The following is a 124,136-nucleotide window of genomic DNA, read 5'->3' as shown; positions in this document are numbered from 1 at the left end:
GCATCAGAACATTTGTAAGTCCACCATGAGTGTTTTAAAAACACGTTTTACCCGAGAACTACTAGTCTCAGAAACTACAAGTCGACGTCACTTCCCTGGTTTGAAAAAAGGGAAGTGACGTCGACGTGTCGCCATTTGTAGTTTCTGAGACTAGTAGTTCTCGGGTAAAACGTGTTTTTAAAACACTCATGGTGGACTTACAAATGTTCTGATGCAGCGCTTTGTGAGTACATAACCTATTTACACTACTGTACAAGTTTGGTAAGATTACTTGCACGTTTAGTGGTGCAATTTACGAGATACATCACATGTACCATTCACTCCTGTAACAAGCAATTCGAAAAACTCTAATATCTCCATAAATGTTTGACTAAGGTAAAAAAAACTTCGGATGGGGTATTTACATGGGCTTCGGAGTGCATAGCAATGAAGTCAATTCTACTCCGAACCATCCCTTTAACTAGCTCCCCTCTCCCCTCCTCAATGCCTCCTCAATTAACATGTGTGAATGTGCCTGGGTTTCTGTGAATGTTTGCTTAACGTTGCCAGTCAGAGCCATAGATCTTTTAGCCTTATGCATAACAAAAGGCACGGAGGGACAAATGTATGCATGCAAAATAGTGAGGAACTCACGCTTATACTTTATTTCGATAGACCACTTTAGACATTCTACTATCTGTAAACTTTGCAACTACATGTCAACTAACTATTATTCATTTGCAGCTACATGTCAACTAACTCTCATTAGAGTATTAGTAAGCTCTTAGATTATATGTAGGGTTAGTACAGTCATTAAACTGTCTGTTGAGGGACCATCAGAAAGAAGCGTTAGCAGATACTTCCACTAATACTCTAATGACTGGTAGTTAACATGTACATGCAAAGCTACTTATTGTTATTAGCACGTTTCAGGTGGACTATCGAAATAAAGTGTTACCCCGGGCTGTTTCTGTTACGATCCTGTTTTATTGTTTTTAATGTATGTGTTGCGAATGGGAACACAATAGTTTGTGGTCTCATCAAGTTGCCCTTTAAACGCAACCACCATGAGAGGATCTGAATTAAGATCAGCCAGGCGGGATCAGTGTTCAGATGCCGGGGCCAGTTTTATCCCCTAGAAACTGTTCCAGGATCAATTAATGGCATGGTAGGATGTCGTAAATCTGTCTGGGAAAGTGGAGAGAGTGAGTTAAGGACCACTTGTAACGTCAGTAACACCCATGGATCAAAGTGCAAATCTCTGCAACCTTTCAATTTCTTCATTATTCTACTGTCTGTAGACTTAAACTGTGGTCTTGTAGACGGCTTGGTGTGAATTTTACAGTTTGGGCCTCTCTTTGTGTAAGACTAGTTTGTTTACAGGACGTCTGTATCTAGGAATCAATGAGACGATGCTTTGTTTTCAGTCTGCACCTTGAATTAAATGAATTAAAATTAATTTAGATGTTTTTGGGAAGCAAATAAAAATGGTCAAGGTGATAGTTTGACGTCACAAAGAATACAAAAGTACATTTTTGTAGTATTATAGTGGTAAAAAGTATAATCATAGAGGGAAAAAACTAAATTAAAAAAAAGTTCCTGTCAAAACAAAATCATGTGGTGCAAATTATATCATTAGACATATCCAGACTTCTTATGACTATATGTCAACGTCTGCAATTCTCTTAAGTTATCATAAAATTTGACCTTTTTTATCACAAGACAAGGGTAGTTTAGGTTGTGAAATGTCATGTGGGGTGACTTCCCAATATTTATATATAAGATATATAATTATACATATTAAATATATAATTATATATACGTATATACTAAAGTTTTAATTAACATAATTATATACATAAGAATATAATTACAGCATGCATTAAAGCATTAAATTCTATCAATAATTACTTACTTTCATGTCGTTCCAAACCTTTAAGAGCTTTGTTTATCTTTAGAACACAAATTAAAATATTTTTGATGAAATCCGAGAGCTCTCTGACCCTGCATAGACAACAATGCAACTGATGCATTCAAGGCCCAGAAAGGTAGTAAGGACATTGTTAAAATAGTCCATGTGGCCTCAGTGGTTCAACCGTTATGTTGAGGTGAAGACTGACATGGAAGAGATGAAACTGATTTCTGATGGCAATGCAACTGACACGTTCAAGGCCCAGAAAGGTAGTAAGGACATTGTTAAAATAATCCATGTGATATCGGTGGTTCAGTCTTAAATTTACAAAGCTACGAGAATACTTTTTGTGGACAAAGAAAACAAAAATAATGGTATCGTCATGAACATATGCCGAAGATTAACAGGGAAGAGAAGAAATTGTTGAATAAAGTTTTATTTTTGTTTTCTTTGTGCCCAAAAAATATTTTTGTAGCTTCATAAAATTAAGGTTAAACCACTGATGTCACATGGACTGTTTTAATGATGTCTTTACTACCTTTCTGGGCCTTGAACATGTCAGCTGCATTGCTGTCTATGCAGGGTAAGAAAGCTTTTGGATTTCATCAAAAGTATCTTAATTTCTGTTATGAAGATGGGTTTGGAACGACATGAGGGTGAGTAATTAATGCATTAATAATTTTTAGGTGAACTTTTTTAAAACATAACATACATTTCTATTTATGAATTAATCAAATTAGTACAAAAAATGTTTTTATCTTGCAAAAAAAACATTTGTTTGGAAATAATTAGGATGCATGCATTCTCATCATGGGTGACTCCTATTACCACAGGGCAGGTTGACATTTTATGCAGCGCAGTCAAAATAAAATCATCCCATCTGTTTATGTGCGCAGTTCGTCTTCGGTTATAGTGCTACTGGGTGGCTGTGCTGGTCCAGCATTAATATTGCAGGTTCTTGTTACCTCTACCGTCTAAGTTTCCCTCCCCACTCTACTTTCAATAATTTATCATCTACCCGTTCAGAGCTTTGTGCGCAGGCCACTCTATCTGTTTACCTCTATGCATGCATGTAGTCTCGTCGCAGTGTCTTGTGTTGTTTAGTTAGTTTGTAGTTGCCTATAATGTTTGCGGCCAGCATGTACGTTAGCTGTATGGACAGTTTGATGGCTGTTCACCCTCTGCTCTATGGCAGTTTGTGTTTGTAATGTGGGGTGATGGATGTCAAAGCCTGGCGTCCAATTGGCATGAAATACTTGATGAAGTGGCATCACACAGGCTCATACCAGCTTTACCCAGGTAAGAGCTTGTGCTGGTAGTGACCCAGAGTCTGCTGAGGTTCTTCACAGGTGGTCTATCTAAGCAGTAACCTTTGGGTTTCTTGTTTTTAGCATGTGTTTTGTATTTAGCTAGGCTAAAGCTGTTTTGTCTTGCTTAGCCTTTACAGTAATTCATTTTCTATTCCTTTAAGTGTTTTTGTGGATTACTAAGAAATAGTTCACCTAAGTCATTATTCCTTACCTTTATGTTGTTCCAGAACACACATTGAGCACAAAACTAAATTTAGTTATGTTGCTCTTGTTCATAGTGACATGGAATATAGTCATATGAACCACTTTTATGGTATTTTTGTACTTTATGCAGTCTGTAAGCTCCTGTTCACTATGAGCTTGATAGTTTGGAACAACATGTGGACGAGTAATAATGGCTGTTTTTATTTTTGGGTGAACTGTGTCTTTAAACAAGGATTTTCTTTGTAACTTTAATCGATAGTATTTGATTACAAGAGCTCACCGACCAATCAGAATCACCCAGAAACTTAAAGGAGAGCTTCTAACAGCCATAGCAGCAGAAGAAAAAGTATCAGATGGTTTAAGAAATCAGGTTAAGGACTGACAAAGGCATTTTGATACACTGCCGCTCAAAAGTTTGGGATCAGTAAGATTTTTAATGCTTTTTAAAGGAGACTTTTCTGTTCATCAAGGCTGTGTTTATTTGATTTTAAAATTCAGAAAAAAAACAATATTGTGAAATGTTAATGCAATTTAAAATAGTGGTTTTCTATTTTAATATAATTCAAAATATAATTTATTTCTGTGATGCAGAGCTGAATTTTCAGCATCTTTACTTTTTCAGTATTCAGTGGCACATGATGCTTCAGAAATCATTCTAATATGCTGTTTTCTTATCAGTGTTTGGAAACAGTTGTGCTGCTTAATATACGCTTAATAACATTAAAAAGAACAGATTTTTTTTTTAATTGAAAAACTTTGTAACAATAAACACCTCGTTCAAAGTTTGGGGTCTGTAAATTTTTTTTCTTTCTCTCTTTGAAAAAAAAACTTTTATTCAGCAAAGATGTGTTAAAATTGATAAAAAGTGATAGTAAAGACTTATATTCTGTTTGAATAAATGCTGTTCTTTTAAACTTTTAAAAAGTTATTCATCAAAATATCTTGAAGAAATGATCACAGGTTCTAAAAAATATTAAGCAGCACTGGTTCCAACATTGATAATAAAAGTAATAAATCAGTATATTAGAATAATTTCTGAAAGATCATGTGACACCGAAGACAGCAGTAATGGCGGATGAAAATTCAGCTTTGCATCACAGAAATAAATTATATTTTAGAGTATATTAAAATAAAACTTGTATTTTGAATTGCAATAATATTTCATAATAGTACTTTTTCCGTATTTTTTGATCAAATTAATGGAACTTTGATGAGCATAAGTGACTTTTTTTAAAACATAAAAAATGCGGCAGTGTAAGTAGCGAAACTTTTTTTTTGTCAATGAATGACGTTTTTGTTGTTCATTTTCAAAAGCGGGTCTATTTTAAAAGTATGGTTATAATTTAGAGCACCCTCCTTATTCAGTGTTGGGCATTTCCTGATTTGAAAGAGCTGTTTTGGGGGATTATTATGTAATTTTGTCGTCTTATGCAACATGATGAATTGAATGAATAAAAAGCTTTGTGTTACTATAAATGTCTTCTTTAACAAAAATAATTGTGACACTCTGGTGTGAATAAGAGTAACCTTGTTATCTTATTGTTTGTGCTTAGAGTTGAACAGTGTGGACCTGAAAGGCTGCGGCAGTGATAACAGTCTAAACAGCAATGCCAGCCTCCCTAGCGTGCAATGCCATAGACGCCACACTGAACGGCGCGTTGCATCATGGGCCGTCTGCTTCGAGCGGCTGCTACAGGATCCCGTCGGTGTCCGATATTTCTCGGTATGTTGGATCTGTCCGAGTCAATCTTTTGCACAGCAGCTGCACTGTTACAGAACCCTTCATCAATATTGGCTGAGAGTAGCTTTATGCATTTTAATTGAAAATGTGAAGACCTCAGTTACTTTTTTATCAGAACCTGCATAAGGCTTTCTCAGCAAGGATGCATGAGGAACTCAATGAATTCAAGGTCTCAAACAAAAGCACCAGGAAGTGTTTGGAAAGGATTTTGCTATCTGTAAAAGCAAAGAATGCCTAGGGAATTTAGTTCAGCCAATGAGTAGTTAGTAATTTTCTAGTTGAAAGGTGAAAGACAACACGTGTGTGAAGGTGTTTAATTTATGTTTTTCTCTTCATCCTGCAGGAGTTTCTGAAGAAGGAGTTCAGTGAGGAGAATATTTCATTTTGGCAAGCATGTGAATATTTCAGTCATGTTCCTGAAACAGACAAGAAACAGGTATAGATCCACCTATGTACCAGTTACATTTAAATAATGTAAATTCAGTTTAATCTATTAAGTTATTAATTGATACTTGATCACAAAACAGATCTGTTTTGTCCATAGCAGTCCATTTAGTACAGTAAATACGCCCTTTGTGCGGACAGGATGAAATAAACAATGTTTTTCATTTGCCGTTTGATTGTGACCTTGTCATAACTTTTGGCCCCCAGCTGTCCCAGAGGGCCAGAGAGATCTACAACAGCTTCCTGTCGAGTAAGGCCACCACACCCGTCAACATTGATAGTCAGGCTCAGCTGGCTGACGACATCCTCAACGCACCAAGGCCGGACATGTTTAAAGAGCAACAGCTACAGGTAAGACAGGAAGTGCTCAAATATGGATTCTGAGCTGTTTACTGTAACCCCGGGGGTATAGCACTGTATTTCTGAATAAAAAGCTTTAGCACAGAATTAACAGAGCCTAAACATTTCTTAACAGTCCTCCGGCTGCGTTGGTGGCAGGCCCATCCTAGAGATTTTGAAATGTTGGAAAATCTCTTTTCATGTCTTTACATGTCTTTTTATGTGGTTCTACTTGATATCTTTGCCAGACCAATTTATATAAAGTAATCAAATGTTTTCAGTTTCAGTCAGTTTCAGTTAGTGTACTTATCAACAATTGCTATTTTTAAAATTACTGTGTACCCTCCACTGCATTTCTGTAAGGCGTTACCATCACAGCACCGTCTTTGAGGGCTGTAGGCAAGACAGGAAATAATAAAGTATTTTGAATTCAGCTCTGTGACGTCATAAGATCATGAATGTAATGTCCTCTAGACTCCAACCCCATGATATCCGTGAGGAAACCTGCGGGCAACCTTTGTGGATGTAGCAGAAAATGTGTTTTTTTTTAAGTGTCCTTTAAGGCGGAGAATCACGTATCCGCATTTAGAGACTCTTGTCTGGCAGATACCTCCTTATCCAAGATCTCTGTAAATCAAAAACACACATTGGACACTTCTTACAGTGTCAAATACTGTAGCTGATCAGTGGGGTGATGCAAATCTATCACGACCCCCACGAACCAGGCCCTTCTTTTTTTTTCCATCCATTTTTTAATCTTTCTGGATTTCTGTTATTTAAAATCAGAGAATTTTGTGTCATAAACCTGCAGTGTTTAATCAAGTTTAGATTTTGTTTCGTAAGATTTCTAATATTTTTGAAAGAAGTCTCTTGGTTTTATTTATTTGGTCAATAATATAGTAATATTGTGAAATTTTGTATTTTAATATAGGTCATTCTACAGAATGACTACAATTTATTCAGCATTTAGTTTTTTATGGCATTTACATTATATATTTGACAGTTATGAATACATTGTTTTATTTTAAATGGTAGAAAAAAACTCAAAATAAAACACTTTCCCTCTGTACATGGCTGTGGGGACAAGCCATTTTGTGGTGCTTGGAATTCTATATAATTAATAAAAAAACTAATATTGCCACATTGATCGCTCAATAAGGTGTAATTGTTCAAATAACATAGTTTCATTCTAAAATATAAAGAAATTGTAACCCTGAACTGTTTTCAAGTGTAATATTTCTGTAAAGACTAGGGACAAAAAATGGACATTTCCATAGAATGACCCATATTGTAAAATTTAATTTAATTTCATTAGCCATTACTTCAGTCTTCAGTATTACAGAATCCTTCAGAAAACTTTAAAATATGCTGATTTAATGCTTAAGTAACAGGTCTTATTGTTATTGTTTTATTTAATGACTGGAAAGTTCAAAAGAGCAGCATTTATTTGAAATATTTTGTAACACTGTAGTTTTTTACTGTCACTTTAGATTGATACATACGTCATTTCTTCCAAAAGACTGACCTCTTTTCAGCTTGAACGGAAGTGTATGTTATCCCAGCTGATAAGACCCACATTGGTGGTCATCAGCATATGTTATTGTTAAGGATGCTGGTCCCAGCATGAAATGCTGGTGCCCCTACCGGTTTTCTTAAGCTGCTTTACCAGCAAGACTGAAAAAGCTATAAAAAATATGGCTACGCTGGAACAGTGTCAACATAAACAGCTGGTTTAACAGTGCCATTCTTCTTTCTTCCCTCAATAGATCTTTAACCTGATGAAGTTTGACAGTTACACACGCTTCCTAAAGTCCTACCTGTATCAGGAATGTATGCTTGCCGAGGTGGAGGGACGTCCTCTTCCAGACCCCTACCAGGTCCCCAGCAGCCCTACGTCCAAACATAGCACAAGCTCTGACCGCTCCAACCTCTCTACACCTAAAAAGGTAACACACACTATTGTGTATACTTTATATCTTACGCCCTTCATTAGAATGATGACAGTCTATTTGTATTTGACACATTGACTTCCTTTGAAACATAATCACAAAATCAAACAGCCTGTGAAGCACATCAAAGGACGATATCCCCCAATTACCTCTGAGTGGAAGGTTTAGTAACACCTTCAGTAGTTTATGTACCTTTGTATGTGAATATGTATGAACGTTTATGAATTATAAATTGATGACCTTTGCAACTATTGAAATTTAATCTGTATGTTTAGAGCTGTTACTTAATTTGGAAGTTTTACCAAAGGTTTCAAATCATATGGATGAAATATCTTATTTTTGGCTGTCCTATAGGTATTTGGGACCTATATATGTGAAAATGGCTTCACACTTAAAAGCATTTAAATGTAATTGTCTTGTTGCTTTAGAGGGGTGAGATTGAAGTGTCAGCATTCTATTCTGTTTACACAATCAAGTGTTAGCATAGTTATCACACAAGCTTTCAAAGAAAAGTCATCTCAGATAACATCCCACCATGCCTACTAGTCAGATCTAATTAAACACAGTAAATTCCTAACCTCCAATCTCATTTTTATTCTGCATATCAATAGTTCATTGGCCACCAGAGAAATCTTTGTGTAATGCCTTTGTTGTAGAGTACAGAAAATAATCTTTTATTTTTTCAAGGTCCAGGATGACAAGAAGAGTAAATCAGGGAGGTCTCTGAATGAAGACAGCAGAGATGAACATGGTGATAAAAAGAAAAGCATTTTCTTCTCCTGGTCCAGAAATAGAAGTTTTGGAAAAGGATCTAAGAAGAGGGATCTTGGAGACTACAGTGAGTAGAGGACATTAGTGCTGATTCAGTTTTTATTTTGTTATTTTTTTTACACTAATTGATACTTTTCATGCATTTTTGTTTCTGTGCTTCTCGTTTCCTTGAATATTTCCTCCAGTTTCTCCAATTCCCTCCATTTTCCAGTTTGTAAGTTACAAATGTTGTTTGTCTCTCACCACAGGCTTTACAGGTAGTAACGGACGAAGAGAATCACAAGGCTCTTTGTCGTCTGGTGCGAGTTTGGAACTTGCCACCTCTGGTTCTGGAAAAAACGAGGTGGGTCAAAGCATCTTGTTCCAGCAGATATTGATCTGGCTAGGATTATTAGGTTTTTTTCATACTTACCAAATATTATATATTGTATTAAAACAATGGAAGTCTATGGCAGCCCATAGAACCGTTTGCGAGAAAGTTATGGAATTTGGCACACAGTTAGAGAACAGTCTCGATATTAATCATAGCAAATTTGGAGTCTCTATCTCAAACTCTCTAGCGCCACCAATAGGGCAAATTTGCAATCACATTACTGCAAAGTTTAAATTTCTATGGGTCAATATTTTTTGCCATTTCAAATTATAAATCTTGCTTTTTTGAACTTGTCTTAGATGGTTTGTATGAGTTTGACCAAAATGGCTCAGATCATCTTCAGACAATGCTTGCCAAAAATGATCAAAAGCCTTTTCATCTACCAAACAGTTTTTGTAAAGCGTGTTAACGAATTTGACAAAATTTGCACAAAAATGGACACAAGGCTATATCTTTACAACACTTTAGCAGATTCAGACCAAACTTGGTATGTGTTATAACAAGCATGACCTGAGGGCACATGAGTCGTTTCGGCAAAGCGCCACCTACTGGTCAAAAGATATTCAAAATTGACATTTCTGCTTATAACCTCTGACCAGTTTAACCAAAAATCATAAGAGTGGTCTTGTTAGATTCAGAGCTGCATATTGAATCAAACAATACCTAATTTTCCATTTTTAATTTTGTAGTAAAATTTTGTATCAACAAATGTCTTTAATAGGGGTCTCCAACCAGAGTTCAGCTTCAATCCTTACCCTAATTGCCGCCTAAATGTTGCTTGCAGCTGTATTTAATATTATTATTAATTTGATCTATACATTTTATCTCCAATTTAACATAACTCAGTTCAATTTTTGTGGTTATTTCATCTTTTGCATTGTTCATTCTTTTGTGATCCTCTGTTCAACAGGGTGAGCCGTCGCGTAACTCCATGTCATTGTCTGAACGTGCTGTGCGTCACTGTAACATTAACCTTCCAGATGGCTCATGCTGCTCAGTACCCATCAGGCCTGGCGTCTCCATCAGAGAAGTGCTCTTAGGCTTGTGCGAGAAGCTCAGCATTAATCTGGCTGCTGTGGATTTGTTCCTAGTAGGAGGAGAAAAGGTAACATGCCTATCACATTGCAGTTCAAATCACCACTAAAGAATGTTAACTGTGTTTTTGGGGTAAAACTATAGTACAATAGCCAGTAATTGAGGTACCCTTAGTTTTGCTTTTGTTTTTGTCTTGTTCAAAGGTTACAAGGTGGTTTTAGTATGTGTGTGTTTGTGCTGAGCGCTGCATTTACGTTTGAGTGTGTGTGCATGTGTGCACATCTGCATCATTTGATACTGCAGTGCTGTAATGGACTATAATAGCATGTACTGTCCTTGTGTAAAGCCTTTAGTGTTGGACCAGGACTGCATGACACTGTGCTCCAGAGATCTGCGGCTGGAGAAACGTACGCTATTCCGGTACACACCTGTTTATCTGTTTTTATCTCTGTTTATCCATACGTTTATCCCTTGATCTATCATTTTTGTCTGTCTTTATGTATTCATAAGGCCTCTTTTATACCTTTAAACTTAACTAAAGTCATTCATTATCAAACAGTCATCAGGATTTAGTTTCGCAAAGTTTATTTTCCCTAACTTCTCTCGTTCTTCATCTCTCTGTCATAGACTGGATCTGGTGCCCATAAATCGTTCTGTTGGGCTGAAAGCAAAACCCACTAAGCCGGTTACAGAAGTGCTGAGGCCGGTGGTGGCCAAATATGGCCTGAACTTAGCAGACCTGGTGGCCAGGATAGTGAGTCAAACTATTTATTATTTGGCTTCATGTGTGAACAATGTAGTATCTAATATCTTGGATGTATCTAGCTTATTAAATGTATTGCCATGTATCTTAAAAAATGTTTTATGCACAATATTGTGTTCAAAAATTCTCACCAAAAATATGATGACGATGTGTTTTTGGGTTAAGTATCATACTTTTTTTGGGTTAAGTATCAGGTTTCACATTAGTGCAAGATGTTTCCATCATCTTGCCTGTTTAGCTGGTTTGGTTTTGTAGCACATTGCTGTATGGAGATATATGGGAGGATTATGGGTTACTCTACCATAAAATGTGAAATATATGCATTTTTGTGGTTTTATGAAAAGGTTATTCATTATATATGTTGTTTTTGTGTGGGTAGAGTGGAGAGAAAGAGCCGCTAGATCTTGGGCTTCCTATATCTAATCTAGACGGACTAAGGGTGGTTCTGGAAGCAGGAGACCACGTTCCAGGAAAAGGCAAGATGCACACAGACATCATTTAGATCTGATTCTCTGATTTCACCCACTGTGAAACAGTTGCATAGAGGCCAAAAGCATTGTTTTAGGCACTTAAATGCATGTTAACTGCAAATGGTTTAAATTGATAATAAGTTTTAGAATGATTTCTATTGTTTTTGAAATGTGCTTAAAAGTGTACTGGTAAACTAAAACATACTTTAATGTCATTTCTTAAATGTAAAAAATTATAAGCAAGCTTGTATGCTTTAGTAGGTTAGTCAACACTTCAAAGTACGTGTATTAATACGCTGTTATTATTGAAGTAAAATTTACATAGTTGCTGTCTTAAACTTGAACAGAATGATTTAACTCTCTCTCTCTCTCTAAACAGACAAACAAAAGCTGGTCTCATCTAAAAGTCACGGTCCACCTCTATCTACACGAAGCCAGTCTGCCACAGTAAGACCTCGATCTCAAAGATCGCACATTTTCATCTCCTTCTCTCTCCTTCTTTCTTTGTGTTTTTTGGCCTGTGTGTGGGGAGTCTGTGCATGGCTGGCCCCCCTATTCTTTTCTCCGGTCTGAAGGCTGTGTGTATCTGTGCATTTCTGGGCCTGTGGATGATCTAACCCTACTTCTGGGATCACAGCAACCCACCTCTTTACCACTTCCTTTCTTTCAACACACCACAACGTTGTAAGGGGATAGCAGATTCTGTCCGCCAAGAGTTCCTTGGTTCAAGGGTTCATCCCTTGTACAGATTCTTTCGTCTTAATAGTTACTAGTGAGAGAAATGGTGAAAGAACAAGTGGAGCGTGGATGTTCACTGATGTTGGGTGTTGTGGTGGCATGCTGTGCTGGTGGTGGTTTTTCTGCAGTGACTTGCTGTGCTGAATGGAGTTTGACTTAGTATGCTTGCACAAGTAGTGTGAGTATGTACACTAGCTTTAGTGATAGTGATTAGAGGCCCACCTAGTTGCCCCTATGAGGCCCCTGTAGTTTTAGCCCTGCGCCCCAGAGAAAGCCTTGTAGAAGAGGCGGTTCTCATCCACGCACCCTTAATGTGCCCCATTCTCATTGTCGCTACCCAGGGGGAGGACAAAGCGGCAAGCAAGGCTTCGGCTGTGAAAACCAGGGCCCAGGTGGAAAACCACAAACAGAAAAAGCTTAATATAGATGAAGCTGAAGGTAAAAAACTATTCCCCTTTCACTTTTTTGAATGATCTCTCTTTCTTTCACCTAGTTCGTACGCTAACCAGTCTCTGTAGCAACACTGGCTGATGTAGCTAATGCTAACACAAGCACACTTTGCAGCTGCAGTTAATCTGTTGCTGACGTCTTGCGAGAATGCTTTCCATCTCACGCTCCCTGTAACATGTCAGATGCTTTCAAAATCCTGACAAATAAAACGGTTTAACACTATATTTGTTGTTCAACCAGAATTCTTCGAGCTCATATCCAAAGCACAGAGCAACAGAGCTGACGACCAGCGGGGTTTGCTGAACAAATCCGACCTTGTCCTTCCTGACTTCCTGCGCCTCGACACGGAAGCAGACGGCTGCAATCTGAGCTCCACCCCTGTCTCCCACAAGAACCGGCCCAGATCCAAGGAGAACGGCTCCGCGCTAAGTGCCAGCCACCAAACACAGAGCTTAGATTCGGCGGTGGAAGGCACAGCGCCTAGACGTGCCCTGATGCCTCCCAATAGCGCTCTCAGAAACGCAGCAGGCCGAAATCCAGCACCGTTTAGGTCCTCACTATCCCCAATCCCACACTCGCAAAAAGGGGGCTCGTCCGGGATCACAGACTGGAGGAACGACGGAGGGGTCCAGGCGCTGGAGGAAGAGGAGAGCGGCACGGACCTGACATTTGTTGCCGAAGGCGACATCACAAGCCCTAACAGCTCTCTCCTTCACCGTTCCCCTGTGCCTCTCCCTCGCTCCCCAGAACGGCCGCACCTCCTGACGGAGGACACTTACCAGGACAACTGGGCTCGATCAGGTACCTCTCCTGTGTGAACAAACTACGCTCGCATGTGTTATCCTCACCTCTCTCTGGTCCCTCCTGAAGATGTGTGTGATTTCTGAGTGCTGTGGATTTGCAGTGTTCCTCATCGTAAGCTCTGTGCCAAACCCTGGCAAAACCACCTCCTTCCCATGTACATTTGACACCCTTTAAGCACTTTAATGAAGAATCGAAAAAGAGACTTCTACCTACAATGCATTTGACAGTTCCCCTGAAAGTATTTTAAAATGACTAGCCACACTCAATCTTGACAATCATTAACTTTCACAGCTTTTTTTTCTTCCAATGAGAGAAACAATAGAATTATTGTAGCCAGTCAGACTGATTTGAGGTCAGTAGTGAACTGAAGTGATCTTGCTCGTCTTCTGCATATCTCTGCCCTCTGGCTGATCACATGATGACCTTAACAGGAGCCACAACTGACTGAACTAAACATGTGATAATTTGTCGACGCTAAATATAAACTACATCCAAGACGTGGAGTGTTTGAGGTGACAAGCGCCCTCGTTTACATATGAATATATTTATCTGTTCAAAAAAAGATGTGAATACACAAATGGATTAAAACATAAACAAGCACAATCGGTTTTAGTACGACAGAGGCTTCGCCTTACCTCTCTATGGTTACCAGTAGCGTGCCTTCCATGAACCTGTCCATGAAACCTAAATATTGACAAAGAGTCTTCAGTAACTCCTCATGACCTCACATTTCTATATTTCAATCTTAAATGGAGACCTCAAAGCTTTTTGTTTTCTTTTTTTACATCATATTCTTACGAAAATGCAATTCAACAATGTGTAGCTACGCAGATCACTTCCTGTTTGTCACCATGACATCACTTCCATGTTTTTTTTTAAGCTACGGTATCATATGTTACATATGTAATTGTGTAATATAATCCTAAAAAAGGATTAATTTATCCCAGATGAAACTTCAGTATATCTTCTTGAATGATAAAATACTAAATGTGTACATAGTTTCTGTTACAGCCGTGTGATTTATTGCTATGTTGAGTTGCCAACATTGTTGAATTGTTCTCCATTCAATTCCTTCTGACACTGAAACCATTTTCAGTTTTCTGTAGCAGTCTTTTTTGTAGACGACCAATATCTCTATTCGGATTGATATTTCTGCAAACCTGTAAATAGAGTTAAATAAATGTTCGGGGTGAGATCTTTCTCCCTTTCTCTCATTGTGTCTTGTTCCGATCTTTTTCCAGTCCTTTTTCAATTTCTACTATTTCTTAGGCCTGAAACATACTCTAAGCTAAACATGCATGCGTCCATCTACGTAAGTTTGTTGTACTGTCATACACAAAACAATGTATGTAGCACAAGGGGTGCTATAAAAGGTATTAGTTGTCTGCTTCTACAGTCACTTTTCTCTTTTAGGTCAACTACTCCTGTGCTGAAGCACCCGTTTGAAGTGAATCTTGAAGTTCGATCATAAACATATAGTGCCAAAAAATTATAAAGGCAACTACAGTAGGTCAAAAGTTTACATCCCCCTTTCAGAATCTGCAAAATGTTAATTTATTTACCAAAATAAGAGGGATCATACAAACTGCATGTTATTGTTTATTTAGTACTGACCTGAATAAGATATTTGACATGAAATATGTTATAGTCCACAAGAGAAAATAATAGTTGAATTAAAACAAAAGACCCTGTTCAAAATTTTACATCCCCTTGATTCATAATACTGTGTTGTTACCTGAATGATCCAAAGCTGTCCCTTGTTAAACAGGCCTGCTGTTCTTCAGAAAAATCCTTCAGGTCCCACAAGTTCTTTGGTTTTCCAGCATTTTTGTGTATTTGAACCCTTTCCAACAATGACTGTATGATTTTGAGATCCATCTTTTCACACCGAGGACAACTGAGGGAATTATTTGCAACTATTATAGAAGGTTCAAACGCTCACTGATGCTCCAGAGAAAAAAAAAACATGCATTAAAAGCCAGGGGGTGAAAACTTTTGAGCAAAATGGATATGTGTACATTTTTCTTATTTTGCCTAAATATCATATTTTTTTTTCATTTAGTATTGCCCTTCAATGGCTATAGAAGATAGTTACATGTGTCCCAGAAGACAAGTTAAGTTAAATTCATCCTGACCTCCGGCTCTTAATGCTTTTTTTTTCAATCTGGAGCATCAACGAGTGTTTGAACCTTCTGTAATAGTAGCATATGAGTCCCTCAAAATCATACAGTCATTGTTGGAAAGGGTTCAAATGCACAAAATGCTGGAAAACCAAAGACTTTATAAGAAGAACAGCAGGCAGTTTAACTGTTCAGGACAAACAAGGGACTCATGAACAACTATCACTAAACAAAAAAAACACAGCTGTGGATTGTTCGGGTAACAACAAACTATTAAGAATCAAGGGGATGTAAACTTTTGAATCTGGTAATTTTTATAAATTAAACTATTATTTTCTGGACTACATATGTGAAATATCTTATTCAGGTCTGTACTAAATAAACAATAACATGCTTTTTTGTATGATCACTCTTATTTTAGTAAAATAGTTAAGATTATGCAGATTCTGAAAGGGGGGTGTAAACTTTTGACCTCAACTGTATGTTAATTTATGATGTTGTTATATTTATATGCAGTTTTATCTTAACTGATTTGGAGAGGCTAAATCACCAGGACCTCCCTAAGCAAACATCACATTCTCTTGAAAAAATCAACTTTGAAACTAAGAGTTGTCAAACCAAAACATAAATTTAATAAATGCTGTTCAATAATAATCAATTTAGCAGCACAACTGTTTTTCACAATAATAATAATTATGTTTCTTGAGCAGCAAATTAGCATATTGATTTGCATACTGATTTTTCATTTTTCTAAAGGATAATGTAAAACTGTGTAGACTGGAGTAATGGCTGCTGAAAATTCAGCTTTGCCATTACTGGAATAAATTACACACACACACACACACACACACACACACACACACACACACACACACACACACACACACACACACACACACACACACACACACACACACACATATTTGTTCTTTCTGGTCCTCAAATCTGATTGGCTGCGAAGATATTCTAATTTTGCAGTTTTACAGTTTATACTGTTCATTATATAAATGCAATCTTGGTAAGGCTAAGAAACTTTTTTTTAAAGCATTAAAAATATCTTATCAACCCCACACATATAAAACAGCAGTGTTTAGTATAATATGACTGAAACTGTACCACATCCTTCAGAGTTCAAGGAAAGACAGAAGCCCAAATAGTTCTTAGATAACAGTTTATCGTTTCCTTTTCCTGTTATTAAATGAAGAATACAAGGTAGACGTGAAGCATGCACGGCACAGCTGATCACATGATGAAACGTTCTGCTCTCGAAATGCGTTTAATAACTCCTTCAAATTCCCCTCACCCCACTTTCCCCACCGTCTGTTTTGTGCCGTTTGAGGGAGGCTGTTCTCAGTGCATTAGCTATGCACAGAGGCCTAGTTAAATGAATGGCTGGTTAGGCAGGCTTTGTGTTGTTTGGATGCCGGTACTGGGCTCAGACAAAACCAGCCTCTGTTTCCCTTCAGTGCTCCCTCTCTCGTCCTCCACCGGAGGAAGTGTCCTAATTCTGCATTGTCTCCCTCGGTACTTTTTCACGCTCCAAAAAAAGGGAAACCCTCCACAGACAAAAATCAAAATGCTGTCGTAATTCTACCATGAAGCCAAATTGTTGTGGGATTACTTCTCCTAACCCTCTCTTGTTATATATATGTTTCAGTATCTTTACACATCACATGACCACTGCTTTACACCCTTTTTGTTTTTACTGATGTCATCAAGGACCGTTTGTTCAGTTCTGTGAGGCAATGGGAAGTACAAAAATAAGAGACTCAACTCTGGACTTCATTAAAGTGTTGAAATACACCGGTTCTGAGTGACGGAAGAAATCGGTTTTACCCTGAAAATGTATTCACAGGTCCTGATGACTCATTTTTAGCCAGACAGACTGAATATAAAAGGAGCTATTTTAAGACTAATAAAACAGATTTGAGTTTCGTGATATATACGACATAAGGCATTTAACACTAATTATGACTAAGACATTCATTGTAAGAACACGTCTTCCAATTTCATGAAGCCACAATATATTCAGTCTTGCTTCCAATATCCCAGTGTTTTCAAATGAGGATAAGGATCTTATTTATAGGATAGTCAAACTACAGTCAAAGTGAATAGATTTGATATTAATAATGTAAGTATTCAGTTATATAATTTAGAATTTAAGCAGTTTAAATCAGGTGTATCTCATCGAAATCTCACAGCATAGACTTGAATTGGTGAATCATTTTTGTGAATTGTTTGTTTAAATGAATCGTCCAAATGATTAATTCAGACTTTTCAACGCTTTGAAAGAGAGGAGCGTTTAGGATAAACAAGTTTAATAGAACAAATCGAACTTTCCTTCACTAAAGTTTGGCCTGTTTAATTATAGAGCTTTTTCACAAGGCGTAGTCAAGCGGCCACACTGGTGGCCCTGAACCAAACAAATTGAGCATATTTTGCATATTATTGCTGCTAAAATCATCAATTGTTGTCATGTTCTGGGCTGTATTAATCGGTCAGACTAGGAGAACATTTGGAGTACAATAGATTACCAAAAGTTAAAACAAATCAAGCTGAAGAGTGAAAAAAAAATAAAAACTCAAAAAACTGTCTGAGGAACAAAAGGTGTTTGTGGTTGGCCAAACTGAACTAGGATTGCAGGGCAAGAATCTTGACAACATTCATGTTTGTTCTTATAATTTCCAGTCAGATAGGACATGATAAAATATTAAGCTAATATGTTATTTTAATACTGCTTATCTTAATACCACCTATTAAGTCAAAATATTGCGCCCTTTCCTGCTTACTTAGCACTTCTCTATGATTTAGCAGCTTTCAGACGATTTTCCCTGTGGATAAATGAGCAGAACCCCATATTCAGTAGTACTTTAACCGTGCAATCCATGCTGTTGTTTACAGCCGAGTATTGCCAGTGTGGCTGTGCATCTGGGTAACTAACCAAATCACATAAGTGCAAACCCTCTATTACATTAAAGGAACACTCCACTTTTTTTGGAAATAGGCTCATTCTCCAACTCCCCCCGAGTTAATAAGTTGATTTTTACCATTTTGAAATCCATTCAGCCGTTCTCCTGTTCTGGCGATATCACTTTTAGCATAGCTTAGCATAGATCATTGAATCCTATTAGACCAATAGCATCGCGTTCAAAAATGACCAACGAGTTTCCATATTTGTGGTATTTAAAACTTGACTCTTCTGTAGTTATATTGTGTACTAAGACCGGTGGAAATGCAAAGCTGCGAGTTTCTAGGCTGATAAGATTAGGAACTACACTTCCATTCCGACGTAATAGTCAAGGAAGTTTGCTGCCGTAACATGGCCGAAGCAGGCGGAGTATTATCAGAAATGAGTTCCCAGCTAGTTTAGCATTTGCTGCGTGGTTTTACTGCTCCTGCTTCGGCCATATTACGGCAGCAAACTTCCTTGACTATTACGCCGGAATGGGAGTGTAGTTCCTAATCTTATCAGCCTAGAAACTCGCAGCTTTGCATTTCCACCGGTCTTAGTACACGATATAACTACAGAAGAGTCAAGTTTTAAATAGGACAAATATGGAAACTCGTTGGTCATTTTTGAACGTGATGCTATTGGTCTAATAGGATTCAATGATCTATGCTAAGCTATACTAAAAGTGATATCGCCAGAATAGGAGAACGGCTGAATGGATTTCAAAACGGTAAAACTCAACTTATTAACTCGGGGGGAGTTGGAGAATGAGCCTATTTCCAAAAAAAGTGGAGTGTTCCTTAAAAAACTAGCTTGTTATGGGAACAGACACTTTTTTAATATAGTAGCTAAACTACTGTCACATGTCACTAAAAACATCGCTACTTTTAGTTATATATTTACCAATACCTGCAAATTCCTTTCAAAATTTGAAATGCTTGGGAAAATCCAATATGCTTTGGAATCGGTGTTGCCAAGTCCGCGATTTTTCAGCGGAATTGGGCTACTTTAACACTGTTGCGGCAGGTTGTTTTTCATGTCCGTGGTTGAAGTGACACCAATAACGTGATATTTAGCCCCTGGAATACGAATTGTACCGAGGAACAGGGGCGGAGCGGGGGGGTGGCTAATTGGGCTTAAGCCCCGAATGTTTTGTCAAAAGCCCCGAATCTTTTAGGTTTTTAGCGCAATTTTCCACCGGACAAAATTGCGATTGTTAACTCATGATTTCTGATCTGTCTGTGCGCACCAATCTTGCACTTCTATCTACTCCTCAACCAGACCACCTAGAGACTTCGGGTTTTCGGCATTATGTTAAGGAAGGTCTAATCTCGGGAACGCACAAAAAAAATCCCGTGATCCCATGACGTGAGAAAATTGCGCTAAAACACTCACTGAGTTTTTATTACTTGTTTAAAATAACTTCAACTTTGTTTCATTTCCTCTTGTAGGCTCTACTGGGTGATTTTTTTTTTTTTTACTGAGTACCCTAACTATCATCATTTTCCCAGACAGTGTATAGATTTTTAGGAATTCTATTATCTCAAACAGCCTGAAAAAGAGTGCATTTAGCTGACGTAATTGGGAAAAAATCTACACGGGGGAGCATGCCCCCTGGCCCCCCTAGGTTTGGGCTAAGCCCCGAATGTTTACATCGTCTGGCTCCGCCCCTGCCGAGGAACGCTAGCAAAAAATGTGTAGGCCTATTTTACCCCCGGAACGCGATATTTATAGAGGGTACCCCCTTGAAATGTGATTGGGCTGGTTTTTGGCTAGTTTTGAGTAATAATTGGGCGGGTTTTGTTTGGAACGTATTTCGAAGTCGTTTTAAGGAGATTAAACAGTAAACCATCCTACTGAAATTAAACTTGGTCAAATTTACTTAAGATATTAACTGCTAAGATACATTGTTATAATTTTCTTGACCAAAAATCCCATCTGTGCGCTCATGTCCACCAAACAATAAGTTCTAGCATGTGAAAGGACCCAATAAATCCACAGGTCATGTTCAAGTGTTTGTGGTAAGACTTTTGCACCCGAAACGTTTTAAACATCTGCTTGAACTTCAATAACAGGAAGACTATGTTGTTTTCCCATGAAGAAGAGTCAGAAAGAGAATCCCCTCAAAGTCACTGCTGACGCAAAACCCTGTCTATTGTTCCACAGTAATATAACCATTACAGCGTGTTTTCAAACTCGTAGTGATGAGCAAATGTATTACAATGTTTGCTAAGTGAAAAAGCTGAATCTCAAGAGGCTTCTAAACTGCAAAAATACGGCCAAGGGAGAATCTATCCGACATTCAGCACTCACATCAATATTAGGAGGGCAACTTGAGTCTGAATGAGTGAGATTCTAAAAAGAGATGGTGCTCCATCTAGTGGCCATGGCAGATAAGTGATTATTGAATTATTGCCTATAAAAAAGCATGACAGTAATATGCCACTAGCATTTGTCATTAGAGTTTAAACCTGAAATACTTAGTTTCAGACAGAGAAGTGCATACGTTTGATAATCAGTTTAATTATAATATAAAGACGTTCTTGAAGACACGATCAATCCATCATACGTCTAGGGAGACTAATGGTCGATACATGATTTACAGACGAAATTCGCTTTAGTAGTTTTATCTGGTGCCACAAGGGGGCAGTGTGCATGTAACTCTAATCACTCAACAACACAAAGCAGCTCAAATTCAATCCACCATGATGTGCACAGACAAACTCAGTTCTCTTCGTCAGACTCACTTTTACCTCTAGCACATCATTTAGCAGTGTGTATTGGCATCAAAAGCCTTTCCAATTTACCTGTATCACAGAGTGACTGATGAAATCCAGTGGACACACTTGAGGAATGGTTATAAGCATGGTAATGAGTGCATTTGGTCTGAAGGAGTCTTTTTTAGAGGACATAGCAGCTTAAAATCAAGCTAACAAGTCATAGCCACTCATCTCATCATGTGCTGCAATGTCTTCTAGTCCAGTTCAATTGCATGTCGCTAAGCAACCTGATGATGAGCTATAAATGTGTTTTTTTTTTTTGTCCTACTGAAAAATAGGTTTTAAGGATTTGAGACAGTTTTAAATTGGTTAGCATGAAAGACTGGGTGTGTTAATGTGTGTAGAGCAGAAGCCAACATCGCAGAACTAGTTTTAATTGGTGAAACATACAAACATACAAGATAAGTACCTCTTAAATTGCATTTAGGACAATCAACAGAACATGAGGAACAATTAATGCTTGCTTTTAAGTCTCATAAGGGCTACCAGCTACACTGATCTCCAAAAAACAGATTAAAATCAAGTCTGTTTTTGAGCTTGCACATCCACCTTTTTCTTTCTGTAAGAGGGGGAACGGCTATTTGTAAATTGTATGGGTCTGGCTTCCGGTCCCATCCACGTCCAGCTATTTTTACAGCTTGTTTTGCTGCTTGATATGGCAAATTGGTGTCTTACCATATTATTTTAATGCATTATCTTAATTATGAGCACCATGGTTTGTAGTGCAAACAGTTTTACCATTTACTGCACGTTGTTATTCTTCTCGATATTTCCCTATAGCGACTAATGAACTGGAAGTCTCACCCATAGGCTTACTTCCACATTGAAGAAAAAGGTGGATAGTAAAATTAATTTAGATGGACAAAAATAAATGTTTGTCTACATGTAAATCATTTAAATGAAATAAAAATAGAATAATTACATTAACATTGACAGAAATGTAAGATTTATTACAACCTGTGTCACTTAGTAGCATGAATTGTCAGAAGACATTGTTCAAGCTTAATTTTGTAAAACAGGAATGTCTAAAACATGACTGCTGCTCTTATCTAATCAAGTCTAGTATTGGATGATCTTGATTATAAAGATGGAGTACACCAGCATACACTAACAGTCAAGTTTTGTGGGAGTACAATTTTGAAATATTTATACTATTTTAAATAACTTTTTTCTACTTTAATATATTTTAAAATGTAATTTATTCCTGTGATTTCAAAGCTGAATTTTTAACATCATTACTCCATGATCCTCCAGAAATCATTCTAATATTCTAATTTGCTGCTCCAAAAAACAAAAAAAACAAATATTATGTTAAAAACAGCTGAGTATAATTTTTTTGTCAGGTTTCTTTGATGAATAGAAAGTTCAGAAGAACAGCATCTGTAATGGAAATCTTTTGTAACATTATAAATGTCTTTATCATCACTTTTGATTAATTTGAAGCATCCTTGCTAAATAAAAGATAAGATCAGATAAATGCTGAACTTTAAATTTGTCTATTCATCAAAGAATTCTGAAAAAAAAAATAGTACTCAGCTGTTTTATATTAATAATATGATAATAAATGTTTCTTGAGCAGCAAATCAGCATATTAGAATGATTTGAAGGATTATGTGACACTGAAGACTGGAGTAATGATGCTGAAAATTTAGCTTTGAACAAAGGAATAAATACATTTTAAAATATATTCAGAAAACAGTTATTTTAAATTTAAAAACTGCTCTTGCTGTATTTTGGATCAAATAAATGTATAGGCTTAAAGGAACACTCCACTTTTTTTGGAAATAGGCTCATTCTCCAACTCCCCCCCCACCCCCAATTTAATAATTGAGTTTTACCGTTTTGAAATCCATTCAGCCGTTCTCCTGTTCTGGTGATATCACTTTTTGCATAGCTTAGCATAGATCATTGAATCCTATCAGACCAATAGCATCGCGTTCAAAAATGACCAACATGTTTCAATGTCTGTCCTATTAAAACTGGACTCTTCTGTAGTAATATTGTGTACTAATATCGGCGGGAAAATGTAAAGCTGTGCTTTTCTAGGCCGATAAGATTAGGAACTACACTTCCATTCTGGTGTAAAATCACAGCTTTACATTTTCCGCCGGTATTAGTACACGATATAACTACAGAAGAGTCAAGATTTAAATAGTTGGTCATTTTTGAACGCGATGCTATTGGTCTAATAGGATTCAATGATCTACGCTAAGCTATGCTAAAAGTGATAACAGGAAAATGGCTGAATGGATTTCAAAATGGTAAAACTTAATTTATTAACTCGGGGGAAGTTGGAGAATGAGCCTATTTCCAAAAAAAGTGGAGTGTTCCTTTAAAAACATTAAAACGTACTGTTCTAAAACTTTTGACTGGTAGTGTGTCTATTGTGTAAAAAGGTGTGTGGAAGAGTGCTCACTTTCATTTAATTTTTTTCAAGTCTCTTATATACATAATTCTCTTATGTAAGTTACATCATGTACACTACACTTCAATATTAATTAATATTTTTATTGTGCAGCGATGCATTCATTTGATCAAAATTGAAAGCAACAACATTCACGGTTGATTACGGTTTCCATAAACATAAAGATATACAACTGTTTTGAACATTAATAACAATAAGAAAAGTTTCTTGAGCACCAAATCAGCATATTAGAATGATTTCTGAAGGATCATGTGACACTAAAGACTGGAGCGGTGGATGCTGAAAATTCAGCTTTGCCATCACAGAAATAAACTACATTTTAAAATATATTCAAATAGAAAAGAATTTAAACATTGTTTGAAAATCTGAAATTTCCTTAGCACTTTTATGCCGCACCACTAAAACACATCACCCGTGTGACATTCAGTTTAGATGATTCTGTCAATGCCTCAGCCTTCAAATGCCTTTAAATATGGCAATGTCTTTGAATAATGCAACACATTGATGTGGGTGTATAGCCACATTAATTTAAGTAGAAATGACAAGGAAAGCAGCATAAAAGTAGCCCATATGACACCGTTTTCCAATTTTCATCTGCCGAACAGGGCAAAATGTGTTATTCAATTAAAAAAAAAAAAAAAAAAAAAAAATACTGTCTGCCATGGCTATCAAATGTCATTTAAAAAAAACACATCAATAATAGTGTCTGTCTGGTCACAGGAAGACATGGAACAGCCAGCATTTGAGATTATTGATTGTTTGTGCTAAATAAGTCAGCACCGTATAGAACATGTCATTGCTTTTCTAATGTATTTTCATGTTTATCAACATTCCTGCAAAAGCCGTGCTCTGTCAATTAATATCTTAATATTTCCACCTCTCCCCTTTTGACTATCCCTCCTTAGTGAAAAATGAAAGACGTCAGAGAGAGAGGACCAGTGTTTCCAAGTATTCCCACAGGAGGGCGCCCTCCGCCCCACCTCCTGCTCCTCCACCTCCCCCACCCAGGGTCAGAGGGGGCAGCAAGCGGGCTGCTCTCCATGTGCGAGGTGCTCTTGACGTGGATGGGATCCGATGTGATGACCTTGATGCTCGAAATGGAGAACTCGGAGGCTTGGAGAGGGTGGTCGGCGATCTGAAAACAAGCAAAGGAAGAATGAGAAAAGGAGTTTACCAGACCTCAGACCAAGCAGAACTGCTGCCTGTGAAAAAGCGTATTGATCCCACTGCAAAAACAGCAATTAAACCATCAGTTAAAACATCGAGCAAGAAGAATAACCACAGCAAGAACAATGCCACTTTTGTCTGATCAGACAATAAAGAAGCTTGGTAGCAATTAACAGCCTTCTACCTTGAGAGCTTTTTTCAAAGCAGATGATTCAGCCTGAAGATGATTCAGAGTCTTCACCTGCAACAATTTATATGACTTCTAACATGAAGTTTGTAGTGTTTGTTTTTGCTGTCAGTTACTAGGTTATGCTGTGCTTATAGCACTTTAACCTGTATAAAAATGACCTGTGAGGAGCTGTTTGGGCCTCAGCTGGATTGTGGATTGCTATAGGACTTCATTTATTTTACTTACAGACACATTAATGTCAGGTCCAATGTAGCAGCACTCCTAATAAAGCGTAATAAGGTGTCATACTACTAATACTTGTCTCTTGCTTGATGTTTCCTCCTTGCTCTATTAGCAATGAAGTCTTCGATGCTGCTGTCTCGTCGGACAAGGTAACGCTTTCTTGCGTCTCTAAAGTTCAAACACGTAATTTTAATGGCTGTTCAGCATTGAAAACGGCTCATTGACCTGAGGATGTGAAGGCTCTGCTTTCTGCCAGGACGTATTTCAGGGATAATTGCAAAGAGGAAGAGATACTGAAAGGGAAAGACCGATGGAAGGAAAAGATCAATACAAAATGCCGCAGGTATTCTAAGGACATGCAGTGTTTTCATTTGCTAAACCACAAGCTAATGCATTGATGATTCCTGCACTCCGCACAGCAACTGTCTTGAATAAATTTGAATGAACTTTCCGTCCCTGGTCAGCGATTTGAATCTCTTAATGTTTGTTGTTCTCATTAGTATCAGAGTGCATTGAGGAATTTAAATTTCAGTTCATAAAAGAGGATTCTGGTTGCTGAGTGGCAGGGTCTGATTGGCATTGGTTTTTCTTGTGTTTGTGGCCACTGTGCCCTTGAGCAAAACCTGATGAAACCCAAGATACCCCAGGGATTGTAAACATTGCACTTTTGTCATTAACCCCCACCTTCTCCTTCTAGGGCTCATTTAGGAATTAGAATAACTTCTGATAACTATTCATTTCTATCTTTGTGATATTGCTTTTATACAACAGTTCAATAAAGAGCAAGGTAACTGCAACATAATAACAAACTGGAAGCTAATTTGTATGAATTGGTACAATTCCATTGACACATTGTACAAATTCATATGAAATCACCACCTTGTAAAACACTTACATTTTCTCATTAGATCTGCTTGGTTTATTAACTTATTGTATTATCTAATAACCTTGTTGTTTATTAAAATGTTGTATAAAAGCAATATTTCAAAACAGCTACACTCCTAAAAATAAAGGTGCTTTAAAAGGTTTTTCACAGCGATGCCATAGAAGAACCATTTTTGGTTCCACATAGAACCATTCAGTCAAAGTTCTTTAAAGAACCATCTTTTTCTTACCTTTTTATAATCTGAAGAACCTTTTTTGCCACAAAGAACCTTTTGTGAAACAGAAAAGTTTCCTCAGATGTTAAAGGTTGTTTATAGAACCATTTAGACAAAAATGGTTCTTATGGCATCATGAAGCACCTTTATTTTTAAGAGTGTAATTACATTTCACATATGTTGCAAAATCTCCAAACAATGTCACAATATTATGTCTCCAAACAATAGATGGCATAGTGACATTCCCAAATGTCCTGTGTGCTTAAACAAATCAGTTGAGTGAATAATTCAATAACTTATTCAAGACAGTCTGTTTGCCTACTTTTCTACCAGATAATAACAACTACCCTATGTGATTAAGTAGTGTATCCAACTATTATTCATAGATATCCAGCAGGCAACGGACGTCAATATACCGTCAGGTTGACATTGGACCTCAACGTCAGACAGACGTTGCATTTTGGTTGAGAATGAAAATTGGGTTGATGTCAGTATTTGACGTCAGTTTGACATTAAATTAATGTTTTAATGTCTAAAAACAAAACAAACAAACAAACAAAAAAATCAACATCAGCTGACTTATAAAATTAACATTGACAAAAGGCATTAAATTTAAATAGAATTATGGTCACCTGACTTCACAACTGAAATTTAACCAAATATCAACATTTAATGGCGTTGTGTGCCTTAAATAGGACCCCTAAGACTTGCAGGCTTAACCCAAATGGCGTACCTTCGATTTTCCCCAAAAGAAGGCTAAAAGCCCCCAGATATCATGTGAAATCCACACTGAGAAACTCCTTCAGTGGCTGCAGCATCATAACAAGCATCGGCATATTTCCATCCTGCCATGATGGCATCTAGCGTTTCTTGTCTCTGCCATTCGTAAGCTCTTTCAGTAGCTGTGGTTTACTAAAAGCATCTAAGACATCAGGGCTAAAGTGAAGAGATCAACATCACGGGTCTTTCACAGGCATCTTCCCATTCTTTTCTCTTCTTCTTATCGCAAAGAAAGCAGTGAAGACTTACATCGCTTCTCTTGTTGCCCTCCGACTGAAAATTACAACCAGAAGCCGCACAATGTAGCATCGTATCGATGCAGTAAAAAGCAACAGGTAATGCCAGTAGCTCACCTAATGCAGCTATTTGACATCATTAAAAAATGCCCTCGCCCTCATAGTCCAAAATATGCAGAAAACTATGCGGATTTTGTTAAAATAACGCAAATCTTTAATGGGTTTTCTACTAAACATTTCAGTAAGAGACATCACTTATGTTATATTAAGCCATGCAAGTCTTAACACCTGGGGTTCTCTTCAAGAAAACAGTTGTACCAGGATGATCTACTATTTTCAGACACTTTACAATTCCACAAGGCCCGGGCAGAGATGTTGTGTGATGGCGTAATTCAAAAACAAAATGGTGAATGTAGTATGTCTGGATTTCATTTACGCTACACATATTCATACTATATAGAGGATTTTTATGCCGAATGTGTGAATGAATAGAACGCTGTTGTAAAGTGTTTCCCATATACAAATAAAATGTATTTAGGAGTGTCCACAATAGTATCCTAAAATGCTAGTCATGCCAGCTTTCAACTGGCTCTACTTCTTTATGCTTCACAAAGGAAAATAAGACTTTTTCTTAACCACTAGTCTTCTCAGCTCCTTACACAGGCTACCAGCATCTGCTATTTGTCCTCTGGAGTGCATTCAAAATGCTTCGGCTTGACTTGTCTTTAACCTCTGGAATTCTCTCATGTTACGCCTCTGCTGCCTGCCAATACGACGCTGTTTCTGACTTTTACACTACTGCCAGTGGCTTGACGCCCACTACCTTCATCCTTCATCTAAACCTCACCCCAGCATAGCCATTACCGTCAGGCAGTTGTCTCTCCATATGAAAGGTTACTACTTGTCTAGGTCCAGACATTTCTCCATTTGTTGATCTCTCCATTGGTGGAAATAAACACAAAATGCTGTCAAAACAGCTGATTTCTCAATACAAAGCCACAAAGGAACATACCTTTTAGAGTTATCGTCCACATTCACCTTTCATAAAGCAAAAAATATTTAAATACACTGGGGTCTGAAACTCACAGACCTTTGGAAATGCTTCAATTTTGCATTTTGAAATAAAATTCATGTGTGTAAAACCTCATGATCTACATTTGGCATAACAAGAATTTTTTTTGAGCATCTTGTGCTTCAATGGAAGCAGGAAAAATTGGACATTTTGTACAAATAAACACGAATGGCCACTGTCACAAACTTGCTTATTTAATTAGAGCCAAATACTGCAGCTTTTAGCTGCCTTTTGCAGTAATAGCCATTAAATGATACATGCACTTAAGGAAAAAAAAAACATTTATTAAGGTCATACATACATGTAATTTCATGAATATTGTGTTCTGCTATCAGGTTATTTCAAGTAAATGCATTTTAAAGGCATAAGAAAAGCCTCTGTACAGTCACGTCATTTGCAGGAATATTATATTGCTGTAGACAAAAATGCTCTCTGTGAGAACCCGAATGGAATCAGACATCAGGGATATGAACTGATTCCTCTGCTGAGGAAAACTGGTGTTGTGCCTGTAGGCAGCTAGACCCTTAATTGAGATTCAAAATGCTTCATGGTGCTGTTCCATCCCATCTCACTTCAGTGTTAACTGTATTCCCCAGTTACTCCCCTGCTGTGAGCCCAGTTGGCATACAGTATGACGCCTTTCTGAGCGCTACATCTTGTAAAAGGGTTCCCATAGTTATCACCTTACCACTTTCATTTATGTGGTTAAACGGTTTTTATCATTGCAGAGATTATCCACTATTATTTTAGCAGTTCACATAATGCCATGTTTGTTTACATGTCTCTTAGAGCACATACTTGACCGTCTGAACCTTGCAGGAATGCTTGCATCTCCTGACCTCCTTGCATCTCCTGTGTTGTAAATTAGATTAGCATTATGCCACCTTGACCCAATGAACAACTGCAAAAACCTTTGCCTTGTAGTGTAGGTCTGTGTTAAGAGGGTGGGCCAGTGCATGTGTGAGTTATGTGGGTGAGCGAGAGTTTGTGCGTGTTACAGCAGTGCAGACAGTTCTGGAGGTTATTTTGAAAGTGACCCCCTCACTGCCGCGGACCGCTCACAGCTGTCGGGAACCATGACACAAGATGACGGATACGGTTGTCGTAGAGGGACAAGTCAGACTTCGAGAGGGGAAAAAGGTGGTTAAAAGCAATGCAAACTACTTTTACTATGTCGTTCGTTATTACTGACAAACTTGTATAATTATTTGTTCGGATATACGAATAGTATTTTTGTTTGTTGTTTTTTTTCCTTTGCGTTTACAGTGGAAAAACAGATGGGTGATTCTACGGAAACCTTCGCCGGTAGCAGGTAAATACGATGAAAACTTTCCACGCTGCTGTTTAACGGTCTTGAGGTGATAGTAAATATTTATCCAAATTACTGTTTATTTCCATAAACGTACTTTATGCTTAGCACATAGCGCTGTCACGTTTGTTTTTTTCCTGTGACGGTATGTGAGGTATTGGCATGATCGTTATGAGGCGAGCGTTATTGGAATGACACTCTCGATACACGTGTCACGATGTCGCAATTCACTGTGGCTCAAGCTGTTTTTAGGACCAACAGGTACAATGTAAACTTCAAAAGTATAGTGTAGTCTAAAATGTAAGTTTATATCTGAGACCGGGGCTAGTTGTCACAAGAGCTAGCTCTGACGTTTTCCCAACAAATGTGTAGACAAATCTATAATTTAGTATGTTGGTTTAAAACGTTTTGTGAATTGTGTCCTATAGGCTAAACTAAAATCCAACAAACCAAAACCATAATTTTTTTGCCATAGCTTATGTTGACTCATGTATTTTAAATTATATACATTTATCAATGCCATTATTTGATAGTGAAATCAATAACTCCCTATAAGCTCCACAAAAAAAAACACCTTACTTTTTCAATTTTTGTTTTTTGATTCGTTATTTGTGACCCTGGACCACAAAAGCAGTTTTAAGTGGCACGGGTATATTTGTAGCAATAGCCAAATATACATTGTATGGGTCAAAATTACAGATTTTTCTTTAATGCCAAAAATCATTGGGATATTAAGTAAGGATCATGTTCCATGAAGATATTTAGTAAATTTCCTATGGCAATAAAAACTTAATTTTTGATTAGTAATATCCATCGCTAAGAACTTCATTTGGACATATTTTAAGGCAATTTTGTGAATATTTTGATTTTTTTTGCACCCTCAGCTTCAGAAATATGTGACCCAGAACCACAAAACCAGTCATAAGGGTACATTTTTTTTTGAGATTGAGATTTATACATGAATAAATAAGCTTTCCACTGATGTATGGTTTGTTAGGATACGACAATATTTGGTCAAGATGCAACTATTAGAAAATGAATGAAAAGTTCTTAGCAATGCATATTACTAATCAAAAATTAGGTTTTGATATTGACAGTAGGGAATTTACAAAATATCTTAACAGAACACGATCTTTACTTAACATCCTCATGATTTTTGGCATATCATTTTGACCCATGCAATGTATTTTTGTCTACTGCTACAAATATACCCATTCTATTTAAGACTGCTTTTGTTGTCTACGGTCACATATTGTCCTAACAAACCATAATAGAAAGCTTATTTCCTTATTTTTATTATGCAGCTTTCAGGTGATGTATAAATCTCATTTCCCATAAATGGACCATTATGACTGGTTTTGTTGGGTCACATTTTGTGTTTGATAATTGTGTGACTTTTTAAGGTTTTTTTTTTTTTTTACCTTAATCTACTGTATTGTACTTTAGTGGCAGGTCCATTTGAACAGTTTTTGTTGTCAGACTAGATCAGTGAACATTTCTTTCCTGGGTAATAAAATCTTTAAAAGCTTTTTGGTATATAGACCTTGAAGATTAGCATCTATACATTTTAAAAATGAACTTCCCTTGAGAGTTAAAAAAAAACCATGACATCTATCTTTGGTCTCCCTTGTGATATGCATCATCATTCACAATGCAAGTCATACACTTACATAACTTCTTGAGGTGAACTTGGCTAGCGGATAGGTCATTTTTGGATCTCTGTCACCTAAAGCTGTCATTGTTTAATAGGTTAGTCTCCAGTTGCTTTCATGGATCACTGTGTCTTTTGATGTGTGTTATGACAGCTGCTTGACTCCTCGCACACTGTTTTAGAAGTCTGGTAATGTAGAGGTTTAAACAGAAGCATCAAAACAATACATCACCACAATTTCAAAACAACCAACAAGTGGAGGCGTTGGAGAGACTATAGTTTGATGCTGTCACACATGCAACACTAGTTTATAGAAAGAGACAGTTTATATTTCGTGGGTCAGTAATTGCGTCCCATGCATCTGTTATTTTTTCAGTTGTAATTCCTGATGATTATGCAAATTATGATATCAACTGTTGCAACTGTAAAACACAATAGTGAAATGAAAAGAAAGTACACTTTTATGCATAATTTTATGGTACAATGGTACATTTATGCTATTAGATGGTTACGTTTTTTAAAATATATATTACCATTGTAATTTTTAATAGTTTTTTTTACTCTAAGATGCATTTCTAATGTTTAATCAATTTGTAATCCTGACTCTGTTTCAGACTGCCTGACCTTGCTGGTGTATAAGGAGCGTGGAGAAAAGAGTAAAGGACAGCGGGAGAGGAATCAGGCCACGCTGAGGGATATCTGTGGACTGGAGGCTCTTCAGGGGTTTGATGGAGTGAATTACACACTCAGTCTGCTCTGCCTGAGCCAGTCTGTCATGCTGGGCTTCGACAACAAAGTGTCTCTTCTGGCCTGGGATGCTCGTATCCGCTACAGCCTTGGAGAGGGTAAGAGAAGAGCATGTGTGCGTTTGCACTGATCAGATGAAAATGGCCATTAGTTAAAATTCTGTCATTATTTACTCACCCTTATGTCGTTCCAAACCAGCATGCTGTTATTGTTGTGTGTATTTGTTATCACAAAATTAGAAGTTTTTGAAAAATCATCCAATGACAACATACAAAGTGACTTGAGTGCTGTCAAGCTCCCAAATGGACAAAAATTACACAAAACACACACATACACAAATATAATAATTTTATGAAGCTTTGAGAATACTTTTTGTGCACATAGAAAACAAAAATAACGACTTTGCTCAACAATTTCTTCTCTTCGTGTCAGTCTTTGACGTGCATTTCGTGAATGTGCGTTGAAGACTGAAACGAAAAAGAAGAAATTGTTGGATACAGTTGTTTTTGTGCACAAAAAGTATTCTCAGAGCTTCATGAAATAAATGCTGAACCACTGATGTCACATGGACTATTTTAACGATGTCCTTACTATCTTTCTGGGCCTTGAACATGTCAGTTGCATTGCTGTCTATTCAGGATCAGAAATAGGGCTGGGCGATTAATCGAAAAATAATCGAAATCGACATTCAGAACCTATAATCGTTAAAATTTTTCCAGGAAGATTATTTCAATTACTTTCCCTTTAAAAAACACTAGCGCTCCGTTCCGTTATTCCGCCGACATGTCGATGGAGAGCTTAAACAGTATTTATACAGTAAAAAGTATTTACAGGATATACAAGGGTAATTTTATTTAGAGATACTGCTTATTTTCTACTTGTAATATGAAAAACATTGAAAATTATTTATTTTGTTTCCAATAGTGCAAGTTATTTATTTTCACTAATTTAAGAAAAATGTGACTTTTCGTTTTAAGCAATGCTTGCTTTAATTTCAGTTGTTCAACACTGATGTTCAATTAATAATCATAGATCGTAGATAGTGTGTTTCCTTCAATTATTTTAAAATCAAGTAATGCACCCTTCATCCAAAAATCTCTCGCTTGTAATATGTGAACATATTTACTGTACAAAACTTGTCAGTGAACTATGAGGGCAAAAAAATAAATATTATATAAATATAATTAAATATAATTTTATTAATAAATAAAATAATCGTTCATTAATCGTAATCGGGTTAAAATGTTCAATTAATCGAGATTTTGATTCTAAGCCAAATTGCCCAGCCCTAATCAGAAAGCTCTCAGATTTCATCAAAATTATATTAATTTGTGTTCTGAAGATGAACAAAAGCCTTATGGCTTTGGAAACCCTTACCAAAAATAAGTTTACTTCAAGTTTATTTTATTAAGTTCAAGTATATTTTAAAGTATACTTTATGTAGTAAGTTCACTAGTAGTATACTTTTAAGTGTACTATTTTAATACTCCTTGGGACTAAATTGGCCCACTTTCTAGTATATAAAAGTATACTTAAAAGTAAGTATAACAGTAGTACATATTAACATCACAGTTGATCTATGTTTTTTTTAGTTTGTACTGCAAGTATTTTAAAAGTTACCTCACAGGTATACTGATAGTTTACTAATTAAATACATTTTTAGGCATTTTTAGTACACTTTGGAGTATAGTCTCAGTAAACTACTAGTTTAGTAAGTATACTTGTAGTATACTAAATATACCACTAGTTTACGAGTTTACAGCAAGTATACTCGTCAGTTTTCTTTAAGTGAACTTCACATCATAATATGTGACCCTGGACCACAAAACCAGTCTTAAGTCGCTGGGGTATATTTGTAGCAATAGCCAAAAATACATTGTATGGGTCAAAATTATTGATTTTTCTTTTATGTCAAAAATCATTAGGAAATTAAGTAAAGATCATGTTCCATTAAGATTTTTTGTTAAATTCCTACTGTAAACCTATCAAAATGTAATTTTTGATTAGTAATATGCATTGTTAAGAACTTAATTTGGACAACTTTAAAGGTGATTTTCTCAGTATTTTGATTTTTTTGCACCATCAGATTTCAGATTTTCAAATAGATGTATCTCGGTCAAATATTGTCCTATCCTAACAAACTATACATCAAAAGAAAGCTTATTTATTGAGCTTTCATATGACGTATATATCTCAGTTTTGTAAAATTTAACCTTATGACTGGTTTTGTGGTCCAGGGTCACATATAAGTATGCTACTATGTCCCTAGTTAGGCATTAATTTGTATATGCTTTGAACATACAAAACATCAAAAGAAAGAACGGGGTATCTGCTTGTAAACAAAAACATTTTATTCTAGCTTCATGCATTGAATGTGGGTAAGTTTCATAAATAAAAATGAATAAATAAATAAACACCATTTTGAACAAAAAGCTTAAAAAAAAAGACTATTCATGGTAATCAAAATGTAGATGGAGTCAATCAACACCGCAAAGCTTGACAGTCATTATTACCTCTTCATGGGTCGTCATTTTATTCCATAACGTTACACAGTTTTACACATCTGTTGTTTTGTTGTTGTTTCATGTCTGACGATTGTGTTAGATTACATGTGAAAGCATCTGTTGTTTCGGTTTCTTCTTCACTTGTGTTTTGAAAATTCTGTACAGAAGAAGTGTAATAGCGCCCCTAGAAGCACATAAAAAGTAGACTGAAAGTATACTTTCTTATTTTTTTTTAAGTTTAAAAGAAGTATACTAATAGCACACTTGAATAAGATTCTTTTTTGTAATTTATGACAGAATTTTCATTTTTGGTTGAACTAACCCTTTAATGCTTACTTTTCATTTTGTCATTTGCTTTATTGTGATTTCTAACATACATTTTGAATCAGTACATAAATAGTTGTGGTGGGTGGTGGGCCATAGGGGGTAACATTTGATCTCGCCCAGGGTACTATATGAGTCAAGACCTCTATTGGTTCTGTTAATCCCAGACACTCTTGAAAAACACGTACAGACATACACCTACATCCAGACGGCTGACTCTTGTGCTCTCACACATACACTTTCAAGTCGTGCCCTTTGAAAAGGAGTGAAGTTATAATTGGGACCCTGGGATGTGCCATACTATATAAGAACACATGTTTTTCTCGAACATGCGCTTGACAGACTAACACATACTAAAATGACTTGAGGTAATTTCAAAAGAAAGTTTTCATTCCCATTTATGCATCTAAAATGTTGAATGACAATGAAATAGTCTTATGACTGATGCTTTTCTCCTTTGCTTTTTTTTCAAGTCTTGTTTGGCAGCTGTTATGCTGACAATTCTGAATGCATGTGTTGTGTTCGCTCTGATGCCTCCTTGATTTTCAGGTCCTGTTTGTTTGTTTGTTTGTTTATTTGTTTTGCTTTAAGGCAGTCAGAACGGTGATAGATGGTACTGATGTTTTATTCTGCTCTGTTGCTCTTATCAGTTTCCTTCTAAACCACCTTAACAGACTGTTCTGTAGCAAGTCGACTCACATTGCTCATGATTGATGCATCAGTGGCTTTACACTTCATAGCTTTGGTTGACTATAGATAGAAATGTGAGAGTGTTTGCTAAATCTGTAATATAAAACGTCACATGCTGAATGTGTGTATTACATGTGACAAGGTATGCAATGGAATAGGATGTATGAAGTAAAAATTACATTAATCCCATTGCTGATGCAAGACATGCACACGCACACACACACACACACACACACACACACACACACACACACACACACACACACACACACACACACACACACATGTTGGGTTTACATGTTTTATGGGGACATTCCATAGGCGTAATGGTTTTTATACTGTACAAACCGTATTTTCTATCCCCCTACACCTACCCTACACCTAAACCTAGCCCTCACAGGAGATTGTGCACACTTTTACTTCCTCAAAAAAACTCATTGTGCATGATTTATAAGCCTGTTTCCTCATGGGGACCTGAGAAATGTCCCCACACGGTCAAAATCTACTGGTATTCCTATCCTTGTGGGGACATTTGGTCCCCACAACGTGATGAATACCAGGTACACACACACACACACACACACACACACACACACACACACACACACACACACACACACAAGCTGTATCATTAATTATGCTTGCTTGGATTGTATTGATTACTTGTCTCTATTATGATAAATTGTGGTATTTTTCCTAATGATTTGGAGTCTGTATTCACACCTGTGCTGGGTAATCAGGCCCATAAATTATGTATTAAACTTCAAATAAAGTTACTTTGAAGTTGTCAGTGCCAAAAATAGAAATAAATATACAGCTTATAAAAATGCACTGATTAGCCACAGTAATGGACAATCTGGAAATATCAGGGAAATTATGTTTTTATCACAATTTATAGAGAATATTAATTCAGTTCATCTAATGCTCTCTCAAACGTATTATCAACAAGATATCACTCTATGTAAATTAAAAGTTGTTCCCAATCCATAATGTGGTTCGATTTTGATTATGACTTGACCTCTTAAGCCAGTTATTTTAAATTTTCATCTTAATGATTCATTGGCAGATTGAATCTGAATCAAACTTATTTTAAAGGGGACATCAGATGCAAACCCATTCTTGTTTTACGTTTTACATTGCAGCCTTATGTTAAACTGCTTTAAATAACTTTTTTCCACATCAATCTACCCTCTGTACACCATAATGACAAAGCAAAAAACTGATTTGTCTCAACATTGCAAATTTAACACAATTAAGAAATTTAAATAAATTACATAAGTATTCATTCATCCCTTAACGTGGTACTTAGTTGAAGCACCTTTACAGCCTCAAGTCTTTATAGGTATGATGCGACAAGCTTTGCACATCTGCATTTGGTAATATTCTGCCATTCTTCACCTCACTTCTTCACATCTCAAGCTCTGTCAGCTTGGCTAGGGTCTGGCAGACATTTTCAGGTTTCTCCAGAAGTGTTTAATTGGGTTCAGTCCGAGGCTCTGGCTGGGCCACTCAAGGACATCCACAGAATTGTCTATAAGCCACTCTTGCTGTGTGCTTAGGGTTATTATTCTGTTGGAAGATGAACCTTCTACCCAGTCTTCTGCCCAAGACTTCTTATTAATATTTTGGTGCGTTGAGCTTTTCTTCTACTCTGACAAGTCCCTCAGTCCCTGTCTTTGAAAAACAGCCCCACAGCACGAGGCTGCTACTTCCATACTTTACTTTTGTGATGATAGTATGCAGGTGATGATCAGTCCCTCGTTTCTTCCAAACAAATTGAGGTTCATCAGACCAGAGAATCTTGTTTCTCCCAATCTGAGAGTTCTTCAGGTGTTTTATTGCAGTTGGTTTTAATGTGTCTTCACTGAGGAGAGGATTGAGTTTGGCCACACTGCTGTAAAGACCAGATTGGTGGAGTGTTGGAGTGATGTTTGTCCATGTGTAAGTTCCATCTGCATATATGATTATGGAACTCAACTAGAGTGACCATCAGCTTCTTGGTCACCAGTCTAACCAAGACCCTCCTCCATCAGTTTCTAAGTTTGGCCAAGAGGCCAGCTCTAGGAAAAGTCCTGGTTGCTCCAAACTTCTTCAGTTATGGATAATGTGGGCTGCATGCTTCTGTGAACCTTCAATGCAGCAGAATCTTTTCTGAACTCTTCCCAAGATGTGTGGCTTGATGCAATCCTTTCTCTGCAGTTATTTTGACCTCAGTGCTTGGTTTTTGCTCTGAAATGAATTTTCAGCTGTTAGATTTTTTATTGAGAGGTGTGTTCAGTTGAATTTGCCACAGGTTAACTCCCCAAGTGATACGAAAGCTCCTGAGCTAAATTTGAAGTGTCCCAGAAGTATGAATATTTATGCAATGGAATCATTTCAGTGTTTTATTTCTAATAAATTTGCTAAGTTTTTTTACTTTGTCATTATGGTGTATGGAGTGTAGATTGATGTGGAAAAAAGTTATTTAAAGCAGTTTAACATAAGGCTGCACCATAACAAAATGTGAAAAACATTAAGGGGTTTGAATACTTTCGCAAGGCACTATAAATGTGTCTTAGCAGCGTGTAGACACAACCACCCTACAATGATAAAAATCCCCAAAACCTCAATCAAGTCTCAATTATCAAGCCGTTTTGATTTTCTGAGCATTATGACATCATACTGCTCAGGCCCTGCCCACAGCTGCTGATGGACTGTCCCGTATTAGCATATTTCCGCCCAAAGCCAGTCGTATGCTTTCCACCATTTTCTTCTCACTTCAGCAGCTTTAGCGACAACACTATTTTGTAAGCAAGGGGATGCAGTGGATTAGTTTTGTTTTTTAATGCGCCACCAAAAACAAAAAAACTAAGAGGGATGGAGTCAACAGTAGCTCATTATCATTTAAAGAGGCGTGTGCTGAAACCGCTTACTGTAAGCTGTTTTTGACTGGGTAAAAAGGGAGTTGTTTTACACAACGAGGAATTTTAACCAAAGTATTTTGCACACATTTTATGCATTCAATGTCCCCTTTAACAACATTTTTCACTAGTGTTCATAAACCAAGGATCTTGGAACCGTTTATTATTTAAAATACAGAAATTTACTAAAATTGTAGAAATACACCAATAAAAAAAATCTTTATGTACAATGAAAAGTTTTTAAATACAGTGAACTGTTTCCTTATAGCTGAGAGGATGAAATTAGGCCTTTCCAGAATGTCTCCAGAACAGCTGTTTTGCTTTAATTGCAGTCGACATGCGCTAATTTTAAAGTTGTACTGTGATAATAAGCTCCACTCAAACTTGTCTCTCTTTTAGTCCACAGGTTCAACGTCAACATCCAGCCTGGCACCAAACTAGAAAGTGGCCCCGCCTCACTGCATTTGTGCAACAACTTGCTTGTCATCGCCAGAGACCTCCCTCCAACTGTCATCGGCCAATGGAAACTGTCGGACTTAAGACGTTATGGTGCCGTTCCTAATGGATTTGTCTTTGAGGGAGGGACACGATGTGGCTACTGTAAGTTCATGTTAATGTTCTTTTGTTCATTCAGTGCTGTTCTTTTTTCTCATTTCGCATTCATCACTCGATCTTTCTGAGACGCAAAGGGATTCTTAGACACCTCTTTTATTTTATTTTGGCACATTACTGCAATTTATTCAATGAGAAGAATCCCATGATGATTAAGTTGAATGTGTGGCTTGTTCTTGTACAAAGTCGTCTTAGTCTTGGTGATATCCCCTGCGGTGGAAGTAGCACAGAGGTGTTTGCCAATAGTAAATGTGAAAATCAGATAACCTCACACTCAGTCATTCTCTCTCCCCCCCTCTCTCTCTCTCTCTTTTTCTCGCTCCCTCATACTTACCGAATCAGTACACATTACTTTTGTGCACCCACACAGATTGTGGTAATGTGTGATGTGCTCCAGTATAAGATGTTGCGTTAGCACCAGTGAAACTCACCAGCTGCCTCTCTGGCAAATCCATCTGCAGCTGTTCTGTAGCTTCAGCAGCTTTAACGCTCCATCTTATATGAACCTTCCTTACAATGACAGCCATGTCACAACATTAAAAGTGCGTTTTATCGCAGTTATAATCAGGGTAATTAATCTGTCACTCCTAGTGGCATTCAGGGTGTTTGTTAGATGCGGTTTGAATGCACTATGCAGGGAACTCTGGGCAGTTTTATGTGTTTAGGTGGTGAAGCGGCATGTGAAAGGTCTCCTGCCAAGTAGAGGAACTTGAGGGGGCAGGGGTGCTCATACCAGACACCAGACTCCAAACGTACCTCTCATTGCTGTAGTAGTACATTAGTACAAATAGTCACGTCTAGTTCTACACAAACCTGCACCTGCATACTTCACAAAAAGCTGTAAATCAGAAAAATAACTCTAGCATTTAAGTTACATATTCAATGCATGTTATATACTAATATTTCTATTATTTTAATATATTCAAAATTAGTTTTTTAATTATTTACATATTTTGAGATTTATATAATATAACATAATATAATACATTTGAGATCAACATTTTTTACACCCCCCTTTTAGAATCTGCAAAATGTGAATTATTTGACCAAAATAAGGGGAATCGTACAAAATGCATGTTGTTGTTTATGTAGTACTGACCTGAATAATGTTTACATATAGTCCACAAAAAGAAATAATACTTGAATTTATAAAAATGACCCCATTCAAAAGTTTACATCCCCTTGATTCTTAATACTGTGTTCTTACCTGAATGAAGCCTTTGAATCTTCGAATTTGAAGATCAGGGTAAATTTAACTCATTTTTATCTTCTTGGAAACACTATCTTCTGTAGCATCTGAAGGGTAGTACTAAGTTAAAAAAATGATATTTAGGCAAAATTAGAAAAATGTATCTCCATTCTGTTCAAAAGTTTTCACCCTTAATCCATCGTTTTTTCCTTTGGAGCATCAGTGAGAATTTGAACCTTCTGTAATAGAATGCATATGAGTCCCTCAGTTGTCCTCAGTGTGAAAAGATTGCTCTCAAAATCATATAGTCATTGTTGGAAAGAGTTCAAATACACAAAAATGCTGGAAAACCAAAAAATTGGCAGTTTAACTGTTCAGGACAAAGAAAACAGAAAAAACAGCTGTGGGTCATTCGGGTTACAACATAGTAATAAGAATCAAGGGGTTTTAAACTTTTAAACTTTTGAGTAATTTTTATGAATTCAACTATTATTATCTCTTGTGGACTGTATGTAAACATCAGGTTAGAATAAACTAAATAAACAATAACATGCATTTTGTATGATACCTCGTATTTTGGTAAAATGATTAACATTTTGCAGATTCTGAAAGGGGGGTGTAAACTTTTGACCTCAACTATATAATACAATATATAATCTAATCATTGTATTATGTTATATTATATTATATATAAATATTAATAATGAATTCATATCAATCAAGATGTAAAATATATAAAATATTTTAATTAATTTGATCATGTTTGCAGATTCCAATTAGTCTTTGTGTAATTAATTTAATTAATGTCCCTTTATAATCAGTGCAGAAAATGCGAAGTGAAAATCACTGAAGATTATGTCTGGGCTTAGTCATGTGTATAGAGAGGGAGCTTGTTCGATTAAAATTAGAATCTGCTTTAAAACCACTACTAACACCTTATACATTCTGAAAATGTATAGGAATCCATAAAAACAGCCAAGATTTATATGCACACAGTGAAATAATTACTTTGTCTGGAGCATGTATCTGTTAGCCAGTGCTTCACCTCATTATAGTTTGACAACCATGGGCTCCGATTGGACTCTGCCACACAGAGGTCATGTGCCTCCCACTGCCATTAGTGTAATTCAGCAGTTGGTTGCTCTGGGACAGAGTGAATTAAATTGAAAATATGGCCTTGTTGCTGTTTCTAGTGCGATTCAATGTCACAGGCCACATGCAGTGACAAAACACATATTGGCAGTGCAATTAGTGAGCGTGTCAGCTGTCTCATTTGATTTCAGAGAGTGAACGTGTGTGTATGTCCGCTAGCTTAGTTTGTCAACAGACTTGGACAGATTGTAGATCACTGTTTTCCCTGCTGTAAGGTAGGGCATTTGTGGAACAGTTAGGCTGGCATTCACAATGAGAAAACATGTCATGAGATCTAAAACAAGTTGAAACTGACAATGCAATTTTAATTACATTATTCTGCAAGTGTTTGAGCTTAACCTGATTAGAAATGTTGCACATAAGCCATACATTTAGTTAAACAACATTATATACCACATAAACAAAATCTTAAAAACAGTAAAGTGTATTAGAATATACCTGTTAGAACTTCTGTTATTGAAAACTGTGCAGTATATGGCCTACTAATTAAGGGAGAAATATAATGCCCCCTTTTTTACAAGATGCTTGTAATAAGTCTCTGGTGTCCCTAGAATGTGTCTGTGAAGTTTAGTTGAAAATACTCCACAGATCATTTGGAAAATGCCCATTTTGAGTGGAAGCAGAAACAAGCTGTTTTCGTTCGTGCATGTTTCTTTAAATGCAAATGAGCTGCTGCTCCCCGCCCCCTTTTCCAGAACAGGGCTGTGCCCAGTGTTGCCAAGAATTTGGCTACTTTAATACTGTTGCCGCAGGTTGTTTTTCATGTCCGCGGGTTGAAGCAACCCCAAGAACTTGATATTTATCCCCTGGAATGCTAATTTTATCTGACCAATCAGAGCCGAGTAGGCTCATGAAAAGGAGGGGTTTAGAGAGACTGAATCTTCGACCTGCTTCGAACTAATCATTTAAGAATCGCTGGAAAATGAGGTAATATTAAATGCAAAATTTGAGAAAACAAAAGCGTTGTTTGGCTTTCCATGCATGTAAACCTATTGTAGGAGACTCACAAAACTACAGTTGAAGTAAAACATTTACACACACCTTGCAGAATCTACAAAATGTTCATTATTTTACTAAAATAAGAGGGGTCATACAATTTTTTTTTATGTTTTCTGTTATTTTTTATTTTGGTACTGACCTGAATAAGATATTTAATGTAAAATACGCTTACATGTAGTCATCAGGAGAAAATAATAGTTGAATTCATAAAAATGAGCCTATTCAAAAGTTTATGTACACTTGATTCTTAATACTGTGTTGTTACTTGAATGATCCACAGCTGTGTTTTTTTTTTTTTTAGTGATACTTGTTCATGAGTTCCTTGTTTCTGCTGTTCTGTAGAAAAATCCTTCAGGTCCAACAAATTCTTTGGTTTATCAGCATTTGTGTGTTTGAAAAAATGACTGTATGATTTTAAAATCCATCTTTTCAAACTGAGGACAACTGAGGGAATCATATGCAACTATTACAGAAGGTTCAAACTCTCACTGATGCTTCAGAAGGAAAAAACTATGCATTAAGAGCCAGGGGTGTAAACTTTTGAACAGATGAGGATGTGGACGTTTTTCTTATTTTGCCTAAATATCATATTTTTTACATTTAGTACTGCCCTTTAGAAGCTACAGAAGATACATGTTCCCCAGAAGACAAAATAAGTTGCGTTTATACTAATTTCTTAAATTAATGCATGACTTTTCTTTCTGAAGCATCAGTGAGCATTTGAACCTTCTGTAATAGTTGCATATAAGTCCTTTGGAAAGTTGTTGGAAAGGGTTCAAATACACAAAAATACTGAAAAACTAAAGAATTTGTGGGACCTGAAGGATTTTAGCAGAAGAACAGCAGGCAGTTTAACTATTGTCCTGAACATGAGGTCCCACAATGGAAGCAAGGGCCTCATGATCACCAAACAAAACAAAAAAATCTTTCAGTTAACACAGTATTAAGAATCAAGTATATGTAAAGTTTTTAAAAAGTCATTTTTAAAAATTCAACTATTATTTTCTCTATGTAAACATCTTTTATGTGAAGTACTAAATAAAAACAAGCATGCGTTTTGTATGAACCCTCTTATTTTGGTAAAATAATTAACATTTTGCAGATTCTGCAAGGTGTATGTAAACTTAATATGTGAAACAAAGCCTTATGCAGTAATAACAGTTTCAAACAGAAGTTGCATAAAGTTTGTGTAAAACATCAAACTCAAGCAATGCTGATGCTTACAATAATTTGTAATGCTGGATATGGAAGGTCAACCGCTTTGCACTGTGGGGCATTGTATTCCATACAGTGCAAGCAGTATTTTGCAATACTTTTTCATGAATGGTGAAGGTGAAAAATGCTATAGCTTAACTATAAAAAAGCAGATGTAGGCCTTTTTATTCTCTTAAAATCTGGACATGGTAAATAGCCACAGACATGGCCACATGTCTCAAGTATTAATAGCCTGCCAGTGTGTTTATGAATTATGAAACCAAGAGCTAAGGGTGTTATGGTTATTTTTATAAAGGACTGTCACTCCTATACTGCCCACCGTCTCCACAGTGACGCTGAGGGATTTGACAGGACTATATTTACCTCCATGAAAGACTGCCTAAGTCTCTTTCCTCATCATGTCCTACAAAGAAAAACAGTCCTAATCTGACAGTGAATGAATCATTAATGCATCTTGCAGCAAATAAGGCCTTTTGTTACCCCACTTTTCCCATTCTAGTTGAAGGCTCAAGGCTCTTTAATAGCTTGTGTTTTTCAAGCCATGCTTTTGCCAGCACTTATTTTAGTTTGAAAGGTGTTACAGGCTTTGTAGATGCTATTGAAATTTGTACGGAGGAGGTGTGGGCACCAAATCAGGTTTTCTTGGTATACAATCCTCCTTACTTCATAAATGATAAATTATGCGTAATTAAAAGTGCAAAACTAAACTTGAATTTCTTATTTGTTTCTTGTTTCAAAGGGCAAACTTCTATTTTATTTATAACATCCATGTATTTGGATAATATAATCTAAAACCTACAGCACACATAAACAAAAATAATCAGTCTTTTATTTCCCTTTACAATAAACTTTGAATGCATTTGTTTGTATGATGTATGAACTCATACAGTTTTTCTTGATTTCATTGTTTTGAATTAGTCTATATAATTCATTTATTGTAAATCAGTGAAATGTGAATGTTCTCATCTGCTCAGAGGAATAGCTTGATGTTCCCCCATTTGTAATAATCTTGTGGTCATTACTGAAACTAATCTTCTATTCAGTGCTATGGACTATTAATATCAATCTGAATTCGAAATGGTGCATTATGTCTATTGAATCAAACAGGCTCAATACATGAAGGAGCTATTTCTCTTCTCTCTGTCTCTATAGGGGCGGGTGTTTTCTTCCTTGCATGTGCAGAAGGAGAACAGATCAGTTTTTTGTTCGATTGCATTGTTCGTGGCATATCGCCAAGCAGGGGGCCATTTGGACTGCGTCCAGTCCTGCCAGGTGAGTTCATATTTGTGGAGGTGTGTGATGTAAAGTTGTCATGTCCTCACTGTTGGCCTCATTAGCTCAATGTGCGTGAGTTGTCAGCTGTGTGCGCATATCTGTGTCTAAGCTCTGTGTATGATTGATATGTGGTGTCAAGTTTCCCTCTCTTTCATTATCTCTTCTAGAACACTTATGTTCTGCTCAGATTGACTACTGGTTTATGTTTGGAGTCCTAGAGACTCCAATTATGTATATGTAAAAATAATAATTATAATTAGCCTTTTATTTTCCTTTCTTTTTAATTTAGAGACTCTACGATTTAATCAAAACCCCAGTAGGCAGTAGGGCTGGGTAAAAAATATTGATTTCTCGATTTTAGTAGATTATAACTTCAAGAATTGATTAGCCTTATTCCGTTAATGAACGGAACATTGTAGCGCACCTCCCATCCCATAAATTGCAATAATTGATATGAAACAAAGTCTCAGTCTCTTTCTGTCCATTCTATTACAGTATTCAAACAATAAATTGCCTTTTCGTGCTTTTTAATGTGGAGTGACAGATCGCTGTGGTGGCTCAGTTCAAAAGAAGCAAGAGCTCTTAAGACTCCTCTACTGCTTCGTTCTGATCAGAAACTGAGAAAAATTATAATTGCAACATCATAAATAATGAGAGCGACATGAACATTCGGTTTCATGTTATTTAACAACATAGCATTTAAATGCCGAGCCTGGTAATCCCAGGAGGGTACCTTCTTAGTTGTACATTTAAATGCCGACAGCTAAACACTATCATAACGTGTTATAGGCTAATGTTAGCTATCTAGCGATACTTCTTTTCAAGGACATCTTATTCGTATACTTGATAATCAGTAACTTGCCTTCATAGTCATGAACACAAATCTTTAAACTTCTGTAATATTTTAAAGCCTTTATTATTTTCAACTCTACAGCTGTGTAATAAAATTCACTTCAAAGATTCATTTTTCATTCATTAAGGCGACATGGAATAAAATGTCTTTTCACAGAAAACAACGGCTTTTTAGGATGAAAATGACATGAAATTACCCATATAACCAGATGATGGCAGCAGAGGATCAATCATTGGCTGCAGCTGCCATTTCAACTCCCTAGTTTTTTCAAGACATCTTGCTTTTCGATTTATTATGAAATTACTAGTATAATAAATTGTAGTACTTTTACCGCACTGAGGTATATAGCATAGCAAGTGCAGAAAGTCATTAAACTAAATAAATAAATAAGCTCTGACACAAACAGATTATAAGGGTGAATTATTTAAATACTTTTATAGTTCACTACAAATTAAATAAGTTAAATATTAATGGTACAAATATTAAATAATGCACTCAATATGAATCAATATGATTTTGAAATATTTTATATGATTTAATAACATCTTTTAAGCTTTTTCTTGAACTGTAAAAGCTATTTTATAGCCTATATTTAACCAACACAAACTTGCTATTGCTGTAGTTTTGTTACTCTGAATTTAGTCTAAATCATTTAATGCACAGCTCTTTTTTTGACATCAGCTTGTCAGATGTTTCGTCTGGTTATTACTGTCAGTCATAGCAATGATTTGCTCATATTTAGCCGATTTACTCATATTTTTTTATTGCAAATCAAAACTACCCCAATCACAAATCGCCATTTCAGGGGCTAAATATTACATTATTTGGGTCACTTCAACCCGCAGACATGAAAAACAACCCGCGGTAACAGTGTTAAAGTAGCCCAATTCCGTGGGAAAACCACAGACTTGGCAACACTGGTCCAAAGGTATTTTGAAAGAAAGAGTACAATTTACCGAAATCCATGTAATCACTCAATCAGTCTTTCAACCACAGAAAAATGTCAGTAACACATAACGTCACATTTACCTCAGAAAAACCTATTCTGTGACCATAAATTTGTTAGTCAGCTAGAAAAACTTTGAATTAATCCGTAACGTTTTTATGATGTTAAATGTTGATCAGAATTGGAGCAGAAATATAATTATGCCATTGTAACTAAAAACTTAATTGAGTGTAATTTAAGCGTTTCTATAAAAATCTGTACAAATCATTTTGATCTTTAATATATCAGTAATAAAGTACCAACCAACTATCTGTATATTTTACAGCATTAGATTTTTTTTCTTGAGAAATTGGTCATGTACTGCACGATAAAATCAATATTGAATGAAATCGGAAATCGAATCGAATCGCAAGCTTGTAAATCAGAATTAAATCGTGAAATTTGTGCCAGTATCCAGCCCTAGTAGGCAAATATTATGAAAACCACATCCCTCTGTTTTATAACACAATAGATGTGCACTTCACAGATTCGTGTAATGAAAATAAACATTAAATAATTAGCAGAAGTATACTGATTCAGAATATTATCATCTAAAAAGGCAATGCATTATTTAGTGTGTTTAAATTGGATTCTCTCAAATCTCCAACATATTGTAATTAATGTAACATTTTAATGTGACAAGGCATTTGAAATGTGTCATCGCATTTAAATTTTGTTCATAATCAGTTTCACATTTAAAAGTCAATTTGATGTTAAATATGTTTTTGAGTTGTTAAAATATTCCTGAGTGTCTGAGACCCCAAACAGAACATGACAGTTAATAATCATTCTGGAACTAACCTGCCGTTCAAAAGTTTATTTATTATTTTTTTTCATAGAAGTCTTTTCTGCTCATCAAGGCTGAGTCTATTGGATTAAACATACAGAAAAAGCTGTAATATTGCAATTTTAAATAGTGTTTTTTTATTTTAATATACTTTTAAACAGAATTTATTCCTGTGATGCAAAGCTGAATTTTCAGCATCACTACTTCTGTCTTCAGTGTTACATGATCTTTAAAAAAATCATTCTAATATGTTGATTTATTATCAATATTGGAAAAAATTATGCTGGTTTTTTTTTGTAACCTATGAAACTTTTTTCAGGATTCTTTAATAAATAAAATGTTAAAAATAACAGCATTTATTTAAAACAGAAATCTTGCAACAATATACCCTACTGTTCAAATGTAATGGTTAGTAAATTCTTTCTTTCTTTCTTTGAAAGAAATTAATACTTTGCTATCACTTTTTATAAATATAACACATTTAACAAAGACTTATATTGTTTGAATAAATGCTGTTCTTTTTAACTTTTTATTCAGCAAAGAAGCCTGAAAAGTATCACAGGTTCAAAAAAATATTTAGCAGCACAACTGTTTCAACATTGATAATAAATCAGCATATTAAAATGATTTCTGAAGGATCATGTGACACTGAAGACTGGAGTAATGGCTGATGGAAATTCAGCGTTGCATCACAGTAATCATATTTTAAAGTATATTAATATTGAAAATTGTTTTAAATTTCATTTTCAATAATATTTTATAATATTACTTTTTTTTTGTATTTTTAATCCAATAAATGGAATTTTGATGAGCGTAAGAGACTTCTTTAAAAAACATATCTTACTGATCCCAAACTTTTGAGCAGCAGTCTATGTTCATAATGACTTTATGTCCCTAGTTTCAGATTTCACAATGAACTATTTTAAGTGTAGTGCACTTATTGACTCAAATTAGAAAAAAAAATTTTTTTTATAAAAGTATTTTATACCACTTTGTCCTGATATTTTCATTAGGCAAATTCTGAGACTGTATCAGTTGTTATAATGTAATATTTTTATTACTTAAAAGGCAATGGCAGATTTTTACATCTAGCTGTAGCAGGATGTTTAATGAACTTTAACGAATTTTACTTTGTAACAGCAGTCGCTTTTTGAATCTAGACACTCAATGGCTCCATCTTGACGGTGGATAATAATATCTATGTGGCGCATATCTTTTTAATGGAACCTAACATGACTTCCCGAATACTGAATTATTGTCTTGGAAATCAATGTAAGATTCACATTTCGTTTATTGATCAGTCCCAGATAGATTTACCACGTAAGCATAATAGTATATTTAACCATAATGAGTTTGACATATCATTTTATAGATCAAACCGCCACACTGGAACACAGAATCATTTAATTGAGCTGCTGAGCCAGAATGATACAGTCCAGCTGAAAGGTTGTGAGCTGTCATGATTTGTGAGAACAGAAACCTGTAGAGAGCTGACACACGTTCAGTAACATGAAAGAAGGATATGGATATGAAGTGGCTTAAAGCTTTTCTGTGGTTCATAGCTAAAATTATGAACATGGCTTTCTATGTAGTTCAAACCATAAAAAGATTGATCTGTGAAGCTCCAATATTATACCCAAGCTCCTCCAGGGCTATTTCTTAGTAATAAATGTACTGTGTTCCTTTGGAAAAAGTGAATGCCAAATGACTACTCATTTACATAGACCCATTTACAGAGGTGATCTATACCTTGTGGACTTATGTTTTGACAGGTGTTATTCCCCCCCCCCCTGTTCATTACATTGACGTTCTGTGCCACAACCTTAAAAATATGAGTATTTAAAATTTGTGTATTTCTCTGTGGACCAACAATGAAGACATTTTCAGCACAATTTTGATGATGATGATGATAAAAGCTTGCTTTGTAATCAGGTTGAAAGCTTTTTCCAGTATTTTCTTTCCTTAATAAATGCTCCCCATTTCTGTGATTGCTGTAGGAAAGTATAAATGTATAAATCAAAAGCCTCAAAGTTTGTTTACTTCGATGTTTATGACAACACATTCTCTGAATTCCCAGATTAATGCAATGCCACATTACATTAAGTTCTCATCTGTCGTCCATCACACTGAGATGTCAGGGCAGTTGTTCTGGCTGTCATTAAGTGTCATTAATTAAGTGTACTTGATGTATTTTAACCTTTGACATTCAATGAAGGTTGTGCAAGAGTTTGCCAGTCATAAATAAGGGGTACAGGTTATTGATAGCCAAGTCACTCTCTGTTTCAGCTACTCAATTTATTCTGTATTCTGCAGAGGAATTTTCACAGAGTAGATAAATTGTACAATGACAAACCTCTTTAAATATGCAAAAGCAAATGTTCTTTTAACTTTTTTATCTACACGCACTCTTGTTCCAAGACTGTCACTGCAAAAAATGATTTTCTTACTTAGAATCCATTCAAAATATCTAAAAATTCTTAAATCAAGAAGGATTTTCTAGACGAGTAAACATATTTTTTTTGTATTTTCAGAAAAACAAGTCAAAATTAAGTGCGTTTTTGCTTGAAAGTGGGGTAAGCAAAAAATCTTTTTTTAAACAGAAACCAAGATAATTTTTCTTACCCCATTAGCAGATTATTTTGTTTGATTCAAGCAAAAACACACTTAATTTTAACTTGTTTCCAGCCAAAATATCTAAAAATACTTAAATTAAGAAGGGTTTTCTATAGACAAGTAAAAATGATTTTCTTGTTTTAAAAAAAGACACAAAATATATTTTTTGCAGTGTATAAGTATTTTAACATACATATTACACAGTTGTTTAAAGAACTGCTGTTTAGAAGCAACTAAAAAATTTAGTTTTTGTTTGTGAAATATTGATTTTTCAGTCTATTTGTTGCCCGTAGCATTGCTTGAATGCTTGTTGCACTGTTAGACCAGCTTGAAATTGACTTTTCATGCTAATAAGATTCCAAAAATGTCTACCATTAAATTCTGAGAGTATTTAGTATCAACTTTACTATGCTATATTTTTCTGTTCCTCTTGTGTTTTGTTCCATTTGTGTCCTTTTGAGACCCTTTATTTATTTGTTCTAACCTGACTGATTTATTGTCTCATTTGAGCACTTTGTGTTCAGTGTCCTGATTTATTCTATTGTGAGAGAGAATGATTACCAACCTACTGCCGTATTCAAAAGGAGGTCTCAAAGCTACCCGTGTGTGTGAGTGTGGGACATGTGTGCATGCGTGCTTGTGTGAGAGATTATTGCTGTGAGGCTGTGTCTGTGATGTACCAGCAGAAATTGATAAATGTGGCCAGTGGCTCCAGTAATTCTGCCAGTTCAGACAGTGATACAGCAGTGATGGATTATATATGACTTAATGCTCAGTGCTGTCTGGTGCATGTTTGTGTGATCATATATATATGTTGGTGGCTTGGTGCATGTGTGTATGAATGATGAATGCTCCACTGTATTAGTTTAATTAAAATTTAATTCGATTCTGTTTCCATAGACCCCAGTGCTAACCCGTCATCTGTAGAAGACAGGATTAGCCAGGAGGCCTGTGAGCTAGAGAAACGACTCAGTATGCTGTCGATATGTAGTCACCACAGCAGTGCAGGTAATATGAAAAGCCACACGTGAAATATACACACAGTATTTAAAATACAAGGTTTTTGTAAATAAGCATTCATCCAAAAATGAACATTTTGTGATGATTTACTCATCCTAATGTGAGCACAAAAGAGTCATTTTTGAAAAATCTTTACATATTTCATTTCCATGCAGCAACAGTACATGTCTGTCAAGCTCCAAAAGGACATAAAAGCACTATAAAAGGTTCATAAAAGCCTTCACATAAAAGCCATTCAAATGCTTTGTGTGGGAAAAAGACGGAAATTGAAGTCGTTATTCGCTATTATTGTTATATGTCAGAGGGCAAGGCTTTGTAAAGGAGCTAAAGCCTGAAACTTCATCCTGAAAGAATTTATTTGATAACCAACTGACTTTATAGACCAATTTGGAGTAGACGTCACAGTTACGCCACTTGCAGCTGCGCGCATTGTGGTGGCAGAAAAACACTGGTAACAAGTGGAGGGAAACCGTGGAATAAGAAAAAAAATGTATTGTTGTGGCTTTGGATCTCAGAATTGGAATGCAAAAACAAATTATTGAATACTGTCGTCAGAGACGCCATTTAAAGCTTAAAGCAAGTGTTTAAATGGACGGACTAATGGATAAAGCCTGCTATGATTACTCTGCTTTTAAAGCATAAATTTGATTTAAACAATAAGTCTATTATAATATTCACGTATGCAGTTCATAGGGGACATATTATATACAGTTACAACATGAAATAATATTTAAACCTATAACATTTACCTATTTTACCTATTCTGACTTTTTTTCTCACACACGCAAGTTTATTTCTTGTATTTCAGACTGTATAACTTGATTTAACTCTACAATAGTGAGTTTGTCAATTCTGAGGGGAAAAAAGCCAGAAGTGTGGATAAACTCATGATTCTGAGCCGAGAAGAAAAGAGAATGACAAGTTGATTTTTCTTGGGAGATATAATCTCGAAATTGTGAGAAGTCAAATTTTTAAAATAAAAACTCCCATTTACCTTTTTATTCTTTTATTCTATGGCTTCCATAGTCTGCTACTTTTTCTGCCACCAGATACGTAATGTAATCTGTTTGCAAATGCTGAATTAGTCTATACTACAGCTAATTTTTCATCTGTTTACCACGTAAGTAAATAAGCATACAAGAAATATTGAATTATTTTATCATATAAAAAGAAAGGGGCACAAGTGATAAAGTTATAAAACTAGCCATGTTGGTTGTCAGGTCCAACATATTTTTTATTTAAAAAAATGCTTGACCACAGAAGGCAGCGATTGGCCAATCAGATTTTCCAGTAAAAAACAAAACATATAGTAATAGATATAAAGTTCAAGTTTGTTCCTCTCATAAATAATATGGCTTTAAATGGACAGTTCACCCCAAAATTAAAATTACCACATGATTTACTCACCCTCAAGCTAGGTGAATATGACTTTCTTCATTCAGATGCATACAATCAGAGTTATATTAAAAAATGTCCTGGCTCTTTCAAGCTTTATAATGGCAGTGAATGGTGGTCAAGATTTTGAAGTCCAAAAAAGTTCCTCTATCCATCTTAGAAAGTACTCCACGTGGCTGCGGGGGGTTAATAAAGGCATTCTGAAGTGATTTGATGCATTTGTGTCAGGGCGTGTTTACACTTGTTTGATTAAAATGAACGATTGCTCTGTTTTTGAGTGCTGTGAACATTATAGAGTTTGGAAGAGCCAGGATATTTTTTTATATATATAACTTTGATTGTATTTGTCTAAAAGAAGAAAGTCATATACACCTAGGATGGCTTGAGGGTAAAATCATAGTAAATCATGGGGTAATTTTAAATTTTGGCTGAACTATCCCTTTAAAAGACTTTACAAACATTATAAAATGTGGTGCAAAGACTGTATTCCACCCAAAAGTTACCAAACATTATTAAATAACTCCAATCGTAATTGGTTTTTATCTCACTGCCTTATTGAAATTCATGGACAATGCTAAGAGGTGGCCAGTTCCCAGGCAATAATTTGTTAATCCAATCCTCTCTTTGTCATTAATGGTCAGCGTCCACCTTCAGTTATGGCGCCTCCTTGGCAGGAGATGATCGGAGCATCTCCAGCTCCTCCTCTGAGGCCAGCCATTCTGATAACAGCCTGGGCAGCCGCCTTGCAATATGGCCTGAGCCAGTCAGACATCCCACCCCTGTCGAACCATCATCGTCATCATCATCATCCTTATTAGGGGTTGTGGGATCTAAGAGTACAGCCTGTTCTGTCAGCACATCCAGTGATGAGCGTCTGTATGGCGTAATGATGGGAGGCCTCCGTCCTCCATCCAAGCCTCCTCACCCTAGAGGCCTTCAAGAGGCGGGGCGCCAGAGCTCAACAGACAGCGGTATTGCCACCGGAAGCCACTCTTCGTATTCTGGAAGCTTCTCTTCCTACACTGGTAGTATGGATATTGCTCAAGGAGAGACTGATGAGTTTGGATCCTTAACAAGCCTCCCCCAGAACCCCAATTCAAACTCTAACTCCCTTATCAACACTCCAGTACGGACAATTCCACTAATTCCTGAGCACAAACCGTGTGTGTGTCCACTCCGGGAAGCTGCTCAAATGCAGGCAGCCATGTACCAGGTAACCAATCCACCTTTGCAGCATTACGACATCCCCCGCAGGGTCCTACAACACCAGTCCTCCAGTCAGGAACAGTTTTTGACTTCCGCAACCCTGGGACAGAGGCCTGAAAGTGGAGCTCTGGGACCAGAGGGCGTCCCTGCAGATGCCATCACACCCAAACAAACTGTCCTGCAGAGATTGAACTGGTGTGGTGAAGGAGCAGCGCCCCCTGAAGGTTCCACCACACCGCAATTACAACCCGCCATCTGTCCTGACTGTGGGGGAGGAAAGGTAACAAGATTTGTTTTCTTGTCGATTTTCTGCTCTTTGTGTCTTTCTGTGAGCTGTTCCGCATTTTTCAGCTGATTTGGATGGAACACCATACCAAAAGTTTCTTTTCAGAGTTTTCTGTATTACTTATTCAGAGGTGTTGCAAGACCACTATAGAATTAACTGCACAAAACAGACCAGTGTAGTCCGATTTCAAAAAGAACAACACATGAGTTTCTTTTTAGTGAATCAGAAAAAACAGTGCAACCTGTAGGCAGATCCCAGGATGAATGGCCCTAATGTTTTTTTAAGCTTTTTAGTGAATCAAATTTAAACCAGTGTAGTATGACAACAGACAGGTTTTGTCAGTGTTTTTGAAAGATATTCCCAGCAGTGCTGCATTTATTTAATCGTAAATATAATTAAACCGTAACACTGAAATATTTTTGTAATTTAAAATGATTGTTTTCTATCTCAAGCTGAATTTTCAGCAGTTATTACTTGTTTTTAGGGTTCTTTGTTTAATAGAAAGTTCAAAAGAACAGCATTTAATTAAAATCTTTTGTAACATTTATAAATCTAATTTTTGTATCAATTTTAATGCATCCTTGCCAACTAAAAGTTGGCAAAACTTGTTAACAATAGTGTATGTTACCATGTTTTTGATATTTTTGTAGTTTAAATTCACAATATGTAAGGTTTTTTAATTAAAATACCCATTAAGCATTAGAAGTGTTATATATTTTCTTGGCTTGTGTACTTACGCTACCAGTCAACAGTTTTTGAACAGTAAGATAATGTTAATGTTTTTTTAAACAAGTCTCTTCTGCTCACCAAGCCTGCATTTATTTGATCCAAAGTACAGCAAAAACAGTACAACACATGTAATTTTTTCCTGTGATCAACGCTAAAATTTCAGCATCATTACTCCAGTCTTCAGTGTCACATGATCATTCAGAAATAATTCTAATATGCTGATTTCAAGAAACATTTATTATTATAATTATTATCAATATTTAAAACAGTTGAGTAATTTCTTTGATGAATAGAAAGATCAAAACATCAGCATTTATCTGAAATTAAAAGCTTTTGCTATACACTATACCATTCAATAGCTTGGAGTGAGTATAATTTTTTGGGGATTTATATAATTTATTATTTTATTTAACAAGGATGCTTTAAATTGATCAAAATGATGATAATAAAATATTTATAATGCTACAATTTGTATTACAAATAAATGCTGTTCTTCTGAACTTTCTATAAATCAAACAAACCTGATAAAATTCTACTCAGCTGTTTTCAACATATTAATAATAAATGTTTTTTGAGCAGCAAATCATAACATTACAATGATTTCATTAGTCATGTGACTGGAGTAATGATGCTAAAAATTCAGCTTTGAAATCACAGGAATAAATTACATTTTAAAATATATTCAAATAGAAAACAGTTACTCTAAATAGTAAAAATATTTCAAAATTTTACTGTTTTTGCTGTGCTTTAGATCAAATAAATGCAGGCTTGGTAAGCAGAAGACACTTCTTTAAAAAACATTTAAAATCTTTAAAAAACTTTGACGAGTGTATATTATCCCTAATGTTTCCAAAAATGTTTAAATCCAGAGAAATAAGCAGTTTTAACTAGTTTCCTGTCGCTTGTCATTGTGTGGCCTACAGATGACATTATATACCCTCAAACATGGATTTTTTTTTAAATGGAAACACCAAAGCACTTTATTTTGTTATGCGTTATATTAGACAGGTGACGAACGCGCAGAGTAGCACTATACCAGAACTATCAACATGTATCTAGTATGATAAAACGGCGCTGCTTTACCCCACATACACATGACCGGAAGGAGCGGAAACGGTCAACTGTGGCATAATAAAAGCAAGGTTTTCCCTGCATCATACTACAGTTCATACCTCTTTACTTAAGTACTCCTAATACTCTTTATAAATAACCTGTTAGCCTCCATATGCAAAATTTTCTTTTCGGATGTAAAGAAATTACACAGCAAACAATGCAAATCAGTAAAGCTGATTACTCCCAAGCAGCTATTTCTGAGTCTAAATGCATCTTTTGTCAAAGTATGCGGACAAACTGTTCTCTAGATTTGGACTAAAACTTTACCAACAAAATCAGACTTCTGCAACAGATCAGGGCAGTGTTGACTGAGCATCAGTTTTTCGTTATGCACTCCTCTAATCACGGAATCCAGCGTTCCAGCACAAATCCAAAGGCTGTTCCAGCCGTCTGTGTCTCTGGATCATGCTCAGCCATCATGTTGATGCATCAGTGGGGAGGCACAACCAGTTTGCAGTATGAATTTAAATGCGTTTGTCATCTCGCCACACGCTCCTGGTTGATCTGAGAATGCAATAAAAAGCTATTAAAACAGCCTGCTTTGACCAAACAGCAGACAAAAAATCCTATTCAGGGCAATCAATATTTCACACTGAAAACCTTTCCACTCTCAATGCTGTGGCTTACAGCATTCAATATGTGTTTGTACAATAGTGGCGAAATTTCAGTTGCTTATTGTGGCCAGAAGCACGTCTTCAGGTTTGTTCTGGATGTTGGTGTAGTCAGTCAATGTTAGTTGTAAAATTTGATTTAAACAAGTATAGCAACAGCTGAAGCGGTAAAAATATGGACTGATATAAATTTTTCATATACAGTTAAAATCAAAAGTTTACATACACATTGCAGAATCTGTAAAATGTTAATTATTTTACCAAAATAAGAGGGATCATACAAAGTGCATGTTATTTGAGACGTTCTTAAAAAGACGTTTGCATATAGTCCACAGGAGATTGTATGATTTTGAGATCAATCTTTTCACACTGAAAACAACTGAGGGACTCATATGCAACTATTACAGAGAGTTCAAACGCTCACTGCTGCTTCAGAAGGAAAAATTATGCATTAAGAGCCAGGGCTGAAAACTTTTGAACAGAATGAAGATGTGTACATTTTTCATTTTTGCCTAATTATATATTTTTTATTAAGTGCTACCTATTTAGTACTATCTTCTGTAACTTCAGAAGCTACAGAAGATACTTACCCAGATGTTTCCCAGAAGATAAAAATAAGTAAAATGTACCCTGATCTTTAAAAATTGTCTCTTAATGCGTCATGCTTCCTTTTTATGATCCCTTTTACCTTGGTAAAATAATGACAATTTTGCAGATTCTGAAAGGTGTATGTAAACTTTTGACTGACTTTTCAACTGTATTTCCACAAATGTTTAATGATTTAGAAATATTTTGGTGAAGCAGAAGAACCAGAAATAAATACAGCGTTAAACAAGTCTGCTGCTGCTTTGGGATTTCTGAATTATTTTTGTGTTTCTTGTAGGTGGAGGAAAGGAGCAGGTGTGAGATGAGAGCCAGTATTGAGGAGCAAAAGCCTGACGGTGAGCATCATACAGTTATCTGGTTTTGAATTGATAATGATGGTTAAGACTCTGAAGACACTGTCCTCAAGTCAGGCAACGATATTTGGATGTCATTTCAACAGTGCATCATGCCACGCTCATTTCTGAGCACATAAAGCTTTTAACTAGACCTCCGTGTCTGTATCGACTAATAAATTGATTCTTGTCTCAGCATCGACATGTTACAGCTAAACATAGTAACCATGAGGAGAAATTGCGATGCTTTGTTGTTATTGGATATCTTATGTTTGTGTATGCAATATGCCAAGTCAGACTGTTTTCTGCTGATTAACAATTTAATGATTTGGAGTGTAAATGAAGCCTGTGTTTTGATTCTAAATAAATAGCTTCCTTGTGATTCATTCTTGGTTTTTTTGTCCTTCTCAGCTGATCCAAAAGGCAATTATGAGCAGATGGCATTTATGAATGATGCATCCAGGTGGACACAGTACAGAGCTGGAGAGTATGGTAATTGAAATGCCCCTTTCTTATACAATATATCACCATCTGATCACTGCATTTTATTCGCTTGGTTTCATTGGCAACTGTGCATGAATCGGGTCTGTGTTGTGGTCTTGCAGGAGAGACAGGGCTGACAGTTATTGAAAAACTTCAAGGTGATTCTGTTAACTATGTGAACATCCCCATCAGTCCAACATCTAAACGACAGCTGCACTATATGGAATTGGATCTGCAGGACCGTCCCGAGTCAAGCCACACTGTCAGAGGTATGCTGTGTTCCCCTCATATGTACTACACATATGTGACTCTGGACCACAAACCAGTCATAAGTTGTAGCACTAGCCAAAAACACATTGTATGGGTCAAAATGATTGATTTTTCTTTTATGCCAAAAATCATTCAGATATTAAGTAAAGATCATGTTCCATGAAGATATTTGTAAATGTTCTACTGTAAATATATCAAAACTTAATTTCTGATTAGTAATATGCATTGCTAAGAACTTAATTTAAACAACTTTAAAGGCGATTTTCTCAGAATTTAGATTTTGTTGCACCTTCAGATTCAAGATTTTCAAATAGTTGTATCTCAGGCAAATAATGTCCTACCCTAACAAACCATACATCAAGAAAGGATACTAGAAATTGTCCCTTATGACTGGTTTTGTGGTCCAGGGTCACATATTTGATCATGGCCAACCTGAAAATATATTTTATGCTCACCAAGGCTGCATTTATTCGATAAAAAATGCAGTAAAACAGTAATATTGTGAAATAATATGGCAAATAGAAGTAACTTTTCTATTTTAATAAAATACCATATGTCATTTATTCCTGTGATGTCAAAGCGAAATTTTCAGCAGCCACTACTCTTTTCCTTCAGAAATCATTTTAATTAGCAAATTTGCTGCTGAAGTCTTGCTGAAAATTTTTGAACAGTTAATTTAATTTTAAATATATATGTTTTGCAAAAAACATATAAGTCTCAAAGGAAAGTTCAACCAAAAATGAAAATTTTGTCATTAATTACTCGCCCTCATGTTGTTCCAAACCTGTAAGACCTTCGTTCATCTTCGGAACACAAATAAAGATATTTTTGATCAAATCTAAGACCTTTCTGACCCTGAATAGGCAGCAATGAAACTGAAACATTCAAGGCCCAGAAAAGTAGTAAGGACATTGTGGTACTGTTGTGAACATGCATCGAATACTGACATGGAAGTTGTTTTTATTTTCTTTGCACACAAAAAAGTATTATCGTAGCTTCATAACATTACGGTTGAACCACTAATGTCACATGGACTATTTTACCAATGTCCTTACTACCTTTCTCGGCCTTGAACGTTGTAGTTGCATTGCTGTCTATGCAGGGTCAGAAAGCTCTCTGATTTCATCAAAAAGATTTTATCTTTTTTGTGTTCTGAAGATAAATTCTTTTGGAACGACATGAGGGTGAGTAATTAATGACAGAATTTTCATTTTTTGGGTGAACTATCCCTTTGACGTATGCAAGTATAATACAATTAAATGAAATACAATTAAATTGTGTTTATGAACAGCGGCTGGCTCCAGCACAAAATACGCCCACATTGATATCACTGCGACTGAGACAGCACAGAGGGTGGGAGCCCAGCATGCACAAGGCCGAGAGGAAAGGCTACAGGAACTAGAACAGAAGAGGAGAGGAACACTCACCTGAATATATAATGAAGTGGAGTCAAGAACGTCAGAGACCACATTAGGAATATAGATTTTTTTTCCCTTTTAAACCAGCTTTTTTATTTTGAAAATGTTAGATGAAAATGTATATAATGTTAATATATTTAATACAGGGGTGCCCAAACTCGGTCCTGGAGGGCCGGTGTCCTGCAGAGTTGAGCTCTAACTCCAATGAGACACACCTGAACCAGCTATTCAAGCTCTTACTAGGCGTACTAGAAATTTCCCAGCAGGTGTATTGAGGCAAGTTGGAGCTCTATGACCAAGTTTGGGCACCCCTGATTTAATTTAACATTTTAAGATGGTGTAATATTATTAGGTCACTTTTGTCAATTGTTAGCAAATTTGTGAATTTAAAAAAAAAAAATTTTCTTGCATCCACTGAGGTACAAAACATGCATCATCAGTTTTTACACAAATGTCATTTGAGCTGCATGAACTCCAAAAGTTTATCATTTTTAAAGCAACAAAGAGACATACAAAATGTTAAAGGAGTCATCGAATGCACATTTTCCACAAGTTGATATCATTCTTGTGGGTCTTAATGAAATGTCTGTAACATGCTTTGGTTAAAATTTCTCAACGGTAGTGTAAAACAACACTCAATTTACCTCATCAAAAATAGCTCTGCTTAGAGCAACCTGTTTCGTTGCATGCTCCTTTAAATGCTAATGAGCTCTGCTCACCCCACCCCTCTTTTCTGTGGGGTGATAACAGTTGTCTGAGAGACTGTAAACTTTATCCGCGAAACTTGCTTACTAGCACATTAATGGGAAAGGCGATTTGCAAAGATTCATAAAAAAAAACATTATAATCACTTCTTCTGTAGGTAAAGCTAGATCACAAATGATTTGCATGAACAGACACATTAAGATAAATCGGGGGCACATTCCCTTCAAAAACAAAAGTAATCCTATGCATCTTCAGTGGCTCAGATGTCGGGAGTAAATGAAGACTGCTATGTTTATTATTACATTCAAAACAGAACACCTCAGTCGCTTAGGACACATTCTTGTCTACCCTGCTGTAGTGTCGAAACAATGGAAGACAACTATCGTGGGAACGGCCTTGGTCTGTGAATGGCTTGAGAATGGCTTGATTTGAAAAAGGTTATGATTTATAGGGATTTTAAAAAAAAACACTAGGTGGGTTGTGTACATACACTGCCAACACACATTTGTTTAAACAACATGCGAAAGTGAATTTTGCATCTGATGACCCCTTTAAGAAATGTTTTAATTCATATACATCTGTCAGTTTCTTTCATCTTTCAACTTTTTACTCAAATTGTTTTGCTGAAAAAAAAAAATGTTTGTTAGAGGAATGCATATTAGAGTCGTTTTTGGTAGTAGTCTCTGGCGTTCAGACTCCACTGTATATCAGTGGTTCTCAACCTGGGGTCCTGGGCCCACTATGGGCTTAAAGGAATCATTCACCCAAAAACGAAAATTCTGTCCTTCATTACTCACTCTCATATCATTCCAAACCTGAAAAAAAATCTGAGCGCTGTCTGACAGCAATGCAACTTGACATGTTCAAGGCCCAGAAAGGTAGTAAGGACATCATTACAGTAGTCCATGTGACATCAGTGGCTCAACCTTAATTTTATGAAGTTACGAGAATACATAGAAAACAAAAATAACTAGGGATGCACCGAAATGAAAATTCTTGGCCAAAACCGAAAAAGAGGAAATTAAGGCCGAAAACCGAAACACCGAAAGAATTATGCCAATTATTAGTACTAGGGATGGGAATCGTAAACCGGTTCTTGTTGAGAACCGGTTCCCAGTGTTTCAATTCCTTTGAATTTTGCAAACGATTTCCTTAACGATTCCAGTGGGCACGAATGACGTCATCACGCGCATTGCGTAACTTACGCACGTTGCGTAGCTTACGCTCAGTCAATAGTAAGCATGGCACCTAAGCAGAACAAACGCTCAAAAGTCTGGTTGTATTTCACCAAAAAAGACGAAAATAGGGCAACTTGCAATACTTGCAGCGTAGATATTTCCTCAAAGGGAGGAAATACCACTAACATGCTAAAACATTTGCGCACACAGCATGCAATAACAATAAAAGAATGTTGTGTTTTCGATCCGCTCCGGACTAACAGTTCTCAACCCAGCAGCGGCAGCAGCAGCAACAACGTAAGCATGAGAATCTTCCAAATGAGAATCGATAAGGGAATCGATAAAGAATCGAATCGTTAAGCAGAATCGAAAATGGAATTGGAATCATGTCATTTATGGCTATGACTGTGTACTAATCTTACTAAAATCAAGGCATTGCAATTGCATAAATTAATGTTAAAGTTTCAAAGAATAAATCAGTTATATTAATTTAAACAATTATTATCAATCAAGTATTATATTACTTAAATAACATATACATATATTTTACTGCCTTTGTTTAAATTTTTATAACACATTATCTTGTGGATCCATCAGTTCACATTTACAACTCTACTCGTTTCTCTTCCAGCAGGAGGCGCTGTCAGAATGGTACACAAAGCAGTGCAGCAAATGACTTTGAAATGTGCAGCGCTCATATTTATTCAATGGATAGCCTTTTGAAGTTTCATCGCAATTCTTGTCTTTCAGTCCCCACATTTAAGACCACCTGAAATCATAATTATGACTTTCATAACCTCCTAATAACACTGCAGTCACCATGTTCGGAGCACAAGAAAAATATTAGGGGGCTAAATTAATATCAGCATATGACGTATAATCGTCTCTCATTGTCTCTGAGAGAATGCAGGTCAGATGCTGAAAGCACTGTCAGTTTTTACTTTCACTTTCACATATTGTGCAGTTTTCACATTGCTTGTGTGATATGCATTGGCTCACCTCCATGGTTTAAAACATAACTATTTATAAAAATACAGTATAAAGAAAAGACATATCTTTAAAATATTGTGACGTACAGTAACACCAACGTAAAGTCATTTGTTTTTCACTCACTGAAAGCTACATCTGTCTGTCTCTGCTCTCATCACTGCGCGCAGGACTGCAGACACACCCCTCTAGAAATTTCGGCATTACAAATTTTGCAAATCGCTATCCGTGGGTCTTTCTCAGATATACTGAAATACGTCCACACCACAGACGTGTTGCTTCAGACAAGCACGTGCAGGCCGCGGTTTCTGTTTGCGTCAACATACTGTTTCGGCTGTGTTGTTTCGGTGATAAATGTCTTTCGGACGAAAACCGAAAATGCTCTTTTGGGCCATTTTCGGCCGAAAATTTTCGGTGGCCGAATATTCGGTGCATCCCTAAAAATAACGACTTTATCCAAAAATTTCTTCTCTTCTGTGCGAGTCTTTAACACTTAGTCACAAGTGTACCACGACGCATGTGTGCTGCTGACACAAAAGCTGGTGTTCTGACGTAGAACTTGGATGCGCTGTGCCTTGTTTACTAGCAATGCACATGTATATGTTGTGGTACTCTTGTGAACAAATGTCGACTAACAAAGTCATAAAATTATGGTTGAACCACTGATGTCACATGGACTATTTTAACCATGTCCTTACTACCTTTCTGGGCCTTGAACGTGGTAGTTCCGTTGCTGTCTATGCAGGGTCAGAAAGCTCTCTGATTTCATCAAACATATCTATTATATTTGTATTCTGAAGATGAACAAAGGTCATGCAGGTTTGGAATGACAAGAGGGTGAGTAATTAACAGAATTTCATTCTTGGGTTAAAGATCCCTTTAAACATGTTAAACTTAATAAATTGTTAATATAATGAAAATATCAAATTCTAATTTAAAATGGGAAAAGAACACATACAACGAAGATATAAACTGAAATGTATAGGAGGGCCTTCAAAAATTGGGAACCACTGCTGTACAGTATATGCTAAATGTATTGCTGAATTGTATTTTATATGCAACTTTGTGTACGAATGTATTATTGTCCATGTTTAAAATTCACATGGAATTAGAAAGGTTATAAATCTGAAAGCAGATCCCAAATGAAACAACTGTTGACTGTAAATATATACTTTCATTGGTGACCAATTTTGTTCTGTACATTTACACATTCAAATATTTCATTTTTTTTTTCAAATATTTTTTGACATTTCTATAAATATTGACTATAGCAGTAGTAATAAAAAATATACATCAGTGACAAGCGTTGCTCGTCCTTAAATGCTTGATGCAACCATCTGACATTGCCAAATAGAAATCACAAGACTTGGGTAGATTGTTTTATTATGAAATGTGTAACATGAAATGAGCAGAATCTGGACTACAAAAGCAATCCTATTATTTATAGAGATCACATTCAGAATTCATTACAATGCTGGATTAGCATATTTTTATGATTATGAGGATTTTAAAATCACAAACTAGTTAGTAATAACAGTGCCATAAATTAATTACTGCACAGTTTATATTATAATTTCCACGACAAATCTCAAATGTCTAACAGATGGAACTGTATAAACAGTGATTCGAGTGAACCTTGGGACAACACTGGATACAAAGCCCATCACTATGATGGACAAGGTTATTTAATGATTCAGTCAGTATCATAGTGAACTCAAGGTCTGCCTTGCCAAATCCAGTTATTTAAGTACCTGAACTTGGATTTTTTGGGGGGGCTTTCTCCATTGCACTCCAGCCTTTTCAAATGAAAAAAATCACAATCTTTTCGCACAATCTATGAACTTTTTTTTTATTAAATCAAGCCTGGTGAGGGGTGGCACTTTTGTTCATGAAGGGGTATTATTCGGTTTAAATCTTAGGATGCTCAGGACCCGGGTATTAAAAAAAACGTACATTTTTGATGCAGAAACTTTGAGAGTTTATACCAAAAACTTGGATTTTTTTTTCCATGTGTAAAGTTATTCTGTGCGCTCATGTTTTGAAGGAATGTTAATTCTTTTCTACACATATTTCAATGTTAGAAATAATTGAGCCACAAACAAATCTAGACAAAATTATACTACATGGATAACATCAGCGTTTTGGCTAAATCAGCTTGTGGCCATTTACTGCACATAAAACAGGAAATCATTACAAAAGCAGAACTCAACACTGCTCAGTACCATTTAAAAATAATTTATCATACAGTCTGGCTTCCCAGTGCAAATGTTAAATTCATGTACAATATGCCCTACCTTTATAAGCCTGGCCCATCTGTGCCAACGTGTTTGATAACATTTTAGAAAACAGCATATGTGACCTCTGAATGATCATAGCTAACAGTAGTGCTGTCATGCTGACAAAAATGGTATTTAGAGTTCATTGTGTTGCAATCCATTTTGGGAAATCTTATTCGTCAAATCCTGCAAGTGTTTCTTCATCTAAAGAAAAAAAAAAAAGCGTGGCAGCGTTATTACAAATTCCAATGACACATACCTTTCTTAAAGAAGTGGTTCACTTCCAGAACAAAACTTTACAGATAATGTACTCACCCCATTGTCATCCAAGATGTTCATGTCTTTCTTTCTTCAGTCAAAAAGAAATTAAATTTTTGAGAAAAGCATTCCAGGATTTTTCTCCATGTAGTGGACTTCAATGGTGGTCAACGGGTTGAAAGGTCCAAATTGCAGTTTCAATGCAGCTACAAAGGGCTCTACATGATCCCAGCCGAGGACTAAGGGTTTTATCTAGAGAAACGACCAGCAACTTCCAAAAAACCTTACCTTACCTTTTTTTTGTAAAGGGCGTTTGATTTTCTTTGCATGTTCGCTTTGTAAACGCTAGGTCGGTACTTCCACCTACGTCATGTGTGAGGTTAAGTGCAAGGCGAGCATTTGTGGTTAAATTATACACATTTTATTTTTTTAGAAAAAAATGACAGATCGTTTCGCTAAATAAGACTTTTATTCCTTGACTGGGATCATGTAGAGCCCTTTAAAGCGGCATTGAAACTGCAATTTGGACCTTTAACCTGTTGATCCCCATTGAAGTCCACTATAAGAAGGGAAATCCAATAATGTTTTCCTCAAAAACCTTTCTTTTTGACTGAAGAAAGAACGATATGAACATCTAAGAAGACATGGGGGTGAGTGAATTATCAGAAAATGTTCATCCTGAATGTGAACTAATCTTTTAACGACTATGGTAAAGAAATTATACGTGTATGGTACGCCTGGAAAAAAATCCTGTTTGCAGCTCTACCTTGTATCCCATTTCTCGTGCTTTCTCAGCAAGATTGTTGTATTTTTCTTTGTTTCTTATTATGTGATCTTTGTCTCCCAGAGCCTCCACATGCTTCAGTTTCTGATGAGACAGTTCCAGCTGCTCCTGATAGTGCTGGTGCTTCTCCACCTTTGTTTCAAAGTGTCTAAGTTCCTCCTAAAAGAGAGCAGAAGTTTTCAAATAATTCTTATACCAATGTAATGCATATTAAAATGAAACTGAAATGTAATATTTAGCAGTAACCTCAGCTATACAGTAATAATCCAAATGGTATTCATGTTATGACATAAGCAAAGCTTACTTTAAGAGAGTCAAGTTCATCTTCACTGAGGTTGGATCTTTTTGCCATCTCCCAAAGCTCTATGACTCGAGGCTCCTTAAATTCTACCATATGCAAAAATATGAAAGACAGAGATCATTAGAAAGCCATGAGGCAATTTAATTATGAAACATGGAGTCGACCTTAGCAAAGGTCCCCACCACTGTCAGCACTGTAACCCTCATGGGTGATCTTGCGCAGTCGTTCAAAGCCCTGGTTCAGGTCCCTCATCCTCTGTTTCAGATCTGCATGTTTCTGATGGAGAACCTGTTCCTTCATGTCACCCTCTAGAGGAGCGATTACGTTCTTATGGATCTCTGATGGAAAGAACAGTGCAAGAGACAGTTATTCATCAGCTTAATAAAAGGTGAAGTAATTAAAAGTTGAAGACAAAGATTGTGAGAATCTTCACAGGAGGTTAAAAGTTTGGGATCAGTATGATTTTTAATGGTTTTTAAAGACGTTTCTTATGCTCATCAAGGCTGCATTTATTTGATCAAAAATACAGAGAAAACTGTAATATTGTGAAATATTATTTTAATTTAAAATAACAGTTTTCTATGTGAATATATTTTAAAATGTAATTTATTCCTGTGATACAAAGCTACATTTTCAGCATCATTACTCTAGTCTTCAGTGTCACGATACTTTAGAAATCATTCTAATATGCTGATTTATTAGCAATGTTGAAAAAAGTTGTGCTTCTTAATATGTTTTTGGAACATGTGATTTTTTTTTTCAGGATTCTTTGATCAATAAAAGGTCAAAAAGAACAGCATTTGTTTAAAATGGAAAGGTTTTGTAACAGTATACACTACTGTTAAAAGGTTTGGGGTCAGAACATTTTTATTCTTTCTTTTATTTTTAAAGAAATTAATACTTTTATTCACCAAGGATGTGTTAAATTAATAAAAAGTGACAGCATAGATTTACATTGTTGGAAATTATTTATATTTTGAATAAATGCTGTTCTTTTTAACTTGCAATTCAACAAAGAATCCTGAAAAAAAAAAAAAAGAATCAAATGTTCAAAAAAAATGTTTGGCAGCACAACTGTTTCCAACAGATAATTCTAATAATAAATCAACATATTAGAATGATTTCTGAAGGATCATGTGACACTTCAGACTGGAGCAACAGCTGATGAAAACTCAGCTTTGCATCACAGGAATAAATTATATTTTAAAGTATATAAAATAAAAACCATTATTTTATATTGTAATATCATTTATAATTTATGCAATTATGCATTTTTGATCAAATACATACAGCCTTGATGAGCATAAGAGACTTCTTTAAAAAACATTACTAAGTCTTACTGATCCCAAACTTTTGAGCAGCAGTGTAGGTAATCATGAACATTTGTAAATAAAATCGCAAACGTGTTGTTGAAACTTAGAAACTTAGTTTGTTGACCAGATTCATTTTTATATCTTTCAATTTAACAATACCTTCGGTTCGGCTGACAGTGTCCATGACAATGTTGTACTCATTGATTCTGTCTTTGTGGTGATGGAATTCTCTCTGCAAAGTCTGGAGCTCCTCGTCAGAGAACTTTCCAGAAGTCTTGGCCTGAGGATCAAAGGTTAAAGAGAACATTTAACCAAAGTTAGTAATAAGTGAACAAGTCTGTAAACCTGCAAATAAGTTACACATTCATACTATAGTAGTTATTTTGCCCCATCAGCTACCTTGTTCCACAGCTTGTCCAGCCTTGGGTCATCAAATGTATCTCCATCTTTAACATCATGTTCTTTCAGTCTGTTGCTGTCCAATGTCCGGGTGTCTTTTTTCCCATCCATTCCATACTTTGCTAGAATAACTGTGCAAACAGAGAAAGATATTTATTATATTTATATCATAAAAACAATTTTTTCTCTTTAATATGTCCCGTCACAACTTCCAATAGCAAAAGGAGATATGTAAACAAAGGACAGAAAACTGTTTTCAGGACTACTTTAAATGCCATATCCCATATAAACGTAGTCTACCAAACAAATCCTACTATTAAAATTGCGTCTGAGCTTGGCTTCTCTTTCTCCATCCTCGTCCAACCCTTCTGCTTTCACTTTTTTCCACTGAAGTTCATCTTTCTCCTGGATCTTCAAGTCACTGTGCAGCTCTGAGAGCCGCACCGGTGCAAGCTGCATCTAAAGCAGATATGGTAATGTACAGTTACACTGAGGAACATTATAATGTTAAAAGTGAGATTTGAACACAATCATAAAAGAAGGACACTAAGAAAATGTATTTATATTTACAATATATTGTATATATTTGATGTGTCACATTACTTACTCGTATCGCCTTTTCCCAAACCTGGTTTAGTTTGGCAATCCTGAATTCCACCTGATTGTTGTTTTTATCAGAAGCCTTTTGTTCATTCATTTCTTTTGAGTACTTCCCCGCCATTGCTCCGACAACAAACAAAGAAACCAAAAGTAGAAACTGCATTTTCATTTAAAACACAAGAAGCCAATTCGTTACAAAGGGTATGAAAGTGTCCAATGTTTTGTAGAGCATCTACAGCACTATTCAGGAAGCGCTACGAGAATCATATGGCGTTCACATGCCTGAACTTCCACTTGCGCAGTGCATCATGGGTTTTGTAGTTTTATATTTCTCATATATTCGCGATTTGGAGCGAGTGACTCGATGTTACAGACTTCAAATCCCACACAGCGCTGCTTGCTCGTTACCTAGTAACAACGCGTAAAGGGGCTTCGAACAAATGAGATCCATCCACGCACTGGGAATAAAGGAAGCCCACTTGCAGCCGTCTGCTTATTGAAACTGCCCACAGGATTAGATTTTAAATCTCGTTAGATCACAGACACAGACATCCCAAAAGTCTAATATTCATTTTTAATTTCTGAGTCTTAGCCCATCTGTTGGATTTCAAATAAAATAAATAAAATCCAATGCCTGGGAAGCAAAATTCACCCTTTATTGTCAGCTCTAACAGGGTTATCAGAGGTGTGAACACTTTTGCAATCTGTCTTGCTCAAGCCTGCTACCTATATCGCAATTTGTCTTTGCCAGTTTTCCCAATTAGAATGCTAGAAATACTAGTTCTAACTGCTTTCCAATATTGGAAATAATACAATGATTTATAAAGCAAACAAAATGAGACCAATAATTGAGATTCCTCATAAAGGCTACTATAAAATGACTCAGGACACTAGATGTTTGTGTGTTTGTATCAAATTGTGCCACCAACTCTACTGAGGAATTAAACATACAGCTCAAAAATGAAACCGAATATAGGCGACAGGATATTAAATTACACATCTTTATCTTACAATAACAAGGAACCCCACATAATTTATTGGTTAATCAAATTACTTTGATGAAAAAATAACTGGATTCATGTACGAAACACAATTTGTGGAACAGCAAAAATCAAGTGTTACTGAGAGAGAGCTTAGAACTTTTGGATTTTTTTCAAAACTTCTAAAACATAGGCTTCCTTGTAGCAGAGCTAGTGGATCATCCTTGTTATCCCATCACAACAGGAAATACACTTTCATTATCTAACCAAATTGACACGAAATCAATAAAGTCTGTAATATCTTTCCAAAGTGTAATCACCTTTATAACACAAGTTCTCTGGGGGACCTTTTGTACACACATTCATATTGATTGACTCCTCTCTGTTTTACAGTCTGTTCTGTGGTGACATATTGCAAATGGTCTCTTGCGCACACACATAGAGGTTTCCATGTTTTATGGGCACATTCCATAAGTGTAATGGTTTTTATACTGCACAAGTTGTATTATCTATCCCCTTACCCTAACCCTGTCTCTAAACTTACCCCTCACAGGAAACTTTCTGCATTTCTAGATTTTCAAAAACCTTTCTGTATGATTTATGCATTTGTTTCCTCATCAGGACTAAATGTCCCTACAAGAACAAGGATTTTGCATATTGCCATCTTTGTTGAGACTTTTTGTTCTCATAGCGTAGGGTATACCTGAACCACACACACACACACACACACACACACACACACACACACACACACACACACACACACACACACACATTAAGCTGTTGGGATTGATTTTTTACAGTCGTGCACAGAAACTCCCCAATCTTTAAATATCCGGCCCTGGAATTTCCAATTCTAAAACACTAGACTTCGTGAAGTGAAGGGTAAATATAACAAGTGCAACTTATTTGTTCCCTGATCACTGAACTTTAACTGGACAAGGAGAACAAAGTTCATTTCCATGGAGTACTATGTTGCACTCCTTGAAATGATTTACTTCTGCATAATTACATTTTCTGGGGTAAGGTGGGGTAAGATATGCCAGTGGGTAAGTTGAGCCACCCTCAATTTGTACTCAAAGTACCAAATCAGCATTTTAGAATATTTCTGAAGGATCATGTGACACTGAATACTGGAGTAATGGCAGATGAATATTCAGCTTTGCATCACAGGAATAAATTACATTTTTAAATATATTAAGATAGAAAACAGCTATTTTAAATTAGAATAATATTTCACATAATTACTGTATTAACTGTATTTATGATTAAACTATTGCAGCCTTGGTGAGGAATAAATTATTTTAAACAATAAAACATCTTAAAGACCCCAAACTTAAATTAAATTGATAAATTAATTGATAAATTAAATTAATTGATAAATTATTTTGTGTTAATATTATTTAAAATACAAAAATAATAATATTGTGAAATATTATTATGATGTAAAATAATGTTTTTCTTTTAAAATTTAATTTATTCCTGTGATCAAAGCTGATTTTTTTAGCATCATTAATCCAGTGTCACATGATCCTTCAGAAATCATTCTAATATGCTGATTTATTATGAATGTTGGAAAATACGGTGGCCGAGAAGTGCAAAACACAAAACAAATCGCAAAACAAAAAACAAATCTGAAAACCAAATAACAAATCCAGAATCAAAATTACAAATTAGAAAACGCAATATCAAATCTAAAAACAAAACGGCAAACCATAAAACACAATAACAACTCCGGAAACAAAATAGCAAGTCGGAAATCACAACGACAAACAAAAAAGCAAAACGACAAGTCAGAAAACACAACGACAAATCCGTCAAAACGGAAAAGGTAGGTATTTTGTGTGACCGGCGTAGTCGCTGCTGATTGGACGGAACTCCTGTCAATCAAGACAAAACGCTCGAGTTGATCGTCACGTGATTCACGAAGCCTCAAATAGTTCAAGGAAGTTCATAGCGGAATACATTGAGTTAGAGAGACAGAACTGCGATTTTTTGGTATTTAGTGACAATAAAATAATTTATTGACATTATTTATAAAATAATGTATACACGTATACGTAATATACACATCTAGTTGTATAAGTTTTGTTTTTAAAAGATAAAATCCGCTAATATTTGAGGATTAATGTGGTCAGCTATCCTCACCTGCCTTGTTAACATATTTTAGGCTTAAGTTACCATGGTAAAAGTCCGTGTTTGCTATGTAAACGACATTGTGGTCTGTTACTAAGGTAACTTCAGCCTCTCTATATAAATATAATTATATAAATATGATATAAATATATATGTGCGTGTGTGTTCTTACAACTTTTACGTTAGTCAAGTGCAATCACATCTTAATGTTCGTTGTCGTTTTACTGATCTCATGGTAAATGTTGAGTTTGTTGTCTTACAAGTAAAAATATTTTAAGATTTAGTGAAAATGAATCTTGTTTAATGTTTTTAATCTTGTGCACCCCTCAATTATTAATATCTAAAATATATATTTGTGGTATATTTGAATTGAAAACAACTTAAAACATTTTTATACATTTTATCATATTTTTTATGTATGTTCACTTTTGTTATGCACTCATTTACAGCAATCAATTTAGACATTTATAATAAACTATAAAGAATGTTGTCCTTGAACAGTCTCCATTACAGTTTGAATTCCCTACTGATCTAGAGAGGAGAAAAGATGAAGATCAAGTTTTGTTCAATTTACATTTATTTGTATGGCACTTTTTAGTATGCACATTGTTTCTAGCAGCTTTACAGAAAATGAATGTATCTACATTACAAATAAGAGTTCTGTTAACAAGTGTATCGGTTTTAAATTATGTTAATATGGCAGAAATTTTCTGAAATTAAGCTATACAAATCATGCAGTTAATTAACGTCATGTAATCAGAAACAATGAACAAATTAAAGCATGATGTGATCATGATGATTACAATGCAAGGAAAATGTATCAGTTTTGTATGTTTATTTAGAGTCTGCTTCATCTGAAGTCCTCAAGTGTTGGCGTCATCTCTTCACAGGTGCTGGTCATCTGAAGTCTTCATAAAAAACTGGATATAGTCAGCAGGAGCAATCTATAGATTACATTAACAAATTGTGATGTAATCAAACTTAGGAGCTGGCACTGTTTTACTTCAGGTGGTTCTTGTTCTGAAAGCAGGATAGAGAAGGAGAATAACAGGAGAAATGGTTAAGTGATGCTCCATTACAATTCAGTCCTGTGGCATCACTGATCCTTCACACAATAGTTCTTTAGTGGCTATAAAAATATAATAAAGATAGTAATAATGTGTTTACAATGATTACTGCTATAATACAATATACACAGTATACATTTTTGGAAAAATTGGCCTACCATGATTCTGAAAAGAAAAATTTTAAAATTTTCATTCTCACTTAGGTTAATCAATAAATCCACATCTATTAAATAACTCCCTACCCGCAAAAAATCCCGTTTAAAAGCCTTAACACAACGATGGATAAAACGGCAGGATAAGAATGCATAACATCCCGTAAATCTACTAATTACGTGAGAAATAATCTATTAATAATCTGTTTTAATTTTAGTTTAAAAGTTGATCGCAGCGGTCTCTTCTGCTGCATCTCTACATCTCTTCTAGAACTGTACTAGTATGTCTTGATTGACAGGAGTTCCGTCCAATCAGCAGCGACTACGCCGGTCACACAAAATACCTACCTTTTCCGTTTTGACGGATTTGTCGTTGTGTTTTCTGACTTGTTGTTGTGTTTTCTGACTTGTCGTTTTGTTTTTTTGTTTGTCGTTGTGATTTCCGACTTGCTATTTTGTTTCCGGAGTTGTTATTGTGTTTTATGGTTTGCCGTTTTGTTTTTAGATTTGATATTGCGTTTTCTAATTTGTAATTTTGATTCTGGATTTGTTATTTGGTTTTCAGATTTGTTTTTTGTGTTGCGATTTGTTGTTGTGTTTTGCACTTCTCGGCCACCGTAAATTTGAGTAAAATACTTATTATTTCCATAAAACCAACACTTGACATCCAGGATTAAACAACATGAGCTAGTATGATACAATAAAACGCGCTAGTTACCGAACATTCATTTATACTCGCCCAAAGTCTTCTATTAAAACATAAGCAAATCGTAAAGGATCATCATGCCAAAGAGAAAATATGACCATACCTTGTCGTCAGGAAAATGGCATACAAAGCTCTGTTTACGATAAAAAGGATCTCCCGTGTTCTGCAAGAATCACGTCTCGTGGTTTCGTATGGAGCTTTGCCAGAAAGAAAGTGTCGCAAATGAAGTGAAACAATTGCAATTGCGACTTTATATCTCAGAATTCTGACTTTTTTTCTCGCAATTGCGACTTTATATCTCAGAATTCTGACTTTATAACTCGCAATTGCGACTTTATATCTCAGAATTCTGACTTTATAACTCGCAATTGCGACTTTATATCTCAGAATTCTGACTTTATAACTCGCAATTGCGACTTTATATCTCAGAATTCTGACTTTATAACTCGCAATTGCGACTTTATATCTCAGAATTCTGACTTTATAACTCGCAATTGCGACTTTATATCTCAGAATTCTGACTTTATAACTCGCAATTGCGACTTTATATCTCAGAATTCTGACTTTATAACTCGCAATTGCGACTTTATATCTCAGAATTCTGACTTTATAACTCGCAATTGCGACTTTATAACTCGCAATTCTGACTTATAACTCACAATTCTGACATTATAACTCGCAATTGCGACTTTATATCTCAGAATTCTGACTTTTTTTCTCGCAATTGCGACTTTATATCTCGCAATTCTGACTTATAACTCACAATTCTGACATTATAACTCGCAATTGCGACTTTATATCTCAGAATTCTGACTTTATAACTCGCAATTGCGAGTTTATATCTCAGAATTCTGACTTTTTTTCTCGCAATTACGACTTTATATCTCGCAATTCTAACTTATAACTCACAATTCTGACATTATAACTCGCAATTGCGACTTTATATCTCAGAATTCTGACTTTATAACTCGCAATTGCGACTTTATATCTCAGAATTCTGACTTTATAACTCGCAATTGCGAGTTTATATCTCAGAATTCTGACTTTTTTTCTCGCAATTGCGACTTTATATCTCGCAATTCTGACTTATAACTCACAATTCTGACATTATAACTCACAATTGCGACTTTATATCTCAGAATTCTGACTTTATAACTCGCAATTCTGACTTATAACTCACAATTCTGACATTATAACTCGCAATTGCGACTTTATATCTCAGAATTCTGACTTTATAACTCGCAATTGCGAGTTTATATCTCAGAATTCTGACTTTTTTTCTCGCAATTACGACTTTATATCTCGCAATTCTAACTTATAACTCACAATTCTGACATTATAACTCGCAATTGCGACTTTATATCTCAGAATTCTGACTTTATAACTCGCAATTGCGACTTTATATCTCAGAATTCTGACTTTATAACTCGCAATTGCGAGTTTATATCTCAGAATTCTGACTTTTTTTCTCGCAATTGCGACTTTATATCTCGCAATTCTGACTTATAACTCACAATTCTGACATTATAACTCACAATTGCGACTTTATATCTCAGAATTCTGACTTTATAACTCGCAATTCTGACTTATAACTCACAATTCTGACATTATAACTCGCAATTGCGACTTTATATCTCAGAATTCTGACTTTATAACTCGCAATTGCGACTTTATATCTCAGAATTCTGACTTTATAACTCGCAATTGCGACTTTATATCTCAGAATTCTGACTTTATAACTCGCAATTCTGACTTATAACTCACAATTCTGACATTATAACTCGCAATTGCGACTTTATATCTCAGAATTCTGACTTTATAACTCGCAATTGCGACTTTATATCTCAGAATTCTGACTTTATAACTCGCAATTCTGACTTTATAACTCGCAATTCTGACTTATAACTCACAATTCTGACATTATAACTCGCAATTCTGACTTTATAACTCAGAATTCTGACTTTATATCTCGCAATTCTGACTTTATAACTCGCAATTGCGACTTTATATCTCAGAATTCTGACTTTATAACTCGCAATTCTGACTTTATAACTCAGAATTCTGACTTTATATCTCGCAATTCTGACTTTATAACTCGCAATTGCGACTTTATATCTCGCAATTCTGATTTTATAACTCGCAATTGCAACTTTATATCTCAGAATTCTGACTTTATAACTCGCAATTGCGACTTTATATCTCAGAATTCTGACTTTATAACTCGCAATTGCGACTTTATATCTCAGAATTCTGACTTTATAACTCGCAATTGCGAGTTTATATCTCAGAATTCTGACTTTTTTTCTCGCAATTGCGACTTTATATCTCGCAATTCTGACTTATAACTCACAATTCTGACATTATAACTCGCAATTGCGACTTTATATCTCAGAATTCTGACTTTATAACTCGCAATTGCGACTTTATATCTCAGAATTCTGACTTTATAACTCGCAATTCTGACATTATAACTCGCAATTGCGACTTTATATCTCAGAATTCTGACTTTATATCTCGCAATTCTGACTTTATATCTCAGAATTCTGACTTTATAACTCGCAATTCTGACATTATAACTCGCAATTGCGACTTTATATCTCAGAATTCTGACTTTATATCTCGCAATTCTGACTTTATAACTCGCAATTGCGACTTTATATCTCGCAATTCTGATTTTATAACTCACAATTGCGACTTTATATCTCAGAATTCTGACTTTATATCTCGCAATTCTGACTTTATAACTCGCAATTGCGACTTTATATCTCGCAATTCTGACATTCTAACTCGCAATTGCGACTTTATATCTCAGAATTCTGACTTTATATCTCGCAATTGCGACTTTATATCTAATTCTGAGAAAAAAAGTTGCACTATTTTTTTTATTTTTTTTTATTCAGTGGCGGAAACGGGCTTCCATATAAATGTGATACAACTGAATTTAGGAAGTTTTAAGGACCTACAGGAGCCCTCTCTTAATAGCCCGTCGAGCAGGCTGGTGATAGCCTACGTTTGACAGCCCGACTGGAAAACATTGGGCTGGCGATTTTGCGAGCCCTGTTATAATACCCGAAAGACAATCGATGCAATGTGACAGCGGATATGTTACTAACATATAACCATTAAATAACAAACATTAATTATTTGATAGAAGGAGGCTTACGAGATCCGTTTCGCCTTTAGTCCTCAGTTTTGCTGAGAACGGATGGCGTTTAGTTTGTGGCGCGAAGCCATTTTAAAAACCTCCTAGGGCTTAGTGGCCACATACGTGGACAGCACATTTTAGCTCGTATGTCCACAATTCTATTCACTGCTGAATTGGTGGTTTTATGGACAGGTATGGGGGTACTTACACTGCCATCTGGTGGTGTCAGAAGAGAAAAAAACTTTACATAGAAATTTCAAGACGGCGGCAAACACATCTGAAAAGTCAGGCAGCCACACCAGACAAAAACGTCCACATAGCAAAAAATCTAATAAAATTTAAGTGTTGATTCTTGTTAAGTTACGCACAATAGTGTTGTATGATTAATATGGCATGCTAATTTGACAATTTTTTGTAACAGTAAAGATTTACTATGCCGCTAAATTTGATGTACACATATGTGGACAATGGGACTTAACTTTGTTGAAAATGTAAAAATGTTAACAAAAAAAATAACTGCAAAAACATAGTTTGAAAATATTTTTTTAGAAAACATCAATTTACAGTAGTTTACAACAGTGTAAATTGACATTGCATGTGTGAAAATATATCAAAATTATTTTCGGCGAACACTTACCGGTTAATGTGGATGTCCGCCCGGTTCCACCTCTCTCTCTCTCTCTCTCTCTCTCTCTCTCTCTCTCTCTCTCTCTCTCTCTCTCTCTCTCACGGCACGCTCTCTGAAAGTTAAGACACATAACGTCACGAGTGAAAACTGTAAAAAATAACAATAATGACAAAACTTAATAGAGAAAAATAAAGAGCAACTTTACCTTTCTGAGGTCAAATTGGAAAAAAAATACGCCCATTACGACGGTTAATCCAGCTGAGAGAAAAAAATGTCGATCACAACTTCTGTACTATGATTCACAGGAAAATATAATTTAACTGTAGAATTTCCTGCTGTTATATTTTTTACCCATGATGCATTGCAGATTTACAGCAACATACTGAATACATATTCTACAGTATGGATGTGTTCATTTTACAGTAATCAGGGGCATCGCTGGGAATTCTGGGCCCTGTGCACTGACTCAGCTAAGGGCCCCCTCCACTGTACACTCCTATTCACTCCTCAGGGGCCCTCCCCCCACTTCGGGCCCTGAAAATTTAGTCCCCCTTTTCACCCAACTACGATGCCCCTGACAGTAATAATGCTTTGAAAACTACAGAAATTTGTTACAGTGTAGGCTGACATCAGTCAGGACAGGTACAACAGAGTCATCTTACTGCTAATACTTTATTTAATGCATTTATTCATTTAGCAGATGCTTACAAATGAGGAAAGAAGCAGTTCATCTTAAGTAGGCAATAAACACAAGAATTGCTAGCAATCTAGTAATACAATTTTATCAGCTGTTTCTTTTTTTTTTTCTTTTTTTTGGTTTTTGGACTGGAAAATTTTTTAAAGGCAAGATATAATTCAGTAGCTTCAGCTCAGTAAAGAAGACAATCTGGCAAATTCTGGAGAGATTTTTTTCTCTCTCTCGGTTGAGGCTTCATGACGTATACTACATGATGTCATGGGGATCTTCTCTCCAAGACTCTCTGGTTTGACACTCCAAAAGTCCAGTCACATCTATTCATGAAGTGAAAAGTTTAAACTTTGGTCACATTTCATAGGAATTTCTCTAATATGGAATAAAAACATGCTGCTCACAAACCTTCAAGGGAAAAGAGGAAGATGACATCGTCTCCTTTGATGAAGCTTCGACTCTTCAGACGATCATGCGTGATGTAACTGCTAGTACCGTAACCCGGCCCCCGGTAGTATGAACTGCCATCTGTGTCAGTGACTAGACTGCCTACTTTTCGTGGGTTGTCCCATAAATACTCAACTGTACCCATGACTGCACAAAGAGAGAAGATACTGTTTATAAAACATCTTTTATTGACTTTTATCTCTAAATAGTCTGTAACCAAATATCTGTACTTAGCACATAAGCATTAATGGTTCAAAATGGCTCGCAAAATATCTATAACTTTTTGTCTTACAGTCAGTAGAGATCATGGTTGGATCTGTAGTGACCATCTTAAGGTTGTTCATGCGGTGTTGGATGTCTGGATTCTGGTCCATCAGCTCCATGGATGCCTGTCGCCATGGACATGGCCATTGGAGTTTGTCATCATTGGGTCCAGAAGTTAAGTGGAGGTAGATTGCCATTTCACCTGGGCTGTCTGTTTCACCATTAATGTACAAACCAATCTGAAATGAGTAACCGTCTGGGGACAGGAAGCGGGGGCTGTAGGTTTCGGAACCGGCAGGGGTTTTAGCAAGAATACTGGTAAAATTACGGATACGCCAAGTGTGTTGAGGACACTGTGTCTCTGAGAGGTTGATGTCATCCAGAGACAAACCACCCTTTGATACGTCTCTTCCTTTAACTCCTTGAAACACCACTCTGAATTTGTCAGAGACATTTAATGTAACATGGTATAGTTCCCAAGAGCCTTTGTGTCCACCTAAACAGTGCAAGAATAAGTTACCCATAGCCTAAGGAATTATCTATCAGTGTTTTAAACATCAGGATTTATTACCTCTGATCTTCTTAATGAGTCTCGGGGCTCCTTTGGGGTTTTCAGCGGTGTATTCGCGCACCCAGATGTTTAGCCGATCATCTGCACCCCCACTGTTATAGTGATAGAACTGCAGGCATTGGGAGCGTCTTTTGGGGTAAAAGAGGCGACTTTTCAGGTAAGCCTGGTCACCTTGCTTACCTGTGGCTGTGCTGAAATGCATGAAGAACCCAACCCCTGTAAAATTATAAACTTTATTAGATAAAAGGCTATTAAGCCAGTCTTCTCACTTTCACTTTGGATCTAATAATGGAGTTTAAAGATAATTTTGTATATATTATAAAAATCCTTGACAAAAAATTACCAGACAAGGTCAAAGAATATTTCCTTATAGTATCAGTAAAATGTGTTTATCTTGAAGATCAAAATGCACACAGTAAAAGTTCGAAGAACACCATACTTTCCCATGAGGCCATAGAAGAACATTTGTAAATGGCATTGAAGCGACAGTGACAGGAGTCTGGATTTTGAATGCATCACAACCAAACATATTTGCGTTTGTATGGATTTTGGGCCAATGAGAATTTCACAATGGGTGGGGCTTCTGAGCATGATGGAAACAACTGCGAAATTCTCTTAAATCACTTGCATGAAGTTTTATTGCTAGTGAGCATGTAAATTAATGCAAAACTGGTTGTGTTGGGTTGAATTCTGCTTTTGTGGTTAGGGGTGTTCTAGTCTCGCATAGCGAGCCAGACCTTCAGACTGACGGCAGAAGGTCTGGGAACATTGGCCGCTTTGATGGCAAAGGCAAACCCTAGAGGCCAAATGACTGACAGGTAAAGCAAACAATCATGTTTCATTTTGTGCTGCGTTGTGTTTAGGGGCGTTGAAATGTTGCGAAAATAACAGACCGGCGTGTAAAACTGTGGTTGATACTGATAAGTGCTCGTCATCACAGTTGTAAACACGACGGCTTTCTTCTTTCGTGAGGGGTATTTTGTTTCCATGAGGAACATTAAAGAACGCGACACACATGTCTACTGGAAATCCTGTATAATTTAATTTCGAAACTCCTGAAGTTTTTCAGCTAAGTGTGCCTTACGCATCAGACGTTTAGCCCACGTTCCGTGGGCGTGATGTCCGAGGCTGAGACTAGGGGTGTTCATACCTTGACATCGACCCAGGTTGGTGTAGTCTGTCTGTGGACCACCCTTTACTCTTTGTACTCGAGCCCACTTGGCATTTCCTTGATCACCCTGGATCATACCACAGATATTCGGTTTCTCAAAGTGGCAAGAGTCCAGAAAAGTTGAGGCTGTAGCTGGAAGAATTATGAAAAATGTTTAGGACGCATGTGTGAAATTAGTGAGAGAAGCCAAGTAGTTGAGCAAGCAGTCTTTATCTTATCAGTCAGAATAATGTCAATACATTTATAAATAATAATGGTGGATTATAGAGTCAAGTTCAACCAGTCTTCCACAGAGAGTGCTTTATTATAAACTTACTACAATTGTACAGCCGATTCAGCTTAAGCAAATCACTGTCACTAAACTCCATTTCTTGACCAATCACATCCAAGAATTCTGGTATCTTGGTAACGATGGTTGGCTCATTGGCTTTGCTGAAGGCCATCTTACTGTAGTGCATGACTGAACTGTAATCATAGGGCACACCGAGAGGGCTTGACACTGTTTCATTTTCTAAAATGAAGTTTTCCTCTTCACCTTAGTGAGAAACAAACCGCAAAACAGTTAATGAACAAATGATTTTGCATTTAACATTATTATATACTGCATATGTAGAAAGATGTTAGGAGTTTGGCAAGACAGAATAATGTTATTATTGATTATTCAAAAATTACCCTCTTCAATCTGGTCCCACACTATGGTGACATAGTCATCTCTGTCAGATCTGGACTGTTCGTGCCAAAACCCCAGCGCATGCAGAAACTCATGCTCCACAGTTCCTAAATCGTCACAGTCTTCACCAATTGACAACTCCTGTTTCCCCATGTGTCCATTCCCTACATATGAGTAACAGCTGATGGAACAGAAAAACATCACCTTTCATTACCCTGAAATTCAGCTGCAGCTTTCAATCTTTAAAATGACTCGGGACCATCGAGTTGACTGTGCATGTTCAACATCCTATTGGTTCTTTACAGGAAACAGCTACTGCTAAGTCCCGAGACCATAGGGTGTCCCATTCGACATTTTAGCATTCAGATGCGTGCTCGTGACCGACCCCTTTGCGGCCGCTATGTTCCCTTGAGGTCTACAGCAGACTTCTACATGATCATTTCAGCCGCATTACAGTAAGGGAAAAATTATTTGATCAACTGCTAATTGTGTATGTTTGTCAGAATAACAAAAAATCCAGAAAAACTCATTTCAAAAAAGTTACACATTGATTTGCATTTTAATGAGTGAAATAAGTATTTCAATCACAGTGGTCAGACATTTCTTGTAGTAGGCAACTAGGTTTGCACACTTCTTGGGAGGGATTTTGTGCCATTCTTCTTTGCAGATCCCTTTAGTCATTAAGGTGTCAAGGCTGACGTTTGGCAACTCGATCCTTCAGCTTCCTCCACAGATTTTCGATAGGATTAAGGTCTGGAGACTGGCTAGGTCACTCTAGGATCTTAATTTGCTACTTCTTGAGCCACTCCTTTGTTGCAGTGGCCATGCGTTTTGGGTCAATGTTATGCTGGAATATCCATGCACGACTCATTTTTAATGCCCCGGTTGAGGGAAGGAGGTTCTCACCCAAGATTTGACGGTACATGGCCCTGTCCATTGTCCCTTTGATGCACTGAAGTTGTCCTGTCCCTTTAGCAGAAAAACACCTCCAAAGCATAATGTTTCCACCTCCATGTTTGACGGTGGGGACGGTGTTCTTGGGGTCATAGGCAGCATTCCTCCTCCTCCCAGCAAGGTGAGTTGAGTTGATGCCAAAGAGCTCGATTTTGATCTCATCTGACCACAACACTTTCACCCTGTTCTCCTCTGAATCATTCAGATGTTCATTGACAAACTTCAGACGGGCCTGTACATGTACTTTCTTGAGCAGGGGGACCTTGCGGGTGCTGCAGGATTTCAGTCCTTTACGGCGTAGTGTATTACCAATTGTTTTCTTGTTGACTATGGTCCCAGTTGCCTTGAGATCATTGACAAGGTCCTTTCTTTGTAGTTCTGAGCTGATTCCTCACCATTCTCATGATCATTGAAGCTCCAGACTGAGGGAGATTGACAGTTATTTTATGTGTCTTCCATTTGCGAATAATCCCCCTAACTGTTGTCACCTTTTTACCAAGCTGCGTGGTGATGGTCTTATAGCCCATTCCAGCCTTGTGTTGGTCTACAATCTTGTCTCTGACATCCTTGGACAGCTCTTTGGTCTTGGCCATAGTGGAGAGTTTGGAATCTGATTGATTAATTGCTTCTGTGGACATTTATTTTTAATTCAGGTAACAAACATCTTGTTGCCCGTATAAAAGATACCTAGGAGCCAAAAATCTTGTTGATTGATAGGGGATCAAATACTTATTTCAGTCATTAAAATGCAAATAAATTTGTAACTTTTTTTAAATGTCATTTTTCTAGAGTTTTTTGGTTGTTGTTATTCTGTCAAAATACACACTGTTCAAATAAACATATTATTAAAATTATAGACTGATCATTTCTTTGTCAGTGGAAAAGACACAAAATCAACAGGGGATAATTTTTTTTCCTCACTGTACATCACAAAAGTATGGACCGCAAGGGCTTAGGGTGCGATTTGTGACAGGGTGCATACCAGAAGGAGAAATGATTAGTTCACCTCTGGAGTCTTCACCTCTGAATTGTTCAACATGACAGCAGTATTGAATACTGAAATAAGTTAATAATTGCCAACCTTCCTTACAAACACGTTTATAAACGCGTTTCTGGTCTCAAATTGATCAGTAAAATGATCCAATCTTCCCATCACTAGTAGTGAGCTCTGTGGCAGACTTCTACCTGACAGTCAATGCGGCATTTTATCATGAAAGTGTGCACTGTGTGAACTGTGAGGGTTAGGTTGCATTTTGGGACAGGGTCATATAGACATGTCTATGAGTGGGCGGGACGCTTTGGATTCTAGAGAGCATTTGATTGGACAGAAAGTTTGGTGAGAAGCTGAAGTGCAGGATGATGTCATCAAAATCATTGATTTATATTGGTGGAAGTTAGAGACAGTAAGTTTTGAATGCTTTTATCTTCTAAATGCGAATTCTGTCATTGTCTTGGAGCACACTAGCTTAAAATTAACTTGAAGGCTAACATATTCAATTTCGATTTCATGGGAATCTAAAACTAGGATAAAAAAGGAAAAACTTTAAATAAAAAAGTGACAAATGTGAATAGAATTTTGATTATTACGCTATGTGCGAAGATGAGTTTAAATGTGTGTAATGTTTTAAAGTTTTCTCACCCGTCGCCTTTAAATATGAAAATGAAGTTTGGCTCACTATGCCAGGGTTTGAAGTCAATACAGGTCTTGAGTCTGAATTGTTCAAAGGCTTTCAGTATCACACCTTTGGCATTGATTTCTATCAACAACAAAAAAAGAAAAGGAAAAAGAGCAAGTAAAACAGAAGGGCAGTTAGTGAGCAATTTGAAGAAATTATTAAGTTGGAATTAGAATGTCAGATACAGATCAAAGCTGTTATTATATATTCACAGACCAAGGTTGCAGTCAAAGAAGTACGGCACAGTGGTTGGCCAACGATACTCTTCACCCAGAATTGTGTTTCTGAGTCCTCCCTGTTAAATATGGATTTATTTTATTTAACAAAGTTGTATTATTTTGATGTTTAGTGCTTGAAACTTTACTCATCATTAGTTTGACCTTTTTTTTAATTATTTTTCAGGCCCAGAGATTCAGGCCCTATTTTGTACTCTATTTGTGAAATGTGGCATAAGAATTTGCTCAAAGAAAACACTGACCTCCTGTATCAGAATATCTCCTTCCACCAGGTGAAGTCCTGCCGCTGTTGAACAAGACAGCAGTTAATGTAAAAATGTTACAGAAATTATGCTACAGATTTAAACTATGATATTAATGTTTCCACAAACCTTTATTTATATAAAATATATCCCTGTCTTTTCCATCATTCACATCAAGCTTTGTATTCCCTACAAAAATGAATTAATTAATTAATTTTAAAAAAGTCAAATTCAGAGCATAATATATAAAATAATTTAAAATGTCTCAGGTTAAGTATGTAACCGTGGTTCCCTGAGATAGGGAATGAGACACCACGTCCTCTAGGGGTCGCTACGGGGAACACCATCAGTGTCTGAAGAATACATACAAAAACAACAATGAAATTGGCCAGCGATAGCTTATGAAGTCACTTTTGGTGTGACTCGTCACCACCAGTGCATCACTACAGGCGCGACCACAACATTCGCTTCTTCGTCTGAAGCTTACGTGCCCTAGAGGATGTGGTGTCTCGTTCCCTATCTCAGGGAACCATGGTTACATACGTAACCTGAGATGTTCCCTCTCGAGGGAACTTAAACCGCATCCTCTAGGGGTCGCTATGGGGAATGGATATACCCATGCTGCATGCTATTAGAGTGAGCACTGAGTACCAACTTCCTTAAGTTAAGGAAATTGCCCCTGGGACGTTAGTCAGTGACGTTATCCCCCTCGGCCAAAGGCCAGAGCTGTTACCCACTTACCTGCATAGGGTCAGAAGGCTGGTCCCAGGGTAGAGCTCAAGGCTTAGAATCAAGGAGACTCTTTCAGGGGGATACGGCTAAGTACCTAGGATAACCTAGACCTGCATGTCATGTAGGAGCTACCACTAGCTCTGAATGGGTCTGTTCCCTCAGGAACCGACTCACAGAACAAGGGAAGCAGTTCCTGTGGACTAAGTCTAGCGCGTTACCCATACCATACAGGATTTTTAAAAAAAAGTGCACAAAGACTTGGTGCGCACTTACCACCTATGTGGATTTTAGAAAAGTGTTCAGAACTTGGTGCACACTTACCACTCTTGTGGATTTTAGAAAGTGCCCAGAGACTAGCATGCGCTGTTACCATAACATGGATTTAAGAAAGGTGTGCCAGAGAGGTCACACTTGACAGGGCTCCAGATGCTTGTCACATGATGGGCAATACTAGGGGTCAACCCTCACTGTGAGGGGAGCAATCCTACATGAAGCAAGACTTGACCATCTTTCCAATAGTGGATATAGAGGACAGGCCCCTAACCCTGAGAGAAAGGGAGGAACACCTGACCCGCCAAGAGGTGGCATTCTATAAGTGACCTTTCCGCAGAAAGGGAGCATGCCATTATCCACGAAGCCTGGAAAGTGGGAATCAACCTGGACATCAGAACAGACAGGCTCTTAACCTGAGAGACAGGAAGGAAACCGGACCCACCAGGGGGTGGCGCTCTAAGGGGACCCTTCCGCAGGAAGGGGGACATGCCATCATCCACGAGGCTTGTGAAGTGGAAATCAACCTGGACATCAGAAAGGACATGCTCATAACCCTGAGAGACGGGGAGGAACACCTGACCTGCCAGGATGTGGCGCTCTTTGATGGACCCTTCCCCAGAGAGGGGAGCATGCTACGCCCTATCCATCAACCCTTTACTCACAAAGCTGCATAGAAACAGCAACTTCCCCTGCCATCAGGCTGAAGGGGGGGGGGGGGGGGTTTACTTCCAAGGGGATTAGCCTTAACCAACCCTAAGTGGACTATGCTTCTGCCTCAAAGAAGCATAGGCTCCGCTCTGGCAAAACCCACAGAATCTGCAACAGCAAGAAGCCTAAGAAATGTTAATCGTCAGAGTCAAAACTCAAGAGGGTTTCGCAAAACCCTTCACTAAGAAGCCCACTCCGTAGAGGGGTGATACTAGTCCACTTAGAGAGGGCTGGAAGCTAGGAAGGGAGACCCTCAGGGCGGGATTCTCAATAAGGAGGTCCTGTAAGGTCAGAGAGTCCAGCAAAAATGCCCAGGGGCATGCCTGTGAAGACTTCCGGAAGCATACCTGGAAGAAGGACTACGAGTCCTAAGTTACCAGCTGTAACTGGTGGGGGACCTGGAGGCCAGGAGGTTCCACAGGGACCTAAGCAGGCGGAGGCAGATCCAAGGAAGACGAGCGCAGCCAAGACCGTAGTAGGTAGACTAGAGAGGGGGGGGGGACACACCGAGGACCTAAAGACATAAGTAAACAGGTCCCAAATAACAGCCAGTAGCTAGTTACAAAGTATATGGATCATACTCACTTAGATATATGAGGTCAGGGTATTAAGATTGGGTGGATTCCCAAAAAACCCTGGAAAGAGGACTGTAGCCCTAGATGTAGTGCTGTAGTGGGGACCTGAAAACCAAGAGTGGCCCTGATGTCTAGGTAGATGTCAATGACAGGTCCAAAAGACGAGAAGGCCACGCTGTAGTCGAATACCAGAGCGGGTGCTCCAAGAGGACCTGCCTAAGGGCAAGAAAAACACAACAGACGGGTCCCAGAGATACAGCAAAACAAGCTGAACACAAAGTAACATGGTAACATGGTCACCCATTCCGTGGCACCATAGTGGGCCATCTGTTCATAACCCTAGCAGGGGAGATAGCACTGTCTAGGCAGGGGCTCAGGGAGACCGCTGCTTAAAACCCAAGGAAGGGGAGCAGTCACTCAGCTTATCACATAGACATCCTCAGATGTGTGTAGGAAGGACTACCAGAAGTGAAACTAACCAGAAGCACCCAGACCACAAAAAGTAGGAGGGAGGTGAAAATTAACACACAGCTAGCCTCAGATAGCTGCAGTTAAATAAGTCCATCCCGCCATAACTATGGCTGAACTATCAAGCAAGAATGGAGCCGCTGCCGGCGCGAATGCGTTGTTAATATCGTGAGAGGTGAACACACTCATGCAAAATTGGGAAAACAGTAAAGGCTCACCTCCCTCCTTTGCGAATGCATCATGATGAGCACATCAGTTCCCTTGAGAGCTGGACACATTGCCATTCACCACACACACAAAGTTTGTGAAAACGGGTATGAGTAGTGTGCCTGTTCCAAGAAACAAGCAATGAATGCAACGAGCATGCCTTTTTTACAAGAAACAAGGATTTAATGCAATGGTCGCAAACTCAATTCCCTGCTCAACAAACTCCCTTGGGAGCTGAAAGTGCATGCCCTTCACCACACACGTCACACACGAGCTGTTATTTCAAAACCTCAGATGAGTTTTAGAACATGCACTCAGATAAAAAGTCAGTGAAGACAAAGAAGAGAATGTTGTGTTCTGTGGTCGCACTGGTGGTGACGCACTGGTGGCGACGAGTCGCACCAGAAGAGGCATCATAAGCTGTCGCCGGTCAATTTTATTGTAGTTTTTATATATATTCTTCAGACACGAGTCCTGTTCCCCATAGCGACCCCTAGAGGACACGGTTCGATTTCCCTTGAGAGGGAAACAGTTGTGATTATTGAATATGCTGTTATTTTTAAATATATAAGTGTTGATTGTTATGACTCACCTGTGAGTGAAGATATTGGCTTTGAAAGAAAACATTTGAGTGGTAAGTTTTAAAAATGTCCATTTACAGTGCAAGCTTTGTATATTGTATAACCTGATATTATAAAATACCCACAAACTATATAATAAAACATGTATCATTATATTATAGTAGTTTTGCATAATCACAAAAGCATTGCTTCTATGACATCTGAATTCTACACTCACCAAACACAGCGCTGTGGCGCACATGCACAGAATCAGCAATGTATGGAGAGACTCCATGATCACTTCACTCTGAGCCGTTCTCCACTCTTCTCTTCAGAACATCAGCGCATTGTGCATTAACCAGTTTATAGAACAAAAAAGTTTAGTCTGCAATGATACAAGCTTGTATCCGATTGTTTATGATTTATAATGATAAACTTAATATTATTAGACATGATAGAAGTAATTATTAAATATGATCTGGCTAAGAGTTAGAAGGAGTTTAAAGGAACAGTTCACCCAAATTAAAAATTTGCTGAAGATGTACTCACCCTTTCTATAGAAAAATGTTTCCAACTATTATTGAGAGGCAATAACTCGTAGAATAGGAAAAACAGGATTTATTCTTCCAAGAAGGTCAGAAAGTCATACAGAGCATCTGCAGACGGTGTGACAAAGAGGAGCTCTTTGACTGAGTATTTATATCCTAATCAAACCAGGATGTTTCCATATCATCCAATCATAATGCATACTCAACAAATGTTTCCTTTTAGGGTATCTGTCTATTTCCCCTCAGTCTAGGGCTGATTACACTGCAAAAAAAAAAAAAAAAAGCTTTTCTAGCTTAGATTTTTTGTCTTGTTTCCGGACAAAATATCTAAAAGTTCTTAAATCAAGAAGGATTTTCTAGATGAGTAAAAATAATTCTTGTTTTCATATTAAGTGAGTTTTTGCTTAAAACAAGCAAAATAATTTGCCAATGGGGTAAACAAAAAAAATCTTATTTCAAACAGACAAAACAAGATTATTTTGCTTACCCCGTTGGCAGATTATTTTGCTTGTTTTAAGCAAAAATGCACTTAATTTTGACTTTTTTTCTGAATACAAGACAATAATTTTTGTCTAGAAAATCCTTCTTGATTTAAGAATTTTTAGATATTTTGGCTGGAAACAAGACAAAATTAAAGCTGCAAGCAGCGTTGACCGGGCCCTCGCCGTCTGGCAGTCGCCATCCCGATAGCATCAGGAAAACGGTGCCCAGTTGGCACATGCATTCACAATAACCCTTTGGACTAACCCTAACTGTCTCTCCTCCTGTCTGACTCTTTCTCTTACCACCCATCCCACCTCCTTACACTCAGCCCGTGTTTTTACATCATTCTGATGAAGTTTGAAGAAAATCGAGTACAAATATATTGTTCGTTGTTCGTTCGTGTGTTAGTTCATTAACCAATGTTAACAAAAGAGACCCTATTTTAAATAGTTACCATGTTTTATGATCTACATCCATTTTTAAATATTATTTTAATGATCTATAAGCATCTGTGAAATAATTATAAACAAATATATTAAAAATAAATACATATTAACTTAGTTGATGTATTTGTTTCTCATTCTAATTAAGTGAACTGAGCAGTATAGTGTCATACTTATAAGATTTTTTATTCTATCAGTGAGATTGTATATATGTATATAAATCATATAATTTTTCCTTAAAAGATTAAAAAAAGATTTTAATGCTCTTTAAGCACCTATACAAAATAATTATGTAAAAGTACACTGACAGTACAGTTTATATCAACTGATTCTATGGATTATTTTCATTCTTATACACTGAGAATGAGCTAAATAGCATTAGAGGTCAAACGATTCCTTATCTTATGAGGACCTCTAGTGTTCATCCCTGGTATTAGAGCTTTAATCTGACAAATTTATGTGACACTTTTAATGTTTTTGGGGCCTCTGAGCATGATAACATTTTGAAACTACACGTATTTCCTAAGAATTTCTTGTTCTTTATATGTAAAAAGTTTTGATGAGTTAGAATAATGCAATTTAAAGATATATGAAAATAACTCTTCATCTTTTTTATTGTTACTTTCATAAATCACCACATCAACACCGTTCAAGATGTCCCAAAGCCGTTCACAATTTAACATCTTCAGTATCTTGGCATCATGTTGACAAAGTTTGGTGTGAACTGTCTGATTCTGCTATGAGTGATATGAATTTATTCACAGCTATATTTAAAAACACAGGAAACAAATGTTAAAGTTTGACATGTTGCCATGGCAACAGCATTTGATGTATCAAGGACCCCTTCACAGATTCTCATCGGCCGTGTTTTGATATTATTCTGATGAAGTTTGAAGCAAATTGAGTAAAATTAAGAGGTTGATTTAAAAGCGTTTTGCAAGCAACACACTTCCTGCTGCCAGTTGGTGGCGCTATAACTTTGACTCATAATAGTCACATCTCTGTGATCGGTATCATACGACGAACAAACTGCTTAAGTTTGGTCAAAATCAGATAAAGTGTGTCAAAATTATTAGACATTTCCTGTTTCTCATTTCTCGCCATAATTTGTCGCCCTGCCACGGCCAAACCGTTCGAGATACCAAAAATCCCCTGGCAATTTTGCATTCCCAATATCTTGAGATCATGCTGACCGAGTTTGGTGGCCATCGGTAGAAAGGTCTAGGAGGAGTATTTCAAATTCCACAGCTTGATTTTTCCAAAAATCCATATTTAAATAAAAATAGCTGACTTCCTGTTGGTCGTAGCTAATGGGTGTAAATTAGAAAGTTGTCCGGCTTGATGAGTCCAATATATGTACCGAGTTTGGTGACTGTAGGACAAAGTAACCCCCCAACTTTTGTCAAAAGGTGGCGCTATGGAGCGCCTGCTCCACGCCCATTTATGGGCTTTTATCAGTGTTTAACTGTCATTAATACAGATGTGTGTGTTGAGTTTCATGAAATTCTAAGCATTTTAAGTGGCTCAAAAACACAAAAAACTAAAGTTAAAGTTTGACACGTTGCCATGGCAACATGATAAAAGTTATGGATAACGCCCTTCACAGATTCTTATCGGTCGTGTTTTGACATTATTGGGATGAAGTTTGAAGCAAATTGAGTAAAATTAAGAGGCTGAGTTTAAAGCGTTTCAAAAACGTCACGCTTTCTGCTGCCAGTTGGTGGCGCTATAACTTTGACTCATAATAGTCACATCTCTGTGATCGGCATCAGACGATGAACAAACTGCTGAAGTTTGGTCAAAATCAGACAAAGTATGTCAAAGTTATTAGGCACTTCCTGTTTCTCATTTCTCGCCATAAATTTGTCGCCCCGTCACGGTCAAACCGTTCGAGATATCAAAAATCCCCTGGCAATTTTGCGTCCCCAATGTCTTGAGATCATGCTGACCGAGTTTGGTGGCCATCGGTGGAAAGGCCTAGTAGGAGTATTTCAAATTCCATTGCATGCACTTTTTAGACATCCCTGAATAGCCGACTTCCTGTTTGGCGAAGCACGGACTATGAGAGTGAAATTTGTTCGGCCCGATGAGGTCTATATGTGTATGAACTTTGGTGACTGTAGGTCAACCGTTGTGCGCTCCAGAGCCCTTCAGAAGTCGCAATTTTTAACGCTGTGCCATGCCCCCCCCAGGTGACCCCCCCATGTCAAAGTCTGTCCGGCCCTGATGGCCGCAGGTTCCAATGTGTGTGCAAAGTTTCAAGAGTTTTCGTGTATGTTAAGGCCCCCGAAATCCCCCAAAACATTGAAAAAAAAATAATAATAATAATAATTAAAGCTGCAAGCAGCGATGACCGGGCCCTCGCCATCTGCGCAGTCACCATACCGATAGCATCAGGAAAACGGTGCCCAGTTGGCACATGCATTCACATTAACCCTTCTTCCAGGGTCGATTTAAAGTTTACCGAATTGAAAGGGTTAATTAAAATCAACACACAGACACATACACATACACACAATATTTAAAATGTTGCCATCCAGTTTAATTTGTTAACATTAACTATATTAGTTAACATAAGTTAACAATAATTAAATGGCATGTATTAATGTTAATTAATATTAAGCTAAAGAAAGTATTCATATATTATTAAAAGGTACATTAGTACATTTATTTATATTTGTTAAAAATATTTGTGGGTTCATGTATTTATAATACATTATAAGGGTATTCTTAAGGCATTATAAGGAATGCATAATACATTATAAAAAACCTTATAATATGTTGTATAATCTCATGAGCATTCATAAGAACAGTTTTAATGTATTAGAATTTTTACTTTTTTTATTATAGCTTTTATGAGTATGATTACCTCCTCATAGTTATAATGTATAAGTCTCATATTTTGCCATCTTACTGATGTCACTTTACTTAAAGCATACAAAGATCACTTATAAGTAATAATAATAATAATTCTCAAATAGCCATAAGATCAGGTATCAGATCAGATGAATGTATAATATGATCAGTTTAATTATTTTGATGGTACCCGTTAGACAGCTTTTTATAAGTAACTCTGCAACTGCATGTCAGCTAGCAGTAATTCTTATTAGTAGTGTGCTAAATATGTGCTAACACTGTATTTTGACAGTTCCCCAAAAGACAAACTGATTATAAGTAACTTTGCAAGAACATGAACCTTCTACTTAGCCTAACATTAATCTAAGTCTACACTGTAAGGAGTGTTAGTTGGTGAGATTTAGTTGCTTATAGTCAATAGAATAGAATATAATGTAAAAAATAAATCTAATATGATATAGTCCATTACAAATGAAGTAGATTTAATATGGTGTCTATTGTGTGTTATAAATCATAATCTTAAAAGTTATAACCTCTAATATTTAAGTATTATAATGTATGATATTTGTTGTTATGAATATTCATTGGATGATATAATATATTATATTATACGTTTTTTTTATAATGCATTATGCGTTCATTATAATGCCTTAGAAATACCCTTATAACAGGGGCTTCATAGAAAGTGTTACCAAATCAGTGAGAGACAAACAAAACATTTCATAATTTTTCATAAAAAAAATAAAATAATGCTTTTTAGTGTTTATTTTAAAATTATTTAAAAGTATTCTGAAAGTACAGTACATAACAACTGCAAATGAATCTATGCATTCGTTTCTTTGTTGTACATTATGAATGAGCAGAATAGCTTTAGAGGTAAAAATATTCCTTATCATACGAGGACCTCTGGTGTTCATGCCTTGTATTACAGTTTTCATTTCTCTCTTTCACTTCTGGATACTTTTAATGTTTTTGGGGCCTCTGAGCATGATAAAATTTTGATACCAAGCGTATTTTCTAAGAATGATTTGTTCTTCATATATACAAAGTTTTGAAGAGTTGGTATTAGGCACTTTAAAGATATATGAAAATTAATGCTACTTTTTTTACTGTGACTTTAAAAAATCACCACATCAACACCATTCAAGATATCCCAAATCCGCTCACAATTTAGCATTTTGAGTATATTCTTATCATGTTGACAAAGTTTGGTGTGAACTTCTTGTTTCTGCTTTGTTTAGTATGATTTTATTTACAGCCTGAATTTTCCAAAAATCCACATTCAAATAAAAATAGCCAACTTCCTGTTTATTATAGCTAATGAGTGTTAATTAGAAAGTTGTCCGGATTGATGAGAGCAATATACGTACCAAGTTTGGTGACTGTAGGCAAAACTAAACCCCCAACTTTTGTCAAAAGGTGGCGCTATAGAGTGCCTCCTCCACGCCCATTTATAGGCTTTTATCAGTGTCTAAATATCATTAATACAGATGTGTGTGTTGAGTTTCATGAAATTCCAAGTATTTTAAGTGGCTCGAAAACACAAAAAACTAAAGTTAAAGTTTGACACATTGCCATGGCAACATGATAAAAGTTATCGATAATGCCCTTAACAGATTCTCATCAGCCGTGTTTCGACATTATTGGGATGAAGTTTAAAGCAAATTGAGTAAAATTAAGAGGCTGATTTAAAAGCATTTAGAAAACGTTGCGCTTTCTGCTGCCAGTTGGTGGCGCTATAACTTTGACTCATAATAGTCACATCTCTGTGACTGGCATCATACGTTGAACAAACTGCTGAAGTTTGGTCAAAATCAGACAAAGTGTGTTAAAGTTATTAGACACTTCCTGTTTCTCATTTCTCGCCATAATTTTGTCGCCCCGCCACGGCCAAACCGTTTGAAATATCAAAATTCCCCTGGCAATTTTGTTTCCCCAATGTCTTGAGATCATGCTGACCGAGTTTGGAGGCCATCGGTGGAAAGGCCTTGAAGGAGTATTTCAAATTCCATTGCATGCGCTTTTTAGACATCCCTGAATAGCTGACTTCCTGTTGGGCGAAGCACGGACTTTGAGCATTAGAGTTGTTCGGCTCGATGAGGTCTATATGTGTATGAATTTTGATAAATATAGGTCAACCGGTGTGTGCTCCAGAGTCCCTCAAAAGTTGAAATTTTTAACGCTGTGCCACGCCCCCCCCAGGTGACCCCCCCATGTCAAAGTTTGTCCGGCCCTGATGGCCGCAGGTTCCAATGCGTGTGCAAAGTTTCAAGAGTTTTCGTGTATGTTAAGGACCCCGAAATCCCCCAAAACATTGATGAAATAATAATAATAATAATAATTAAAGCTGCAAGCAGCGATGGTAGGGCCCTCGCACTCGGGCTCACCGCCGATCGGTGGCGAATGGTGGGCACTATGCTATTAACACAGTAAATGTAGGAGGAATATGTCAAAGTCATTGATATGTGGCAATCTTCCTGCTGCCAGCTGGTGGCGATATGCCTATAACTGAATATTGGCATGCAGATGTGTTCAGGCCAGCGCATTCATGAAACATATGAAGTTTGGTGAAGCTTGAACATGGCATGCTTGAGTGTAAGTCATGACATATCCTGCTGCCAACAGGTGGCGCTATTACGAAATATTGGCTTTTAGATGTCTTCAGGCCAGGACTATTGGCAAACATGTCAAGTTTGGTGCAAATTGTACATTGCATGCTTAAGTTAGTGTAAAACAAGTAATTTGCTGTTGCCAGCTGGTGGCGCTATGACTATAACTAAATACTGGCATGTAAATGTATTCAGGCCAGGACTCTTATCAAACATATTAAGTTTGGGGCTGATTGGACATTGCATGCCTGAGTTACAGTAACTTCCTGTTTCACTGCATTAAGAGTATGCTTTAGCACTTAGCTAAATGTTGCTAACATGTTTCTAGCATGTTGCTACCCTATTTAACACTTGTTGATATTTTTAAAATGTTGCTTGGCATCCACAACAGTATTAAACATGTGACTTCCTGTTGCCAGCAGGTGGCACTATGACTTTAACTGAATATGGGCATGGGCTTGTGTTCAGACCAGGACTCTTATCAAACATATTAAGCTTGGGTCAGATTGGACATTGTATGCATGAGTTACACTTATTTTTCTTTGTATTAATATCATGCTTTAGCTCTTAGCTAAGTGTTGCTAGCATGTTTTAACATGATTCTAGCATGATGCTAGCCTATTTAAAACTTGCTAACGCTTTTTAATATGTTGCTAGGAGTCCGTAACACCATTAAACGTCACTTCCTGTTGTCAGCAGGTGGCGCTGTGACTATAACTGAATATGGGCATGTATATATCTTCAGGCCAGGAGTCTTATCAAACATGTGAAGTTTGGGGCTGATTGGACATTGCATGCCTGAGTTACAGTAACTTCCTGTTTTATGTCTTTAACAACATGCTTTAGCACTAAGTAAGTGTTGCTAGCATGTTTGAGTACGTTTTAAACTAGTTTAGCACTCAATGGCTTTTTTAGTGTGTTGCTAATAGTGTGTCACAGTGTTGAACATGTCACTTCCTGTTGACAGTAGGTGGCGCTATAACTATAACTGAATATTGGCATGTAGACATCTTCAGGTCACGACTGTTATCAAACATGTGAAGTTTGGGACTGATTGGACATTGCATGCCTGAGTTACAGTAACTTCCTGTTTCATTGCATTAAGAGCATGCTTTAGCACTTAGCTAAATGTTGCTAACATGTTATAGCATGTTTCTACCCTTTTTAACAGTTGTTGAATTTTTTTTTAAATGTTGCTAGTCATCCACAACAGTATTAAACATATGGCTTCCTGTTACCAGCTGGTGGCGCTATGACTATAACTGAATACAGGCATGGGCGTGTGTTTAGGCCAGGATTCTTATCAAACATGTTAAGTTTGGGGCTGATTGGACATGGTATGCCTGAGTTAGAGTAACTTCCTGTTTTATTGTATTATTAGCATGCTTTAGCATATTAGCTAAGTGTTGCTAGCATGCTTTATTATTTTTGTAGCATGTTGAATATTAAGTTTGGGTCAGATTCAACAGTATATACATGAGTTACAGCAATTTCCTTTTGTATTTGTATTAATAGCATGCTTTAGCTCTTAGCTAAGTGTTGCTAGCATGTTTTAGCATGTTTGTAGCATGTTGCTAGCCTATTTACGACTTGTTAACGTTTTTCAATATGTTGCTAAGAGTCCGTAACAGTGTTAAACATGTCATTTCCTGTTGTCAGCAGGTGGCGCTATGACTATAACTGAATTTGTGCACTGACATGTGTTCAGGACCGGACTGTCATCAAACATGTGAAGTTTGAGGCAGATCGGACATCGTATGCCTGAGTTATAGCAACTTCCTTTTTCATGGCGAAACATCAAAGTTTGTCAGGCCGCCACGGACACGCCCATCAACGAAAACTCTAAAGCTTCGCAATTTAACATCGCAAAGGCCTTATGATGACACTCAGCAAATTTGAAGATGATCGGATAAAAACTGTAGGAGGAGTTCGTTAAAGTACGAGGCCTGAAAATCGCAAAAACTGCACAAAAATCGTACAGGAAATTCAATATAACGGACTTCCTGTTGGGTTTCGGATGTTGCACCAGGAGACTTTTTTGTAGGTATTGGTGTGTTACATATGTGTACCGAGTTTCGTACATGTACGTGAAACGTAGCTCGAGGCGCACTCCGTTGAAATTTTATAGGTGGCGCTATCGAGCCATTTTGCCACACCCACTTTTGAAAACAATATCAGATGTAAATTTTCGCCAGGTCTGATGCATGTGCAAAGTTTCGTGAGTTTTCGGGCATGTTTAGGCCCTCAAAAAGACTTTTCATTTTGGAGAAGAAGAAGAAGAATAATAATAAACGGAGCAATTCCAATAGGGTCCTCGCACTGTAGTGCTCGGGCCCTAATAATAATAATAATAATAATAATAATCCTTAGAAAAACAATAGGGCCTTCGCCCTTTTGGGCTCGGGCCCTAAAAATCTACGCTAGAATAGCATTTTTTGCAGTGTAAGTATTTAATGCAAAGCATCTTCCTAAAAGACGGAGGATCAGATGAACTGAACCAGTACTAAATTTCAGGGGCTTAGTCATCCGTGATGGAATAGGGTTTAAATCTAGGAAATCATCATTTTTGGGCACCTGCACATACAGTGAGGGGAAAAAAGTATTTGATCCCCTGCTGACTTTGTATGTTTGCCCACTGACATGAAATGTCAGAAGAAATGCTCAGTCTATAGTTTTAATGGTAGGTTTATTTGAACAGTCAGAGAAAGAAATAACATCGTGATGACATTAACTAAGTGTTGTTCCTGAGGCTTGCTATAACTGCAGAGAGAAAAGGGGGCTGGCTAACCACAGAGTGCAAAGGGGGGTAAGAAAGTGGCTGTTGGTGAGCCCGCAGTGAGGGAGAGGTAAGATGAAGCAGCAAGATATGCTACTAACCACTGACAACTCCAATGAAGAACAACTTGCTGCTTGTTGAAAAAAATATTGAGGTATTGAACTGTTGGAGAGAAAATTCGAACGTAAGGTAGGAATAGGATTATGTACAATATGAAAATCAGGGCAATGGTTATCTTTCATAGTTGATTCTGGCACTACAAGTTCAGTGATTAGAACAACTGTGACTTTGCTCATTAGCAAAATATTGGCCCCTTAGTGCAGGCCCTGCATGGGCAGCCTTCAGTAGTTCTGCGCTATTAATCTACAGCAATATCTGTTTCACTATTAATACTTTTCAGCTACTATAACTTAAAGGGTAAGTTTACCCAAAAATGAAAATTAGCCCATTATTTACTCACCCTCAAGGCGTCTTAGGTGTATATGACTTCCTTCTTTAAGACGAATGCAGTCGGAGTTATATTAAAATTTTTCTGTCTCCTTCAGGCTTTATAATGGCAATGGGTGGGTGTTTCTCTTCATTCGTTCAAAACAAGTCCAATAAAGTGCCTCCATCCACAATAAAAAGTGCCTCACACGTCTAGAGAAAAGTGATTATTATGTTTTAAATATGGATATTTTTCTTACAACAATGCATCGGTTTACTGCAGGAGGCCTTTATTCACCCCCCGAAGCTTTGTGAGATGCTTTTTATTATGGGTGGATGCACATTAATGGACTTGGTTTGGACTGATGAAGAGAAATACCATTTAAAACTTGAAGGAGCCAGAACAATTTTTAATATAACTTTGATTGCAGTTGTCTGAAAGAAAAAAGTCATATACACCTAGGATACCTTGAGGGTGAGTAAATAATGGGCTAAGTTTCATTTTTGGGTGAATTAACCCTTTAATAAAGATGTTAATTGATGGACTGAAGTTGTTTGGAATACTTGTGGACGTTTTTATCAGATGTTTGGACCAGAGGTTGCATTATCCGTCATTTTGACAGATTACACTGAGGGTGATCTATTGTAATTTGTAGCTGTAATTCCCACTCCTGTCTAGTTGGTGGCGAGTGCACTCCAATGTAGGAGCAGAGCACTGGATCCAGAACAAAAACGAAACCGCCACAAATCTTTTGCTATGGGTTTGATTATACACAGTCGACTACACAGAAGCTACAACGATCTATCATGCCATATTAAAGAGCGCCAAAACGGTATTTATTGCTTGAATTTCCTAATAAAATCGACTGAATTTGAAATTTGAGACTTTGTTTCATTGCGATTTATTGGATGGGAGGTGCATGTAGGCTACTGTTCATTCATCAACTGAAAACAGCATAGACCAAAAGATCAACTAGGATTTACAAATCGATATTGATTATAAAAATGAGAATATATTAAGATAGCTGTCACTGCTGTGGTGTTGAACATGAAAAAGTTAGGCAGTTTCATATGTTCTCTTCAAAATAAATACATAAGCCTATATCGTCCAGTAAGGTTCATAATCAAAAAATGAAAATGTGAACAAAGATAAATGCAATTAAATGTTATTAGAAAAAAAAAATTGAAAATTAAAATGATGAGTAATGGATTATGACGTAATTTTTACGACCCTGTCCGTCAAAATGACGGACAATGTTAAAGTCTGACGCAGCCTCTGGTTTGGAATCTCTTTCTGACGGCACCCGTTCACTGCAGATTCATTAGTGAGCAACTGATGTAATGCTACATTTCTCCAAATCTGTTCTGATGAAAGAACAAACTCCATTACATCTTGGATGGCCTGAGGGCGAGTGCTTTTTTTGTCTAATTCATTTAGTCTATTTTTTTCATTGCACACATCTTTTCCGCAGTAGAATGTTTTATTAAAATGTTTATTGCACTTTTTTAATTTAAACATTTTCCAAAAGAAATACCCACAAATAATATTACAGACATAAGTGTATATTACATGCTTTAAATCTTGTATCTGAAAAGAAAGTGCAAGAAGAGCTAAAGTGCAAAAAGTTGCTAGTAATTTTGATGCTTTGGTCAATACCTGAGATTACCTCTTAATCACGTAACCATTTTCTGTTGCTTTAAAAGTATTTCAATCAAAAAAAAAAAAAAAAAATTCCATCCTCATGTTATAATTTACATAACACTGGTAAAATCCTTCAATATCACATATTCAATATACCATATCTTTGTAATCTTTGTGATTTCTTAGTTGTCTATTTCCTGGTGGTTCAGAATCTTCCTCCCAAGATTTTTTTTTTGTCCAAAAAAAAAAGGAAATAAAGGATTACGTTTAAACTTTGACATGTGTGTGAAACACATTTCTTAGGGCAAAGTTCTTTGATTTGTGTACATGTACATGGCTTACAGTTATATCATCCAGGTAGTAGCTGTGGCGCAGGTTGAGATGGCCAATGAAGTTGCGGCTGTAGTACTGTGGATCACCGTGGGGTGTCTGCACACACACTGGACACACCTAGAGGACACCAGAAGGCACAAAAAATCTCAAGTGTTTCTCTGTTACTTATACTATAGCAGTCAGCAATACTGAGTCATTCAAAAGGAAACTGTCTAATTTGGGGATAAAAGATATTTATAGATTGATTGATTCCCTGAAAAGTGTAGCACTGTGACTTTTAGAGATATCAAAACATTTTGTAAGTATGTAACTATAAATAAAAGGAACTAATTAATGTTTCAAATGAAGGTGTAAGTTTAAACATGCACTCTTAAAAATGAAGCTGCTTCACGATATAGAAGAACCTTTAACATCTGTTTTACGTTTAATACATAATAACATCTGAACCATAAATGGTTCTTTGTGGTGAAAGGTTCTTCAGATTATAAAAATGTAAGAAATAATGGTTACGCCTGTTTCACACATACTCCCGCCTGTTTCACGCCGGTTTGCATGCGTAAGCAGGACGTAGATCATTAGATTAGATCAGATCAGTCACACCGCAAGCAGAGGCGGCGCAGCAAAATTAGACTCGGTGCCAAAACTCGCATCATTTTATACATATTTTGGACTATGTGGGCATCATCATTTCGATGATGTGAAATGGTTTCACTCGGTGAGCTACTGGCGATACCTGTTGCTATTTTTACCACAATACAACTCGATAAATGAAATACTGATTCGATGACCACAGTACTGAAAGAGTTTACAGTTGGTGATGGATGTAAGCGTAAGCTTAAACCAAATGCCGTACCACTGATTTTCCTCATAAGGAGTCTAAACACCCCCAGATATCAGGTGAAATCCTGCTGAGAAACTCTTTCAGAGGCATGTTTGCATTCTGCCAGGATGGCATCTAGTGTTTCTTGTCTCTGCCATTTGTAAGCTATTTCAGTAGCTGTGGTCTACTAAAAGCCTCAAGACATCAGGGCTAAAGTGGAGAGAACAAAGACGCAGGTCTTCAGGAAGTTTTATTCGTCCAAGGGCATCTTCCCATTCTTTCCTCATCTTCTTATCGCTAGGAAAGCATTGAGACCTTACATTGCTTCTCTTGTTGCCCTTCGACTGAAAATTGCCTCACAGTGTGGCATCGTATCTGTATTTTATTTTCCGAGTTGTGGTGTGGTAAAAATAGCAACAGGTAGCGGCAGTAGCTCACAGAGTGCAACCATTTGATGTCTTTGAAATAATGGCGCCCCACATAGTCCAAAATGTGTTTAAAACCATGTTGGTTTTCTACTACATATGTCAGTAAGAGACATAATTTACATTATATTAAGCCATACAAGTCTAAATACCCGGGGGTTCCCTTTAAGTTTGCTAAAAAATAAAGGTTCTAAAATGGGAAATCATTTTTAGTATCATTTTGTGTCCCCCAAATAATCATTTTTTTCACTATAAAAAACGTCTCAGGTTACGTATGTAACCTTGGTTCCCTGAGAACAGGGAACGAGACACTGCGTCCTCTAGATGGCGCTATGGGGAACGTTGCAACGTGACTCGTGTCTGAAGAATGAATAGAAAAACTACATGAAATGGCCGGCGACAGCGTATGACGTCACGCAGCGCGACCGTCGCTGCCGTTGCGTCACTACCGGGCGACCAGCACATAAAAGGGGGGCGCCAATACAACACAAACATCTTAATGTCGGAAGCATTCTTTGTCCTGAGCATGGCGAAAAAAAGGTCTAGAGGACGCAGTGTCTCGTTCCCTGTTCTCAGGGAACCAAGGTTACATACGTAACCTGAGACGTTCCCTTTCGAAGGGAACTCCCACTGCGTCCTCTAGATGGCGCTATGGGGAATAATATACCAACGCTGCCATGCTAAGGGGAGTGCATACTAAGACCTACGGGTAGTGATAGCATCAATTCAGCGAATTGCCCCTGCTAGGACGTAGTGACAGCCGAAGCGTTGTCCTCCACGGCCAGTGCCTGAACTGTTCACCCTTTTTGAACAGCTCTTAGGCTTGGAATTTTAGAGAAAATTCCTTCTGGAGGAAACGGCTAAATCTCCTCAGAGATTTAGACTTGCAAGGAGCTACCTAGTGAGGTGTCCTAATAATGGATGGTCGGCAGATATCATAAGTGATATCTAAGAGTTGAACCCAGGGGACCGGGGTTGGAGACCAACTCTAATAAATGGGAACGAGGTGAACGCGTGACCCATACCATAAAAGGGTTTAAAAGAAGAACCCAGAGCTCAGTGGGAACTTACCAACATGTGGATTTTATAAAGGCCATATGAATATGAACCTGCCACTCTAGTGGTCTTTATTAAAGATGCCCAGGCGTAGCGTGGGACACTTACCGAGATGATCGGATTTAAGGAGAGTGTTTTCCCCCAGGGGGTTTCACTATCAGCTCCATGCTGTCTAAGTAGACAGGAAAGGGGGGGGGGGGCTTTTATCCTCAAATAAAAGTTTCCTACTCCGGACAGAAGCTCGCAAGCTACCTGTCAACAGAGATAAACATGGTTAGCTGAACCATCCTGTAGTGTTGGACGATAGTAGAGGACAAATCATTAACCCTGAAACCCAGGGAAGATATTCCTCTATAGGGGGCACTGCTCTCAGGAACCCTAATGAAGGTGGAGCGTGCACGATCCCAGTCCACACATTGAAATTTCTTTATCAGGCAATCTTAATCAGTCCCAAAACTCCCTGTGCTCGCACATGGGAGGAATCAAGATTCACATACTCTAAATACCCTTTCCTCGAAAAGGGGAGATACATGGGCTACTGATTTCAACACTTCATAAAAAACTTTCCTCAGAAAGGGAAGTGGAATAACGCCTGTAGGAGCGAGAATTTTGTTGTTTTGTTAATCAAAAAACTCTGATCCTTTCCTCAGAAAGGAGAGCAATAAAAACCTGGGTGCTGACTCTGCATCAAACTCCTACCCCAGTCCTCAGACTGGAATTAGGCCCTTTTTATCCAAAAAAAGGGGGGCTCAAATCCTTTCCTCAGTAAGGAGAGCACTGCATTAAGCCTTATCCTAGCCCTCAGACTAGGATAAATGCTAGAGAGGAGTCACAAGCGATGCTCATATTAGTATCTTTACAACACCCTTTCCTCAGAAAGGGGAGCATTAAACACCAGGGTGTGCTTCACTATATATACCTTTTCCTCAGAAAAAGGGAGCACTAACATTCGTGCAGCGAGCTCTCTGCCCGCCCTCAGGCGTGTATATACAGATGGACTGCTACACTCCATTCTACAGTGAATTCCTGTCTCAACAGGTTAGGATTATACTCTGTTTCCACAGAAACGAGGGGTCCGAGGTTCACCGGAAGAGAAAACAACAGAAAAACTCGCTAAGAAGGGCGCTCATTCGGGACCCTTTCCTCAGAAAGGGGAGAGCCCGTTCTTTCCACAATGCCAGCGCTTATGTTTCTGCCTCAACAGAACACAAACTCTATTCCTGGAACATGTGGAAGACAGCGTTAAACATGTTTAAGGGCGATCCTAAGACCAAACTTAGGGAGCTTACCTTAAAAGGGGGACATAGAGTCCCAAGTCTAACATGCTGTAAGGGTGGTTAACCATCCGACCTGTTTGATGTGGAGAATACGAACACTGCCATAACCATAGTCCTTAGGATCAGAGGGGGAGTATCCGCCTTAGTTCTCGTTCATATTTTCTCCTGAGAAAAAACATAACACACATAGGCCTGAGACAGTATGAAATTTCTTTTCCTTGAAGAAAAAAAGGATCGTACTCACCCAAATCACCTGCATTTGGTTTCTACCTCAAACATTCTGACCTTGTTAAAGGAGTAGATTCCAGCAGGTAGAGAATTTCCTGCCTGTAGGTTCCCTGGAACAGCCTTGTAACAGGTTAGTTCCGGACCGTCAGTAATCTGGGTTGAATAAACCACTAGAAACATCATAAGTCCATGGAACGTGCAGGAAACGCCAACTTAACCGCAGTTAAGTGGTCGTGAGAATAAGGTGGGGGATTAAAAGGGTGGTCAGACCGGACTGAGGGAAGGTGGCAAAACCTAGGTTTTGCCTTGATACGGGCGAGACTGTTGCCTCGCTCGAATCACTTCTCTCAAGTCCTGTCTGCCGCCTCTTGGCCTGCGTCGACCCCCACCCGCAGGCGGGGGGGCGCGGGCTGCTACGCTAGCCTTCTGCGCCCATCTCTGTTCCTCAGAAGGAGATGGAGCAGGACCCCTAAAATGTTCGGGCTGAGACCTGGACCTCCGAGGAATGAAGGATTTGAAGGCAGCTGAGCGCGCTTTCGCCTCTCTGAACTTCTCAACGACCGTGTCAACGGAGGCACCAAAAAGCTCAGAGGGCGAAACCGGGGCGTCGAGAAGAAAGACCTTCTCTTTCTTCCCGACGTCCGCAAGGTTCACCCACAGATGTCTCTCCGTCACCACCATAGCACCCATCGCCCTACCCATATGGGTGGCGGCCTGCTTGGTGGCGCGGAGCGCGAGATCTGTGGTGTGGCGAAGCTCAGCTACTTGGTCAGAGGAAAGCCCCTGACCACTATCCAGGTCTTTCAGCAAGTCAGCCTGGTAGGCTTGAAGCACTGCCATGGTGTGCATCGCCCCTACCGCCTGACCCGCTGCTGCATACGCTTTGCCATTCAACCGGGATGTAGTTTGAAGAGCCGGTGAAGGCAAAGAGGGAGTTTTCAGAGAGGACGCCTGCCCTGTAGAGAGATAGCTTGCAAGCGTCTCCTCCACAGGGGGCGTCCTTTCATAGCCGTGTTCAAGCATTCCCTCGATGTTCGCATAGCTCGTCGTTGACGAACTATGGATGCGGGAAGAATACGGCCTCTTCCATGCCTTTTCGATCTCTGCATGTAGATCAGGAAGGAATGGAAGGCTCACTGGAGCTGATTGATTATGGCCTGAAAGGTAGCGCTCGTCGAGGCGACCCCGCAGCGCTTCCTTTCTAGCCCGCTTCCACGGCAGGTCCAACCTTGCCGTGGCGCGGTCCATAACATCAAGCAGCTCCCGATATGCAGGACAGGAAGGCTGAGAGGATTCGGCCTCAGCCTCTTCATCCATCTCTTGCACTTCCTGCTCGTTTTGGGGGGAACCCAACAGAACACTTGCTCCAGGATCCGACGACGTCAGAGATACGACGTCATCGTCATCCAAGAGTGCATCCTCATCTCTGACCAACGAGCGAGAAAGGGACAGCCCCCTTTCTAGCTCGTCAGCCAGTTCCACTTGCGATCCCCACGAGCTCAACTTCCTCCGTGCCTCAGCAACGGCAGGACCCGAGCCGCGGGGGGCAAGTGAACGCTCATCTTTCCTCGAAAAGAGAGACAGACGGGATCTGAGCTTTTTCATCGGAAAACGCTCACAATGCACACACAATGCCCCCTCGAGGACATCGCGTGAGTGCTCTTCGCCCAAACAAAACACACAAAGCTCGTGTGTGTCATCAGGTGTCAAGAAACGAGGACACGGATCAACACACTTTCTAAACACATTGCTAGTGTTGGCTTTATCCATATTTAAACAGGTTAGTAATCTCTTACCGTTTCCTATGCACTCTCAGACAAAGAACTGCTGAAGACAACAAAGATGTTTGTGTTGTATTGGCGCCCCCCTTTTATGTGCTGGTCGCCCGGTAGTGACGCAACGGCAGCGACGGTCGCGCTGCGTGACGTCATACGCTGTCGCCGGCCATTTCATGTAGTTTTTCTATTCATTCTTCAGACACGAGTCACGTTGCAACGTTCCCCATAGCGCCATCTAGAGGACGCAGTGGGAGTTCCCTTCGAAAGGGAACAAACAGGTTGATTTCTGTTTTCTCTGTCTCTGCGAACTGCTTTTAGAAATGCGTCACTTAAATCATTCAAACTCGGTGAATACTCAGCACACAAACAGAAGAGTGGTATCTACAGAAAGCTTGATATGTATGCTTTTAAAGGAAGTAAGTTTTAGCGAAAACAAATATTCTGTAATAAAGTAATCCATATGAAACAAAAGGTATGTCTAGTCTATCCAGTTGCAACTGATTATATCTAATGAGATCACGCCCACGTGCGAAGAACGATTGATATTTAAATTAGCCATGTGCTACAAGCGCGGCAAGGAAACTCCCACATCACAGCAAACAAAGAAACACGTCTTTTCAAGTTCATCTTGGTTACAGTTCGTTTCTGAAACTAAGACATGCTGTGAGGAATAAGACTTATATTTACCTCAATCATAAGAAGGACGTGATGCGACGCAAACCCAGCAGGAGGAGACATTTACATGAGTAAGTCTTACTTTAATTTTCCTACTAGCTTTCGCTGTTATTTACTTTGACGAAACGTGTACACATTTTACTAGTTAGACTTATTCCAAACTATAATTCCTGACTATATACATAATGAAACATTATGAAGTACGTTTGATTGCATTGCATCTCTAACTATGCCAGGATATTTTTTATGTTTTAGAAAACGATGCGTTTATGACTGTAAGATGCATTTATGACAATATGTTTATGTAAGATGCAAGATCATATTAATTTATTTTATTGTATAACAGTAGGGTGTAAAAGTAATATGAGTGTTTACACTGAATGTATGTTTACATCACGTTTATTTGTAATATAGTGCTAAACAATAATTATTAGTTTCTCAGATATTACATGTCCTTTTTTACATTAGTACAAATGCTAGAATCTATGACTATACTATATACCAGTTATTCCCCTGTAAAGGGAAGTGTGTCCAAACCTTTGCCTGGTAGTGTGTGTGTGTGTGTGTGTGTGTGTGTGTGTGTGTGTATTTATTTATTATAGATGCTCCTAATATGAATAGGCTCACAGATGTTTTGCTTTTGTTGTTTTTAGTGCTCAGAAACCTGCTCAACAGATGAATCTTGCTGTCCTTTCCTTGAGTCTCTTCAAACTGTTTTCCTCTGAGAGCGCTGTACAAACTTCAGATGATACAGATAAAAGTACAGTACAAATACAGATATTTAAAGTGCACACACTTTAATATCAGGTAAGATTTACTTGTTTTATTTGTTGAACTGAATTCAGAAAAAGTTTTCAGGAATGCCACAAAGTCTGTGCACATCTGTGTGGTTAGATGAGGGAGCTCAATATTGTGTCTTTGACCTTCATTATGTATGTTTTGATTATACTGTGTTGTAAATAAAATATAAATAATCTAAAAAAACGATTTTTTTTAATCTTCTCACATTGTTTCTTCTTCTGCTAGTCAAATCAGTCACTGACTACGTTTACATGGACACCAGTAATCTAATTAATGACCTTATTCTGAATAAGACAATAATATGATTAAGCTGTTTACATGAGTTGCTTTTAGAATATTCCTTTCATGATCCCGTTTTACATGTTATAGTACATAGATCGATTAATGACACACATCATTACGTCCACACGCGACGCTATCAGTTCATCTTCGTTATAGACTTTTGGATGTTTGGGTTTTAATTTTACAAAAGCTTGAAGTGGCTCTGGACATAGACAACATTTTTTAGAATGTGTGAGTTAAAATTTGCCGTGGTCGCATTTGTGCGAGTGCATGCTGTGCTGCTCCAAAGCGTCTGCTCCATACAGCGAGCGTTTCAGAGCCAGTCAGTTTTTAGGAGAAAAAAAAAACACACGCAAGCACAGTCACCGAAAGCCAGTTTAGTTTTACTTTTTTTGTTTGTTTTCATTTTGAAAACCCTGTTATCTTTGCCGTTTACCTCACATTATGCTTTGGAGGCTTTCTTTTATTAATTTTTTTATTAATTATTTTGATTGCTCAGTGTTTGCGCGCCCTGTAATAAATTGTTTAGTCGGCATATAACAGCATGTGATGGAGTCCATGCCTCGTCTTATTAGTTTTTGTTAATAAATGCTATATAAGCTAGTTTTAATTTATTTTTGTTATGCTGTTTAATTAAAAATAACAAATCCATCTTTTAAGAATTTGTTTTAATCTTAAAATTGATAGGTGTAGCCTTATATATGCAAGCAAAACCAAGATCATGAATTCGAAAGTAAAAGTAAAAAGCATCCTAAGACATTCCAATAGCGGAAATCCCGTTCACAAAATTAAAATAAATACTTACAAATAATACTAATGAAAAAGGGGGTTGAATGTTAAAAACGTTTCCATAAAACTAAAAATTATGATAACAAACTAGGCTATTTATCAGCAATGAGCATTGATTAAGCCCATGTTGTAGCAAAAAATAAATAAATAAAAATGAAACCAAAGCGCGACCAACTGAGAGCGTTATGCCGCGTTCCAGACAACCCGTTACCCGTGAAAGTGCACTGGAACGGCACTCAAACCCGTGAATTCCCACCCGTGAACTCGTACTAGATCGACGACGTACTCCCAGTTCCGAGTTCTGACATGACATAGCCCGAGAAACAACAATAAAGCCTCTAGGGGTGCGGTTTTTAGTGGCACACGGTGGAAAAATAGAGTTTAGGACAATATAACGTTGCAATCAAATTATTAATACTATAAAAATAATAAATGCTTGGCGTGGCTTGCCTGGAACGCTACAAAGTCCTGAGTCGTGGTTTGAACACGTGATTTACGAGCTCAAAAACCTGCCTGGAACGCAGCATTAGTGTGTATCCTGTCACAAAATGTGGCAAAAAGTCCTACACAAGGGGAATAGTCTGATTAAGGTGTGTACATGTCTTCCATAATGCGACTAAAATAGGAATACTCCACCTGTCTTAATTCGATTTGTGTTTACTCAGATTATGACTTTAGTCGGATTAAATTAATCAAAAATATCAGTTTACATGGTTGCTTCTTAATCAGAGTATTGACTTAATCGCGTTAAAATCGGAATATTGTTGTCCATGTAAACGTACTCATTGATGGGGCCATTAGGGAGGGCTCTTTTGTCTTTCAGGTGTGAATTTCTAAATATTCATGGGCCATTGCCACACCTATGAATAATCCCTTTCGATCACAAAACATGTTTTAGAAAATTACATCAATATATTGTTTTTTCTGAACGAGTGAACAAGATGATTTTCACATCATTTGGTTGATAAAATTCTAGCCTACGACATCCAATTATCAAAAGTCTTGTAAAGAAATGTCCTATATGTGCTTCATGGCCTTATTTCAGTGACTTCAAAACTTTAGTTTTTCACTAACCATGCATAAACGTAGTTTTCTCAAAAACACAACCATGTACATTAATGTTGCTTACATATTATTGTAGCCCAATATGTGCTGATTACAATGTAATCAGACTTTAGCCATTAAAATGTTTTTAAGATACTGAAAAAACAACAAATGTCAGGGCATGTCAAACTTCTTCAGGGCCTCAAAACACCCTCAGGCCCCAGAGGGATAAAGCACTGTTGGAACCAGGTCAGAGCCATCGACGGCAACGACGTCCTCCCACGGCCCCATCCTCTCCCGCATTTCATCATCCGAAGCGGTCTGCTATACTGCGTGGCCCAGCGACGGGGGGAGGAGGATGAGCTTTTGGTCGTTCCCCGAACGAAGACGGAGACTATCCTGGAGTTGGCCCACTCCCATCCGATGGCAGGTCACCTGGGGGCAGCGAATACCATCCAGCGGATCTGGGACCGCTTCCATTGGCCGGGCCTGGAGGCCGATGTGAAGGGGTTCTGTAAAGCCTGCCCGACCTGCCAGCGCACGGCACCCAGGACTCCTCCCCCCAGCCCTCTGATTCCTTTACCCATCATCGAGGTGCCCTTCGAGCGGATCGGATTGGATCTCGTAGGGCCGTTGCCTAAGTCTGCCCGAGGACACGAACACCTCCTCGTCATCGTGGATTACGCCACCCGGTATCCAGAAGCAGTCCCCCTGAGGAAAGCCACAGCGAAAGCCATCGCCCAGGAACTGTTTCTGTTGGCCAGCCGGGTGGGCATACCGACTGAGATCCTGACTGACCAGGGAACACCGTTCATGTCCCGGCTAATGGCTGACCTCTGCAGGCTGCTGCGGGTGAAACAGTTGAGGACAACCGTCTACCACCCGCAGACCGACGGACTCGTTGAGCACTTTAATCAAACTCTGAAGCAAATGCTCCGAAGGGTGGCAGCCGAAGACAAGCGGGATTGGGACCTCATGATCCCCTACGTCCTCTTCGGCATCCGTGAGGTCCCCCAAGCCTCAACTGGTTTCACCCCCTTTGAGCTCCTGTTCGGCCGCCAGCCACGGGGGCTGCTGGATGTCGCTCGGGAGGCTTGGGAGCAGCAGCCTGCCCCCCACCGCACGGTCATCGAGCACGTCAAACAGATGAGGGAACGGATTGACCGTGTCATGCCATTAGTCCGGGAGCACCTGAGCAAGGCATAGCAGGCCCAACAACGCCACTACGATCGGGCAGCCCAACCACGGGAATTCCAACCGGGAGACAGGGTGATGGTCTTGGTCCCCACCTCCGCTTGTAAGTTTCTGGCAACCTGGCAAGGCCCGTACACAGTAATGGAGAAGGTTGGACCCGTTACCTACCGGATACGCCAACCTGGACGGAGACAAGCAGAGCAGTTATATCATATCAACTTACTGAAGAAGTGGCAAGGGACCCGGGACCAGCTCGCCGCCCTCAGTCTCACCGATCCCGTGGTTGTCGACATGGATCCCCATCTGTCGGCTGCCCAGAAGACCGAGCTGCAGCACCTGGTCAGTCAGTTCCAGGATGTGTTCTCCTCCAGGCCCGGGAAGACCAACGTCACCTACCACGACATCAGGACGCCCCCTGGAGTGATCGTCAGGCAACGGCCCTACCGAGTCCCAGAAGCTCGTCGGCAGGCTATAGAGGACAAGATCCAAGAAATGCTGAAGTTGGGGGTAATTGAACCATGGTCCAGCCCCATTGTAATGGTACCCAAGCCGGATGGCACCCTCCGCTTCTGCAATGACTTCCGCCGCCTCAACGAAGTCTCCGAATTCGACGGCTATCCCATGCCTCGGGTCGACGAGCTGTTGGACCGCCTGGGGAGGGCCCGGTACATCTCCACCCTGGACCTAACAAAGGGATACTGGCAGGTACCCCTTTCATCCTCTGCTAAACCGAAAACTGCTTTTTCTACCCCTAGTGGCCACTGGCAGTACCGGACCCTCCCCTTCGGCCTGCATGGAGCGCCTGCCACGTTTCAGCGCATGATGGACATCGTTCTGAGGCCCCACCAAGCATACGCGGCGGCCTACCTAGATGACGTCGTCATCCATTCCGAGGCATGGGATGAACATCTGGAATGTCTGCGGAGGGTGCTCTCGGAGCTCCGGCGGGCTGGACTGACCGCCAACCCCTGCAAATGCCTTATTGGGGTTGGCGGGGTACTATCGCTGTTTTATCCCCAACTTCTCCTCTTTAGCCGCCCCCCTGACAGACCTGACCAGGAAGGGGCAGCCAGAGAAGATCTGTTGGACGACAGCCACGGAGGAGGTCTTCGCTCGGCTCAAGACGGCCCTCTCCTCGTCGCTGGTGCTCCGCGCTCCCGACTTCGGCTGCCCCTTCCTGCTGCAGACGGATGCCTCCGATACCGGACTAGGAGCCGTCCTGTCACAGATCCAGGAAGGTGAGGAGCATCCCATCATTTATATCAGCAGGAAGCTGTCCAAGGCAGGAGGCCCTGGCCATCAAGTGGGCAGTCCTGGAGCTGCGTTACTACCTTCTCGGCCGTAAGTTCACCCTGGTGACCGACCATGCCCCCCTACAGTGGATGGCCCGGGCCAAGGACACCAACGCCAGGGTGACCCGCTGGTTCCTCGCGCTCCAGGACTTCCACTTCGAAGTGCGACATTGGGCCGGGGCCGCCAACGCCGATGGACTCTCGCGGATGTGGACAGCTTTTGCAGGTCTGTCAGGGGTCATTCCCCACCCACCCCTTATTTAACCCCTACTATAATTTTGTGCACCCTGAAAAATACAAAATCTAAGATAAACTAATGAAATTTATATTATATAACTGGGTCTAACAATCATAGCAAACATCAGTCCTGACTCTTCAAAAATGTTTTTATTTTTTGTGTAAGGCACCACAATTCTAAATAAAATAAAATGCTTTGACATGTGACATGAACCAACCAATCAGCTTCATCCTTTCCTTTAAGAACATTGAAAGCACTGCCAAGGTGGAGAAACAGCTTATCATAGCTGTACATGAATAAACATTTTTAAATAAATTTAATATCAGAGCTACTGAAAGGGATTTTTAATGCTGAAAATCCATTTATCCTTTGCTGAAACTTCTGCGTATTTATGGAGAGCGCATGTCATGGTTGCTTAGTAACGGCAGACGCCACTGGAGCAGCGCAAGCTCGAGAGCAGTTTGGAAAGAAAGAGAAAGCGGCGTGCCTGGCGTTTTCCACGTGTTTTTAGGCGCGACATGTGAACGGCCCCTAAAACAGATTCACTGTGATGACAACCTCTGACGTGAGATATAAGATATTTGTTGTGTTAAAACTTGACGGCTTTTTACCTCCTCTCGGAATCCTTGATGTTGCAAATAGCAGAGATGGGACAAATTCATTGTTTGGCAAATCACAAGTAAGTCTCAATTCATTGCCCTCGAGTCCCGAGTCAAGTCCCGAGTCAAGACAGGCAAGTCACGAGTCAAGTCCCAAGTCCTACGCTTTGACTTTCGAGTCTTTTCGAGTCTTTTTAACAGAAAAATAAAATGTATACAGATTATGTATGGTTGTAAGATCTGTACTTATTAAACAAACCTTTTTTTATGAAAGAACATTGCTCAGATAAAAATACAAATGTAATTTTCTGACAAAGTGCTGAACAGTGCTGCGTCTCGTCTCCACCGCACATTGCACAAGAACGAGTTGACCTTGTATTGCAGAACAGGTCTGAAAAACTGAACCAACTTTCTGAAATTGTCTTTACCTGAAATGATTCAAAACTAAAATATATCCTTAAACTAAAAGCCTTCAGCCTCAAAACATGTTCTTGGATGAAGAGAGGATCAAAAATATAGTCCTCCAAACAGTATTACATTTACTTAAATGTATCATTCATTCAAAACTTACCCTTCTTTTTGCAACTTCAAGTGTCGAAAAATTTCGTGCAATTCGTTTTTTTGTTGACTAGGGGTGAGCGGGGCACAACCTAACGTGGGTTATCAAATATTTCTACACATGCTAGCATAACCAAATTCACGGTATTTACTAGTTGCCATAGCAACACTGCAGAGAAAAGAATTAAACAAATCATCTACAGTGATGCATAAAGTGTTGCATAGAAGAACAAATTAGAAACATTACTTAAAAAAATCAAATAAACAACGTAAACAAAACTGTTGTTGAATAATACACAAGTTGAACATTATTTACAGAAATATATAAAGGTTAAAGTTTAATTTATTTAGTGAATTTGTTCAAGTTATTAAGATTAAATTACAGAAATAGAACAAAAAATAGAAAACAGTAAAAAATAAATAAATGAACAAGAACAAGTAACTAACTTAATGTCCTTCTTTCAAAGTGTAATTGACTTGATTAAATTCAGTGCATCGAGGGATTCCATTCATGGTCCAGCGATTCAGTGTCTCCATCTAAAGATACCACACTTTCTTCTGGCTCCGGGGTTGCTACACCCAGAAGTGGATCCAGCAATTCCCCACTCTGACCTGGATCCAAGGATGTCCCTCCTTGAACTGGATCAGGTGATTCCTCATCCTGTTCTGGATCTAGGGATGCCTGATCCTGTGCTTCCTCATTGGTAGGTGAACTCAGGCATTTTATGCTTAGGACATGCTTTTGAACATGCCGTACTCTCAGTTGCAATGTTAGTTGCTTCACTAAATCATCTGGGTTGCCTGCATAGAAGTGGGCTGGCGCAACATAATCATCCAGCCCACTGTCAAGTAGTATAAGGGTGTCGTTTTTTTGAGACACCCCAATTATTTCCAGGTCTTGGTCCAGTATCTGCTGGTCAATAATCTGGAAATAAAAATAAAAAAAACAATGCACTTATAGGGTAAGGGTTAGTGTTATGGTTAGATTTGTAACAAATGTAGTCTTAACCCTTAAAGACCTAGAACATTTTTGGGGCACCTGAGGCACCTGTATATTTCTTTGTTTTTTTTTCAGACCTATTCTAGCAGTCAGCATCAATTGCCATATATCATTATAAACATAAGAACTTGAACTCTATGTCTAGCTAGTTTAAAATTACAATTTTCCTTTTGTTTTCTCAAAAAATTAGTGAATTTCCAGAATTGTAGGAAAAACGCTAGCAACAATTAGGTGTTTTTTTTACTGTGTACTCAAACAAAAACTTCTGAAGTTTGGATTTTTTTCTTTAAAAATTTGTATTTTTTTCTTTAAAAATTTCTTTAAAAATTGTATTTAGGTGTTTTACACTTCCAAATATTTTTTTTTCTATATATAACATTCCCCAAGCAAGTTATAGCCAATTATTACAATATTATTATAGGCGCTTTTCAGTGAAAAACAGGCCTATTTAGTTTATTGACAGTATAGATCTGTCCAAAAACGTTTCAGGAGTAAAGTCATAGCAGAAACAGTGTTATATAATAGCAAAACACAGTAAAAAATAATTTACTTTTTCCAGATAAACATATTCGTAATCCAAAGATGAACAATTAACACAAACAGTGTAGAAAGTAGCAAAAGAAAAATTGCACAAATTGTCTTGTGCAACAAAAAATAAATAAACAGTCCAAATTATTCACAAACTTCACACAAAATGAGAGAGAAATATACAGAGTGCAACCGAAAAAATAGTAGAAATAATCTTCAAAAACTATATATGAATTAGTTACATAATATAACAACCAAATAGATGGATTTGCTGGCTGTAGTCTGCAGCCGAATCTATTTTTCCGGGGGATCGCTGAGTGACGCCAAAACCTCAATTCCAGTGCTTTATCTGATAGGTACTGCTGTTTCATCCTTGGTTTTGGTTTGTGTTATGTCAAAGGGCTCTGTCATGAGTATTTCTGTACATTTTCAAAGAATGCTGTCATGCAAATGTGTTATTTTGCGTTTGATTTCATGCAAGCAAGACGCACTTTGCTTTCACTTTGCGTATGTTCAGATTTCCAAAGAAACATACTAATCGGTGGTTCAAAAGACCAAGACCTATGTTTATTGGTTGAATAGAGGACAGTTTGAACCAATCTGGGCACAGGGGTGGGACTAAGCATCAACAATCGTTCCTGTTTGGCTCATGACCGAAACGTATTGATTTCATCTGACGAATCAGTGCTGAGGAAATGCGATGACGTAATCACGCTCACCACGGAGCCTCTGAATATGCAAATGAGACACTGAAAAGAGTAGACTCTGTACATTACAAAACTTTTTAAAGCATTCAAATTGGATTAGCGGTTCAAAAGTTATTAAACATTTAAGAACAATAGTTATTTTTAGCCACCGGCTGCTGTATCGGTCTTTGAGGGTTAAGGGGGTCGCACACCGAACGCGAAGCGCAGCGTCGCACCGCGTCGCGCCACGTCTTTAAAATTAGAACACAATAGGTGCGTTCGAGATGCACTACACTAGCCTGCCGCCGGCTGGCGAGAGCAGCCGCTTGCAGTCGGGGGAGGAGTAAAGAGACGGCAGTCAAGTCGGACACTTATAGAGGATGAAACTGTATTCCAAACATACACAAAAAAGGAATAAAGAAAAATTAAGAAATTAAACTACATGAGATAAATAAATAAAAGAAAAACGTTTCCCTATCATTTATTCTATACAATCGTTTTGCTTTTTTTGTTGATCATATCAAATGTGAGTTACTTTAATGTAATGCAATATGACGTTTATTATTTGTATCTTGGTTTTGTAGTTAGCTATAGGACATTTTTCAAATATAAGCAGTTTATTCAGTGTAGTGAAGCAAAGCATCCATTAAAAAAACGGCCTCTGGTTGACAATTTTTTTCCAAACTTTAACTCTTATACAATAAGAATATATATTTACCATATCGCCTAATCTTCATTTTCATCATTAATGTTTTGTTTGAATATCAGATATTCTATATAAAGATTGATTACATACATTAACTTTTTTAAGAAAAACACGCAGCACACGTCGTGCTTGTCATCACATAATCTGACCAATGAGAATAAAGTGTGTCGTCATCAAGGCTTTCGCAGCCGGTTTTAAGCAGCTGCAGCGCCTGACCTCTGCGGCTGGTCTCGTTTTGCTCTCACGGTACTTTGATGGCACACGTGATCGAAAGGCGGCTGCAGCGCCGATCAAAGTCGGACAAATGATCTTACCAGAATGCATTGTTTTGTAAGGCGGCAGCCGATTTCTTTCGGCGCCGCATGAAGTCGAACGCACCTATAGTTTTCTATGAGCATACGCACACCGGCGGCGCCATTCGGCGTCTGTCCGCGGCGCCCAGCTACGACTCAGGAAGCTGTTCAAATTTCTGCCACGCCACAGAGCGCCATCTGCATAGTTTTATATTAAATAACATCATATTTGTCTCAAATCGTCCTATTAGATTAAAAAAAACAAAATACTACAAAATACTGCAAAATACTACTTACATTAGGTTTACAGCTTGAAAAAATGTAAACCTATATAATTAATTCATATTTTATTTTCTTGAGACATTTTTACATAGGCTACGCAAAATCTAAAGTCCTATGTAACATTTGCCTGTCATTATTACATTCACTGTCTTCACCATCTATTGGATTTACAAGGTCACAACCGTCATTCAGGTCATTTAAATAACGGTGTAGCAGAGCGCGTTGGACGACGAAAAACTGATCAACGAAGTAGGGAAATAGAAATACCCAGAATTATTTGCAACAAATCATAGATTCAACATAAGGTATTCATCAGCTTGGAGGAAGATTGCAGATGTCATCGGTTTTTCAGGTAAGAATGTTCAATTTTGTTTACGTACGATCGGAGGTAAAATGTATAGTGAGCAACTGTATGTAATTGTACAGTTCAGTCATAAAATAATGTACAGTACAGGCATTGTCATTTCTTGTCCTTAAAAATATCAATACTGTTGACCACAAAATGACAATTATTTTATTTTAAATACAAACCCTCATGTTGAATTAAGACTCCAATAAACTGCCTCAACAACAATACGATTATAATTGAAGTTTACGAAGAAATAAGTATACCTTACACAACAAAATAGCATGTAGTTTTTTATTGAGCAAACAAATCATATTACTAGCTACAGCATAAGGAATGTTGAAATTGCTTATAATAATACAAAATGCTACTAATTGATGAATGGGAATCTAGCCTAAAAATGAGCTGGCGCGTATAGAATGTGCGCGTCCGGTGTGCGATACCTCCAGCTGTCCTCGGCGCGACGTGGCGCTGTGTTTCTCGTCCGGTGTGCGACCCCCTTAAGGCCTCTAATATTTTTACCAGCTATTTAATTTAAAGTCAATTGTTATTTCTTACTTTTGCCGTAGTGTGTCAGTAGGAAATGTCAGTTTACATTTCTAAATCTGTCTGGTATGACATGACGAAACAGAACAAACTGAGTCAGACAAAATCCAGAAGAAATTTGGCAATGTCTCCAAGATGCTTCAAGAAACCTACCTCCAAAACTACAGTACTGTTAAAAATTTTCGGCTCTTGTGTGACAATGCTGTTAAATGAGGATACTTTCAAAAATATATGTCATAAATAGTTTTTGGTAACACTTTGTAGTGAATTTTACAGGAGACTCATCTCATTTTAACTTGGCCCACCTAGGGACGCCAATTATGAAGTGAGTTCTGCTTTCGCCCACTAGGAAAGCGAAATAGTGTAGTGATGGGTACTCGTGTCACAGATGACGTAATGATTCTTGGAATCACATGTCACTTAATGTGCGGTTATGAGTACATCACATAAGAAAGATTGGTGGGATATCTAGCTTGTAGAACCTCTCACTGTATTATCAACACAAGGAAGACACAAGTGTAATAAAATAAATTTATTAACAAATGATAGACAAGAGTAATCAACTATTAAATGAATACAATAAATGCAAAAGGAATAAAGTGCATAAGATGCATAAAATGTGATTCAGTTGGGTGTTACTATGTCATAGCTATGTTATCTTATGGAAAGATAAACTGTTGCTACTCTGAAACAAATAAGGTGAAGAACCTTATTTTGCATCAAACAAATAAATGAGCTATTATTTGTTATCAACTGCAATCAGCTATACAATATCTAATGTAAATTAGAAAAATCATATACTGATAGTACACAACAATGCCAAGGTCTCTGGAAGAGGATTGGAAGTGATATTTACGTTCTCTGTGGTTGATTGAGCAGTCCGGTAGCTGTGAATTCTTCCACTGGTTGTGCTGGGAGCAGTCAGTGGGAAAAGGAGCAGGAATCCGTTTCGACAGCCTTGAGCATGAAGCGCTGTAGGATGCTGTTCTCCTGGAGCAGGTGCTGAAGGCCCTTAGCTTGGAACACGCAAGCAAAGGTACCTGAAGTGAAGGTTTGCTTGCTGGAGCTCAACCTTGTTGCAAATGTCTGTTGGTCTTCTGCCTCTCTCGGCTAGAGACTCAGAACTTGGTCAATCCGCTTTGTCTTTCTCGGATGGAGACTTAGGACGTGCTGCATCTGTGGTTGCCTCACTGGACGAAGACTCTGAACGTGGAAAATATCTCTTTCCTCACAGACAGAACGTGGTCGTATCTGCTGCTGCCTCACAGCTGGAGACTTGGAGTGTGGAGCATCTGTTTCTGTCTCTCTGGACAGTGGGCTCAGAAAGGTTGTGTCTGTTAGTGTCTCTCTCTTGTGGAGCTGGAGGCTCAGAATGGAGGTATCTGTTGCTGCCTTCCCAGTAACGGGCCGCAGACTCAGAAAGAAGTTTGATCTGTTACCGTCCCCTGGACGTGCCGGAGACTCAGAACGGAGGTGTAGCTGTTATTGTCTCACCCTTGCAGGTCAGACTCAGTACTTTGTTAGTGCTCTGTTAGTGTCTCACCCTGCTGGGCCTCAGACTCAGAACTTTGTTAGTTGCTCTGTTAGTGTCCCTTCCTTCACAGGCTGCAGACTCAGAAATTTTGTTGCTCTGTTAGTGTCCCTTCCTTCACAGGACTCAGACTCAGAACTTTGTGTAACTGTTATGTCTTTCCCCGATGGGACTTAGACTCAGTACGTTGTTAGTGCTCTGTTAGTGTCTCACCCTGCCGGGCCTCAGACTCAGAACTTAGTTGCTCTGTTAGTGTCCCTTCCCCTACGGGACTCAGACTCAGAACAAGGAGTGTCTTTTGGAGAGGTACCTTTATAACTTTTCGATGAGGAGGAGATTGCAACTTGGTGCTTCTCCATTTCCATGCTGTGATTGGCTGGTTCCATCAGAGCGGGGGAACATGGGGTAGCCCACCCTTCTTTCCTCTTGTGGAAGTCATTTGCATAGTCCAAACACAAAGTTAGAAAAGTGTCAATAATGTTTTACTGGTGCATTTCTCATTTTCCAAAACACAAACAGAAAACATTTGGTCATGTAAGGAACACATTAAGTCCAAACATGATGGGAAAAGATTGAACTGTCATGCATGCATTCATTTGTCCATTAACAGCTGAGTTTGTGTAAGATGTTGCACTACACATCGCTGTCAGTGAGAATACTTATTTCTCTGAATAAGTATAAGATGTGTGTGTTATGGTTTGCATCAGTTCAAGGTTTGAAAACATAGTTATGAATGGATTTGGATGGATCTTTGTGATCTCTCTTTGTTTCAGCCACTGCTGCTGCGTCTGGAGATCCTAAGGAATTTTTATGGCCATCACAGGACCAAACCTTAGTGACCAGTTTCAAGGTGGGTGAAGGGCAGAAACTGTGTCTTGGCCAATAGGAAGTTCCGAGTTTTTGTACCAAAGGTCTCTTCTTGCCCTCTAAGAGGTGTCTGGCAGTTGTCCTGGCATCCTTATCTGATGGCGTTGGACAGTTTGCTTATGTTAGTCCACCAAGATCCAATCAAAATGTAGCAAACTTTTGTCCACTATTGTGGCCAGGGAGGGGCCCTTGCCATAAACTGGGCCCTGGAATGCGTGGTCCACTACAACTTTAAAGTAAGGAGCATTAGTTAAACATTAGTTAATGTATTAGTTAACATGAACTAATAATGAACTGCACTTATACAGCATTTATTAATCTTTGTTAATGTTAATTTCAACATTTACTAATACATTATTAAAATCTTGTTAACATTAGTTAATGCAGTGTGAACTAACGTTATCAAACAATTAACAACTGTATTTTCGTTAACTACAGGGTACCCGCGGGGTCTTAAAAGCATTGAAAAAGTCTTAAATTTGATAAACTCAAATTAAGGCCTTAATAGCCTTGAATTTGGTATACAAAGTCTTGGATTTCGTTACAAATGTCTTATTTTATTTATTTTTTGCCTTTCCTAGGATTAAGTTCATACCGTAACAAAATTAACTGTTACTAATGTAGGCTAATTAAAAATTCATGCAGCGTAACGTTGAGTGCACCTTGCGCTCCACGTCATAGCAGAAAGCGTGCGCACCCGTTGCTATGGTTACTAGGTAGGGCTGGGCGGTATATGGAGTTCTGGGGATATATCGATATGATTCCCCAACGCCATGCGGGGTTATCCAATATCTTTCATATCGATGTGGTTTGAGGCCACACATGCGCGTGCGCGTTCTGTGCGAAACATACCACTCCAAGGTAGCACGCGACATGGAGGAACATGCAATGCCGGTCAACACAGAAAACATACTGGTCAGTAAAAAGAAAAACAATGGTTCACTTATCTGGAGAGGGTTTGGATTTAAAACTTCCGATGAGCAGCAAAAACAGCCAGTCTGCAGGGAATATTATAAATCAGTTGTAACAAAATGTGGAAGCACGTCAAATTTCTTCCACCACTTACAGCTTTACCATAAAGTGAAGTACTTAAACAATTAAGACTGTAATATTTATGTTTTAAATATAATGAATTATATGCTCAATTTATCCCTTTTAATGGTATAAAGGCTGAAATGCCATTGTATAAGCTATTTTGTTTTTGTGTGGAACCTGTATCTGAATTATAAATCATGCCATTTTATGGCTGAATATTCTACAGTACACTGTCCAATCCTACTTATACTGTTAATTTTAATTGTGCAGCTCTTAAAAAGGGTCATAAATTGCCTTAAATTGGTATTTGGTATTTAAAAATTCTGAAGATACACCAAATAGTGAAATAAAATTCCTTCCTTGATATTTGTTTATATTTGTGTATTGAAATAAACTGCAGCCAAGGCAGCAGAGCTGCAAAGGCTATAGTGTTCAACACCAAGGTCAAATTTATTTGTTTATTACAAATCAAATGAGTGTTATGCTGTTGCGTATGTATTAAATATAACTGATAATTTAAATAAAATGTTTTATTTAATTCAAGTAGCCCACTTGTAAATGTGTTCTAACACAACTACTGTTGTGTACTAGCATCTTGGCCGGAAACTCAGGAACGGCGGCCATCATGCTTGCCGACTCCTGCGTGGCAGCCATTTTGCGTGCAGACTCCTGCGTGGTAGCCATCTTGTGAGCTGGCGTGGCGGGCTGAGGTACTGGGCTGAGGACCATTGTGGGGCTTAGGAGAACTTGGGGACACGTGGGAGGCAAGGAGGGAGTGAGGTCGCTGTAGTGATATGCGGAGGGTTCTGGCTTTTGGTGAGATGGGGTGACTGTTGCATGTTTCCAGATGGGAGGAGGATTACCATCCTCCACCATGACTTGGAACGAGGAATTACACAAATCGAGAACAAAATTTAGGAAATCTGCTACAGGACGGTAGCAATCACCAGGAGTAATCAAATTAAACAACCTATCATCTTTTAGTCCCATCTGGAAACATGCATTCACCATCTTGTCACTTCATCCCACCAGATGGTAAATGCTCAAAAACTCCTCCACATACTCCTCCAGCGAACGCTCACCTTGTTGTATGTTCCAGAGGAGGTCCTCAGCCCGAGTCATGTTGTATTAGGTCCGTCAATCTGTCACGATCCAGGCGGGGTTGAGGAGTGGAGAATGATGAACGAATGAAGAGTAAATGAACGAATAAAGATTTATTAAAACAAAACACTGAAACTAATACAAATAAACAAAAACCGGGAGCATAAGATGAGTACATGAACCAAGCAAACAGAAGTAACAGTAAGCATTGACGGACAAATGGGGAGTGCACACACAGACTCTTAAATACAGTAAAACGGGGGCGTGGTCACTAACAAGATAACAAGGGGGAAATACAAATAAGGGCATGACTGAACTAACTAAACAATACCAAAAGGGGGAGACAAGGACTAAACCATATAAGCTAGAACCATAGGGGAAAAGACACTACGAAAACATGACAGAACACAGACATGATACTGACAATATACAGTATTGTGTATTATACTGAGTTTTATTCAGTCTGTTTTAATCTATTTCAAATTTCAAACACACATAAGACCTTATTCATACAGCTTCATATGTTAATTACTCGTCATGATTTTCACTTTAATATGATGATTCATACACTGTAAAAAATTACTTTGGGGGGTATTAAATACAACCCATAAAAAAACAGTTAGAGTTTACTTAAGTATATTAGTCAGCAAGTTAAATATATAATAATGGGTAAATTCTACCCTCACTACTTATTAGTTTACAGTAATAAATGCAACACGAAAGAATGAAGTAATATATACCTTAAAATATTCGGTATATATTACTGGTGCTTCAGCACCACAAGTGCGCATGCGTCAACGTTCAGGAGGGAATCACGGGATACTCGTCTTCTGTGCCAATGGCGGGACAGAGATGTGTCGAAATACAGGTATGTTTTATTTAAAACATTCTGATATCATCATGAATACAAATGTTAAAAAGTTTGTTTGAAGATAAGAGCAACGGAAATATTTTGTACTGGCACGATTCTGTGTTATGTTTTCAGCGCCACAGCCCAGCCGTCATGAAAGAGTGACTGTTAGAATTTGTGGTTGGTCAAACTAGCTTTGAAAACTGAGTACACTGTCCAAATGGCACCGGTAAATGTGAGTAAAAATATATATTTGTGATTCAAATATATTACCTGTCATTAATTTTATGTATATGGCTAAAATGAGCAAACAGCTTTAACGAATCTGCATCGCGCGTGTGGTTGAGCGAGCGAGTGAGAGAGAGAGAGAGTGGCTTAAATATGCGTTTGAGAGTATATTTGCGTTCGTCTTCTTATGTCTGCGTGTGATGTGCTTCATTCGTGATGCTAAGTTGTAAACAACCCGTACTGTACACTAACTATACTGTCTCTCAGTGAATAATGTGTTATGTACACTTGGTATTATAGCTCACGTTACAGGGTACGTTAAGTCCCCAAGGCAAGCTAATGGTTAGCATGAATGTGCGGTTAGCGTGTGCTGTTGTGAAACCGACAAAAACAAAAGAGAATTATGTAGGCTTAATGCATTTTATATTCCTTATGTGATCTTATGTTATCTTGAGTTTTATATATTTTCTCAATTCACTTTGAGTTGTGTTTGAGAGTGATCTTGAGGTTGCAGATGCATTGCAATAAGAACTTTTTGAAAACTAAATTCTAACAACTAAATTCCATCTCTTTATAGTTCCGGAGTATTATGGAAAAAGGACAGTGTATGTTGCCTCATTAAGTATCCTGGGGAAGACCAAGAAGAGCTCTTTCAAGATCGTCAGGTATGTTATTGATCAACTCCAGGCATCCCAAAAGATACACAAAATGTTGATGCCATTGTTGTATTTGTAATATAAATTACTGTGATTCAACTGATCAACCAGTCCAGTTTAAAACACTCATTATATGTTTATTTTGTTAGGCAGTACATTTTAGGGATAATTCACCCAAAAGTGAACATTTACTTGATGTCATTTTGTTCCAAACCCATAATATTTTAGTTAGTCTTTAATACACAAATGAATATATATTTTTGAATGAATACTGACTGATTTCTGTCCATCTAATGAAAGTCTACTCATCCAAATATTTTCATGCTTCAAGAAGTTCATGAAAAGATCATTAAAAAGAAATACTTTGAGCAGATTTAAGATTAATCCAAGTTCTTCTGAAGAGGCACAATCATTTTAAGTGATGCACAGATTTAATTTAGGCTTTTATTTATACATTTACATTCATCAGCCAACATAAACATAAGCTCAGCCCTACTTGATTGATGCATGAGAACAAACCTCATTGGTTCTCACTCGTCAGGCAAACAAGTTTGAGCTTCCATTTACGAAAACAAAGCCTATAATTAGATCATATCAGTATATGAAGTTCATCATATAAATTCGTCAGGCCTCTTTATGAGACTTGGATTAAAC

At 37.7% G+C, this 124,136-nt stretch overlaps 4 protein-coding genes across 4 annotated transcripts; 2 read left to right on the top strand and 2 right to left on the bottom strand.

The window, feature by feature from the left end:
- Positions 1 to 3,108: 3,108 nt before the first annotated feature.
- Positions 3,109 to 14,496, top strand: LOC141336859 (regulator of G-protein signaling 12-like). Its single transcript, XM_073842585.1, has 14 exons — positions 3,109 to 3,190; positions 4,959 to 5,128; positions 5,490 to 5,582; positions 5,798 to 5,941; positions 7,696 to 7,875; positions 8,566 to 8,716; positions 8,898 to 8,992; positions 9,933 to 10,127; positions 10,404 to 10,477; positions 10,685 to 10,811; positions 11,200 to 11,296; positions 11,670 to 11,737; positions 12,370 to 12,466; positions 12,719 to 14,496. Exons 1-14 carry the CDS (start codon positions 3,109 to 3,111, stop codon positions 13,294 to 13,296), a joined length of 2,151 nt encoding a protein of 716 aa, XP_073698686.1. The 3' UTR covers positions 13,297 to 14,496.
- A 14,914-nt stretch (positions 14,497 to 29,410) lies between these two features.
- dok7b (docking protein 7b) lies at positions 29,411 to 63,771 on the top strand. Its single transcript, XM_073842584.1, has 11 exons — positions 29,411 to 29,440; positions 29,591 to 29,636; positions 31,899 to 32,129; positions 38,849 to 39,049; positions 44,769 to 44,888; positions 51,030 to 51,137; positions 53,186 to 54,030; positions 57,373 to 57,430; positions 57,839 to 57,919; positions 58,033 to 58,179; positions 59,472 to 63,771. Exons 1-11 carry the CDS (start codon positions 29,411 to 29,413, stop codon positions 59,609 to 59,611), a joined length of 2,007 nt encoding a protein of 668 aa, XP_073698685.1. The 3' UTR covers positions 59,612 to 63,771.
- Positions 63,772 to 63,834: 63 nt separating this feature from the next.
- Positions 63,835 to 68,676, bottom strand: lrpap1 (low density lipoprotein receptor-related protein associated protein 1). The gene is made up of 8 exons (XM_073842814.1): positions 68,407 to 68,676; positions 68,114 to 68,258; positions 67,800 to 67,930; positions 67,560 to 67,680; positions 66,270 to 66,425; positions 66,091 to 66,173; positions 65,769 to 65,945; positions 63,835 to 64,948 (listed from the first exon to the last, which is right to left on the bottom strand). The coding sequence occupies exons 1-8, from the start codon at positions 68,566 to 68,568 to the stop codon at positions 64,880 to 64,882; spliced, it is 1,044 nt and encodes a 347-aa protein (XP_073698915.1). The 5' UTR covers positions 68,569 to 68,676; the 3' UTR covers positions 63,835 to 64,879.
- Positions 68,677 to 77,866: 9,190 nt separating this feature from the next.
- On the bottom strand, positions 77,867 to 88,313 carry LOC141337063 (meprin A subunit beta-like). Its single transcript, XM_073842806.1, has 14 exons — positions 88,205 to 88,313; positions 87,894 to 87,984; positions 87,688 to 87,706; positions 84,262 to 84,321; positions 84,133 to 84,176; positions 83,871 to 83,949; positions 83,618 to 83,735; positions 81,027 to 81,205; positions 80,671 to 80,889; positions 80,334 to 80,486; positions 79,184 to 79,399; positions 78,641 to 79,108; positions 78,310 to 78,495; positions 77,867 to 78,224 (listed from the first exon to the last, which is right to left on the bottom strand). The coding sequence occupies exons 2-14, from the start codon at positions 87,948 to 87,950 to the stop codon at positions 78,157 to 78,159; spliced, it is 1,866 nt and encodes a 621-aa protein (XP_073698907.1). The 5' UTR covers positions 87,951 to 87,984; positions 88,205 to 88,313; the 3' UTR covers positions 77,867 to 78,156.
- Positions 88,314 to 124,136: the final 35,823 nt, after the last annotated feature.

Source organism: Garra rufa, chromosome 6, assembly GCF_049309525.1.
Source record: "Garra rufa chromosome 6, GarRuf1.0, whole genome shotgun sequence".
Classification (NCBI taxonomy): Eukaryota; Metazoa; Chordata; class Actinopteri; order Cypriniformes; family Cyprinidae; genus Garra; species Garra rufa.
The sequence above is the reverse complement of the archived record's forward strand: the minus strand, read 5'-3'. Positions and strand labels throughout refer to the sequence as shown.

Bases quoted from the DNA above. Each gene is read 5' to 3' on its own strand.
- LOC141337063 (XM_073842806.1), bottom strand. From the start codon at position 87,950: ATGGAGTCTCTCCATACATTGCTGATTCTGTGCATGTGCGCCACAGCG. The intron at 79,400-80,333 runs GTATGAACACCC...ATAATTTTACAG, and splicing joins CAACCTGGGTCGATGTCAAG to GGGTTGGGTTCTTCATGCAT. The intron at 78,225-78,309 runs GTTTGTGAGCAG...CTTCATGAATAG, and splicing joins CTTCCTCTTTTCCCTTGAAG to ATGTGACTGGACTTTTGGAG.
- LOC141336859 (XM_073842585.1), top strand. From the start codon at position 3,109: ATGGATGTCAAAGCCTGGCGTCCAATTGGCATGAAATACTTGATGAAG. The intron at 5,583-5,797 runs GTATAGATCCAC...TTTGGCCCCCAG, and splicing joins CTGAAACAGACAAGAAACAG to CTGTCCCAGAGGGCCAGAGA. The intron at 11,297-11,669 runs GCAAGATGCACA...CTCTCTAAACAG, and splicing joins AGACCACGTTCCAGGAAAAG to ACAAACAAAAGCTGGTCTCA.
- dok7b (XM_073842584.1), top strand. From the start codon at position 29,411: ATGACGGATACGGTTGTCGTAGAGGGACAA. The intron at 32,130-38,848 runs GTAAGAGAAGAG...TCTCTCTTTTAG, and splicing joins CCGCTACAGCCTTGGAGAGG to TCCACAGGTTCAACGTCAAC. The intron at 51,138-53,185 runs GTAATATGAAAA...ATTAATGGTCAG, and splicing joins TAGTCACCACAGCAGTGCAG to CGTCCACCTTCAGTTATGGC.
- lrpap1 (XM_073842814.1), bottom strand. From the start codon at position 68,568: ATGAAAATGCAGTTTCTACTTTTGGTTTCTTTGTTTGTTGTCGGAGCA. The intron at 67,931-68,113 runs GTAGGATTTGTT...CTGTTTGCACAG, and splicing joins GCTCAGACGCAATTTTAATA to TTATTCTAGCAAAGTATGGA. The intron at 66,426-67,559 runs GTATTGTTAAAT...TCTTTCCATCAG, and splicing joins CACTGTCAGCCGAACCGAAG to AGATCCATAAGAACGTAATC.